The 144,179-nt window shown below is 38.0% G+C and overlaps 3 protein-coding genes across 3 annotated transcripts; 2 read left to right on the top strand and 1 right to left on the bottom strand.

The window, feature by feature from the left end:
- Positions 1 to 38,955: 38,955 nt before the first annotated feature.
- On the top strand, positions 38,956 to 68,369 carry LOC139741444 (6-phosphogluconate dehydrogenase, decarboxylating-like). The gene is made up of 14 exons (XM_071652025.1): positions 38,956 to 39,044; positions 54,919 to 54,952; positions 55,412 to 55,453; positions 55,848 to 56,027; positions 58,920 to 58,985; positions 59,956 to 60,141; positions 61,350 to 61,484; positions 62,180 to 62,305; positions 63,482 to 63,545; positions 64,343 to 64,473; positions 65,202 to 65,335; positions 65,946 to 66,045; positions 66,815 to 66,937; positions 67,560 to 68,369. Exons 1-14 carry the CDS (start codon positions 39,031 to 39,033, stop codon positions 67,677 to 67,679), a joined length of 1,455 nt encoding a protein of 484 aa, XP_071508126.1. The 5' UTR covers positions 38,956 to 39,030; the 3' UTR covers positions 67,680 to 68,369.
- Positions 68,370 to 83,922: 15,553 nt separating this feature from the next.
- LOC139741475 (uncharacterized) lies at positions 83,923 to 135,400 on the bottom strand. The gene is made up of 22 exons (XM_071652060.1): positions 134,966 to 135,400; positions 131,477 to 131,551; positions 124,793 to 124,821; positions 123,481 to 123,534; positions 121,257 to 121,407; positions 120,465 to 120,547; positions 119,762 to 119,845; positions 118,594 to 118,656; positions 117,074 to 117,251; positions 112,177 to 112,487; positions 110,946 to 111,089; positions 97,003 to 97,110; positions 95,713 to 95,781; positions 94,687 to 94,806; positions 93,901 to 93,971; positions 91,407 to 91,882; positions 89,985 to 90,058; positions 89,453 to 89,514; positions 88,617 to 88,711; positions 87,038 to 87,135; positions 85,408 to 85,455; positions 83,923 to 84,706 (listed from the first exon to the last, which is right to left on the bottom strand). The coding sequence occupies exons 1-22, from the start codon at positions 135,231 to 135,233 to the stop codon at positions 84,644 to 84,646; spliced, it is 2,724 nt and encodes a 907-aa protein (XP_071508161.1). The 5' UTR covers positions 135,234 to 135,400; the 3' UTR covers positions 83,923 to 84,643.
- Positions 106,669 to 109,055, top strand: LOC139741445 (uncharacterized). Its single transcript, XM_071652026.1, has 3 exons — positions 106,669 to 107,197; positions 107,453 to 108,039; positions 108,490 to 109,055. The coding sequence occupies exons 1-3, from the start codon at positions 106,669 to 106,671 to the stop codon at positions 108,769 to 108,771; spliced, it is 1,398 nt and encodes a 465-aa protein (XP_071508127.1). The 3' UTR covers positions 108,772 to 109,055.
- Positions 135,401 to 144,179: the final 8,779 nt, after the last annotated feature.

Genomic DNA, 144,179 nt, shown 5'->3' with positions numbered 1-144,179 from the left:
AAAACATGGGATTGTCTTCAAGAAGAGCAGGAAGATGTAGTTTGCATGCAAGTGTTGCATGAATGGTTTTGTTAATGTTAATTTTGTTTATGAAAAATATGCACATTCACACCTGCACCTGGTTCATCTATAACACAGCCCTATGAAGGCATATCTAGATTTTGAATACCTCAGTTGCAAATCCATTTCAAGACAAGGTCTGTAATGACCTTTATCTGCACATGCTCAGATTGGAACTGTGAACTGGCTTTGAAAGAATACAAGAGTCACACCTCATCCATACACCAAAGCACGGTTCAAATTGCGTATCCCTTGAATTCAGTACTTGAAGTTTGAGATCTAATGGACACCTCAAATAAAAAAAAAACTATTGACGAGAGGAGCTCATCTTGCTCAGTAGGACACTTTCCATGCCTGATTATCTGCTTTAAGACATTAATATCCCTTTCCCACCACTAGTCATTCTCCAATGAACCCTTTGAGATATTATTTTCGCCCCAAATCACATTACGAAGAGAGGAATAAGCGATACATTATAATGTAACTTGCTTTGATCAGTCGTCACCAACCGGCTCTTGTCCTATGCGCTGCTCCTCATTGCAGGGCTGTCAAGTCATTTCCATTCCTTGATGTTGTTCATCCAGCATTTGGGCGGGTGCACGTCACGAGACCGACACCCACGAGTCATGCAGCCCACGAGTCATACAGCCCATAAGTCATACAGCCCACGATTTATACAGCCCACGAGTCACAAAGCACATGAGTTTGACAGTCATAGGCAAAGAAGGTCCATGAATTCGACACTGGGTAAACAAAGAAATAAAACAAAACAAAACAAAAAACAACTCACGAGTTCGACATGACAACACGGGGCTGAATGTGTTTGTCTCGTCTTGGGCCTTGTTTGCTTAGTGTCTAACTCATGGGCTGTATGACTTGCATGCAGGCAGTATAACTTGTGGGCTGTAATGGGCTATATGACGCATGACTCATTCCTTGTATGATTGTCTTTGAATTGGAGAGAATGTCGTGAAGGGTTATTATGGCCATACCAAGACAGTGTCCTCCTCCTTAGAAATTACGGGGAGGAGTTAATTCCTGAGATCTCCCCCAGGAAAGTGATTCGTTGATCACGAACAAACTCATTTGTTTTCCTTCTCTGTCCAAGAGATGCCAAAAGAGACGCTTGAAACTCGTTTCAAATGATTGGATCCGCATCAGTTTGAAGTAGTCAAGAGAAACATCGAGCAAATTAATAACTAGGTCACCTCCTCCACTAGTCTGGTTTCCAAACCCTTTGCCAACTGGACTCTGCAGGCGACTTCGTCGCCTTTGCCGAAGGACAAAACCACCTTAAACTATACTAGTTTTTGACGTTGAGGGCGTCAATATCCTGAATAGCGAAATAATACGGGCAGAGGGTCTGGAAGCCAGACCACTCCTCCGCATTCATACGTGTCCACAGGCACTGTATAGGCCCTGTTTTGTCATGATTATAACGATATCTCGCCAAGCGACTCTCCAGAACCACTTACAATGCGTCCTCAGGTGGGTTGGCTAGTCTACGGGTCTCACAATTCTCCCCCCCCCCCCCAAAAAAAAAAGAAAAAAAAAGATAAATGAATAATAAACTCGCAATGTATGGTTTTAACACGTTGTCGTACAGATGATGAAAAGAAGTAGGGCCTACAGAAAATTGTATGTTATTATGAAATGTTCATATAGTGTGTGTGTGTTTGTGCTTGTGTGTGTGAGTGTGTGTGTGTGTGTGTGAATGTGGCACATTATAGTGTTATGCATGTTCTCGACAGATCAAAACAGATAGATTGCCGTGCTCACGAGGCCTTGTTACTCTTGCGTCATCAATAAGACGAAGGAAGGACACAGAACATACAGCGTGCCTGACAAGATGTGACGACATTACGTAATCAGGGAGAAGGTGTCACACCACGAGCCACGTGTCACACACTCACTGACTGATCTACATTAAGGACAAAGCGGATTGTATTTTGAAAACTGCCAAGACAGCAACATAATAGGTACGTGAAAATCGTCTGGGTTCGGCTTTTTCCCAGAATGAGATTGAATGTCTTTCTTTCTTCTTTCTTTTTTGAAGGAGAAAACAATTAAATATCAAAGTCGTGTCAATCATGCTAATGAGGGGATTCTTTCATATACTAAATGGGTCGTAGACAATGAGCCAGTTAGGACTTTGCGTATGTGCACTATAGGCGTTTTCACATCAGCCCGATAAAAATCCAAGCTCAAAATATTTTTCGCGATTGCGAATTAGCGCGCTATTTCATTTCTTACTCACATCAGCCCGAAGAGAATTAGCCCGAATTTTTTTCGAGCTAATTCGACAGGTGAGTATGTGCAAACAGCATTAGTAATGTGTGTGCCCTCTCAAAAATTCCTCATGATTTGTGTGCAGTTTGCCTCGATCGATCGGCTCACACACGCTAGGCATGATGGGATGCATCGCGCTAATTTCTCGAGTCGTTTTCACATTATCAAATAGCGCGCTACTATCCCGCTATTTCAGAAATTTCCCGAGTAGGACTCGAGAAATTTTCTCGATCAGAGCGATACAATTAGCGCGCTAATTTGTGTTCACATTATCAAATAGCGCGCTATTTCGCTATCGGGATAATTTCCCAAGTCAGAAAATAGCGCGCTATTTCGAAACATCGGGCTGATGTGAACACGCCTATTGGTACAAATGAGCTTTCTTATTTCCCAGTTGGCTAGGTAATTCATTCGTTTTGAACATACTGCATAAGCTTGCCTGACGTACAATGTATGGAATCCATCAATCAACCACATGAACAAAAAATAAACTCATAATTGGAATGGGCCCTCAACTTCATTTGGGGTGGCATACATGTCATTATTCTGCATATTAGCAAATACCAGTCTTGCTGTTAGGTGAGATATGTGCTTGCAAGCTCCTTTTATAAGGACTTCTTGAATAATCATTATATCACAGATGCTTATCTCAATGAATCTATTAAAAAACCAACAACATGGCTGATGGTAACCATGATCTTTTTCTGCTCATGTGCAAAATGGAACTCCAAACTGGCTTATGCTAAATCATATTGGATCTTTTTATGAGTTCCCAACCTTCATATAAATTGGTATCTGCTCTATTTTTGATACGACACTGTAAAAACATGGGTGTTAATTCTAACACCGATCAAGTGTTAATAGAGGACCACACCCACGGGTGTAGAAAATGCACTGTGATGGTGTTGAAAAATGTTCACCTGGCACTTCGTGGTGTTAATTTGACACTGTATCTGGTGATATTTTTGACACTGTGTTGGTGTTAATTCAATAATGACACCACATGGTGTTGATTTGATATTGCTGGTGTTAATGTCAATGGTATAACACCCGTCCAGCTTCAATAGGAGACCACACCAACTGGTGTTACTGTAGTGTGAATTTGTTTACATATTTTTTTTTCAAAAATCAAGTACTTTATCGGAAAATTATTGATCGTCTTGTTGAAGTTCAAAATCAACAAGGAGTGCAGTTACTAAGAATCTCTTCAAAAAACAATTTTGCATTTTGAAATGACACCCGGAGGTGTTAATCTAACACCATAAATGAGCACCGAAAATTTAACACCAGCTCAGTGTTTCATATTTAACACCGGACCTTTTGCAGTGGAGCAGACAGAGAGAGATGAAGAACAAGACGGTTTCGAAATTATTTCTGCTAGGTCAAAACATAAAACGAAAAATCATAGATCTCACGCTGTGAATATCCCACCAGATATTTGCCGAAGGAACATGGAGTTTGGAAATACGTTGATAATAACCGGCAAGTATGTAATCACTAGTCCACCAAATGGGCGAAAGTCGCGTTTTGAGGAGAAACTGGAGATTCTAGCCACTGTGAGCATTTGCAACACAATCCAGATGAAGTACGATCTCCTGTGAATTTCGAGGACACCAACGAACGAATCCTCAAAATCTTGTAATTGGGTCTACTGAGATTTGGAAATCGGCAAATTTGCTGATTCGAAGTATAATGAGCACATTTCTGCTTGATCAGACATCACTGGACAATGGAATGGTCCCAGTATTGACCAGTCTTGACCACCTAGCAATGAAACTTAGCAAGTGAATGCAAGTATAAATAGTTTGTACACCACTATCTAGCTCTAACGCCTCACCTTTGTACACTGTAAAAACAGCGGTGTTAGATTTAACACCATGGGTGTTAAATCTAACACCGATCAAACTTCAATAGAGGACCACACCCACATGTGTAGAAAATGTATTGTGGCGGTGTTAAAAAGAGTTCGCCAGGCACTTTGTGGTGTTAATTTGACACTGTGGCTGGTGATATTTTTGACACTGCGCTAGAGTTAATTCAATAATGACACCGCATGGTGTTGATTTGATATTGGTGGTGTTAATTTCAATGGTATAACACCCGTCCAGTTTCAATAGGGGACCACACCAACTGGTGTTACTGTGGTGTAAATGTGTTTACACATTTTTTAAAAAATCAAGTACTTTATCGGAAAATTCTTTATCGTCTTGTTGAAGTTAAAAATCAACAAGAAGTGCAGTAACTAAGAAACTATTCAAAAATCAATTTTAAATTTTGAAATGACACCAGGAGGTGTTAATCTAACACCACGAATGAGCACCGGAAATTTAACACCAGCTCGGTGTTTCATATATAACATCGGACTTTTTGCAGTGTACGAAGATTTATGTATGGTAATATATATATATATATATATATATATATATATATATATATATATATATGTGTATATATATATATATATATATATACATATATATATGTATATATATTTATATATGTATATATATATATATACAAAAAATAGAAAGAATACTTTTATAGATTGTTTTGACATACAGATAAAAAAAACAAATAAAGATATGTATGTATACAGAAAAAATGTGTGTGTGAAAGATTGTAATGAACTTTGATCGATTCCATTATTTGATATAATTTCAGAGATATCCATGATGTGTACCAACCACGCCAACTGAAAAACAATGGTTGCGGACGTGACATTAAAAAGAAGAAGAATTCGAAAGAATTGTGATATGTCGACTGTGTCGAATGTCTATGCGTGCACATGACGAATGGATTTAGTTACACCTCCGGTTTAGACTGATGTTTCAATCGTTTTTCCTGTCCTTTTTATTCTTCTTTGTCTTTTTTTGTTATGTGGAGGACAAAAGAAGAGGCCGTATTTGACAGCGGATATTAAAAGACGCGGATATCATATCATCGCAATATCCGGCTGGTACGGAAGGATAAATTCTCAATCCTTTAGAGGAATATATCGATTGAATAGATGAAGTATATGACATGACCACGTTGTGACATAAAGAACAAGCACGTGTGTGACAAACTCCGGGGTGGCTAGGTGGAATCCAATTTTAGGCGGGTCCCATGATGTCGCCAGGGGCAATGACTTCTGTGTGTAGATTCGTATTAGCGTTTATGTGTCAGTCACCAGATTTTAATTCATTTAACTTATTTTCGTTTTATTTCAGCAGGGGATTCTGTGCTGTCAAAGAGCCGCATATACTAAAGGCCTTGCGTACGAATCAACGTACAATGCACAAGATATATACCTTCGACAACTTTTACAGTAACAGTATTTATCACACAGTTTGATGTACGAAGTGTGTTTGAAGATACATCAAGTACAACTTCAAAGTAAAGCAAGAACAAGAGTAACAATTGAAATTAGATACACTAGTATAAATAAAAATTGCCAAGTTTTTTATACGAGTCTTCAAGACATTTGAAATAATTGGTGACACACGAGCGGGGAAATTGTTCAAACGATTCGGCCATCAAATTTGCAAGCAAATATGTGTATCTGAGGGTGTCAAAACAACATCGAAAGACAAAATGAACTGATGGAAGACAAAACTAAAGCGATGTACATGTTGTGGTAGTATGTCTAGATTAATATTCTTCTCTATTATCTTTAGGTTGCAGACCCATTGTTTATAATACATGCATATCATGTCTATCTTTACGTCTAATTATGTACATATCAAATGTATACTTATATTACATTATTTTCAAATTATATGTATGAATTGAGACAAAATTGAGTCCTAGTTAAAAAAAGAAAAAAGAGATGTGCCATAACTGTATCGCCTTATTTAACTTGTGCTCAGTTTGAGCTTGCTTATTTATAGAGTTAACCATTCATTAGAAAGAATAGTATAAGAACACATCAACCTTTCTATACACGCCTTGACTTCAGTGTATATACCTCTACACGAAGTAGTCTGTTAAATGTCATCATTTTGTGCCAGATCTTTGACCTCTTTCTGTTTGGAAGTCTCTGAAGGGGGGAAAAAGTATCTCATTTTGTTGACCACATTTCGCATGGATCAAAGGGTGTAAATTCTAATTCAGTCAAATAGGTTGGATGAACACAACTCGCAAGTAATTGTCACGATCTACATTAAGCTGCATTTTTATGCACATACAAAGTATTCTAACAAGGATGCGTCCAAATTGTGTTATTTATATATGTACAAGACTTGGCATTATAGCTTCTTTTCTTGGTTCCCCGTTCGGGCCACCAAAATCTTTTTTTTTCTTTGTGGTGGCCCAACAATGAAATGCAGTGGCCCGAAAATGTAAGAGACAAACATTAAACATAAGATTCAATGAATATTCAAAACAATTAAACTTATGGTAATCATGTGAAAATTGGCACGCGTGTAGATGGCTTCCAATACAACACACTGTGACTGGGAAGTAAGAAAAAACAAAGAAAATGGGATGATTTGATCAAACATTAAAACGATTCATGTCAATCATGATAATTGGCAGTCTGTCAGTCTTCAGAATTCTTCATAATGATTACATAATGCAAAACGTGATGAGATATAAAAAAAAAACATTATAGTTTGTTATGGATAGATGTCTTTTTATGCCGACACTTCAAGTCGAATGTAACTCAAAAGTCAGGTTTTTTGTATACCACTTAAATTTTGCAGAAATCTTTACGACTTCTCAGGCAAGCATCAAATTTTCCTAGATATACTATATACGCGGTCGATGTAAAGCATGGAAAACATTTAAAGACGATACAAAATATGAAATACGACTAGAAAGAAAGAAAAAAACATGAATTATAACTACTGGTAGATCAATTACTAGTGACGTGATTCGATCAAGCATCAATATGAATTAAACAAGGAACGGTAAATATCGTTTCTTACGTCAGCACAGTAGTGACGTAGCGTACCTCAAATTTTGTTACATTCACGGACTATTTTGCATGATCAATCGCTCCTTGCATAAGACATCTGTCTTCCATTTTGGTGAGAGAAAAGAAATGAACATAAAGAATGTTATTTCTCTCAATTAAGTCTGCTGACATCATTTACTGTAGGGAGTGTTAGAAAAGGGCCTGTGGATTTCCATTGAATGATAGCTGAACCTGAGGTCATAAATCTCAAAATCTTGCTACTCCATGTCTTCGAACACGTCGAATATGCTCCCCAAATTTCATTTACGACATTATACGAGTTATGACAGCACACGTCATCTACATTAGGTAGGCATAAATGCGTTTTTGTGAGTGGGTACGCAGGGACGGATCCAGGAATTCCGTACAAAGGGGGGCGCAAACAATCTTTCTGGTGCTACTTCCGGGTTTTATCTCTTTTTTTTCTTTTGTTTTAACAACAAATAAAGAGCTGGCGCGCACCCGGTGCGCCCCCCTCTGGATCCGCCACTGGGTATGTATGATATGAACATCTGTCATTATTTTCTCTTCCCTTTTGTTCAGAGGTATAGTCATGCCTGCTATCAAAAATAGAAAGAATTCAAACAAAAACATATTGCGTGTAAACGTTCGAATACTTTTAGTTTGCATCTGGTCCAAAATTAAAAAAAAAATGTAAATACAAAATTATCATCCACAATTTATTCCTGTTCATAATGATCCTGAACATTGGAAGATGACGAAAAGTTTTGACACTGATTTTTTACACTGTAGCAAAACGCTGAACAGTGCAAAGCGTAAGTTCGTTTGGTTTAAACAATGTTCATCCAATTCGGATTTAATCAGCTATCTGTATTCTATGCAGTTAAGTTCAAACTGCCTACTGATAGGCAGTTTTTACATCAGATGAACTCTTTACATGATAATTATGTACGATGTATTTGGTCAAGGCCCAAAAGTCCATTTTCGGTAAGACTCTTTTCCTAGCGGTCATTCGAGTGAATGACTGTAGTATATCCAAAGAGTTGTCATTAGTATGATGCACAGACACGAATGTAGGAGGTTTAGTTTAGACAGAGTGACAGGGTGTTCTGTAACGGAGAAATTGTCGGAGTTTTTGAGATGATAACCACCAAAAACGAGAATTGAGATTGAAGAAATACTTCAACTGCCCTGAAAATAAAATGTAATTCTCTGCAACGAGCAAAGCTTAACTAGCTGTGCTAGAAAGGCCACTAGCTCTGTAGAATGGCTTACTGAATTGGTTATCTCACTGTACATGCTGTCCGTAGATCCACTTACTACTACATTTTACACGGCAAAGCACACATCATACAGTCGTGTGGATGCTGTATTTATCCTTAAGCAGGCGCAGCCTTAAAGTGGGATGAGAACGGGAAAGCAAATATTCTTAAAGATCCTGAATCATTAAAATCTATCCAGATGAACATATTCTGTGCGAGGACTTGTCTCCAAAAAGTTGTTTGTTCCTTTTTAAAGCTATAACACGTCTAATGAAGCCTAAATGGTTTTCTAGAGAACTAGTTTAATGACGACAGCATGAATACGCCGCTGTCACACCGCATTAAACAGGCTAACAAAGAATATTAGAAAGAGGATAAGATCTTTACATTACCGCTAAGCAAAAAACAAAACGAAACAAAAAGAAAACACAAACACAAACAAACATTATGTTTTCAATAAACAGGAAAGAACACCTGCTTTCAATATTAGGCAATAAACGGATCGATCATATCACATTCAGTCTTTCTGTTATCACGGCATTCACACATTTGCGGCAGCCGACCGCCTTCATCTGCTCATTTTCGCCTTTTTACTGAGACAAAAAAAAAAGGAAAACGGCGAGAAAAGTAGGGAAGCTAACAGAGCCCAATATAATCATTTACCCACCCATGTCAAGATGATCAAATATAATTAGAGCAAAGGGGCGTCATGCATTACACCCTTACGCTCTGCCCTGCAATCAGGGGTTTGTCTTCTTTTCTTCCTTTTTCCTGAAGGTACTCGGGTGTCAATGGCTAATTCCCGCCAAAAATGTCGTTCACATGCTACTGTCATTGCAGAGTCCATTACCGTAAACGCCTTGCCTATCAGGCGTCCGGTCTGGCCTCTTTGCGCACCCAACACACACACACACACACACACACACACACACACACACACACACACACACACACACACACACACACACACACACACACACACACACACACACACACACACACACACACACACACACACACACACACACACACACACACACACATCCCCCGACAACAGTGGATGAGCGAAATCGGCGGATGAGCTCGTTAGCCTGCACTCACGGGCCATCAGGTGGGTATGTCATTCGGGGGAATCCCCAATTACCAAACCAGGCGCGCCCAGTGGAAAGAAAGTACAATGCTGGCAGCCCCTTGTTCATCAACACAGTGCAGTTCAAGGTCACCATGCATCTTTTAAAGGTCGTATATCCCTATTGTTAAACATCACGAACTTTTGCATGGTTTAAAATGATAATAGTGTCTTCCAAAATGGTGTATGAAATCTTGCGATAATAGACCTCAGAGTTTAAAAAGAAAAATAAATGAAAGCTAACCCTTTGTCACTCGAGAAAATGTCCCCTTTTGTACAAAGAATTTTGTTGTTTGTTGTTGGATTTTCTTTGAGGTCGGAAGATATTCATTTGAAATCTGTAAAATGTATTCCCTCCCTATCATAGTTTCCAGTTTTATTATTCCTTTGAAAGGTCTGAATTATCTATCGCTGCAATATATGCCAGCTTATGAAAGGAATCTTATTTTCAGGTTTGCAAAAGGGACACGCGAACCTCAACGTCTTTCCAAACACGTCTTCACTGCACAGAAATACACGTTGTAACCCTATTCATGTTTTAATTGAAACCATTTTACTTTCTTCTATTTTTTTCTTGTAACCAAACATTGCATCACCATTACGACTGAGAGTGTTCTTCGCGCCTTAAGAGAAGATTATCACTCCTATAGATTCCAGACCTAAGAATTTAGGGACCAGGGTGTGCAGAAAGGAAGAACATGCTTTATCCATACTTTATCCATGATACATACATAAATACTTAAAGATATAACGCCATATGAAGAAAAGTTTCAACAGAACCCCCCTGCTGCTAGGCACGATGACGCTGGAATATCAATGAGCAAGCTACTGCGGGCCGCAGGGGCACCTCAAGGTAGGCGCCTTGCTCACGAGACAGAGGAGTTGCTTACGTAAGAGCTGTGCATCTGTTTCATACCGAGAAAATCGAAGTTGTGAATTTCCTCAAGAAAATAAACGATTTTCTCTCTGTCTTGGAGGGTATTTGAAAATAGATTCTCGTTGATTTGAACATAAATGTATTAATGATGGAATCATTTCTGTCTGGAAACGTGACATAGCATATAGTTACGTTAGGCTTCGTTACAATGTGTAAATCGTTATCTATAAGACAAGAAGGGTAATTTTTTTCAAGTTGGTTGTTCTCATGTAGTCAGTATTTTTTTTTTTGTGCGGAACTACTTTATGTTCAGATTATTTTCTCCAACACTAAATTGTCTAAACAATCAAACGAAGAAGCTGTAAGCTGGAGTTTATGGTTGATTCTTCTGGCTTTTATTTTTCATAAACTGTTTTACACAGCCTTCATTTGTCAAACAATGTTATCAAGCATGTTAAGAACTTCGGGTGGACCTAACGGGCCACTGCAAATTCAAGCTATTTACTTAAGTTGTTTACTTATAAACCTGAAACTTTGTCTTTCTAGATAAATTCACGTATGTTCCATTCATTCATGTTGCACTTTGTTATAAGATGTCTCCCTGACTCCACTTGAACAAGAGTACATAATTATTATGATTATAGAGTACGTAAAGTGCAAAAGTATGAGGAAGTTAATGATTTTACGTACTATAATCGTATGTACTCTTGTTTAAATCGCGTCAGGAAGACATCTGTATTTTCTTGTTAGCGCATCCATTTAGAGAACAAGACACAAGTAAAAACAACACAACATTAAAGCTTCCATGCACCGCTAGCTGCAACTATAATATGTCTGTATCTGACTCTCATGTGATTGCTGTTGAGTAGGAGAGAGAAAGAAAATGTAAAAGACCGTGTCCCTCATGTTTGCTGGAATGCATCCAAAATGCATCAAGTCGATTTCCGTATGGCTATTTCTGTTGTCAACTGGATTAATATGGAACACCTCGGGGAGGCGTACCAGAGAGGACCCGTCTTTCGAAGTATAGCTTCTTCGTAGGTTTTCAGCGGTTTGACTGACATTACCTCAGAGGACTGCTGCTCATCTCTAGCAAAAAGATGAAGAAATCGATTCGTTGTGACGACATAATCGCTTCCTTCTCCCATACACGTAATACTGTCGTAAACTTCACCCAGTCCGGTGCCTCGAAAACCCACGACTCCGACATTCCACATGATCCTCCTATGGGCAAAGGGAGGAGGTGTTAGTGATATACATAACACATCTTAAGGCTCTTGACCTGCTGGGCGGCTCCGTGGCGACACCGTGGAATATAAGTCTGAAATGGGACTTCAAACTATTCAGAGGGTGGGATTCAGCTTTGCACTTTCTCCATTTCCCAGCTCACCATTCTGTTCTTTTTTTTTGTCTTTACAGGAATCTTGCAGATGTACGGAAGTTGACGCATAGAAAAACAGTCAAATTAGAGGCAACTTCTTGATTTTGAAACAACATCAACAACAACACAATCAATTCAAGCTTTAAAGATGTATAAGACATCCTACAATGGCCTCAAGATAATCAGTATTCGATGCATGGATATGGAATTGGTGTGCTTCTTCAGTTCTATTTCAATAAAACTCAACATTTATCAACTGTACGTCAATATGATGAAAGTCTAAAACATGTTCTATGACTTGAATGAGGAAGATACACAATGAAACGAGAAACAAAAGCGAATGTTACTGTTTTCGGAACCATTTATTTCTAATAGGTTTTAGAGGGTTTAAGAAAGGTAGGTATGAATTTTTTGAGCTTTTGATTTCTTTATAACAATCATCTTGATGACTGCATATACTGTCAGGCGGAAATTTAGTGTTCGGAATATAAGACTGATCTATAAAGACAACAGCAGTAATGATCGATTAAAATGATCTAAATGATATCAAGCTAATTGTAGGTTTGGACTCAAAGCCGTAGCCTCTATTTCTTGTAAATGTTGGTTTCTGTTCTTCATTATAACATCTAGTATAAAAAAACTTATCTATAGATACCCATGTTGCGCATCACAGTGTGAACGAAAAACCTTCAAAAACTCCAATCCTAATAGCACAAAGGATTGGCAAACGCTTTGAAATGATCCAAAAAAAAAAAAATGAAATTTGACTAACGAATTTGCCGAATGTTCGATAAGCTCAAAATCCTTCATATACATGACATAGCGGCTGCTACAGTTTTTTAATTGTATTTTTGTCCCCGCACAAAAGAAGTATTCCACGGCATATCATACACCACTAATTCAAAGCAGCATTGCTCACTGTAAATTTCCTATCATCCGTATAGAGGATGAAATTTCCTCCTCTTTGATTTCGATGGGTTAAGAACATCCATTTTAGATGAGAAATACATAAATATTCATTTGGACGCCTGAATATGTATACGGTGCATGTGTTTGTCCTAAACTAACAAACATTGTAGAGGAAATTTATGCCATTTTCTTTATACATATATATTCATTGTACTTCCTCACAATTCCGCCTTCTCCTATCTATTTATTTTCTCTCCTGAGAGATCTATTTTATACATGATGTCAGATTTAAGATGAGTACCCCTGACAATGTCCCTGTAAATTCTGTGTAAGAATACTTCAATTTGCTTTATATTATCCCCAACTTCTCTTAATTTGACGTCATGACCTTGCAAACTGTATCAATTACGTTTTAATTTTAGCTCACCTCACGACCGGTGCTCCCTGCTAGTTGCTAATTGTGTCTCTTGTTGGCAAGTATGTTGAAATATATTCGTTGCTTGGTAGGTCTCAAAGCAGCATGAATTCCTTCCGTTCCACATATGAGGAATGTGGAAATAAATGTGACACACGTACTGACACAGACGCAGACACAGACGTACACACACTCACTCACACACACACACACACATACACACACACACACACACACACACACACATATATATATATATATATATATATATATATATATATATATATACATACATATATGTTCCTCTAAAATTCTTTCAATCGAATCGAATGAGCAAATCGGCTATACGAAGTGTGCATCTAGAGATCATGTGCATCGAAAGTGAATTGGTCAAATCAAGACATCGTAATATCTTATGATTAAACTAAAATAAATGGAAGAAAAGAAAAACATTATTTTCCCACACCACTCTTAGGCTTTTACATCCAAACACGTTTGTATATATTTTGTGTGTTCGAGGTCGAATGTGATTTGTATGTATATAATGGATGTGCGAGAGTGGCATAAAATCGAAAATGCGCAGTTGACTCATAAGATAGGGGTGGTATTGATTGGCGGCTGAAGGTGAAAGACTGTTGAAGGCTGAACGGGAGGAAGGAGAGAAAAAGAAAGAGATAGAAGGTGAGAGAGGGGAGAAGGAGAAAGAAAGAGCGAGAGAAAATGAAAGTGAAATATCAACATCTGTCAAGCCTGTCTAAGGTCAAACCTCAGATACGGCGAGAGTGCAATTCGATACGGACGAAGTCGCCCAATTCGACCGAGGGAGTCGCACGAGAAAAGGACTCGATACCATTCCAAACGAGAAAGTGCCACGTCTCATGAAGGTTGTAAGCCGATACCAATCGATAGCTCCTTGTAAATCACGAAAAAAGGGCAAAAGAATTAAAACAAAAAAAGTTTCTTCGTCTGACGTCGACAGCTAAGACGACCCTAGAGTCTTCCAGACCATTCTTCCTCGTATAGCCTTAGACACTGTTAGAAATAATGTAAGAAGACTATTCGCTAAGTGATCTCTCAGGAATTGCATCGTGCTAGCTTGTAATGTCAAAGAACTCTCTTTTTTATTCCTTCGAGGTAGAAATAAACTCATCTTAGCAGAAACATATTTACGTCTACGTTTCCCATGCATGCCATAGTAAACATCTGAGGAGGAATTGGGAGGGAAATCTACATTCGCTTTGTTATACTGTATTTCTCAATCGACTGCGTAATCACATTATGTTAAAATGGCGTGATAATCAATCTTTGCCTTCAAATAAATAGGTGTGCATGTTTATCACCTTCTTTTTGCGTAGGCAGCACATTCTACTCCAGGGGTTGCTCACTTACAAAATGCTTTTATTTCCTTCTCTGTTATGTGATTTATGAATACACGATGTAAAAATGGATATCGACCCCACTTCCCGACGTCCATAATGTTTTGATCAGTTGAAGCAGTCAAAATTCCAAGGAATGTATCAAATGAACCATCGAGTGATTTGAAAGGCGCGCTATAGGCGTCATAATTCGTCTTAACCAACGTCAGAAAACTGATGAAATTTGGACGTAAGACCTAGCTGAGTTGGTACGGTTTTCCCTCTCAAAACGAAAGAGCTACAAGTTCACATCTAATCGAGATTAAAGGATAATGAGTCTCAAAATGTGGATTGAGTGAAAACAGCCAAATTAGAAGAACACATCTGTGAAATTGTGAGAAAAATTGGACATTCGATTCAAAAATTATTCAGTGATTCGGTGCCATCATTATTGTATGAGAAGACTACTGCAGTAATGACGACATTATGGACAATATAAAGAAAAATATAATAAAATCCACAAAATATCATTTTTCATGAAAGTATACACTCTATCGACTTGTTACTGACATATTATGTTAAGGGTAATATTACTTCCCCTCTTTTCTGAAAGAGGTGTAAGTCAAGTGCTCTTTCATTATGGTAGAGTGTGAAAATATGTCGAATTCTCTTGATATTTGCTGTCCATATAATAACGTCATGAAGAGTAGTAGTCTTCCCATTCAGGGATGACCGCAACGGATCTTTATAGAAATTCATAACTTTTGAATCGATTGCCGATTTCCTCAAAATTTCGCTGGTGTTTTCTGCTAATATTGCTGCCTTCACTCAATTCATATTCATATTTTGGTTTTGGTTTCCTTGAAAGTCAGTCCCCACCCATTTACAAGAAGCGTTTTAACAGCTGAACAAGTGGAATTAATCATTTTGTATACGTCCACTTGTAGATATCCAATTCAATATACTGTACATTGTATGCCATATTGTGTTCAACCCAAATGATTTTGCGATGAATTGATACATTGCGCATACACAGTAATGATTATGGTTAAACATGAAGAGAAAGATAAACAAATAGGCATAATTACAATGGTGATTTGCCAATATCATGTCGTTTCAAATCAAGTGAAAGCAAGAGATGCAAGATTGAACGTACTTGAAAATTGGCGTTGTACAGCTACAGAATTAGAGAGGCGTGATTATAACATTTCTATTATAACACTTCTATGAGTGTGGGACTAGCTTTCTAGTGTCAAGGGTCATACTATTAATCATGGAAGCTAGGCATACATATAGAATAAATAAAGGATTTTATGCCAGCAACAGCTTGAGCAACAACAAATTAATCGAGTTATGTTTTGGTGTCGCACATGCACGTTGGACGGGATCGCGAAATCTGACTATCTGCTTTAACAGATCCTGACTAAACTTGTCACGTGAATGAAATAGATCACGTGACAGCTCGCATTAGGTGTGTATTCTTTCCGAGGGACTTGATTGCCTGCAGCCATGGGTCTGTTCTTCCTCTTCCTACACATCGCTCTGACAGAGATAAATATGGCGGAAGATCACGCAAGTTATGCACTTAGCCAAGGTGGCTCGTGCTTTTCCCTCATTTAACACAGAATGTGTCGTCCAACTCGGGTTTATTTAGTTGCTTGTTTTCCTTTTCCTGTCTTTCAAAATGAGACCACTTTCTTGCTCCTTCACATCACTGTCCCTTACTGTCTTTCTGTGCTCATGGCTCTGTTAAATTTAGGGGAGGTGTCTTCCTACACTATAGCTCGGGGAGGATTTTTTTTTTTTATTGATCGCTGTTGGTTTTCTTGTTTGTTTGCTCGGTTTTTCAGTTTTGTTTTTATGTTTTGTCACTATTTAAGGGCGGATCCAGCAATTCCTGTAAAAAAATAAAAAAAAAATCTTGTGCCATTTCGGGGTTTAACCAGCTGACAAGCAACAAAAAGTTGCTTCAGCGCAAATTTTCTGGTGCCACTACAATCAACATTAAAGGAGGCGCACGCGCCCCCTTTCATTTTTTTGTTCTTTTTATTTCTGTTATTTTTAGAAAAATTAAAGGGGGTGTGCGCGCCCGTTGCACCCCCCCCCCCCCCCGATTCGCCGGGGTCATCCCACAAGACCGGCACCCACGAGTCTTACAGCTCACGAGTTTGACGCTGAAAAGAGGTCCAAGAGTCATACAGCCCATGAGTTTGACACTAGGCAAGTAAAGCCCATGACTTCGACACTAGGTAAAAACAGTCCATGGGTTCGACAGATACAACAGGGGGCTTAATGTGTCGGTCTCGTGGGCCTTGTTTAATAGCTTAGTGTCGAACTCATTGGCTGTATGACTCGTGAACTCTATGACTCGTGGGCTGTATGACTCGTGGGTGTCGGTCTCGTGACGTGCACCCGTGATTACTGCCTCTTTTAACGAACTCAAGCGATCTTAAAGCTAGTTAGTCCTAACAAATGGGACCGAAGGGGTGTTAATGGTAACTGAGAGACACACACATACAGTGCTTCATTCTGTAATCATTTATTTTAGCACAGGCTCGCCTTGGAAAATATTGATAAGTTCAAGCCACCCATCGCGGCATAGGTAAGGGTCTTTGATAAGAACTCGAGGTGTCGACGGTTCGATACGTATTTTCCAAGAGATTTACATATTGACAAGATCCCCGAGTTTTCCAGCAAAAAAAAAACAACAACAACGACAAAGAACAAGGATCGGCTTAGTCTGATTTTCCTAAGGGACTACTGATACTCATTATGGAGCTTTTCCTGTCATCTGCGAGAAAAAGAACACATAGAAGGAGTTTCAGTTCTTAAAGCATTATATGCATCAGGGTTTTTCCAGTTCACAGTGATATATACATAAAAGTATGTCGTAATGTGTAGATGGGGATATTTGCGTCACAATATTTTGACAATTATGTTAATGACGCCAGCGTATAACAACGCATAGTCAAATGATTCTAAAGTAAACTCCATCAACCCAGCTGATAAAACTCCAAGGGATGTTGCAAGAAATCAGTGACAGAAACTCAAGTATTACTGATTTACTTCCCAAGACACTCTCGCGTCAGTTCGCTGTATAATTGCTTTGCTTTTCGTGTATAGTGTTCGTATATTATAGCTTTCCTTTCGACTTGCGTTCGCAAAACAATTGCGAGATTCTACCGCTGATGAAAAGAGTAATTAGGTTTTCGGGTTTCTAGGTAGCCAATTTGCAGTTTTCCAATCACTTCGCATACCACTCAAGGCCTCTCTCAATTCATGCCCGTTAACTTTTACAAAAATTATGTACAAAAATATCTCTGCTTTTGATTTTTCGGGCGTTTTATCGGTGTAGAGACAGAGACACGTACAAGCATTTGACATGAACACACACGTAAATATTCACAAACGCTCGTGTTCGCCTGCGATCCCATTTATTCATATTACCATGAAATTCATATATATAATATAAGTGCAAGTGTGTTAATTTCTTATATATGCATGTACAGTGTGTTATACATGAAAGACGTATATCTTTGTGTGTGTGTGTGTGTGTGTGTGTGTGTGTGTGTGTGTGTGTATGTGTGTGTGTGTGTGTTAATAAACTGAAAATATATGGAGTCATATATTCAGAGCCTATATTATTCATCTAAAGACAGTGAGAGAAAGAGAGAGCGGAGCGAAAGAAATGATTATGCGCACGTATTCTTAAAATGCGCCCAAGAACCTCAGAAATCAGATTTTTCTTACGATTCATTTTCATTTTAGATTCTTTTATATTCAGCTTTACAAAGATGCTTATGAATTAAGGAAGAGATTGATGAACAACAACAACGACATATGATAGATGATGAGAGCATACAACTGAAAGCAAATTGAAGGAAAACTCCTAGCAATTTGAAGCAAAATCATTTCGCTGCTTTCATACCAACAAAATTTGATATTTAGGCAGACTGACTCTTCTTGATTGCAGGGGAAGGATTATCTGCTACACTCGAGGACGTCAAAAGCACACTCGGTCTATTAAAATTAAATCAAACTTTTCCGAACAAATTCATAATGCATGATGACGAAACCCTCGAATCTATATAGTGTTTGTCATATAACATCGGCAAACAGGAACCTGCACGCGCCAATTCAGTTTGTCTTGAACAATGCTGTAAAAGCAACATTCATCGTGTGCTTAAATTATCAAAGAGTCAGTTCGAACCATTCATTTCTGATGATCCCCGCCAACCAGCTGCTCTCTACAAATATAAGAAAGCAAAAATGAAATAACATTTGTCGGAGTTCTAGGCTGATCGTGCAAGATTGTATTATACTGTGACAGAAAGCTTAAGCAAATAATTAAAGACGAGAGATTGATTATACTGCATTGAATAGCTCGCGCGATGTGAGTTATAACGAAAATGCGGGGTCTACAGCCAAACATGGGGAGCCGACTTTAGAGCTGACTTGAGTTGGTGATTTGAAAGCCGTCTGCAGACAATCTGTCGTTTACGAACCACTTTCAAATATAGGTGAAGAGACTGATGAATTACCACCTCTTTTCCCTTCTACTGATTTTTCTCCTTCGGGTAAAATGTGCATCTGTACTTTCCATGAGCGTAGAATGCGATAGGTTTGTCAATTACGGAGCATCATGAATGTGCAGGCGTCTCGGCGGTACAAAGTCGAAGGTCGTAGAGTAATGATAGTAATTGCTAGAAGCCATGATTGGGTGGTTGTCGCGTTGGCGCCACAGACAGTTACTGAGAAGACAAATCAACAAGTGTGCACATGGAAGGCCATCACGTGCTGGACGAGGACCCTAGAAATGAAAATGAGATGAGCTCGGAGGATGAGAGGAACATGAAGAGGAAGATGACGAATATTATCTTCGCCATGGCAATCCATAGAATATTGATCTAGTAGTAAAGAAAACTATAATGAAGAACGAAACGTCCGTTATTCAACATGAAATGAGGATCTTTAATCCGAAAATGAGAACAAGGTGTGCATTTAACGAACTTTCGGAATGCTTTTACAATAAATAAATCAATAGATTTTTTTAACGTTATGAAAAACGAAATTGTTTCACATTCAGATTTTAAGTAATCATAACACCGTACCCATCTAGAACAGCGAAAGAGTTGGGTGACACGAACTTGCGAGTTGCGCAACGGCAGGAACAAACTCTGATGATGGTGCAACCACATGTAGGCGAGACGCCAGTGGAAAACGGGTGTTCTGCTCTCCCTATACCGCCGTTATAAATCTGGCCTTAAAATCCTGTTCCTGCCTCATTCAAAATGTATGGATCTCCGCTCAGAGAGAGTGGAGTTATGAAGGCTAAGCACCCCGCAGTGCGCGAGCCCTAAGCACCTCAAAATCCCTCTCTTGAACTCGAGTTTAAAAAAAAGAAAACCTCTAATACCCGTGGCATTATTATGAGTATCGTCGGTGTGCAGCGTGAGATGTATGATAATGAATATCCATAATTCAAGAATCTGGAGGAATAATGAACAAAACAAGACATAGTGACGAAATTGTGCAAGGGAGAATAACGAACCAAACGTTGTAGTAGTAATAATAGTAGTAGTTGTAGTTGTAGTAGTAGTAGTAGTAGTAGTAGTAGTAGTAGTAGTAGTAGTAGCAGTAGTAGTAGTAGTAGTAGAAGTATAGTTTGAGCAGCAGCAGCAGCAGCACTGCGGCAGTAGTAAGTAGTAGTATGATAGTAGTAATAGTCATAGTAACAGTAGCAGTAGGATAAGTACTAGCAGTATATATTAATGGTAGTAGTAGTAGTAGTAGTAGTAGTAGTAGTAGTAGTAGTAGTAGTGGTGGTAGCAGTATAGTAGTCAGTGGTTGATCCAGAGGGGGCGCACTAGTGAGCGCCCTCTCTTTATATTTTGTTTAACCAAAAGAAATAAAAAGAAAAATGGGGGGGGGGCGTTGGCGCCCCTTTTTAATTTTGTAAGGGCGCCTCCCCTTTACGAAACTCCTGGATCAGGCCCTGGTAGTTAATGGTTAAATGTAGCAGTATGTACTATGATTAAGCAGTAACGGTATTGGTAGTGGTGGTGGTGGTGGTAATTGAAAAAGACGAAACTCAAACAAAAAAGAAGAAGGAAAAGAAGTGAATAAAGAGGAAAGAGGAAGAATCAAACTAAGATAGTAAGAAGCAAGAAGGAAGATGAAAAGGACAGAAAGAGAGAAGAAAGAAAGAAGCGAAAGACGAGAAGGTGCACGGGAAAGTCAGAAAAAGATTGAAACAGGAGTAGAGTACTAGCAATAGTAGCAATGGAAAATGAAGAAGAAGAAATCTAAGACTAAGAAAAGGATAGATTCGAGGAGAAAACAGAGTAGATAAAAAAACAGGAGGAAGGCCACACGGCCGGAAGTAGGGAAGTGTGAAGCGATTTTAGTTAACGTCCATTTTCCACATAACGTAGGTACTCTATGGTACGAAATGACACCTTGCATGCGATGCCTGAATAGATTCGGTTGCGTTGATCTTCTTCAAAGTTCAATAAAGACGATCGACTTGCATAAGCCTTTCCATAAAAAAAAAGGTAACGCATAGCCAGCATTATCGGTTAAAGGAGATGCCACATGACTGTACTTGAGCATGTGTTGAGTAGAATAAAATTTCCCCCAGGTGAAAATATCTTACATGACGAGGTCACTTGCTTTCTCAAGAGCACTTTTCAAAATTTATTTAAGTTATTTTTTGCCAACACAAACTATTATTCGATCTATTGAAGTGCAATCTTCCGGTGCCTTTGGACAGAGAAGTTATGGCGGGTAACTACAGTAACCGTACTGACCGTACGTGAAATACTATCAGTGCATGAACATGAACATAACCATGAACATGAACATCCTTGTTATTATGTAACAGTGACAGGTTTCTTATAAAACTGATTATCCATCTTAAAGAGGATATTAGTTCTTTGTGAGAGAATCTATTCCCTACTCCAAACTTACTTCACTATCAATCAATAGAGTAAGTTGGTAGATCAGGGAAGACAATTGCGCTGTTCGACAGACAAGAAGAAGTATGACCGTTTTAATGTCATTTAATTCAGTCAGCAAGGTGTCCTGACGAAAGCTGATGATGGCATATGGGCTATTTAAGTGATGACGTTATTGTGACGTCATTTCGAGAGTCAATCTCATCTTTCTTTTCATGTATAATGCCTGCCACTAAATTGCATGTTTGTACATTTCGTCATCGACACTCTAGTTTGCGTCGAAGGACGCGTTTCCTTTGTTTCTTTCTTTTTTCTTTTCTTTTCTTTTTTGGCCGCAGCAGCTATAAGTCACGTGTTTCCAAAGTGTCCGACGAGTGACCTACCCTGACATTTTCTATAAAGGATGCCACCTTGTGATAGGTTCCATAAATCAAAGTAGGGCTCCAACATCGCGGGCTCGATATAGCAAGATCGCCTCGTGCGAAAGACAATTAGAGGAAGACGTATTCATTTCATGAATTCTTGCGCTCGATGCAGGATCATAGCTTACCCGCACTTACCAAGTGCTTTTTTTTTTCATTTACTATTGGAGATCAAACCAGAGAAGTAAAGAGCATGGATTGTTTTTTTTTTAATGCATATCTGCTTTTGTTTACTCGATGTAATCTTCAAATTAATGAATTCTTTAAAGAATGCCATATAATCTTGTTATCAAGCCATGTAGTCGTCAATCTATTTTTCTTACGAAACTCCTTTTATATCGATTTACATTTCTTCTGTTTTCACATAGATTAATGCACAAAATACGCAATGGATACCGAAATATGGATGAACTGCGATACCCATTACTATCATGCTTGCATCATCATGTGTCTGAGTTGCTGACTCCCCTCTCTCTTCCGTTAAAATTAGTAGTAGTTCAGCCCATTCACTTCTTGACTATAAGAGTTATGTGATCTCGGCACTAGGCCTTGTTGTCCTTATGCGACAAGTACAAACGATTCAAGCATTCGAAGCAAATTTTCGGGCTAACTGACACCCCCTTAATACTTTGAGCTAATCCAGTAAATAACTCCCCTTCCTCCCCCCCCCCCCCCCACACACACACAAAACAACAACTACAACGACGACAAGAAGCTGAAATAAAAACGCCATCTTCAGAAGACACCTTGTTGATATTTGAAAGTGTTTGTGGGGAAAAGAGCACCAATCTCTCGAGAGACCTGGAGATGTTAATGTTGCGCTTAAGATGGCTGAGGAGAGTCCATTGAGGGATAAGTGCTAATCTTCGAAAAAGTGGTGATTGGGCCATTACATTGTTCCACCTGCACATTTACAGGTTCACGATTAACCCTATTTTGGACGGTGCTCCACATCGCTGAGGACCGTTACCCTGACAACAAAGGATGTTGGCCATGTTTTGAATTTGCACTAACAAATTGGATTGGATTCAGTATCGGACAGGGGCAAGAGAAATGATCACTGGTGACAAAAGAGAAAGGTTCATGAGTCGATCAGCATTTCCCTTCTAACCCCTCTACCTCTCATCTTATTCTCTCCATCTCCCCCCCCCCTCTCTCTCTCTCATCTCTCAACTCCCTCTTCCCTCTCTCTTATCTCCCTAAGATGTACTTTGACAAGAGTGTGTGTAGGTGTGTGCATCTATGACTGTGCTTTGTGTTACACACGTAAAGCTTGTTGTGATGTAAATACAAGGACAATCTAACGTTTCAGAGCTTATATCCGGTAAAACACCTCAGATACCATGCCAGCTTTGATGAGAGCATCATTCTAGACCGTAATTTTGCATGTTTTGGAGAAATGCATTTCAAGTTTGCAGGCAGACCTACAAAATGAAATTAACTTGATAAAGAATTGATTAACATGAGACACGTTTCACAACACGTTTACAAAACGAGTCCCTCTGTTAGCCCGAAAGACGCAAAGTTGTATAAAACACACTGCACTTAAGTTTTATTTGTTACTTATTTTCGTATTTTTCGATGGAAAATACATAAAGCTTGAGAAAATATGATAATTCATAATTTCCAGCTTGGATATACAAGAAGAAAATACAAACATAGGACAAAGGGGTCGATGTATCAGTTTCAATCAAAGTAAGGAATGCTTTAGAGAAATACGATAGGACCTATACTTGAAAGCAAGAAAGTTGAGCGTGGGTCCCAACAAAAGCCTACAGTGTGAAGAACAGGATAAGGAGCACGGGTACAACTAAAGACCAAACTAAGCAAAAGAGACCAATAATACTTGGGATACGGAAGTTTCTTCTCAAATACAAACAAAGGAGAACAAACAGCCACATGCTGCACACAGGTTAGCGGTTGCTATATGACGTCAGTTTTGACAGAGGAGTGATAATTGTGATTTGCGACATGAGTTTATCATTACCGGTTTCCATTTGAGAATACAAGGGAAATGTTTGAAAACGAAAAATGAGGCAAGCTCTCGGTATATTTTCCGTATACCTGGAATGTTATGATATTTCTCTCTTAAATTAGATGAACACCTGAATCATTCATTGAAATAATGGACAACTAAAAAGCATCATATCTCTTAGTTAAAGAAACTACTCTTACCCCTCCCTCGACATACAGCTGTATTTCCCTTTTTCTACCCCTTCCTCCCTTGTTTCGCTTTCTCTATCTTCCTCTCGACCTACTTCAGAGATTTATATTGCTTTCAGATAGAAAAGCCGACTCATTAAACGTTCAAATGTCACAATATGGCATTAAGACTAGTATTTGACTGCTCACCGAAACGTGGGTAAAAGCACACCGCCGGACTATCAGCATAAAAGCCTCATCTTCGACACCGTCGAATTGATTCGATTAATACCAACACATCCAGGACGCGCTGGAATGCGAAGTAATCTTGACGCACATCCTCACTCATGCCCCCCCCCCCCTCCCCCTGCATTGCACCCCACCCCCCGAGCGAGCAACCCAAGTACGGAATTAAATTTATGGCTTCCCATACATCTATTCGTCGCGGTTTGAGTGCGATACGCCACACTGAAATATTAACAGCTCCGACACTTTTTCCCCCCTTTTGTCCCGCAATTCCACACGTCAAACTGTCGGCCCAGTTAAGACGTCAAAAAAAAAAAAAAAAAATGAGGCACACACTCTCACACACAATCTCACACACACCAGGGTGTCAAGGTTTTGGCAATGTCATTGATTTAAGATCTGTGTATCACCCTTGAGACATTCAATACTGCAATGTGGTTTCTTAGAAAGGGCAAACGTGCAGATTGTTATGTGCTGATATGAATTATGACTGGTCCTCTTTTTAATCACGTCTTTGATCATAAAGGGAACTTTATAACGATCAGCGTGTAAAGAAAAAAATAGTTTTGATAGTTGTCCTTGTTGCATTGAGTCGAAAATAAAAGTGACGATCGTTTCGATCAACCCTGGTGTCCTATTAGACGGGAAAAAGATACGATGGAGATCATGCTTTAACAAGAAATGAAAGAAATCTATAAAGATTGCGTGAAATAGTTCCATCAGTCTATTTCTATTCGCAAAGGGAGTATAGAATACTTGCAGTAAAAAAAAATCGAGCGCAGAAGTAGAGCGCGTAAAGCGAAGATAAAAAAGATACGACAATAGAATGTAATTTGTTCATTGTTTTCTTCGCTATTGAAAATTACGTTTAGAATAAGAAATATCATTGACGCATATACGTAAAAAGACATCGAAACTCGAAACAGATTCAAGTAACCATGAAAAAATCGTTATGAAATTCTGCATGATTTTTTTTTTCCACTTGTGAAATCGGGCAGACATTTGAATATCGTTCTATCATGACTGACAAGTCTTCCATTGATTTAAATGTCTATGAATCTCTCCCTTGGTATAAGCCATATGCTCTTATACGTGTTTTCATCTCACAATCATACTGAATTCGTATAAGTTTTTTTTTAATCCTAATTATGTTATTATCTATTCATGCTGATGCAATACAAAAAATGTGCGACGCTAGTAGAAATCTTTCGTCAGTACTATTGCTCACTGTTTTGTTCGTATCGTAACTCCCAAGAGTTCTCACGGCTAGGTGTTGTATAAGTTGTTGTTGTTGTAACAGTTGTTGTTACTGTATAAGTTGCTGTTGCTGTATAAGTAGATGTTGTTGTTATATAAGTTGTTGTGTAAGTTGTTGTTGTTGTATAAGTTGTTGTTGTTGTTGTTGTTGTTGTTGCTGTCGTATAAGTTGATGTTGTTGGTGTTGTTGTTTTGGTGGATCTGATATGCCATAAAGTGGAAGATGTGGATTGTTGTAAGGCGTGTTATGGGTCTGTTCTTCCAAGTTCAGCAACTTGGATACTCTTGGCATTTTGAAAGGTGTGAGCGCAATGGACAGAACTCGAATTCGAATATAATTATCACTTTAAAAAAGTGTGTATCATACACCTCTATGAATGAGATATTTATTTCAATTACGTTGTTTCCACTTAAAGGTCTTAACAGCATCGGAAAAGAAAACGTCTTACTGTGAATTCAAAAATATTTTAAAGCATGCGTTAAATCCACATCCATTACGTAATATTTGCTACATAATCTTACGACGTGATATCGCTTTAGCAATTAACAGAAATTGAGATAGCAATCCAAGAATACTGTGTAATCCATATAGGTCGATCACGTCAAACAAAGTGACACATGCTATACAAGGATAATCATAAATCATGAATAAGATATAATGAAAGCTTTGAGAAATTTCACGTGCTTGAAAGAGAGGATTATCATCCTTCTGAATTACGATTGTTGATTCTTATTGTTTTTGTCCCTCCCCATTTTCTTTGTAAATTTTATCAATAATAATCTATATGCAAACTATCGCTTTCCACCATATCACCTGAAACATGTGCGAATGTATCAATGAATTACTCCATTGTTTGGTCTCACAAAGTGAGAGCTATAGATACCAGTAAGAGGACGATTATCAGCAGGGCACATTGTGCCATTAATCTAAAATTCACGTCGACCGTAAGTGAAGCATTATGAATGTAAGTTCCTGACGGAAATGACGCGGATCCTTGAAATACACTAACGAGATTAACCCCACGTGTATACAGAGAGGGGCATAAAAAGAGTCAAAACTTAAATTACAATCGACTGACAACCAAGTGACGATTTCCAATGCCTGAAGATCAACGTACAAGCCCCCTGTCACGTGGGATCACACGCCGGCTGTCCAAGTATAATATTGATCCTGGATGACACTTCGTTGGCGCGTAAAAGTGATGCTATCGACATTGATGTATATTCATTCCCTTTGCGGCATGTATACTGTATAGGTTTACTCACCTGCTGACGAATGTTTAACTGTTCAATTTCAATTTCAAATTGTATTTCATTTTGCGAAAAGAACATAGACATTTCACTTTTCTTGGTAACAGAGAATAAGGTTATATATATATAAGCAAGAGTACCGTGTAGTATTAGTACATTGTCATGAGAAATGGTAGTGATAAAGATGAAATAAGAAACGCAAACTTCGAAAAATAGAAGGACCCACTAAAAAGAAAAAACTTGTAGAATGTGGGTTCCTCAGGTACAGAATGTCAAATAGAAAAATAAGTGATTGCACAAAGAAAAAAAAATGACTGGGAAAAAGTCTGGAAGCCCACTAAAAAGACAGAGTAACTATATAACAGACACACTTACACACGCGAATGAACATTAAACGAGACTTGGACAACAATGAAACTGATAAAGGGAGACTAAGAGACAAGACAGAATGGGTAAGCACTATTTGGGCACCCGTCCCGCTTCATCATGAATATTCATCAGGCAGTAAGATACTATACTAGTAAATGGCAGAACGCTGGATACGTGCCATAGAATGTAAAACCGTATCGCCGGCAAATATAAAAATCTCGAAAAATTGCATCAACGGGGAATGTTAAAACGTCTCGCCGGGAGATGGAAAAAAAATGCTCAATTTTGCCGGGAAATGTAAAAACGCTGCCGGGAAATGTAAAAATCATGTATTTCCACGGTATTACGGATACATGTAGATAATGAATATTCATGATGAAGCGGGACGGTTGCCCAAATAGTGCTTACCGACAGAATGAGGCTAGACTGTACCATATACTCAGTCTCAGCGGTGTCATGAATATGTATATATTCAAATTGATACATGCGAGAAAAACCACGCCGATGAAATGTTAATGGAGAGACATAGAAGACACATAATATGGCGTTCGAGGAATAAAGTCAGTTCTTGTCGCTGCTTTCTAATCGTGTATCTTGATTATTATTCTGAGCGTCACAGAATAGTGACGTCTATGCTGCTGGTTGCCACCCTCTCTTTCTTGAGTTTGTAACAGCAGACAAACTACCAAACACAGGAGACGAACCGCACTCACAACAAGACCGGCGAAGAACATAATTTGAAAACTGACTTATTGGGTTGCTCGAAAGTTAAACTAATATTCTTGGTACTTCGTCAGAAAATAATATGATAGAGGGGAGAGTCGTGTTATTGAAACATTATCTTATGATTATAGTGATGTCTTTTCATTCATACATTCTTTTTTATTTTCATTTCTAAACTGTATACATAAATATTACAAACGTCAGAATAATAGTACATTTCATGTAACATAGCATTGCATATAGAAACACGTCTTGTTTCATTAGAAACTGGAAATGAAAATTTAGAGGCAGCTCGGAAGCGAACTTGCATCATGCAGTCCACTTATATACGATGCATTACATTACATTGTCTTCCATGTATATGTTTCCTTATCGTATAGTATCTACCTATTCATCTTAGTTTGCAGGAATTAATCCTACATGCACAGTCAATAATAAGGTCATCAACGGAAAAAGAATATCAAACTAGACGATGGACAGATATACTATTGTATAGTGTCATTGTCCAATCTGATTTTTCCTGATCCTTTTTTTTTTTTTTTTTTTTTTTTTTTGCCAGTGAGTGCGTTTACTCGGAATCATTAATCTAGTAATACCATCTCTGGTTGATTGATTTATAACCATCTCATTGAAGTCTCCCATCCTCTCATACCTTGTCGACATCTGACAAGAACAGCAGCAAAACAGTGATTAATCATCGTTGAAGGCCTTGACTTACGTGGCGACGGACATAAAACAGATTACTAATTAACAGACAGAAGATATACGACATTAATCTATCCACGTAACATACCGAAGGTAACATGCTCGAATGTTAGGCGATCCCGATACATCCTTCTTGTAACAATAATATCTGTCTGTCATCTATTTCAAAAGGACGATGAGTAATTGATGTTAAGCAAATAAACAGGGGGAAAAAGTCGCCGGATATTAGCCCTCAGCTTTAGTGGACACTGAGCAGCTAAGGGCTCCTTGTACCTAATATCAGTAGTACCTTCAGAATGCACGGCTCTTTTCCGTCAAATTTTGTCGTAACTGGTAACAGCGAAGTTGGGTCAGAATAGCAACCAATGGAGACAGCTATAGCTTGTGCATGTTGCATAGTAGTAGGCTTGCTAAGGGCGAAAAAAGGGGCGATCGCTGCATTTTTTAGTACAAATGTCTTACTTGGCACAGATGTTCCCTAGGGCAAATGAAAAATTTTCATCTAAAGAGACAATCTGTATCTATGCAAATTAGCCTTAATTTGCATAATTTATGCAACATACATATAAAAATTATCAAAAATATATGTGCATCCAGCAGAAATACCTAATTTGGTAGAAGTATTCTATAGAGTATGTGGAAACAATTCCTGCAAAAGTTGATTTCATACCTATGTAAATAAACATAAAATTTGCATAATTATGCAAGATAAATGCAAATTGATTTGTAAACAATTAAAAATCCCTTAAATCTCTTCCTATAGATATATCTTATCCGTTGTAAACACTCTGTGAAACAAAATGAGATAAGAATTTGAATAATTTAACTATCATTACCACCTAATTTACATAATTACTGAAGAAAATAAAGTAAAAACATTACTTTTAACGTTTTTCTCACAGTCTAAGAACTGCATTTTATGATAAAACCACCAAAGTAGCATGCATATCCTTTAGTCAAAAGGAAATGGTTTGTAATATCAAAACACTATTTCTCTATGCAAATACCACCTAATTAGCATATTACGCATATTAATAAGCGAATGTACCAGATGTTAATGGTGAAGGTCGACTTAACAAATTGTATCAGTTTATGAGATAACTCAGACTGGATTAAGCAAATTTCACCAAACTTGGGCCAAGGATGACGTATGATGGGGCAATTAATTAAGCAGTTTTTAAGTAAAATCGGCAAAGAGGTCAAAGGTCAAAAAGTTCAAGGTAAATGCTCAAAATTTCATTATTTCCCCCATATCTATGCAACGTCTGAAGGTAATTTCTTGAAACTATAGTGACTGCATACGCTACCAAAGTAAGATTCTCAAGAGAGTTTTAGATCAAGAGATCAAAGGTCAAAGGTCAGGTGAAAATGTTAAAATTTCACTTTTTTCTCCGTATCTCGCAAATGGTTCAAGGTATCTTCATGGAACTTGGTACGGGCAGGAATATTCTAGGGATTAAGGGGTCATTTGTCAAAGGTCAGGGGTCAAAGATCAAGGTCAATTGGGCCCTTAAAATTTCACTATTTCCTCATATTATATGCAATGCTTGTAGGATTTTTTTATGAAACTTAATATGTACATACATGTATTAGCTATACCTAATGGAGATTCTCACGGAAATTTCCTGGCAAAAGGTCAAAGCTCTAATGAAAGTGCTATACATGTATATCACTTTTTCTTGTGAATCAAGGTATCATGAAACTTAGTACATATTTGTGCATGTTCTACCTGACAGTGATTCCCTTGTTGATTATCGAAAAAATGTTAAGCCCTTCCCTCTCAAGTGTTTTTATTTCCTCTTGATAAGTAGGAAAGGACATGGCATTCAATGACATAGTATAGTCATCAATGTCATTGCATTTAGTATGGGTCGCATGACAGTTAATCTTGATGCACGCAATAACCTCTGACATTCTTACCTTTTACATTTTTAACTGTGTGGTGTTTTTTTAACCTCTGACGTCTTTACACAAAACCAGTTAACATAATTACTTTTTTTAAAAGCTTCAAGATCATGTAGGTCATGATCATCTATACATGCATCAGCTGGTATGTGGTGGAATATAATGTTTGTAGGACCGCCAGGGAGTTACATTATCCCAAGGGAAAACAATCACAACCAGGGAGAATATGACATTTACGATCCTTGCAAACAGTAGCATGTGACAATCTCTTGATAAATCACATCCTAGTAATGGTAGAGGCCATCTACTCTTTTATGGCTATGAACATATTATTTTCCTTTGATTTATTGTTGAAATTGACTGATTTTAAGTCGGAGACTAAGATTATATGACTTAAAGTATAACGGAACAAGAAATTCTGCAAACTATCATTATGTGCACCTCATTTTTCAAAAATTCAGTTATATATCAGGGCCCTCATATATGGTATTCTATCCCTAGAGAAATTAAAGCATCAAAATTTATAAATAATTTCAAAATTAACTATAAACACTTTTTACTGGAAGATTACAAACGTAGTTAATTCAAGGCGTATTTTTATTTTTGTTGTTGCTGTTTTTCTGTGTTGTTATCGTCCATATCTCCGTAGTTTTCTTTTGTAATGATTGCATTGTTTTGACTTGTTCTGTTTTGTCAACTTAACTGACATTTCTTTTCCTTAGATCTGTCTAAGGTATATGTATGTTACAGTACAATGGGTCAGCTACTCACAAGGGCTTTGCCTTTCTTGCTGCTTCCCCCACCAATGGCATTGTCTTTGTATGTAGTCATACCGCCACATTATTTCTAATTGTATGTCCTATGTCTTATGAATTTTTCTCTTATGTATCTCATTTTGTACATTCATGTTTTTATTGTTTGTTCTGTATATTTTTAATGCTTGGTGCAAAATAAACTAAACTGAAACTGAACTGAAACATCTCCTATATTGTTCACATGACAATTGTTGCATACATTATTGCTTTATCACAATGTTATTGTATATAAATTTCCTAGAACAGTTTCCATGCCATAGCAGCTCCTAGTATACTGAGGCCAGAGGGATTTTTTTTTTCAGAAACATCTTTGTTTCTAACTCAAGCTTCTAAGTTCTCAATGTGTGCAGATACCCTTGCATCCACATAGTTTGCACAAGTTTATAATCAGTTTGATGTAAAAAAGCCTCTTATTCGCTTGGTTGCCTACAAAATACAATTAAAATCAGAATTCACACTTTCACTATGGTAGGGTTTTTTCGTAATCATTTTCTGACAATAACCTCAGTGGTGTACTGTTTGAAGAAAAAAAAAGTTCCTTTTGTAAGCAATATTGTTCCGATTTTCATGATATCAGTGCTATTCCTATCAATGTAGGACCTACTGTTATATTTATAGTTATAATCATATCTAAAGAGTGTCACTATTGAGTGCTACTTTTCCCAACCTGCAAAGTATTTATGCAATGAGGTAATATTGATAGTAAAATGATTTTAAAGATCAATATATTCCGAAACTTTACGTCTTGTATACTTATTTACATAATTTATGCATAAAATGCCTAGGTTAATTAGATAATATGGAAACAATTCAAGCAACAGAAGTGTGTTGTTGAGAGAATATTATTGTCTTATTCTATTAGCTATGGGGATATCAAGTTCAACCGATTTAAGACATTGTCACATGATTGCTTTTTGTTTGTTCCGATTATCTATGTATAGGTAGGCCTATTAATATGCATATTTTGCAAATTACAGGTTGTTTGCATAGAGACAGTTTGTCTCTTTAGATGAATCATTTGCTTTTGACCCAAGGAACATCCATCCCATCAGGTTCAAACTTTGTACCTACGAGATCCAGTGCTTAATAGATAAGAAATTCTTTCAAAAGTGCAAATTTTTGCACATTAACTTGCATAATTATGCAAATTTTATGTTAATTTACATAGGTATGAAATACTTCTTGCAGGAATGTTTCCACAACTCTATAAAATACTTCTACCAAATTAGGTATTTTTGCTGAATGCACATATATTTTTTAATAATTTTTATATGTATTTTTGCATAAATTATGCAAATTAAGGCTTATTTGCATAGATACAGATTGTCTCTTTAGATGAAAATTTTTAATTTGCCCTAGGGAACATCTGTGCCAAGTAGGACATTTGTACTAAAAAATGCAGCGTTTACCCCCTTAGCAAGTCTACTATAGGAGAGCGAAACAGATGAAGGTAGGTGCGCGAGTGGTCAATAGATGGCAGCATTCTACTTGTCGCTTCTGGCCTGTGATGACAACACTGAGTATCATTATACGTCGTCGTAACTATACAGCGAATGATATTGGGTGAGAGTTGTTGCTATTGGCCTTTTTTTAAACAAAATTTGTGGTAACTGACTGACAAATAATCGTTGCCCTACATCAACGTAAATACGCATTGAACTGATCAGTAGGTATAGCCACGGTAAAAAGTCATGGGCGTATACATACTCGAGCAGGATTCGAACCTACGACCTCCTTATCTCCGGACAGGCATCTCCACTAGACCACCGAGCTTCTGCCCGACAGTAAGTGTTATTTCTAATCCTTATAGTATGCAGCGGGTACTGCGCAATTATTCAAATTCATGAAATTCTTCCGTCGAGATGTTTTCATGCAACTGATAGACAAATTGCCCAACGACGTAAACGTCGATGTAGGGCAATTTGGCATTTTGTCAATCAGTTGTATGAAAACATCTATATGGAAATAATATTCATGGTGCTGGCGGTATGCAGACTAATTTTGGTCCTGTCTTATTTTTTTTAAAAACACCAGAATGTGCTTTTCATTCTTGTTTTTTTTTTAATGTGTAACTGTCTTGTCCATTCGTAGGCCTATAGTTGATCTAATCCGTTAACATTACTCCTTGTAATTGCGAAAGAATAGAACAGTTTGATCGTAAGACGGGTTAAGGCGCCATTTTTAAACATTTGGAAGTAAGTCCATTATTAGATAGGTTTCTGAAGCAAAATGAAACATTTCCAGCTATATTTCATTTGTTACGTTACAAGGAATATTCTTGAGGTTGTGATTATGCAGTATTTCATTTTTAGTTTCGTTGTTTAAGGCAGCTTTAATCTCAAATATTTCGAATTAACAAAAAGGAAGTCAGCTCGTTTGTGACCAACTTCTTTAATTCTATGGGACCAAAGATACGTTTTACTGGGATATTGTTCAGGATTATAACTTGTCATTGTTGAACTGCAAGTTTAGATATTTTAAGAGTCCTTTGACAGCTGCTACCATTCTTTATTTCTTTTTGGTTTTTCATCGCCTAAGATAAGATGCTCTATGCTTGAAATGGGGGAATAATCCAACAAAAGTATTCTGCTTTAATATTCAGTAAGCAGGGAGGTAAAAAGAGGAAAAGATAAAATATTACAAGAATCACTTGCATTACTGTACCTCAAGTCAAGTTACATATAGGTTGATCAAAATTATTACACCACCGAAGCTATTCAGTACACACACACAAACACACGTATATCATACAACAACAACAATAACTTAATTTATCACTTATCAAGGACATAAAAAGCACTCGTTTTAGAATGGAGTAGAAGCAGAATCTGAAATAGCCGTTGGTTTTATCACAGTCATTAAATCATTGATGGCAACATGATAGGACTGCGAGGAAGTATTTCATTAATTCAGATTACATCCTGTAAGCAAATAGGGCCTGATTCTCTTAGTACATGTACAAGCTTTCATAGTCCCGTGTGTTTTAAGTTTGTTGAAGCATGGACATACAATCATGGACTATGAACCGAGGTCTTTCTTTGATTCCACCTGATTACAGGCATCTTCGTGAGTACATTCAGATGTTTGGGCAGTGACGGTTGTTTAATCGTTCATCGTCACTGACGAAAGAACCGTATCCCTCACTTCGGTCTTTGGCTGAAGTGCCTTTTCACACTCAATGCCATTGAATAAACACCAATTGCTGCCACAACGACAGGGAGCAACGAAATCTCAAAACATGACAATCGAGTTTGTGTGACAAAACGGAGTGGGTGATTACTGAAGTGAACACTTGTGGACACGCCTGTCACTTGTCTTAATGGTAGAAATGTATTTGGCCCCTATACAGTCATGTCGTCTGTCGTTACTGTCCATGTTTACTCTGAAACAAAGTGCAAAAAATGGGAAAATTAGATTACAAATTGTAATCAATCAGCCAAATTGTTTGTTTTCTTTTGAAAAGTACGTGCATTTTGCAAATGAAATTGCTTAAGCGATGATTTTCCATGCAGCATACACCACAACTACATGTGCATTTTTCTTGATTTAAGAGAGACAACATCATCTTCTGCATGTGGAGTTTTTAGATTGTTCAAGCCGTCGTCCTGTGTTTATTCAGGCTGGCTGTTGGAGGTGATGACAAGATCAAAGTAGGAAAGTATTTTTCAAATGTGATTGTGACGTTTTTGACAGAAACAGGTACATGAACAATGAACGAGTGATAAATGTCCCTGTATTATGTAATGTCTATGCCATGGTAGTAAAAGTGATAGCTTTCGTCTTGTGGTACATCCCATTAAACAAAGAACGTTTTCAGAACGTTTTCTAAACGTTTTTATTATTTTTTTTTGAGGTTCCATACGTCTGCGTATAAAATGTACGTTTTTAAAACGTACATACAACGTCAAAGTTGGGACTTCGCATTTCCGCAAAGCATAGGTGTTTTTTGGAAAATGTTTTAAAAACGTCAGTGGACTTTACAAAACGTTTTCATTATGTCTGCTTCGTCTTCGTCCTTTATAAACGCCCACAAAACGTTTTTATTAGGTCTGCTACGTCGACTTCGTCTTTGATGAACGTTTAAAAAATGTTTTTATTTGGTCCGCTACGTGTTCGTCATTGTTTTTTTTTTAATGTCATAAATATTCATGTCTATTTATGAATATTCAAATAGGAAAATATAAGATTTGAAAACTAGTGGAAATGATAAAAGACGTTGAAATCTAAAGATTTATGCTGGGTTCAAACTTTCTGTGTTAAAAATAAACTTTCCTACGTTATTGTTCAGTTATTCACAATTTCAAATTGTGTTATGAAGAGGTATTTTCATATTAGGCCTAATTAAGGTGTGTGTGATTTAACTTTTAGTAACCATGTCTTCATGCATTACAGCTTTGCTGGTATATAAAAGAATGTGATACTGATTTATCAATATTGGGAATAGGATGTAGTATAGGTATAGGTGGTAAAACATTAGGAACAGGTTTGGATAGGATTATATAGGATTAGGGTACATTGATATCAGATCATGTCTGTATAATCTCATAACTATATATATATTTTTTAAAATACCCAAGAAAAAATAAACATCAGACGTTCTTAAAAGGTTTCTGGACGTCCTAGACGGATATGAAAGGTTCTCTAAACGTTCTGGAACAGGTCATAAGACTTTTTAGACGTTCTTAAAACGTTTTTTGAACGTTCTTGACTGCTTTCAAAGGTTTTCTGGACGTCCGCAGAACGTCCACAGAACGTTTTGAATATTCTTATAAGGTTTTACTGACGTCTATAACGTCCAAAAGGTTTTCTGCAGGTCCTGAAAAATTCCGAAAAGTTAGTTTGTTGTTTTTTTTAACGTTTTAAAAACGTTTTTAAAACGTCCCTTTGAAACGTTTTAAATACGTCGAAAACCTTCCACAAAAAGACGTTCTGAAAACATTTTGACAAAACGTCCAAAAAGCGAACTTGGAACGTTTTAAGAACGTTCATAAAACGTCCAAATGTTAAGCTGGGATGTGCAATGATATTCATGTCGGCATAACACTTTGAACAGAGAAAATTAGAGGGGAAAGTGAAGCAGTCAGATATTCAATGGTGATCAGTTTGAGACATGAAACAGCGCCACCTACAGTCTCCTGTCGCGATGTTTCTTCAGACTTCTTGTCCACTATGCTTGCTCTGGCATGCGCTTTTCACGCCAGCGTATATTCTCTAGAATAATACCTACGAAGAAAATTGTCATATTCCTTTCATGTCATAAGCAATACATATCACCTGGCAAATGATTTATACATCCTCTTCATCTTTCGTCACTTGAATTAATTATGTTTGTGTGTTTTTGTTTTGTTTTGTTTTGTTTTGTTTTGTTTTGTTTTGTTTTTGTTTGTTTTTTTTGGGGGGTGGTAATGATATTTACGAGACATAACGCTGCACATTATAATGCCATCTGCATGTCCATGCTATATGAGAAGACAAATTCCCTGCATTCTCATACTGAACATTTTATATTTTTTGAAAAATACTATGTCATTAGACAGATTAAACTGTGGAATAACCTTCCTTTTGGCAATCGAAGGCTTGTTAAAACATTAACAATAGACTCGAGACGTATCCGTTTAACTGAGTTGTAATTGCACTAGTGTACTAATGTGAAGAATTTGCTGATGAATCTATATAGCATAATTTTTATACTATGATGCAGTGGAATGAAAAAATAAGTCTATTTATCATTACATCTTTAACTTCTTGTAGTGTGACTGTTTATCATGTTCAATACATGTACCTGGAAACAGTTTATGTAATATTCTGTATAAATGATGAATATATACGATCATTATTGATTACAGCAATCACCATCTTCAACATCATCGTCCTCATGCTCCGTATATATTACTATGACCATGCAACCATTATCATAAATACCACTAATTGTGAATATGCACTCTTCAACCTTAATTGTAATTCTTATACAGTACCGAACAAACATACAACATGTTTTTGTTTTTCTATATACAATACAGTATCATAGTAGTCACGTCACTGTGATGTTCTTCTTTGCCGTTCTGTTTTTCGCTTGGTGTGTTAGGCCTAAATAAGTCGATTATTTCGGCTTATTCGACCCTTTCAAAACAGTTTGTTGAAATCAGTCTCGATTCTTTTTTTTTTCTCTCCCTTATCCCTTTCCGTACCCGGCCTCTCTTCCTCTCTGGTGTTCTCAGTGCATCCTTCTATATTTTAATTTATTTTATTTTTTTCCGCTTGTATCTTCATTTAATTTCCTTGTTTCTCGTAACTCTTTTTTTATGTATGCCAAGCTGTTCGTCTGCCAATGTCAGTATTAGGATCAGTCACCAATTTGGCTAGGAGAGTCACGTATAAAGGCTTTAAGAGTCCTATTTTTTTCCTTTCTGATATCAATTCTAATTCACAAAAGATAATGACTTATATAGGTCTATATAGCTAGAGTGGAAATGATTCTGACTTACTTGACACCAAACTTATGTAAAACGACAACCCGCTAAAATATTCGTCTGTAACAAAAGAATTATTGATCGCAAAAATATGTAAAGCAGACAAAGCAAGTCATAAAAAACAACTAAAGTCATTCGGAGATGGACAGAACCTCGCACTGTGGAAAACTACTTTGGTTGGTAGCTAGTATATAGTATACTGGAGCTCTGATAGGTAACAATTGCATTAACTCAAATGTTATTAAACATGCCATTGCATAACACAAAATATTCCAGTTGACTTTCATCATTTCAGGAAAGATTAGACGAACAAAATAGAAGATATTCAGCAAAATCGGACATGCGAAAGTTTCATTTTGTTATTTGTTTTTCTTTGATGCATGTTAGCTGAGAATAAGTGTTTTAACTTCTGTAATATATGAATCAAATATATATACTTTTGATAGTTAATTGGAGTTATAGTTGCAATGAAGCAGGACTATCTCAGAAAAGATACCTGGGGGGCGTTTCATCAACGAGTTCGTCGGAGTTTTCACCGACGAATTTGCCATCAGCCAATCAGACCAAGGATTTCATTAGCTTTTAACAGTTGTCAGTGTAAATCCTTGCGTCTGATTGGCTGATAGCAAATTCGTCGGTGAAAACTCCGACGAACTCGTTGATGAAACGCCCCCCTGGTGTTCGAAAGAAGCTTGTATAGAAATATTTTCTGAATAAAATTCACATTTTTATTGTAAACTGATGTACGATAAACATTATCCTATACAATGTACATGCAAGGTCTACCCAACAGTGTGCTCAGTATTTTTTTCCCAGGGAAAGCTTTTCTGGTTATGGAATGAACATGCTCGGCCAGCTTGAAACAGCTGATTGGACGTGCGCGCAATCAACATAATTAACCCCTCCCATATCATACCTCAGGTTTAAACCCCCAAAACCCACTTTAGACCCAGGCGTGGGTTTAAACTCGGGTCTAAGTTTTTAGCAGAATACGGGCCCCAGAGTTCACGCACATGTGGAGTTCCGGTGTCAACCTACCACTCCATAATTACACGTGAGGTACACTGTACATTCTGTGTGTGTAACAGCAGCACACTGTGTGTGATCACACCCAAGAGTCCTTCCCGAAGCGATCAGCTCAAAAGTAACGTCTTCTCCCTGTCCGCTGACAAACAACGAAGAAAATTACCTCACCATGGCTGAACCAGTGTAAGCTTCCCCCATTTATTGCTCTTTGCATTCGTATTGATAACAGCCGTAGCATATGTTTGATTTCCCTTTCGTGAAATCGCATCGTTTAGCTAATATTTTGCTCTCAAGTGGACCAACACACGTGCAGGCCGGTGCTACACGGAACGGCGCTTCCGTGGATGCCCAGCCCTGCCCTAGCCCTAGTAGTACTGTAGTAGGCCCGTCTCACACGTATAACGTATTGTACGTAGCTCAGCTGGCTTTCCCTGGGAACCCGGGGCTTGGTTTCTCCGTTCAGGCTCTTTGACTATGGTCTATTGTTGGTATCGCGACGATTTTCGAAATTGAACACAACCAGACCACTGTTCGACCTGCCGAAAGGAGGACATTAGGCCTAGCACTCAACTTTAGGAGGACATTGTCATTGTAATAGAAAGAGAGCATCTGTGATTAAATATGAATATGAATCTATGATCAAAAGATAGTGCCTGATTTTTTCTTCTATAATTTATCTAATTTACATTCTATAGAATAGATCTAGACCTAGAAAAAATTCATTGTAGGTCCTACATGGGTATTTATTGGTAATCCTGAAATAGTTTAGCAAACAAATGGATAGATGCACCCAGGTCCCAGTGTCTACGACTTTGAAATTGGTTTAGAAACTCTAGATAAGCTTTGCCTTTGTTGGAATGATGAACCCACCCAGTTCCACAAGTTTGACACCATCCCACCTCTGGCCATGACCATGCATGTTGTGTACATGAAGTCTTAAGAAGGACCAAATCTGGACCTGAATATAGAGTAAAGCCCCCAGTTTTCAGCCGGCCTCCAGAATCCAGACATTTATCACTTATCGCAAGCCAGCAAATTCTACTGTCACAACACATGCATATCACATCATTTCACATACCGTACTTGCACAGTTGTTCACAACAGGAAAGTGCCTCAGTCACCTCCAAATATCCATCTAAAATCTTGAATTTCACCATCAAAAGCATAGAATCGGCGCAACTTTTCCAAAGCATGTGCATATTAAGTCTCGCATCGGGGTCGCCGAAAAAGCACTAAAAATTGAGATTATATGCCGTTCTGTTGTGGGATTTTTCGCTTAAATCGCAATCTCAGAGTGTGATTGTACGCTCAAAAACGCAACGAAAAACAAAATCTGCATATGTGCCGATGCGCTATGCAGTGACTAAATGTACAGGGGTTGAATGCAAGTGTCGACTCACCAGAATTCAGACACCAACGGATGCTGCAACGTCCCTGATCCAACCTTGTGCCGACAAGGTTAAAAGCGCAGCACATTTTTCAACGGCCTTGCACGCGCATTGACATTGAACGTGCTTAGCGCACATCCAGATTCTGGAGAGGCCTGACAGATTCTGGTAGATTATTAAGGTGGTTATTTTTGGGGATTTTGTGAAATTTTATGATGTATTTAACAAAATCAACATTGAGATAAAAGTAGTTTAATATATATTCAATATACATTGTTGTAGTTGTTGTTTGTATTATTTGAGTTGAACAAATATTGCAGAAAATTAAGACCCGAATTCATGAAGGTGCTACAATCTTTGTCCTTGGTTTAAACTATGGACAAAGACATAGGGCGCCAAGTGTCGCATGGCCTATTTCGTTATGAAATCAGTTATTTCATTATGAAATGTTAACATTTCGTCGACGAAAGGACTGATTTCGTAACGAAATAGGCCATGCGACACTTGGCGCCCGATTAAAAACTATGGTCTTTGTCCATGGTGTAGATTGTACCACGTACCTTATAGTGAATTTGGACCAAAGTGTCCGAAAACTGGCGGTTTTACTGAGAGGCTTAACTGCGTTCAGAATCATCCATTGGTATTCATAGGTTGGTAGGAATTGCTAAGTATTCTGGTTTAAGGGAGTTGGAACGAATGCAGAAACAAGGTGAACTGATCTATACAATGTCAGTGCATCACACGACACACTACCAGTGACTACAGTTATGTAATGTAGTTCACAGACTACTAGTATGAAAACAGTATCTTCCATCATATGAAGAGTTTTGGGAGGGGTCAAGGGAACCAGAGAGGTACTAGGCAAGCTGTAGCTCCACCTCCTTTTGTGTGAAGCAAGACTGGTTACCTGAATGTAGGGGGTGCGAATTAGGTTGCTGTTGCCCCGCCGATGTTCCTCATTCTCCGCAAATTAAAATCATCCTTATTTTTTCTTTCCCAGCCTTTCCTCTTGTAGATGATATTATACTATGAGCGATCTTTCAGTTGATCAGTGACAAGTTCTTTGGATTTGATATTCCAGAGGTTATTAGAGTAATTACCGGTATAATTAATATAGCAAATGAGAATCTCTCATTTATATCTCCTTTCTCAGTTTGTTTGCCATACATGTGCCATCCTACATGGTATAATGTAGATGAAAAATAACACTAATTATAATACATTGTATGTACATGTCATTGTACAGCGACATGTTGTTTTGAAGGTTTTCCAGCTCATAGGTCATTACAACAAATTGTGTACAAAGACTCAAAGTTTTCTGAAACCAAGCCTAATTTATTTCTTTATGGGGGATCATGTGGCCTGGCTGCTATGCTTGAAACAACTTGAGTTCAGTATCTCAGTGCCACATAGCAGGTCCTGTAATGTTTGAAGAAATGATTATTGTACACATTGGATGGAAGGGCTTGACAATACTAGTATCCCTTTTGTTGTACATTGTAAATCCGGATGGCCACGTATTGGGCTCACCTCAGATTTGCTTAGTCATGCTAGTAGATATGAGTACCACATTGTACATGTATAGCACTCTGAATAAACATTTTGTTTTGGATTCTGAAGAAAAATGACTTAGCCATTTTATGCTCTTGTATGCTCTGACATGCAAGCAATTCAAATGTACAGTGTATGATCATAAAAAAGAGAGAAACATTTGTGGCTTTGTATATATGAGGCAATGAAACTTACAGCAGAAGAAATATTTACATTTTTTTTTTTTTGGGGGGGGAGGTGGGATTAGATTAGACTGCAAACTTTATTGATAAGCAGTGGTAAAGTCAGAAATGTGCAAAGACGTATCCCACTATTTAAATTATCAGATATTTCTATCCCAAGAGGTGTGGGCATACAAGTATATAATGGAAGTTACTTTGTAGAATATGAGGCTGGTGTAGAATGTGCAAAAGTGTACAAAATTGTTTTTGTTCGGGAATGAGATTTGGCTAGATGCTAATATAAAGCTTCATTTCTCCCATAGAGGAATTGGTATAAAACAGTAACTAGTGTATTTACACCTTTATTTGCAATGCCTTCTTTTTATGAATGAGAAACTTTTTTTTTTTTCAACTGCGCTGTTCACACTTTGTCTATAAAGCTACCGGTACATTGTAAATTGTATGTGATATTACTTTCGAAATCGTCATTGTAAGGTCTTACTTTTAGGCATTTAGCCATGAAAATGCAGAATATAAATGTACATTTAGTATGTACAGTGTAGCCCACATTTTCAAGCATAGCAACACTGCAGTATTTAATACTTCCTTGTTGGAGGGTCTGCACTCTTTACAGGAAGAAAAGAAAAAGAGATTGTTGAGGGAGAGAGAGAGGTAATGAATGAATGAGGAAGAGGGGAAATCACCAGAGTCAATCAAATAGTTACCCTCAGATGGAATGTGCAGGCTACGGTCTTCCCGCATTGTAAGGTATACAAAGTTTGTATCACTGCCCCTGTAGACAGTCAGAATGCAGTTTGGTACTCAATGGTAACAATGCGTTGTCTTGGCTGAGTGGTTTCTGGTTAAAGGGGCCTGTTCTTTCCCAAGATGGCATGCTGTAAAAAGGAGTTTCTTGTTTTGTACATGGATATGATTGCCTTGTCCTTGTTGCTGATTTTTTAAAGCATTGTCTAGGCATGGTCTAGGTGTGTCCCCAGTGCTAACTGTACTTTTTTGTGTCCAGACAAAAAATGCATTATTGTAGCATATACAAAGTGTATGTGTAGATGCTGGGCCTGTTGTAAAATACAATGAAGATATATTTGTTCACAGCACCTATGAGTAAGATATGTATACAGTGTTTGTTATTTTTATTTTTCTCAGAAGCTACTAGCACTGCTGCATGTTTATTGGTATTCTTTGCTGCAGGTATTTCTTAATCTTTGTACGCAAAACGTAACCATCATGGGCATACATTGTACATTCCTTGTGAAAATTATTGTTTGGTTTGTTTGTTTTTTGTGCAGCATGACAACTTGTCTTAAATACTTCCTTGACTGAATTATTCATAGTACTAGTACATACTGTAGAGAATATGTGTCCTTTGACAACAGCAAAAGGAAATATTGAAATCAATGCAAATTAAACTCAAATACCAACTTTTCTGGTTTCATGAGGGAAAAATGTATATGTTGTAAAGCAACTTTAGCTTTGATCACATTTAGGTCATGAAACATCATATTTTATTGGACAGTTTTCGGTAACTTGCATAGAAATGAAATGCACATGAAATCTACTTGGAATATAATACAAAAGTGTGTATGATGGGGTATAAGTTTTCTTTAATTTGTCTCCCTCTGTACAAATGAAATTTGTAATCTTGATCGCAACTGCTGATCTACATTTTTAACAAACATGTTGGAGAAAAGGAACCAGTAGATGACACATTCGATTCCCGCTGGTTCTCTTCACCCCTCTGCTTAAAAATCTCTCCTTTCAGTTGATAAATATACTTTGTCCCATTTGAACTGAAAACACACAAGCACACTGACGTACATTGTACATGTAATCCACATCACTTCAAACTCATATTACATGCATTTTAATTTCACGAATTTCGCGAGCGCCAAGATTCGCGAAATTAGAATGCATGCGAAAGTTCTTGTCTACACTATTCGCAAAAATTTCATGCCACGAAAAAGGCCATTGGCTCCAATTCGCGAAAATTTCATGCCGTGAATATATCATGTTTTACAGTAGATCTAATCTAGGTGACACTCGGAAGAAGTGGACCTACAGTATTTTGTTTTGTGGAGCTAGTCAGCATCATGCGATGTTATAAGCAGTGTAAGCATACGTACATGTACCGAACATCAAAATTTTCCTAATTTATTCTTATAATCACTAGCATTTTACTTTTTGTGTTGTGTCTGGTGGCATGATAAGAGTCAAGGAAGAATTTGCCATGCACTAAGCAATGATTATAAAGTTCACACCTGAACAAATTACCGGGTAGCTTGGTAGTGTTTCCATTAGCTACATTATATATTTTGTATTGTTCTTCAGTTACGACAAACACTGTGCAGTTATGATGAAATTTTTGTTATCATGAAGTAAAAATTCAGGCTCCAAAAGTCTCATCTATATAGATCTTTAAATATACTGGTACTTTATTTGTTCGGCTATAATGACATTTTGTTATAACAGGAGTGACCTGTGTTTTTGTACAGGGTTGGATCCTTTTGAAGTAGTCTTCTGTGAGATACATGATGTATTTTTTATGCATCAATCACAAAATCAAAATGCACTTTCAGAGAACTCTTTGCAGATTGTAAATTCAGGACTGTTAAAAAGACACAGCAAAGTTTTCCTGTTCCAAGTTTGTATAAGTTGCTGAATGAGGAAGCAATTTTGAGTAAATTGCACACCTCAGCTACTATGTACAAAATGTACATCCTGTTTGCTTTTATTTGTGTCCCTGTTCAATACTCTGTACATAGTCGGTGATCAAACAAAGGAAATGTTTTAAAAGTCCTGTATGCAAACAGCTTCTGTTTGTGTGTGCAGCGGGATGAATGAAAGGTTCAAATAATGTCATTACTCCGTGAACACTTAACATCACAGTTTTCATTTATCAGTGTATGAAGTCACTTTAGTGAACCAGGAATCGTTTGTAGCAAGATTTTTGCGTAGTTTTAATGGCAATCATTGACGAGCCTTAGCCCAGTCAATTTTTGTATTAGTGTGTACTACTACATTATGTGCAGTGTGTTACATTATTATACATGTTAACTATATATCTACACAAATATAAAACTCTTTATCATATTGTAACATGTAGTCATTTTCTAGATGGAAAAAAACCCTGCCCTATCCTCAGGTAATTTATGCTGTGTTTTCTACCTGATGTCATCCACAAAAAAGATGAGCTGTATACAGAAGTAAACAACTGGGGTTACGAACTAAAAATGTTGTTGAAAGTATATTTTCTTCCATGAATATTTACATTAGAATTTTGAATGGCACTCCTCATTCAGAAGAAAAGAATATATATTGATTTATATGTTGTACATGAGTATATATATTGTATATCTTCTTTTTTTTTTATTGGGGGGGGGAGGGGTTGACAGATTCTTACTGGCTATTTCACTTTTGTTTTCATTATCTTTTCAATTTGAGCACATCGGTATGATATCTATGGGCTTAAGGTAGATTAACCAGATTCATAACTTTGACAAGGGATTTGTGTATTGATAGGATGCTCTTTTTAGTATTGCCAATGCAATGTGGTTAGAGTCAAACAGGACAGACCTTGGACACATATTTGTCACGGTGACAGTGCACTTTGTGCTACCGCTATGAGATTAACAAATGAGTGGATGATTTGACTGAATTTCATTCAGCAAACTAGGGGTGAGATAGCACAATGTTTGTTTATGGTGTGCATGCAGTGGCAAATAAAAGATATATAATATATATATATATATATATATATGTTTGAGTTCATTCTAGGGTAAAATGACCTGTTGCCTAAAGGCAACCTATGACCATGGTAGAAGGAAAACTAAATATTAAAACTAACAAGTTGAACTCTTCTTGTGTTAGAGAGGTATACAATGATGATAGGAGTGATTTGTTTACCATGTAAATTCTGTAGCATTTTTCTACCACATGATCCTCAAAGCTCATGAAAATATATTCCTACAGTCACTGAAACAAAGACTCATGTACCACTGTACATTTTCTACATAGGGATAGTGATTTTCTGTTCAAAAGAAGGCTTTGTCCATTTCAACGAATCAAGGATTTCATTACACCTTGACTGAAAAAGAGAAATCTCATTTTGCTGTAGACTTTGTATCAGGGCTGCACACTAACCCATTTTTTCTGCCGGTCCAACCTGTCTCTGTCGGACCGGTAAATGCTCCGTTTTACCATTTTTTACCGGTCCGAACAGAAAATTTACCGGTCAACAACGACAACATAACAAAACATTAAATGACTTGCAAACTTATTTTCTTGTTTTTTTATGGACGTTTTACCCGCCAAACCCATGTACATTTTACAGATTAATATTTTTTTGTAAAACTTGCATTATTTGTTGCACAAGAAATAAAAAAATAGAATGTTTGTTTGTGAATTACAGTATAAAATGATAAGAACAAAATCAGATTGTATCAAATGCGTTTTTTTCTAAACATCGGAGCACAAACTTTCTGCGTAACCTGATCTTGATGGTCAGTTGGATTGCGACGATTTAATGAATTATTTTAGCTGTGATATTTTCTGATGCACGCGCTACAAGGGGTTCTTTATTTTTCTCCCGATAATCTATTCGCATTTGTGCATGCGTTATTGAAAGGTACACGACATGCAGGGCCGAATTCGCAATCCTTTTTTGCGCCCATTTCCACCTCAAATATTAGCGGGATTGTGACGATTTCATAAATTACCTCGGCTGTAATATTTTCCGATGCACGCGCCAAAAGGGGTTGAAAATGTGTCCTTCATTTTTTCCCTATAAACTCTTTGAATTTCGTAAGTGCGTTCTTATAAGATGCACCACATGGCCGAATTCATGATACTTTTTGCGCCTATTTCTACCTCAAATATCAGCGGGATTGTGATGATTTCATAAATTACTTCGGCTGTAATCTTTTATGATGCACGCGCCCAAAGGGGTTGAAAATGTGTCCTTTATTTTTTCCCGATAAACTCTTCGAATTTCGTAAGTGCGTTCTTGTAAAAGATGTTCCACACGGCCGAATTCATGATACTTTTAGCGCCTATTTCTGCCTCAAATATCAGCGGAATTGTGGCGATTTCATGAATTACTTCAGATGTAACTTTTTGTGATGCACGCACCGGCTAGAATGGTTGAAAATGCATTCTTTATTTTTCTCCCCATAATCTCTTCGCATTCCGTACATGCGTTCTTTAAAGGTATACGAACCGGCCGAATTCACGATCCTTTTTGCGCCTATTTCTACCTCAAATATCAGCGGGATTGCGATAATTTTATGAATTACTTCGGCTGTAATCTTTTATGATACACGCGCCAAAAGGGGTTGAAAATGTGTCCTTTATTTTTCCCCTCAAACTCTTCGCATTCGTAAATGCGTTCTTAAAAGATATACGACACGGCCAAAAATCATGATTCTTTTTGCGCCTATTGTTTCCTCAAAGTTCAACGGGATTGCGATGATTTCATGAATTATCATTCGGCTGTAATCTTTACGATGCACCTGCCAAAAGGAGATGAAAATGTGTCCTGTATTTTTCACCCAATAATCACTTCTCATTGTGTACATGCCCACACGTAACCGCCGAATTCACGATCCTTTTAGCGCCTACATCAAATATCAGCCGAATTGTGGCGATTTCATGAATTACTTCGGATGTAATCTTTTGTGATGCACGCACCAGCTAGAATGGTTGAAAATGCGCTCTTTATTTTTCTCCCCATAATCTCTTCGCATTCCGTACATGCGTTCTTGATAATCAATGTACCGGTATACGACACGGCCGAATTCACGATCCTTTTTGCGGCTATTTCTACCTAAAATATCAGCGGGATGGCGATGATTTCATGCATGACTTCGGATGTAATCTTTTATGATACACGCGCCAAAAGGAGTTGAAAATGTGTCCTTTATTTTTCCCCGATAAACTCTTCGCATTTCGTAAATGCGTTCTAAAAAGATACACGACAGGGCAAAAATCATGATTCTTTTGCGCCTATCGTTTCCTCAAACTTCAACGGGAATGCGATGATTCTATGAATTATTATTCGGCTGTAATCTTTATGATGCACGGGCCAAAAGTGGTTGAAAATGTGTCCTGTATTTTTCACCCAATAATCACTTCGCATTGCGTACATGCCTATACGTCACGGCCGAATTCACGATCCTTTTAGCGCCTATTTCGACATCAAATATCAGCGAGATTGCGATATGTCATTAATTATTTCGGCTGTAATCTTTTGTGATACATGCACCAGAAGGGTTGAAAATGCGTTCTTTATTTTTCTCCCGATAATTTTTACGCATTTGTGCATGCGTTTTCAAAATTATACACTGCATGCAGGGCCGAATGCGAGATTCTTTTTGCGCCTATTATTGTTTACTCAAATTCCAACGGGATTGCGAAATTTTCATGAATTACTATTCGGCTGTAATCTATATGCAAGCGCCAAAAGGGGTGAAAATGTGTCCTTTATTTTTCTCCTGCTAATCTTTTCCCATTTCGTACATGCGTTCTTAAAAGGTATACGACACGGCCGAATTCACGATCCTTTTTGCGCCTATTTCTACCTCAAATATCAGCGGGATTGTGGCGATTTCATGAATAACTTCGGATGTAATCTTTTGTAATGCACGCACCAGAAGGGTAAAATTGTGTTTTTTTATTTTCTCCCGATAATCTCGTCGCATTTGTGCATGCGTTTTTCATAACCAACACGGCATGCAGGACTGAATTCAAGATCCTTTTTGCACCTATTATTTCCTCAAATTTCAACGGGATTGCGTTGATTTTATGAATTGTTATTCAGCTATTATCTTCCATGATACACTCACCAAATGTGTCCTTTATTTGTTTGTTTTTTCTCCTCTATAATCTCTTCGCATTTCGTAAGTAAGCTTTTGAAAGATACGACGCGGCCGGTCGAATTCATGATCCTTTTTGGGACGATTTGTACCTCAAATACAGTGTATGTAAGCGGGATTGCGAAGATTTCATGATTTTTTTTTTCTCCCTAATATTATCTCCTCACATTTTGTGCATGCGTTCTTAAAAAGTACACGGAAGGGCCGATTTCGTGATCCTTTTTGCGCCTATCTTCATTATGAGACCATTCTGAACGAATGAAAATATTCATTTGTGAAATGACTGTGTAAAATTAAAATAAACGCAATCAGATCCATTTACTGTATCGCTGAATATCGAATGTCTTTTTACTTTTTCTAAAAATCGACACAAGTAAATTAGTTATAACATAACTGCCACGCTGATGCGAAGCCGGGATTGGATCGATCTTGCGTTAAAAAATCATGAGTAAAATGACCCAGAAATGCGTGCGCTTCTATCAATGTTTCTTGTCTGGCATGACCGCCGATCGCAAGCAAACGAAACGCAGTTACACTGTACACTGTACATGCTTTGCATGTATTGCATTGCATGGCAGTGCGTGAGCAGCACCAAATGCGCAAGCGAGCGCGAATAACTGGTCGACTGCTACTGCTCAAAACTGCACATGTATATGTTTACTGTACAAATTGCACCGGTAGACATAAAAGAAAACTTGCGTAAAACTTGTTGAACAGTGCGATATCTTGCATTCTGTTTCTCCCTGATCGGGGCTGCTCTTTTTCTTTCTACTGACCCCACCAATGCTTTTTTTTTTTACCGGTCATGTCAGACCGGTAACTTGTGGATTTCCTGAAAAGTTACCGGTCCGACAGTGACTTTTACCGGTCTTTGACCGTCGGTCCGGCGCCAGTGTGCAGCCCTGCTTTGTATGCATAAAAATAAAAAAAAATGTTGTTTGCATAGCAGCTTTCCATTTTTTGGAGCTCTGTCAATTTTTTTTTTTTTTTTTTTTTTTTGGTGTCAAGGAAATGAGAATTTTTCTCAAGTTATGTTAACACACACCCAAAATCAACTGTTTTAAGAAATACATTTTTGCAAAGCAGGGTGAAAACCAATCATTCATATTGTGCAGAGACACATGAAAATCACATACTACTGCGATATTCATCAGAATGCAAAAATGAGGTCATCTTGATATTTTTTTAACCCTTATGATAGTTTGCCTTGCACAGTGTGTGTAAACAGCATAAAAAAAAAAAATACAACCACCGAAACATTTTTAACTCCATGGTGCAACTCGCCACACTACACGTTTGCACTGTAGGTCAGGGCGAGTGTACGGGAAAGATACACGCTGGTCAATATTTAGGCATGCACGGTTCAGAGATTTAAAGTGCTACGCTTGCAGCTGAATCTAGCTCTTTGTTTTGTACATAATGTTTTTTTCAACCACAACAATGTTCAACTTCCTTCTGGGTACATGGTATGTGATCATACACTGTTTTCTCAGCCCTAGGCTGTGGTGGACTTTACATGAAAGGACTGATGTTTTAAAGGGACTGTAGAGTTCTGGTTGAGGTGAGGATTTAGCTTTTAATGTTTTGCGAGATATTCAGAAACCACTCTATGATATGTCAAAGAGCGTACAATTCTAAGGGGAATCAAAAGTTTCTTTGATGAAAATCGGTTTTGTAATGACTGATCGAGATATAAATCCAAAAACAAGGTGAAACAAAGAGATCCTAATAAAAGGCGTGGCTTGTTGCCTTTTATTATTATCGCTTTTTTTTATATATCTCGGCCATTTGAAAACCAATTTTCATCAAATAAACGTTGAATCCTTCTTAAAATTATATACTCTTTCATATTTCATAGTCCTCCAGGTTTCTCATTATCTCACTAGGAATCTTTAATATAAACCTGAATCCTCCCCTCGACCATTACTGTACAGTCCCTTTAATGTTCCCATCATTGGAACTGCTCTTGCATTCACCTGAAATATAGAAAAAAAGGAAATGAACTTTAGTGGTAAAAATGAAAATTTCCTGTAGATACAGCTACAGTATTTAGTGCTTATTGATCTTGATAATGTGTCCTGGGCCCTATTACATAAAAGTTGAGATTGAACTTAAATGTCAGAAAATCCAAAATATTAAAGTCACTGAATACTCAATTCTGATTGACTGATACCTGATTTATGTGTCATTTCAATCAAAGAAGACATTACATTGTACAGCCAATAGATCTCGAGAAAGAGCCCCTGGAAGAGATATGTCACTATATGTTGTATACTGTGTCCAATAGGGAAAGTCAATCTTGCACATATATTGGAGTAGGAAAGCAACTGTGTGTGGATATTTCGAAGGCTATCTTTAGTGCCACCAAGCACTGATTTGATTGCGAACAGCCAAATGTTCGCACTCACCGGACCTCGATAAAAAAAGCTAATCATATTATCAGCCTACATTCCTGTAATTGTGTAGTCAGTAGGAGCTGGCCTTAAAGGGATGGTACAGATTCCATTGAGATGGAGCTTCAGGTTTTCAGTGTTTTTTGATGATGATTTCTTGAGATAATGAGAAACCTCTTATGAAATATGAAAGAGTAGGCCTATATCATTCTATTAAAAGAGGAATTCAGAAATTTTAGTATGTTGCTGTGTCATACCAAGGATCTCTTTTAATAGTGGACCATCCTGGTTAAAATTGACTTTATTTTACATCGTCAAAACAGACAACCTGGGGAATAGTGTTGGGTAAAAGGTTTATGGTATTACGTTTGATAAGAACCCTTTTGTGAAGAATGGATGTTCAATACACAATTTGATAAATTCATCCTTTTTTTCTCCAACCATCAAGCCCACAACACACCTGGCAGTCATTGCTGATTGCTAGTACCCTTGGAAATCTGTCATTGTTAGTCCCTTAAAAAATTCATGAATTTGGTGAAATGTATGGCTTGAAATCTGGCATGAAGTGTGTGGAGGCATTTCTTCGGTGATATTTCATTCTGCGTTGTCTGCCTGAGGGCTCACACGAAATGTGCGCGGAGATCTGCAGTGAAACAGTGAAAAAAGGGACAGGAGAAATTGCAGATTGAAATCTGCTACACGTCCTTTTCACTTGCCTCCCTGGGCGACTCGCCGGCCAATTCATCTAGGGAGAAATTGCGCTGCAATGTACACCACCGTGGAGCAATTATGTGTACACGTCTCCATGCATAGCTTGTGCAAAGATTAGAGGGGGGGGGGGGTGGGTTGTAGGTGTGGAAGGGGTGAAGAATAAGGATTATGTGCCCTCCACGCTCCTAATACCACTCATAAATTCACATCTATCGCTGCATGCTGCCGGACACTTTGTACGGGGAAAATATTCTGTACATGAAAGTGTGTTAGTACGCACTTGCGCCTACTCTGGTACTCATGGTCTCAACCACTGTGTGAAAAACCAATCTGAGGGGTCAAAAGCCTTGTGTGTGATTCTGTGAAGTATCTCAGGCAGTAGGCTTGAAAAGAGCATTTCCATCATGTATTCAAAATGAATGGTGTTTTTTTTTTTTTTGTTCCTATATTGTAGTAATGAACCCTCTTATTCACCTGCTCTCTCCGATATCAACAGTTTCCTAGGTAGGATTTTACTGAGCATTCATCAGTTGTTGTTAGGTAGGGCACACCTCCAGCAAGCGTTGTGGTTGTTAAGGCAATCTTTTGTGCACAAAACATGCATGTACAGAAGCAGTAGATCACATATTTGTGACATAGCATTTACCTTTAGGGGATGGCTATTGAATAGTAACTGATCAGTGGGAATCAGTGGGAATGCTGGGGGATGATTGTTGCAATCGTTGTGGGATTCATTATTTTGAAAGAGTACATTGATTTATATATCTATTGTTGTGTGAAAATTATTTGCTCCAGAATGGTCTCATATTCAAGTAATGTGCAGTTCAATGTTTCCAGGTTAGCATGCCTGTACAGTGTCGGGGCGATCGTTAATGGGCCGTTATGCCCATGAAGGAAATACATGGGTATGATGAGGACCACAGTCCAGCAATGCCTGGATGAGCCTGAATAAAGTCAGGAAACAAGACTGACATTTGTGTGTGAAATGGGGGAGTGGTGTGATCTAAAACTCTACTTGATGCTACAACGTGAACACTGATACAGAAAATCAGTGACGTGTGGAATATTTGGTATGGGAGTTTGACTCTCGACCAACCGAGCGCTTCGGTGAACCTCAGAATTTTTCAGTGGTGGGATCACAATGATGCTGCAAATATTTTGTTGAATTTAATGGAAGACAGACAGAAGACAAATATTAGTATGAGTGTGCATGTGTGTGTGCCTGTGTGTGTGTGTGTGTATGTGTGTGTGTGTGTACAAATCAAAGGTCAATTTTTATCACGGTTCATCACTTGCAGGATACCCAATCTGGCCAATATTGCCCTTAGACACAACATGCTAAGGACAGTTTTTTCAGGTTCTCTATGAAGATGAAATTTGCTATGCTACAGTTTGTATATCAAATGCAGACCATTCAATATCAGACACCTTAGGCCCCCCCCCCCCAAAAAAAAAAAAATGTTGTATTGGCGTAACATGAGATTTTCAAATATGGTCGGTGATTTTTTTTTTTTTTTTTTTTTTTTTTTTGGCTACCTGTATTTTACGTGTAAAACTCATATTTAACAAAACCCCATTCGAAAGAGAGGGTCTGTTGCATCCAAAGTTTGTTATATCACCGGTTTAGAAGCCGTCACGACATACCGGTCAGAATATGAACGAACAAATTCCTGGGCTAAATCACCCAGCGCCACGGACAAATCGATTCTCTGAATGATATTGAATAAAATCTTTGATCGGGACTTGCCGGTCGCCGACACGCTGTACTGCGCGGCCATTTTCCGACACCAGCTGTTGTTGTTGTTGTTGTTTTTGATAATTCGCAAACCCGTATCGCGCCCTCTCTCGGTAAAAACGATGTATTTCCTTTTTTTTTTTTGTTGAAAAGTTCAGGGTCAGGTTTTTTTTTTAGGGTCGGGCGGGTTACACCAATACAACAATTTTTTTTTTTTTTGGCCTTATTGCAGTTATCAGAAAAAATGAGAATGCATTTTGAAAAACTGGCACTGCTAAAGAGACAGTGGATACCTTTTCCTATATCACAGTCTAAACTATCATACATCATGTCAGGACATCTATCCCAAATGTAAACATACCTCTCTTCACTGATATGCACATATTTGATATTAATTCAAAATCGTTTGTCAAGATCATGTTGTTCTATTCCTCTTTGAAGATGCCATTCTTGATTCAGTAAAGAATTTTCAACTGGAGATATCGGAGATTGTGTTTCTGGAGACCCCATAGAATTTGATGCAGGGCTGACTAGATTGCCTTTGGCAACGAGTTGAATCAATTACATACAGTGTTAGACATGTTCATTATAGGCTTTGCATTGTGATGATTTGTATGTATTGCTTTCACACAGGGGCCTATAAGTATGATACCCCTTTTATACTTGGAGTTTATATAGCTCGCTTCAGGTCTGACCTGAAGCGAACTGAATTTGTACAGTGTAGTTGGAAGTAAAGCATGTATACAGCCCCTGAATTTTCATGCTTGTGGGGAGCACAGAGGCTGATGTGAAGGAGGCAGTTAGGTTACCATAAATACTCTTGTCTCGCTTACAACTCGAGTGGTCAAGAATGGCAGTATAAAATGACTTCTGAAGTGGGAGCCACAAAAGTTATCTTGCTTCAGAAGCAAGCTGTAATCATGCACAGCGTGAAAGGGGTAGGTGCCTATAGATACCTAGATAGTGAATGTGTGCATATGAATGTGCACAGATGTACCATGTGTACAATGTATGTGTTATGGACAGGTACGCAGGTGGAGGTGGAGGGTGTTTGGCTATGATTAATGGCTTTGAGTGGCAGTGAAAGAAATCACACTGGATACAGCATTGCCTAATTCAGTGGAGATGAGAGTAAAATCATATGTGTGTACCGTTTGTAGTGAAGATCTGCAGAATAGTTATATTTCATCATAATGAAATGGAATATTTTTCATGTCTGTTTTCATTTTAGTGCTGATATTGCCTTGATTGGATTGGCCGTTATGGTGAGTGCATTCCCAATTACACTTCAGAAAATTTGAAATATTTGAAGAAAGATGAGCTAATTTCATGCCTATTTCTTTTCAGTTGCCCAAAGAAAAAGTTAAAATTCTGTTCTTACCTATTGCAGAAGATTAAAAAAAATAAAACCTGTGGATCTTACATTTGTCAACTAAAGAATGACGAAAACTCATTGAAGAAAAATCACACCCTAAAGTATGAGTAGTATGCTTGTACTGTGGAGTTGTTTTTGTCAGTGATTGCATTTTCTTGACCTGTTGACCCATTGTAGGATAATCAGGAAAATATACATGATATCATATCAGAAAATGCATTGCACATTTTTATGATCTATCAGATTTTCTTTTGACATCTTTAATGTAGTATTTGTTGTTGTGGTATGCATGTCTAGTCTTCTGTTCTCTGATTTTTTAAATGTTTTTTTTTTCTTCCCCTTCTTGCAGGGCCAGAATCTGATCCTCAATATGAATGACCATGGCTTTGTGGTGAGTAGGAATCACACCTCGAATGAGTTACTAGCTTGTAAACCATGCAGTATGCAGTCACTAACATTAAATAAAGGGGAATGATACCCAAATACAGTTTATATGAAAATTATGTGGATTTAGTGAATGGCAGCAATGTTACAGCAGTAGAATATATCAGCAAAGTTTGCAGAAAAGCAAACAATCAGTTCAAAAGTTTTTAAAGATTCGATGCTGCCATCCCCAGATTAGAGGACTACAACAGTTTGTAACATTACAGTGAAAAAAAAAAGACAATTGTGTGAATGTAGTCATACAATGTTATATTTTCCTCCTTTTTTAACTAATGAAGTGGTAAGGGTTCAGTCACTGTAACCTCAGCTTGTGTTCCTCTTTCAATGATAACACATTGCAGGTCTGCGCATTCAACCGCACCACGGAGAAGGTCGACCGTTTCCTTGCCAATGAGGCCAAGGGGACAAAGGTCGTTGGGGCGCATTCGCTGGTGGAGATGGTCAGTAAGCTGAAGAAGCCGCGCCGGGTCATGATGCTGGTCAAGGCAGGTGCCGCGGTGGATGCCTTCATTGATAAACTGGTACGTCTCTTCCTCCATAGTTGGTTTTGTTTTATAAAATGCTGCCAAGGGCAGTACAGCCTTCACTGCTGCCTTGGTGTAGTTTCATAAATACTTAACACTTTACCTCATCAGGTAATTGTGATAAAAAAGTGGAAATTTTCACGCATTTCACGCAAACAGAAACTAGCGCGAAAATAAAAGCACATTAATATTTTTGCTTGCTGTGTGTTCCATTAGTTGATGTCTTGATTTCGCAGAATTAAAAACACGCAAAACTCATCTTACCCGGCCAAGCACGAAAAATTAGTTGCGCGAATCATATCCACTTTTACAGTATCATTTCCTCTTTAGAAGTCAACTTTGCAAGGTTATTACAAGACAGCCATGGTTTGTCGTGAAGTATACAACTTGTAGTGGGAGTTCATGTGTAAAAAGGAAAGAGAAAAGAAAATCTAGTTCAGATTTGTGTACAGGTCAATTTGTGAGGTCTATCTTACCTTTGGTCTGGTTGCAATAAAAACTCTAATCATTTTGTTCATCTGACTTTACTCTGTTAATCAAAGCCAACTATAACAAGGTGGATGAAAACACACTGCCAGTCCTTTGGGGAGAACCAAGCCCCATTAGTTCAAGGAAGCACACTCACTCATTTTTAACTATTGAGTAACACTTCCATGCAGTACTCCCCTCATTGTTAGATTATGATGAACCATTGTACTGGGCATTTCTGCCTTTATGGTGATCCTGATCTTTTTGTTACTGCCCGGTCCATTTCCTGCTAAATTCAGCTTGCCAGAAACTCACAATAGCACTTCTCAAATATTGAAGCCACCTTGCCTTGAGGGGAGACTACATGAGAAATTCAATATTAAAGGGTGTATACAGTTCTGGTTGAGGTGAGGATTTAGCTTTTAACGTTTTGCGAGATATTCAGAAACCACTCTATGAGATGTCAAAGAGCATACAATTCTAAAGGGTATCAAAAGTTTATTTGATGAAAATCGGTTTTGAAATGGCTTAGATATCCCAAAACAAGGTGAAACAAAGAGATCCTAATAAAAGGCATGGCCAGTCGCCTTTTATTATTATCACTTTTTTGGATATCTCAGCCATTTGAAAACCAATTTTCATCAAATAAACGCTGAAACCTTCTTAAAATTACATGCTCTTTCATATTTCATAAGAGGTTTCTCATTATTTCACTTAGGAATGTTCAAAACATGAATCCCCACCTCAACCAGTACTGTACAGTCCCTTTAAGTTGGATGAGTTTGGTCATAGTGGAAAACATTATGGATGCAGAAAAGAAGAAAAACATAAGGAAAGGGGATTAAGGGAAAGGTGCCAGTGCTGCAAATGCTATTACAAGCAAGAATGGAAAAGCATGGCTGGCAGAAATGCTTGTACCAGCAACTACTGCAGGTAAATTCAGTGTCGGAAGTTTAAGTTTCGGACCGCTACAAATATATAAAAATGATACTGGTGGTGAGAACTAATCTTGTACCTGCAAAGAAAGGGGGAGGGGGATTTTGTATGACATGTGTCTGCTACTCTGCAGTGTGAAACAAGTACATTGTACTTGTAGATCTTGTTGAATCAGTTGACAATGATATAGTACCATTTATTCTGGAATCTGTTGTTAGGAAGGAATTTACTGGTGAAATACATAGCTAGCATAATGTCTGTCATTCAATTATGGATAGATATTCATGAAGGCATTTCAGGTAGCAAAACATACGCTGTAGTATGAAGGTTTGTCATTGCTGCTTTACGTAAAATTTCTGGAAGCAAAAGAAAGGAATGAATTGCTTGATATACAAAGACTCATCCTAAATCAAATGCGTAATGCTGAATATAAAGTGCACATGGTATTTACATGGAATTGAATCTGTCTATCATGAATACAGTCCACTCCCTCAATAACAGCCATAGTTATGACAAAATTCCAGACACAATGAAGTAAAAATTCAGGCCACAACATATCCGCTCTATGTTTCTATTATTTATATGTCAGTTGTAACAAAGTTCGAATCCCGATGGAATCCCATTTTCTTTGCTCACTTTTCCACTAATAATTTATATTCTTTCTGGTCAGTTTATTCTGTCTTTATTTGTTACAAACTCAAAAAGCTGCATCACTTCGGTGATCCCTCGCATTTATCCCCAAGTTGAATTATCCTTCGGGTTTATGCCAGGTTCAAGTGTGTGCGTGTGTGTCACACACATACACACTGCTATAGCTTCTGACCACCCGAGCATTGAGAATTAAGGGTTTCTGGGACGAACACTGTACTAGGGCTTTCTATAGCTCAGTCGGTAGAGCACCGGTCTAGCAATCCGGAGGTCTCGGGTTCGAATCCCGATGGAATCCCATTTTCTTTGCTCACTTTTCCACTAAAAATTTTGATGCAGCGAAAGAAAGCTGCCGGTCCTGAGGACTTCATTATAACAGGAGTTCACTGTAGTATAAAAGGCATGGAAATGTTTATTTAATTTTTAGCTCAACAGAGCCAAAGATTGAAGAGGGTGGGGGGGGGGGGAGCATGGTGGAAATGGCATAGGGAAATGTTTCCAATGTTAAAGATAAACTACATACTAGGCACTGAATAGCTGTTAATTTCAAGTTATCTTTATGTTATGCAGCAAGTCATATGCTTCAGTTGGAAGAAAATCAACAAGGGAGGCTTTTATTCACATTCTACTCATCTGTCTTCACTCTCAACTTAATGCCCACTGAGGCAAAACTCTTTTCATATTGTGGAAATACAGTGAAACATCTAGGTATAGTGGGAGAACGTGGAGTTGGTCATATGACTTGGCATCAACCATCACATGACCTGAGTCACTTTTACCTCTCATGATATATGACATCACACACTTTATGTTGTCGTTGTTTCTTTTCTCCTGCAGGTTCCTCTCCTGGAGAAGGGTGATATCATCATTGATGGTGGCAACTCAGAGTACACCGACAGCCAGGTACGAACCCACTCCAGTACGGCAGAATGTCTTCTTCAGATTCATACCTTTTGATATTGAAACTTTATATGGTGATGAATAGGGCACGTCATGGGGTGACTGTGCTTGTCTTGTTGTATTTAAATAACGCTATGCCTGTGAATATGGTCTGCCTGTGTACCAAAAAATGAGATAAGGGTAACACATTCTTGGAACTGTTGAAAGATTTTGAGTAATGCTGGTTCAACATGAATGCGTTGTCACTCGGTATCAGTCACTGATCACCTAGTCTTGGTGGTTTGAATGGAAGTTGCAGGTTGCAATGAACAAGAAGTTCAAGCATTGTGATGAATACTTGAATGATGTGTTGACTTTCTTTTGTACACCTGTCACAGTACCAAAATACAGTGTATGTCAATTGATGTGATGCAGACATGCATGAGTTATTCATTCCCCCCCCCTCCCACCAAGCTGTATGGCAAAATTTGATACCCATTCCGAATGAGTCAGAAGTGCCATATTTACGGGTGAGACTGATCATTCTGTGATGAGCTACGTATACTGAAGATTTTTTTTTTAAATTTCTATTTTCAGGCAGTTATATTCCGAGGATAAGTTTTCCAGGTACTTTGAAATAATGCTAGTATATTACCTTATATTTTGATATACCCTTACAATGTGCAGGAGTAATAATCAAATCAAGTGGTTTAAGAAATACTTGTATCAAATTGATATGACTCAAGAGATGCCAGTAAGCTGTTGGTTCTGGGGCCCATTTCATAAAACTCGTTATCAGTGACAACTGCCACATTTCTATGACAAATTTGCTCTCAGCCAATCAGATACAAGAATTTCGGTAGCTTGTCACATCTATGACAACTTGTCACTGATGACAAGTTTTATGAAACAGGCCCCCGATGACCTTTTGTTGCACATGCTCTTTAATAGAGACTCGCCTAATTCCCCATCATTTTATCGCATCAACTAACAGAGGCGGATGAAGAGCCTGGAAGAGAAGGGTCTGCTCTTCATTGGCAGTGGAGTCAGTGGGGGTGAGGATGGTGCCCGCTATGGCCCCTCCCTGATGCCCGGCGGCTCACCCAAGGCGTGGCCCCACATCAAGGACATCTTCCAGGGCATCTCGGCCAAGGCGGGGTCGGAGCCCTGCTGTGATTGGGTGAGTGGGCGGGGCAGTAGCTGTCTCCGGGACGTCTCCTGCAGACGTTCCATGACGTTTGCTCCTGCGATACTGTAAACCAAGGAATGTTCGCTTGCATTTCAATTTTGCGAATTTCATGAGAGCCAATTATATGCTGCAAAAAAGGCCGTGGGCTCCAATTTGCAAAGAATTTCATGTCGCAAATATATCATATTTTGAAGTACGTGCGTGTAATTGCTCCAGACAAATATCTTCATGCTAAGCCAAATATAAAACTACCCACAAACATAACCCTAACCCTGATCCTAATCATCACATCAAACTAATCCTAAAACCCTATCACAACCCTGACCCTAAACCTATTGAAGTCCTTGGAGAAAATAACACAGGAGCAATGTGGCGGGAGCAAATGTCGTGTCACCCCAGCAAAATGCTAAACTCTGCTCATTATGATGATATTTAGGAGGCTGTCTTAACCCATTTAGGACAAGTTGATTTTGCTGTAACATGTCTTTCCTATAGACACCTGTCCAAGCACACTCAGGACTAGTTCTTCAGTAGGGATGATATTGATGTAACTTTTCTTCTTGGCTCACCTCTGCAGGTCATGCTGAACTGTTTCTTGATACAATTCCTTTTCCCTGATATGCTCACTTTTTCACTCAAATCACAAAATCCACAAAATGAAATCTGAAATGAGTGACAAACATGCAATCAACCACTCGCAGCAAAAAACAAAATCCTAACAAAAGTTGGGTTCTGTCATCTAAGAAGATTGTATGTAGCTCTCCACGTAGCTAGATACTCTCAAACGATTGGCTAATCAAAAGCAGAGGAACCTTAATACTCAAAGAATTCACTGTTATTTGTGCGTAGTGTTGATTACTGTAAAACGAATGTTCGCGTGCATTTGAATTTCGCGAATTTCGCGAGCGCCAAGATTGGCGAAATTAAAATGCACGCAAAATTTTTTGTCTGCACTAGATGCATTGAACGCCAGTGGCAATTCGCGAAAATTTCATGTCACGAAAAAGGCCGTCGGCTCCAATTCGTGAAAATTTCGTGCGGCGAATATATCATGTTGTACAGTACTCTTCTCGCTTCACAAGATTCTTGGTACGAAGTCTGAGCAAGTCGTTCTGCTGTACTGAGTTGGGAATATATTGCCGTATATTATAAGTGGGCATTGCCATGGAGATTTCAGCGATTCTCTGCTTTACGGACAGGTCGGAGAAGATGGAGCCGGCCACTACGTGAAGATGGTGCACAACGGCATCGAGTACGGTGACATGCAGCTGATCTGTGAGGCTTATCACCTGATGAAAGACATTCTGAAGATGTCCCCCGATGAGATGAGTCAGGTAAGGAGGGTAGGGGAGGAAGCAAAGGAGTCAGAATTATTTGTCGTTTAGCGACTCAGTTCCATGTCTGAGAGAAATTTTATGATTGTATAAAAGCATTTGGTGTCATTTGAATCGTATTGCAATGTCTTCGAAATTGTCTGAGCATCTCAGTGAAATGCATTTAGTTTTTCACATACATATATTTGCATGCTCTCTGACATGATTTGTACTCAGGGGCTTTTTTATGCCTTTTACACTTTGGTGATAGTTAAAATCATTTGTAAATTTCCTTAGTTGTGGATATGAGATTTTTAGAAGTGAATAGCAAATTTGAAATTACTTTTATCTGTTTGATTTATATATAAATATGAAAGACCCTTGTGTGATTCAAACCTGTGAGTAAAGATTTAATTTGGTTGATAAGATTGGGATCACTTGGGGCATTTTCTGTGGAATTTTTGTATACCGTACATACACCGTAAAGTTAGTTGGAACCTATGATATTGTTGGATGTGCAGATAAAGAAAAAAGACAAACCACAAACAAACAATGAGAGAACTCGGACAACAAGAAAAAGTGCATGTGAATTGTTGATTTAAAATAATGTGTTACATCATGTAGGTATTCTTTGACTATTAACAAAAGACAACAAATACATTCATGGTGTTGTTTTGAATGCGTGTGTCATGACCTATGACCTGTGACCTGTGCAGGTGTTTGTTGACTGGAACAAAGGTGAGCTGGACTCCTTCTTGATCGAGATAACCAAGGATATCTTGGCCTTCAAGGATACCGACGGCAGCCCACTGGTGGAGAAGATCAGGGATGCTGCTGGCCAGGTGAGCTCCTTGACCACCCTCTTCTGACCCTTTGAGTTCTTTCGCAATTTAAAAAAAGAAATAGAAATTAACTTCGTATCATTAAATGTTCACTTCTGAATTTCACTTCATTTTCTTATAACTAAAGAGAGATTTGATGAAACCAGGCAAATTCATTAAATCTGGACAAAATTGGCAGGAAATTTCCAAAGATTTGCCAATTCAAGAAAATTAAAAAGAGCAAGTTCAATCTTTAAAATGTGTTGCCATTTTGAGAAACAGTTATAAATTTAGGATATTAAAAGGCTTATAAAATTCTGCAATAGAAACAAACAGTTATAAGGGCACAACACAGGACTGAATGAAAAATAATATTTTACTGAACATTACGTACTTAAACAGACAGAATGTATGGTAAAATTTATGATACACAAATCAAGCATCAAACCACAGAGATTTAGTCGGTAGGATTTGATGAGAAACTCCACTTCATGTCTGTGTCATGTTGGCTGCAAGTAAAAAGAGTTATGTTATACCTTGTGAGGCTATGACATCATGATGACATCTCATATTGACATTAAAAGTAATTAGCAATTGCATCAGGAGAGAATGGGACAAATTGTTCTTTAAAAACTTCTGTGTATAGGGCTCACACGGGTAAATAATTCCCCATAGAGACGTGTGTTAAAATTCAAAATTCAAAAAATTCTGTAAAATAGCTGGGAAAAATGAGGTCTTCACTAACCTGGATAAGTGAGCTATACCCTGTCATCCATCAAATTTCCAAGGCAGGTTCTTTGGCTCAAACTCTGTCCAAGGGTCCGCAAAGCCAGACTGCGAGTTCTTGTCACTCAAAAAATCACCTATTTTCTGTACATGCACCCAATGGAATATAGTCCCTTCAAATTCCATGAGAAAAGCTTTCATCTTCAAACCAAAATGCAGTTTGTAGAGGAATTCATACTCAATATCTGCAGCTATTCAGTTTTATGCCAAACTACATTTACATGATTTTAATCATTTTTTTTTCATTTATTTTGGTATCTTTGGTACAAATTTGTGAAGGGGTCTGGGACATTCCATTCTATTCACAGGTGTGAGCCCTATATATGCATGTTTGTATGTGTTTGTAGTATGTAGTATGTTATTATTTCTCTCATTGATATATTGGAGTGATTTGTGGATAATCTATTCCAGAAAGGAACAGGGAAATGGACAGCCATCTCAGCACTTGACTACGGCATGCCAGTCACTCTTATCGGTGAGACCTGGTAGATATTGATAGAGATGTGATGTTATTGTTGTGATATGGAACACTTATCTCATGGTCCTATGCCTCATGTTGAACATACAGTTGGCAGCAGGGTAGTTCTCTATGCGTAATGTTTTGTGCCTGTCTGTCTGTTAATTTTTATGTTGGGAGTGTTTTGTTGTTTTTAAATGCATGCAGTTCAAAAATTAAAGAAAAAAAATAAAGAAAAACTGGAATTTCAGGAAATGTAGTAGTGGTGGTGGTGGCAGTAGTTGTAGTAGTAGTAGTAGGAGTAGTAGTAATAGTGGTGGTGGTAGTAGTGGTTGTAGCAGTAGTAGTAGTAGTAGTAGTAGTAGTAGTAGTAGTAGTAGTAGTAGTGGTAGTAGTAATAGTGGTGGTGGTAGTAGTGGTTGTAGCAGTAGTAGTAGTAGTAGTAGTAGTAGTAGTAGTAGTAGTAGTAGTAGTGGTAGTAGTACTAGTATGTAGTAGTAAGTAGTAGTACTGTATTTGTAGTAGTAGTAGTAGTAGTAGTAGTAGTAGTAGTAGTAGTAGTAGTAGTAGTAGTAGTAGTAGTAGTAGTAGTAGTAGTTGTAGGAGGAGGAGGAGGAGGAGAAGGAGGGGGATGGGGAGGTGGTAGTAGTAGCAATAGTAGTAGTAGTTGTAGTGTCCAGCTGTTGAAACAGTCACCAGAGGAAGCAATTGTCAAAGTGCTAGGAGTATTGTAAACGTGCATAGTGTATATAGATTCACTCTCTCCATCTTTCTTTTTGCTGTGATATCGTTGTTTCACTTTGCTACCATCCCAGGTGAGGCTGTATTTGCCCGCTGTCTGTCTTCCATCAAGGATGAGAGGGTGGAGGCCAGCAAACAGCTGGAGGGACCATCCACGCCAGCCTTCAGTGGGGACAAGAAGCAGTTTATCGAGGATATCAGACAGGTAAGGCAGGAAGAATTACGACTTTCATCACCATGGAATGACGAGATTGAGACTTGACGATATTCTGGAAAGTGCCTTTGCAATTTGTCCAGTGCGAATCTGTTTGTCGTTTCATGGCAGTGCAGACATTATGTCCGTTTTATCTATATGCATGATTACTACATGGCTTTTGTACACAGATCCAAAAAGCTTGATCTTGCATTTCAGAGACTATGCCTTCTGTGATTGATTGTTGCATTGCTAAAGAGGATTACAAAGTCATCAGATATATTGAGTTACAGTGATTTTATCCCCCAACATACATCATGTCATTTTGGAATTTGTCTCTTTTGCCCATAGGAGACTCTCTGCATTTCAGTGATCATGGTCTACCAGACCAATTCTAGAACTTAATGGGCAGGTACAGTGTAAAAGTCAGTTCAGTGTGTATTCTGTCATATACTGTATACGACATATAGTTGGCAAGTCTAATTTTTTGCAAATTAGGATTGCCAGACAATTTTGCGAGTGGTTGAATTCGTGATCATGGAGAGAAATGTACACATGCATGTCGCAGTCATGTATGGATCAAAGGTAGTAATTCTTCATGTTGTAAAATTTGCAAATAACACTGGACTCGTTATATGAGCAAAAGTAAAAACCGAGCAAATGTATGGCATATTCTATATCTCTCACTACAACCTTTGACCTTATACCTTGCCCTTTGACCTTCCTACGACCCTTGGCAGGCCCTGTATGCCTCCAAGATTGTGTCCTATGCCCAGGGCTTCATGCTACTGAGGGAGGCGGCCAAAGTCAACAACTGGAACCTGAACTACGGCGGCATTGCTCTCATGTGGAGGGGCGGCTGCATCATCCGCAGGTCAGTAACCACGACGATGGCATCCCCTCTTCGTCTTTTCTCGTGTTTTGGCAAAATGTGTAGACAGTTGTGTTGCTGGCAAATGAAAGTCCACTTTGTCATTGCAGGTGTTGTCAATCCATCAAAAATGTACAAAATGTACATTTTGAAATCATTTAACCCATTTAGGACGAGTCCCGGGTATACTCTGGCAAGTGTCTGTGGGAAAAGCGTGTTGTAGCAAAATCAGTCTGTCCTCAACGGGTTAATATCACAATATCAAGAGCAAATTCTTGTCTTTGAGTGGACTCTGCTACTTTGCATATTGAAAGACAATAACATGAATATTCGTCAAGGGGTTATCCACGTCTTTTCACAGGATCTTTCCTTGACAGTACGTTACAGAGGAACCTCGTAATAATGAGGACCTAAAGACCATGACAATTACTTTGTTATATCATTCTTATCACTATATCAGGGTGAAAAACAAAGAGATATCATTAGCTAAAACTTGCAAAATGACCTTGTTATATTAAAGAGGGTTTTGTTGTATCTGACCTCTTTATAACAAGGATCATTATACTAAAATGTTTATAACATACATTGCCAATGTTTTCAAACCCAATTATAGTGTGTTCCTTGGAAACATCAAGGCTGCCTTTGACAAGAACCCCAACCTGACCAATCTTCTCCTTGATGACTTCTTCAAGACCGCCATCCACAAGTGCCAGGTCAGTGCTCTCCACAAGTGCTGTTCAACATTTTGCGCAAGCAGCGTTTGCAATGAATAAGATTCTATATTTTATATTGCAACTGACTTACAAATTGCCCTCCATCGACATAAATACACACTGATTGATTATTGTTATGATTGTAGTCGGGCTTACATACTCGGGTTAGAGTCAAACCAACAACCTCGTGAATGTTAGACAGGCGTCATATCCACTAGACCACCAAACTTAAGCCTGATAGCCAATGGTAGTTTTGTACATTCTCTAGATTCTTGATAAAATGGACTCTTGAAAAAATGAAGTCCTGTAGTGAACATAAATGATTTTATTCTGGTGATAAATCACCTAAATCGGATGCAAACAAGTGACAGTGATTTTTAATATGTGTAGGAGTTGCTATCGAAAATGCTGGATCATCACCGAGTACATTGTGATGGAGTTGAGTCTCTAATTGTTGTGAAGAGAAAGTGGATATCTTGTATATCAGGCTGTTGAGATGAAAGAAAATTTAGAAGGCAGTTGATGTTTGGGTAGTAGTGGTAAAAGAGTCATCAGATATTGTACAAATTCATGTATATTTTGATTTGTTCATGTTTAATGTATCACCTATATGTGTATGGAGGCTGTCAGTGTTCAGACAGTGAATTTGGATTTTTTTTAAAAATCAATTGAATAGTAATCCACAGAAGCAAACCAAACTAAAGGAAAGTAGGTATTATGAATATCCCTCATCTAAAATGTATGATTTGTTTGTGGTATTGATTTGTAGGCCTCATGGCGTAAAGTCCTGGCAGCAGCTGTTACCCATGGTGTTCCCACCCCAGCATTCAGCACTGCCCTCGCCTTCTATGATGGCTACCGCTCGGCCCGCCTTCCAGCTAACCTCATTCAGGTAGGTTCAAGGTTCGAGTATGTCTCTCTCTTACCCCCCCCCCCCTTCTACTTCCTACATAGCCCCTCATCTTCACTCTCATTTACGAGCTTTCATGCTTCTGCTTCATAGCACGGCACTGTATTTTCTGTCTGCATTATTACAGCTTGTAAGTACAATAGCTTGATAATGAAGACAGTTTCCACTTCACACACCACACAGAGAATCCAGTGGAAACCTCGTAGTGTAGGATGCATGACCTTTTGAGAAGAAAAAAACCCCCAAAACACAAAAACATTCTTTGAATTGAAATCAATTTCTTCAGTAGGCACTAAACACTTTGTTGGTTATTTATTTATTTTTTTGTCCAGTTTCATCTGTAGGAGATTGTTGAATATTTCTTGTGTAAATGTAACATGATAAAATTGTGAAATATGAACAAATGAGTCGTGATTTTGTATTTTGATATTCGAGTAAAGCCAGCATGAGTCTCTTAAACATCCACCATATATCATTTTTCCAGAGAAGTCCTTGGTGTTTCAGCCTCACATTTTTGAGGGACAGCTCCACCATAATGAATTCTCGCCCTCATACATGTGTACCTCTTCCTCCTTTCTCCTCCCCCGCCCCTCTTTCTGTTCAGGCCCAGAGGGACTACTTTGGAGCACACACCTACGAGCTTCTCTCCGAGCCTGGCAAGTATATCCACACCAACTGGACCGGGCACGGCGGCAACGTCTCCTCTTCAACATACAATGCTTGAGGGCAGCAGCAGACAAGATCGCTCACTCTGTCTCTCTACACCACCTTCTTCTCTCTGTCTTCCTCCACTATCCATCTGTCCATCTATCTCTCTGTCTTGTTCTCTTGCTTCTCTCTTTGTCTCATCTTGTAAACTTTCACTCAATTTATTTCCTAGCTTCTTATGCCGTGAAGGTTTCTAAAATTTTGTAACGTTCTGTTCATTTGGGGATGGTCCTGTTTTGTAATAATTCTTGCACCAAAACCACAGACATGGAGCAGAGTCTCTGATGGACAGAAAGAGCTCACCGCAATTTGGTGCATAGATATTTTATGAATATATTTGCACATGCGTACCCTGGTTTGAATATTTTAGGAATAAAAAAGAGACCCAATTTTCTACTGCTAGTTAATCATGAGCCAGAAGCAAAAGTTCTGTCGTTGCTTGTCGTGTAGGTGCTTGTAACTTGCACAAAAGGACTTTCATCTCTCAATACAGTATCTTAGTGTTGTTTGCATGTGCAGTTTGTCTTTTGTTTTCTCTGTATGGAAATGTGGCAGGCCATTCTAGCATCCTGAAATACTTCTGAAGAAAGTAAATTTTGAAGGCCTGTTTGCATTTTGCAATATAAAGGTGCATGATATTGAGATTTCTGTGATGTAATATGAAAATTTCTGAAAGAATGGATTGCTACTTTTCCTCTCTTTTTTCCCTCTCTCCAAATCATATTTGATAAGCAGAGATCATAATCTTCTATCGTTTTACATAATGAAAATTTATGTGATATTAATCAGTAGGTACTCATTTTATACAGAGGGTGTATAATTGATATTTAGATATGTTTTATAGTGTTTTGGTGCTGTATATCCTGATTCTTTCCTGTGATACGTAACATTCAATCCATGCATTTAATGTTTTAAAAGGTAGCATTTTAGTTAGTACTTGCTATGCCAAAGTTGTCAGCAAACACCCCTTTGCTAAAAGCAATCGATTGAGATATGTTTGTGTGAGTTTTGGCTCTAAGCGTACCTGTTAGAAAGTTTGTAATGGAAAGAGCTGTGTTCAATGATGATTTATCAGAATTTAGAAAAAGAAAGCATCTTTAGTCAAGCCTTGTCTCTGTCAAATATTCAGCTGACTTTAAAAGAGCAATATATCAAGATTTAGTCTCTACTTTCAGTACTGGTACTACTTTTTGGTGACAGAGACAGCGCATTGTGTGTCTGTAGTTGGGAAATGGTGCATGGGTAGATTTGGCAACTTTGAACCATTGATCAGTAGCTTTTTGTGGTGTGCAGAGTGTCAAATTAGTGTGCGTACTTGTGTGCATACCAACCCCCTCTTGAAAGGAATAAAGAAGTCATCACATAATACATTCCAAGAGCAACTTAGTTGGAATCGATTGGATCATTTTTGCATCACCAAGGTGGGAGAGAAAATGTGCAATGATGTTTGCAATACTTGGTCGCCATCTTGGGAAAGTTGGAAGTTTCCGTGTCTTTGGGTCAATTCATGGAAGCATGGTGGAGCTTGGACAAATCATAGTTTAGTGAATTTTTGCAAAGCTTCATTTCATTGATATTGATGCAGAATACTTCATGAACTATTGCTCCAGTGCAACCTCCTCTAAAACACGGATAACTACATAATCAAAGCAAATTTAATATTGTCACATATATTGATAATTGATAACTTTATGCAAGGATAAATCAAATATGGGCAAACAGGAAAATAATGTGAATAGATGGAGTGACAATGTTGTGGACATTTTATGATAATGGTTCATTGGAGCAAATGCAAAGAAGTGGTCAAAGTTACTTTTATTGTCATGTTTCACATTTGCAGATTAAAAAAAAAAGGAAGAGGCTCTTTTGGAAGGTGTATTTTGAAGTTTTCATTTTTTGGTTTTAGTTTTGTGTAAACTCGTAAGAGTATGCGGCTATGTAAAGCAAGCAGTCTATCCCCTTGAAGTCTGAAACAGGGTCATTTTAAGAGTGCATTGGGACTAAAGATTTGTTGTCGTTTTTCTTCTCTTTGTCAGGGTCAAAGGTTGCATTTAAGACATGCTCATACTTATCTAGAATATGATTGGCACTGACTGTCACTAGGGATGAGTAAATATTTTGCCACCATGTGAATAAAGATTGACCAGTTGCCCATTGCAACAGATTTCATTCTATGGAAGCATTTAATTATCATTCTTCCCTGATGCACGCGTACCAATATTCCTCACAACTAAAGAATGTTCTCAGGCATGAAATTTCAGTGTAGGTGAGGTTGATGTATGCCTAGAGATTTGCTCTCTATATCAATTTCACTACATGCTGTGAGAATAACACACCCTGAGGCATGTGATGTAAATATTTCATCCATGGAAGATGTTGATTTCCCAAAGCCTCAGAAACAAATCACAACTCAGCATCTGCAAAAAAAAGCTTTGTTGCTGTTCTTGAATTGAAGATGCAGTCTACTGCTTTCAAACTGATATGAAAATCCCTGCACAAAGGCCGTAGGTCACTTCAGTATCAATGTTAAATACCAGGTCATCTGTCATGACCTACGATTGTACGTATGCATTCAATATATGCCCTGCCTCATGATAACTGCCCTGTGAGTGAATCTCACCTTTTAGAATGATATCAGAGAATACTTAAAATGTCCAGTCTTTGCACTTTTAGTGTTCCTTCCGAGCTACAAAGTTACAATGCCTAGCATTTCACATAAATTCAGTTACAATCAGTACTTGGTGGATTTGGATGTCTAGTTCATGTGTGTCTCTATGCAAATGTGTACAACATTCAACTCTTCTGTTACGTGAGCTTGCTAGGACCTTGATGTCAATATCATGAGCATAAAATCTGCAGATGGCTATTCCTTTCCTCCTGAATGTAAACATCTTGAGAGAAATTGATATATTTTGATAATATGGCTGTATGTTTGTTCTTAACACAGAGGAAAGCACCAAATAAAATACTAGTACAGACTGAAGCTCTAATGTTGTAGTTGCTTGTCTCTGTCAGTAACTTCATTTTTTCATGCTACAGTCAACCTTGCTTAAGTCTACCTCGCATAAGTCAAGTAATTGCCTAAGTCAAAGGTCTTTTCAAGCCCTCTTCTCTTTATATTCTATTGACTTTAACCCCTCAAACAGTTGTAAGTCGAATTTTTTCTTAGTCGAAGCCATTTCTTTAGTCCAAATAGATTTGACTTTAGGCAAGGTTGACTGTATATCAATTGTTGTTAGATATCACAAAGTGGGATATAAGAACTTTTTACAACCACCAGTAATTACTTATATGATCAACCACTAGTAATTACTTATATGATATATATATATATATATATATATTTTGTTTTTTTTTTCATTATAACTGTATTTGTTATAATGGGAATGCACTGTATATTCAGGTAAGGACATTTTGGAGGTTCTATTCCTTTTAAATTCTTTTGTTTTTGTCCCTGATATAACAAGATACCCAACATAACAAGGAAATACCAGTGTGTCAAGGAGCTGTTTACAGTGAGGTTCCACTGTAATCTATATATATGAAGGATAAGACAATAGCTTATTGTGACCTGCATTTCATATGTATGTGCCCATCTATTGCAGATAATTTGTGGTAGAGAATAAACTCTTTATATGCCACGGTGGAAACCCCCTGTGTACCACATTACTCTGAGACACAACGTAGTCATGCTTTGGGAAACATTCTGTTTTGGGTTTTTGTTTTTGTTTTTCAAATATGTGGAACTTTTATGGATTTCTGATAAGCTGGATATGAAGCGAGCAAAGTTGTCAAGAAAATGCCAAACGTTGCTTTGATGTAAATTGTATGACAAATCTATGATTGTTTTTCTTTCAAATGCCCAGTAGCTACATTACTGTGAAGGCATGACTTTTGCACACAAAACAGTGACAGAAACTTGGAATTTCTACACAAATCCAGTAGGGAACACTGCTTGCTAGTCAATCACCACATAAAATGCAAGCGATGTGTGGGAGGAAGGGAATCGCGAGAAACTCTTTCATTGTACCGTTGCGTTTGGTGATTTATCTATCGATTTGGGCAAATTTGTGCGTTTGAGCAGAATATGCGAAAATTGGCATGCCGTTGACTGAGTCGGGCGTGCGAACGTGGCACTTAAAGATTTAAAGTGGTTGCTAGTCCATCTCCAAAAGGCCATAAAGACCATCTCAGTATTTCCTGTGAAAGGTTGATATGCACAGGTTTGACTTTCAACGTCCAGAAGTACGGGGGTTATTGCTGTAATACCAGCCAACCAGCCTGTCCTCCCACGATCCCGTGGGGTGCTAAAACGCACCCTTCTTGAGTCACGCCCACACTCTCAGGTGACTAATTCCCTCAAGCACATGCTATCAACTCTCTCGTCCTCTGAAACACTAGTATGCGTAACCTCTAAATATTCCCCAGTAGGAAGGTATATTTTGTTCCATAGTTTGCACAAGCCACATTCACCATCACACACCAATTAACACCATCATCTTGATTTTAAAAAGAAACAAAAAATAGACCTTTTACAGTAATACTTCAACATGACCAAATAAAAAACAATTTAATTCATTTTTTTTCAAAGGTTTCTTGTTTCCCATGTAAATTAAACTTCCTAAGACATTCACATACAAGAAAGAAACAAGTCATGCACAAGAATCAGCTGTTCAATGTTATAGTAGTATTTAATCGAATAAGGAAAAATGACTTTCAACATAGAAAAAAAATGATTGATGATGACAATGACACACATATTTCCTGACTTCAACAATGCCACAGCATTGAAAAGGCTTTAAATCTAGGCCCAATACACTCCTACACTACCTTCGTATAATAGTGTAATATTACTTTCTTATCAGTTACATCAGACATATATTGGGTATGTATATCGGATTTTAGATGTCTGCGTGACTAAAATGAGCCTCATTTGGTTTGATTCCACAAACAGTTACGATGACTGGCGCACACTGATCATAGGAACCATTTTGAATGTGCCACATGGCTGCTCAGCTAAAGGATCAACAAATATTGCAGGATACAGTACGTACATGGCAGGCAGCAGCTATGAGCAATGTAAGAACTTAAAAGACATTAAACACTAAAACTAACAATACTGCAGATATGTGACCTATTCATTGTATTTTTGTTCTACGATATTTAAGTACTATACGTATGGTTGTCCGTTTGTTCAGTTTTCCTGTTTTGCACATGAATACGCAGTTCTCTGTTAACTTTGTTCAAATCACGATAACTTTCATTCCATGATGCCATGGGAAGCTTTTTTATCTGCTGATAGAAAGGCATTTTTTGTTTCTCTTTAAATCTGGATTCTTGCACTATTTTGCAAACATCATATCGTCGGCTGAGAAAGATAAGGGCGTTCAGTTGCCACTAAACCCATAGTGTTCATGACCACTTAGCGCCCTTCTCATTCTCAACAGACGATATAGTGTAATACTGTACCAGATCTATATTTCTTCATTATCTTTCTTAATGGATGGATATCTGACAAATGATGTTGAGTGTCTAAAAGTGAAAAACAATTTTCTACTTAACCCCAACTCCAAAAGTGAATGTTATAGTAAGACTTTTCTTTACGAAGTCATTCTCATTAGACCAGAGGGAGTCTATGGTCCCAATTTACCTATACATTGGTACAATATAAACCAAGTTAACAAATGAAATCTAGTCTGTGGACTGAAACATGTACAAAAAAAGGCATACCTTGCCTTTGCGTGGGGGGTGGGGATACATGATGTGTCAGCACTAGTGCACACTAGTGCAAATCACATTTTGCATAATTCATAGAGTATGTAGATTTAAATGGCCTTTGTAAATTCCAGTCTAGGAGTCTACCATTATCTCTCATTCAATCAAGTTCATGTATAGCCTAAGAAATACTCAATAAAAACACCCATTGGTGTATTAATGTCACCATCTTGATTAAGCTAAACAGATAACACATTTAAGCTTAGTACTCTGGCCTTTACATACACAGAAGTACAACCTTTAAATTGATATTTCATGCTCCTACTGCATAAAACAATGCCACGCTCATCTTTTCTAGACGCTTCTAGTGGAATGAAGACATAAACTTGGAAGAGGCAAATGAAACGGAAGCTACAGTAACTTCACAAATCAGACTTTTGCACACTGACAGCCACAACAATCTGCTTACTATACTGCACTGCACGGCTGACAATAATGCCAGGCAGTTCTTGATTTTATTTACACACATTAATGCACACAAATGACTAGGTTGCCTTCAAGATGTTTGTTCATTCGTTTGTTTGTCACAAAAACTACATCATATTGCTTAATGTACATTGCCAAGTCTCAGTGGAGGTAAGTTGCTTCATGTTACTTTGCACTCTGATATGGGCCGAGCATTCAGAGAAAAATGTTAGTCTGAAACCGAGACTATCAATGCTTTACTGGTACCTAGAATTCTTAATAGCGTTCCTTTGCTGGACCGCAGCCGATATCATCATAATGCAAAGTTACAAGCTCGGGCTGAAGTTGTTCTAAAATGTTCTCTTTCTACAACAAGAAGTTCAAGGCCATAGTGCAGAGATGTATGTACATGTATATTCATGAACAAGGTTTCCAAGAGGCAGTATGTCTCAGCCTGAAACAAATTCCATTTTGTGAATTGATGGTAACAGACGGATGTATTACAGTCAAACCTGTGCATAACAGACACTCCATGGAAACATTAAAGGTGTCCTTTGTACACAGGTGACTGTTGTACAACTGTACCAAGCAGGGTGGTCAGCTAGATTTTAGCAATATCTGTATGTCACACATTATAGAGCAGAAGGTCTTGAGTGGCTACATACAAATTGTCTTTCCCAGAAACTGATGAGTGTGAGAAAAAAAAAGAAGAGAGAAAATCTTAAACTTTTATTCAATTACAGGCATTCGGATGACCCAAAACAAAGGTCATTTTGCTACATGTAAAATCTCTGGCAACAAGGAAAGCAACTGCATGATTAGGGTAGCAACAGACGGGACTCAATTGGAAGTTTCTGGATACTAAACAGTCATGTTGGAGTACAGCTCACAGTAGGCAAATTAAGTGGCCACTGTATGTAAGACTATTAGCACATGATTTCTTTCCAGAAGTTTCATAGTACTTACATACAGCAGGTAAATGCCTGAGATGGGTGGCCACTACTATAGGTTAGACCGCATTCAATTTACAGCTATTACTACATCTAACATGCAAACAAACAACATGCTGTTAATTTTGAGGTCATGTTGTATCACAAGATGAAACTTAAAGGCTGAATGTGCTTTTATAAAAATTGGAGACTACAGTTTTGTATTTTTAAGCAAAAACTGTAGACACAACTCTTTGCTTTCATATCAAAACTTGCAGGCTGTGAAGATAAACTTCATCTACTACAAATGTCTATTAAAGCTGACGTCATCATGAAGCAAATCCATACGACACCTGTATCTGTGTCGCATCACAGCAAGAGCCTTTTTACATCGTGAATCTAATCTACGGCAACGTTATTATTTTGGTCATCATACACATATCAAATTGCAGGTACTATTTTTTCCCCTCAAAAGTATCACTTTTAAATGATGAAATAAAGAGGAATTATGACTTTTACAGGACATTAAAAGACTCAATCTGTCCTCAAAATATCTTCTTTTTTTTTAGCATACTTACAGATATCTCTTCTTTTTTTTCAGCTTTCAAAACTGTTTTTTTTTTGGAGCTTTTCAAGAACTTTTCTTCAACTAACTACTGGAACAAAAATTAGTTTCCATTGTACCAATCAATGATACTAAAAGAGAGATTGTATAAAAATTAAAAATTAAGATTTTCTACATTAGCACTTTATAAAAACAACAAGCAGCCTCACACTCATACTTTCTTACACATGATTTGAACAAGGATGCATCTTTCAAGCAGGATTTGTTTTTGTTTTGTTTTTTACAAAAAGAGAAAGGTCACACCTCGCCTAGCAACCGTTTTATATTTTCTGTAGACTGGTGGACACAATTTATTCCACGTCATTTAAACGATGCACACTTCTGAGAGATGTCATTGGTGATACTCTCATTAGAGTTGCACAGAAAGAAACTAAAACAAACTTCAAAGATTCTTTTTCTTTCCAGTGCTACTTATTTTTTTTTTCAAGGAATACTTTGCACAGTAACATGGCCCTTCCTTACTAAAACTGTGTGTAATGAATGAACCTGAATTCATGAAAACTCTAAAATCTACAGGTGGATAATCTTCCTCCAAATATGAATGAAATGTGTCTCTTATTGATGACCCATGACCAGCCCGTCAACTAATGCAGCATTATAAATAAACTACTCAATGTGACCAATTCATCTGTACAGTAATGACCCATACATGTACATTGTACATGTAGTTTGATTTCTGCTCTGCTGGCTATGTTCCTGCAGGTTCTTCTGAAAGTAGAATAAAACCCAAATATATCATATTAAGTGGATTAAGTGAATACACTTATATTACTATAACATATACGTGAAGTTAAAAGAAAATTAAGTAGACTTCAACTTTTCATGTCACACATGACAATACAAAGAAAATGTAAAGAGAATTCAACAAATTTTCATTTTCCTAGCAAAATGAAAATGCACTTGACTATGGAACCTCTTTCAGAAAGCAGGGGGAATTATGTTTCTCACAAGATATGTCAGTACAAAGAGGAGGAAATGTGAACTTTTCATTAAAAAAATTAAATTTTATAGAATTCTCTTAATGTACATTTTCTTGATATTGTTGTTTATGCAAGATATCTCAAAGTGTTGTAGTCTTCTCAATGGCGGCACCAAAACATTAAAAAATCCATAACTTTTGAATGTATCGTCTGATTTTCCTGACACTTTATGCGTTCTACTAATATTGCTGCATTTATTTACTCCACATAATATATTTGAGTTTCATTGTCCTTTAAATCTTGGTAAACAGAAATCTGCTAGAGGACATAACTTCAGAGAGTTGATTCATTCATCCCACAGTATCGACAATCCGACATCATTTTGCTATATAATTGTACGACATGGGGTAAAGCAATGCTGTAACAAATTACATTTCTAAACTGGCAGCTAAGTCCAGTTCTATGACACAGAGAAGTAAACATGGCTTTCCAAAACAACAAAATAGCCTACAGACAGGCTTCAACAATAAATGAGCTTTTCCCTTAACCCTAACTAGGCCAGGCTATTTAGGTAGTTGATAGAGCCGGGGGGGGGCCTCCCAGGCCCCCCCTCCAGATCTCGGCCGTCGACCGCGCGACCGCGACGAAAATTGGCACACACATTGCCTATGATGTAATCTAAAATACCATGAAGTTATTTTTTCAAAAAAAAAAAAAAAAAAAAATCATCATTTATGCTAAATTATGCAAATTTATGCTAAATTATGCAAATTTATGCATGATGATGCATAAAATCAGACTATTTGGTATAAATCACAAAATAAAGCTCAAAACAGGCACATTTTTTGTGTAAATATTCTTTTTAGTGTCCTTAACAAATGTAATTAAAAAAAATTGTGATATCAGAAAAAATTCTTAAGTATTTTATTGTTTTTTTGAATTTCTTATGTATTTTTTTGTTTTTTCGACTTTATGTTTTTCATTGTTTTTTCGATGAAATTTGTCCGCGACATCGCTCCGAACAAGAAAATATGTTATTCACTGATTTTAATCAATAAAACACCAAAATAATCATGCTTTTATGAAATTTGCCTGTAAGCACAGTTTGCATTGAAATTGTACACAAATTAACATTTTTGAGCAATTTTTGGTCTGACATGCATGTACATATTTATGTGTAACTTCGAAACCGCGCGCCCGGGCGTCGCAAATTTGGTGTCAAAAGATGCGGGAGACTCGAAAGAAAAAAGTCATGAAACGTCGCGGCGATAGCTTTTTGCAATTGCGATACATCGCGCGGAACGTCGAGGGGGGGCCTCGGAGGCCCCCCCCCCCGGCCTAGTTAGGGTTAAAATTGATAGTGCTTTAAATGGCAGCGCAGGCAAGTACTTCTTTTTCCTTTTGGGGGGAGCTAAGGAGAAAACATTTCCTAAACATACTACATAAATATGACAAAACTGTCTACATAAATCCAGAAATCAAACAACAACAACCACAGAGAAGACAAAATTTTGATTATTAAAAACAAATTCACTATGCATAGAAAAAACAACCGAGAAATTTTCCAGGCATCTATCGAATTAGTCTTCAATGATACCAGTTGCAGTGATTCCGCATCACAAATATTTCATAATTAGTCTGTACTGAATAGAGCTTCTCTTCCTACAAGAATATAATTGTACAATATTTCAAGCGATCATAAAATTTCCTACAACACACCACAGACCTTCCTGCTTAGATATGAAGAGACTACACTGTACTTTGTACCAAGATCACAAAAATGAGAAAAAAGATTAAGGCACAAACAACATAAGTAGAATGTCAGAAAAATGAAAAACGTATTTCAAACAAAAGAGAGAAAAGAAAAAACCTACGAAAATAGATAAATATTCCAGCATGTATGTGGTAGATTATCTCAACTGGATTTTCACAGAAATACAAAGAAAGTAAATCTCACTGTCAACATGGAGAATAGTCACACCACTCTTCCTGCCTTTATCAATTAAAATGTACATCCAGTGCCTTGGGTTAATTAGTAAAACGATGCTACACAGTCTCAGAAGTGTGAAAATGTTGAGGAAAAAAAGAAAAAATCTCGCAGGTGATGTTGCCTCCCACTTGACCATTCTATTTTACACTCCCTCTCTATTTTTGTAAGATTCATCTGTAAATAGCATTCCATTCCCTTTTGTCACAAACATTTTGCGACATGAGAAGAAACCATGGATCGACTTCCCTATAAGTCTCTTCTTTGTTGTGAAAGCAGAGTCTGGCTTTAGACTATAACACAGAATTTGTGGCAATAATAAGAGAAAAAAAGATGATAAACACCTGTGTGATACATCACTTTATACCTATACTTTAATATTTAAAGCACCCTCCAATACAATGCATGTATGAAAGATGCCTCTGTTTGCAGATGAAATTCCTCAGATGCATTTCAAGCTTTCATTTTCAAGATGACGTTCAACATCGATGGGTCGTTAGCTCCAAACGGATGAAGGTATTTATTGTGAGATAACATTATGACTATTTACAGATGACAAAGGGCCTAAAATTTCAGCTTGATGGATCAGGGGGGCATTTCATGAAGGAACTTGTCGGATAAAGTATCTGACAAGTCAATTATATCAGACAAGTTCAGAGAAATCAGCCAATCAGACTAAAGAATTTCTCAAAACTTGTCGGACATAATTGACTTGTCAGATATTTTATCCGATATGTTCCTTCATGAAATGCCCCCCACATTTACATTCCCTCGTACATATTCCTCAAGGGTAGCAGTTGGGTCGCTGCTAAGTATCAAAGGCAAGCCTGTAACATATACTCTTTGGATGGAAAGAATAACCTCTGTGTTGACAAAATATGCTTTAGAATAAAATACACATAAATGATGACTAAGAAGACACTACTGACTGCCTCAGTAGCATTGTACGTTGATAGATTTGGTCAAAGGCATGTGTATGTGTAAAACAGATATTAACCCGTTCCATACAGGAACCTGAGAGCCTGTACATGAACTCTATGGGGTTTTCAGAATTCAGTATGGAACGGGTTCAAGGATGCAAAAACAAACCAAAACCTCTCTGTATTTTGTTCAACTCCGGGCTAAATGATGCATTTGGGAACTCAACTCAAATCTGACAATATTCTGAACTTTCCATCTGATGAAACACAAAATACATTCATGAAAAAGAGGTAATTGTCTCATTTCATTACTACAAAACTTGTTATTTCAACACTAATAGGATGGATAATGAGACATCTTGACACACAGCATATATAGATCATTCAATTTATACTCTTACTACATTTTCATCGGTAAGATAAGAGGCAGCAAAGTAGATATTAAACTCTATTTATGTCACTGTGAATAGCGTTATGCTCTTCCAATGTAATACTCATCACCCACAGCTGTGACAAATCTGTTGTCGACTCTTTCCCGGCTCGTTACTCTTTGACGCTAAAGACATCTAAAATGCCACTCCCTGCTCCATTTCACACATCTCATACAAAATACCGCGGAAGTGGAAATTTTGCGAGTAACTTTTTTTTTTGCACTCATACATATATGGGTAAATAAATTGCATGGAATCAAAGCCATAATTTAATATAATTGCATGTTACAAGCAAACATATTCAAACGCTTTTACTTCTGCACTACATTGTAGTTTGATGTCATGCAAAAAATACATCATGAAAATTTCCACTTTTATAGTAGGCCAATTTAAGCAAAGGAAGAGCCTCTGATTTCCTAAAGATTGATTTTGAAAAGGAGCCTAAAGATGTTTTGATTATATAGATCCCACTATGGGGTGTGATTTGTGCTTCCTTCTTTTTGTCTGTGACAAAATGGAATACATGGAGAATGATCTAGAATGTTCAGCCAACACTCTGCATATTCAATCAGCTAAGAATATTGAACACACTCTTACAAACATGTATGTACTGTAAGAAACACAGCAGCCACAGGGCAGAATTTCCCTCACTGACAGTTATTACACTCAGTTTTGCTTAACCCTTCCTAAGCGAGGGACACTGCAAAGTGTGTACAATGCGACAGGGTTTTTTGTGACCATCGCAACTCAAAGCACGCAAAGGATTAAACAGCAACCATCTACATCACTGTCACATTATCAGCTTCCAAGCACAAAACACTTTGATTTCAATGTGATGTCCCATTGCAACAGTGCCCCACTTACTATAACACCACTCCATTTCATTAATTTTATAGAGGTTCTCAGTAAGATCTCTATGCAATATCTCACTGGCATCCATGGCCATCAGGTTTTCTAAACCAATAATTAGTCACCACAGTTGCAAGGCAAGCAAGAACCAAGGTGCTTAATCTTCCAAGGACAGAATCACTTTGAAGCAAATTCTAAGTGCTGTATCATAGACAGTATTAAAGTTCCATTATTTGTTGATACCATACCAGGCCACTGTTTCATGAAAGTTGTCAGTCTCTGACAACCACCAAAGTAACAGTCAGTGACCAGAGCTTCTCAGCCAATCAAAACCAAGGATTTTACTGACACTGTAAGAGACTGACAACACGTCAGGGCTGACAACTTTCACGAAACGATGCCCAGGAGTTAATAATGATCAACAACATGTTTCTGCAGCATGAGAATCAAAGCAAACATCTGCCTTGACAGTGAGTTTGACCATGGTCATATCTCTTTTAACCAAGAAATATGAGAATCAGTTTTTCCTGTCCTCCACCACTTCCCTTCTGCAAAGAATCTCCAAGTTTTCAAGGTGATAATGCCACCACATGAACTTATAACAGCTTTAAGGTCTTTAAGGTTCACTCCAAACTTTTGGAAAGAAAAAAATGATTCCTTGAATTATCAGCAATAAGCAGAATGGTAACTGGAGTGAATACCTCTACACCTAGCAAAATATAGGAATCTTAATTATTACCAGCATAAAAGATTTCATAGCATCACATTAAGTCACTGTGGTACAGGACAAAAGAAGCACCAAAGTAAATACATAAACAAGATCTGGGGAAATTTGAAAAAACTATAGCAACCGTCTCTTTCTCCAGTTCCAAGTAGTACCAATTCAGTTAACTTTGGTTGTGTTTGAGCGCACAAAGAAAACCTACCATACCCATACTCATACCACAGCAGAATGGTTCACAATTCACTTTTGGACTCGATTCATATGACCCGGGGTCATATGTTGTATTAGCAAACCCAATCACTTTGCATGCCTAGGCTACATACAGGCATCGCTGATGAACAGAATCAAATCCTGGCATTACGATGTAGTGCGTGCACTCTTCTCATCCCGACTTTCGGTACGGTCCACTTTTAGACTAGTTTACGATTGAGCACCATCTGCCACAGTAAGGTTCAGTGCATGTATGCCATGCTTTTGGACCACATCTGGAAGTGATCCGCTTTTGGACCGGTACAGTACGGGTCGGTTCGTTTGGGGAGTGTTGGAGCGATCCTCTGGCATGGGTATGATACGGTATGGTACACTTTAAATGAGCACTCGAAACACCCCCCTTGACAGAATCTTCGGTGGGTTTTATAAGGTGAGCAGGATCATGAAGGCAATAAATACTCTATTTCCCTCTACATCCCCTTGTGACAACAATTCCCATCCTGCAGTAACAACACTACAAAAGTAGCTCTGCCTGAGATGTCTCAAAACAAAAATTGAAAAGAAATTAAACTAGATGTATCGCTATGGCGACTGATATGCCTCCGCCATAATGCATGGTTCTCCTAATAGGTCTATAGTACAATGTCTTGACAATGTGTGATGACAGTTTCACACAATTGGCAAAATATTAAAATGACAGGTTTGACACAAATGTGCTGAATGTTCACTTTCCTAGAACTAGGTTCAATTGGATGAATGATTAAAATGTCAGAGTGCAGGTATTTGGGGAACTGATGATGTTAACTTGACTTTTGACCCTTTTATAAGTTTATGCATTGAGTAATTTTCAAGGTATTGAGAAAAAGTATAATTTCAGTATCAAATGGGAAAATAGCATTATCTAAACCTGGCCTTTGACCTTTGACCTCACAGTTCCAAAGAGAATCACTGTTAGGTTGAACATGCATAAATATGTAAGTTTCAAGATGATACCTTGAGTTACTTTCGAGATATGGAGGAAAAAGTGCAATTTAGCACTTTCACTTGACCTTTTACCTTTTGACCTTTGACCTTTTGGCAAGAAACTTCCCCAAAAACATATATTGGGTAATACATGCCATACATCAAGTTAAAAAAAAAAACCTTCAGGCATATTGCATTTTAAGGAAAGTAGTGATATTTTGAAGAGTTGACCTTGACCTTTGACCCCCTGACCTTTGACCCATGACCCCCAACTTCCCTAGATAATCACTGCCCATCGGTACAAGCATATATACTAAGTTCCATGAAGATACCTTGAACCATTTGCGAGATATGGAGAAAAACATGAAATTTCAATTTTTTTTTTCACAAAATAACCTGTGACCTTTGACCTTTGACCCTGTGACCCTAAAATCCACACAAAGTATTATCCCCCAAGGATATACCCTCATACCAAGTTTGATGTAAAACCACCACACGGTTCTTGAGATATCGACAAAAACAAAACGGGACGGACGGACGTACGGACGTACGGACGTACGGACGTACGGACGTACGGACGTACAGACGTACGGACGGACGGACGGACGGACGGACGGACGACCCGAAAACATAATGCCTCCGGCCACTTCGTTGCGGAGGCATAAAAATCAGAAAGCATGATGTTATGACAAGAGTTACATTTTTTTTAACAGACATTAATAAAAAAAAATGTTATACATACTGTATGTAGGGAGAACACAAACAAATCCTAATAGGAGATAGTCACTGATTATTAATTTACATCATATCACATGATCAGCATGTACTTTGTATCCATGTCATCAGACACATAAAATTACTCTTAAAGAGTCTTTCTTTAAACACGCTCCTGCCGGTATCCAAACTCTCTTACACATCCGGTATTAAGAAGACTGAGGCATCTCATCTTAGACTAAATTGAGCATTCCACAAGGCAAGCTTATTTGGGTCAAACCTGCCCTCATACATCTTGATACCAGTTCACTGAATCATACATCTTGCCATGAAAGCAAGAAAAAAAAAAGAGGCAGCATCTCTCTGTTTCTCCTGAGGGCTGAGCCTGAACACCAGGGCCTAGAGGACACAAGTCTTCAGTGCCTAAGCCCAAGACCTTAAAAATCCAGTAGTGTGGGGAAACATGGCTGGTCCGATTGAATCGGTTTTCATTTGCTGCCCACCAGAGTACACATTCAAAAGCACAAAAAGCACCCATCAGCCACGTGCCAGCGAATAAAACTGTATGTGCATTGAAGTGCACATTCATCAGTAACGGTTGACACCAGTTGAGATTCTTTGGCTGTGTGTGTGTACTTACATAGATCAGTAAAAAAGCTGTACACAATTCATTACGGGAACTCTTGAATATATCCACACTGGGCCCACCTTCTCACTCCATGAGTCCCCACACTATGAGGTCTTTATCCCATTGAGGACGAGTCCCAAGTATACTCTGGCAGGTGTCTATGGGAAATGCATGTTGTAGCAAAATCATTCCGTCCTCAACAGGTTAATACTGCTCCTTCTTCATGGCTGGTATCCTGGTGTGAATGCAAGACAAGATCACAAGAAAATCCTCTTCCAGGTCATCGCTCTCTAGGGCAGTGACCTCTTCTTGATGCTGCTTTCAAATGTAGAGAGGATGACAGGAAGTGAAGAGATGAAAAGATTCTCCTCAACACGACGATCTAAAAAAATTGGGACTGGTCATTGAAGCCCTAGATAAAGACAGAATGCTCCTATTTGCATGCTATATTTGTGTGGCAGCTTCAAAAATTTTCCATGGATGAGAGCAGAGTAGAGTAACAGAGGGAAGAGCTGAAAGGAATCTTCTCAAGAAGACCAGAGTATCTCATAGATTGGACTGGTAGTTAAGCGCCGAGTAAAAACGGAATGCTCCAATTTCAACACTCCACTTTGTGTGTAGTAGCTTCAAACATTTTCCGTGGAGGAGAGAACAGAGAAGAACGAAGAGGGAGCCTTCCGGTGCTGGGTCCCAGGATCCATCATCTCGTTTCCTGGACAAAGTTTCCCTACTCCACAGTATTCCCCCTCTCTCTCACATGCATCGATTTAGACATCAGCATTTCATTCTTAATCCCTTCTCATCCGGCGCAGCGGACGACATACAGGAAGATCACAGAAATATAAGAGTAGTTCACATACATTTTGTAGGTTAAAGTCCAGATGGTGAAAGCACTTTGGGTCATATGTCTTGGTCCTGAGCATCATTCACTCTTTCCCCGTGCAGCTTGTCGTAATTTTTATCCTGGTGGAGCAACGAGAGAAAGGAGATGAAGAAAGAAAGATTGTGAATTGGAAGCAGGAATGGGTGGGCAGATGTGCAAAGTGTTTTGTGTGTAGGTGTCGAAAAACAATTCAAAGTCACAATAATATCTGACTTCTTTATACAAATCCTAAACATTTCTGAGTAATTCATGTATTGTTGGCCTCAAATGAAAAAAAAAAAGATTGCAGATTAATGTCAAATTGATTGATTGATTGATTGATTGATTACTTTATTGTCCACTCTGGAAATTCTTTGTACATTGGATATCACACACACACACACAAATAAACATTAAATACATCGCAGGTACCCAACAGACATATCACAGAATGTAAATGCAGATTTTTTTTTTTTTTCTCAAAGGGTGTGATGTCTCAATAGACACCAGAGAACTACTCTACCGAGAGTTTTGCTTTTTATAAGTAACACTATAACCACAATCATTTTATTTTGCAAGGGGTATGTGTTCACACTAAAAAATACAGCGCAAAATACTGGGGTATTTCATCATAAGTGTGAATGGGCTTATTTTCATATCTTTAAAAAAAAAGGAAACAAAAAAGGTAAATAAACTTGCATGCACATACAATGTTATTAGATGCATAGCATAAACATGCAGGATCCTGCTTGAAGAAATGATAAAGTGGCAAGAGTGGTACGAACTGAAAATCAAGTCTTACATCACTATTAGCTTCATCATCTCCAGGATTTTGTAAAACTGGATTCACCTGAGACAGAGACAAGTAGCAAAATGGGGAGGAAGAAAAAGAGATAAAAATATGACGGTCATGCATTTTGTTACAGAGTTAGTGGTGTTGGTCCTCATTCTTATGAAGAGAACAGAGTTGATGGAGCAAATGATAATTGTGATATGACATAATAAATGAGTTCATTGGGTAAATATGTCTATGATTTGATCAATGATCATTTATGTGACATCGAATGCTAGTATGAATATTCGTTTTCTTTTACTGAATGATGCCTACGGCGTTCCAAGAAATTGCCAGAACATACAAGGAAAAAACACAATCTCTTGAAACAAAAGATGGTTTTATGTCAGATATACTGCATGTTGATCTGCAGCAAAATTTCATCTTGTTATGAAATCAGCAGAAGTATGGCTAGCTCAGAACAAGTGTGTAGGCAATTGCTTTATGAAATATGATTTGATGAAATATCAATGTATGATGAACACCGAGGTGAAAGTTGATGAGCAAAAGCTAATTAAAGTGTATGTTACATGTTGGATATACTGTATGTGGATACACTGTGTACATGAAACCATGTTAGCGACTAAACAATGATGAATACATCATTTCAAATTTAAGTTACTTTTTCTTGCTCTACACAATTCAAAAATCTCTCATTCATCATCTCTAATTTACATCATCATCATCACATGAGTCCTAACTGCAAATAATCGCTGGAGAACAAGAAAGGCATCAAACTCTGATCAACTTCCTGGAAAATCATTATCTCTTTGATAATATGGAGTTAATATTCTCTGTGCAACTGATTGACCAATTGCAACTCATCTGCATAGATAAGCACTTATAATTATTCAGTGTTTAATAGTAACCATGAAACTGTGATTAAACCTTGAATAATTGGTGCATACTAATATGTTAATGAACATCAATTTGTCAATCAGTTCCAGCGAGAACAACTTAATGCAAGAATTCATTAATTTGAATATCCCCTGTAGTTGAAGACTAGAGTCCTAATGGGGAATTTGAATTGTTTTTGTTTTTTTTAACTAACTTTGAGATAGCAGCAAAAAACATCTCCATGCAAAAATCATCAAGAACAAAAAAGAAATTAGTGAATGCTACAATCATTGTGTGCAATACACAGATGTGCAGAGGTGATTAGAAAAGGATGCATCAAAGACATTTATGAAAACTCAAACAATTAAAATCATATCAGTGACTCATTTCCACAAAGCCCAATGTGCATGCTCTCGTATTTAGGACTTCTCTTACACAAGAATTAGAACAAACACTAGATTTAGTCTCTCGTTGTTGCTATTCATCAGGTTTTTCTCCCTCTCTTTTTGTCCCTGATCATGCTGCATTTATGATATTAGGGTTATAAAAGGATAAAATATATGGATGAAGTTACCTTAACCATGGATGAATTGACTGATGTGTTAAACTCTGTCCTCCTGGTTTCAGTTTTTATCATGACAGTTTGCTTAACATAATTAATGATGCAATGCAAATCAAAACATAAAATGATAGTAATAAGGTGTAGAATGCCAAGCAAATTTGGATTATTACACAGAGAAGGAATGCCAGATATTAAACTCACTAGTTTGATGTTTTCTTCATTATCATTTTCCTCTTTCCCATCACCGGCCTCTTCGTCCTCGCCTTCGTCATCCTCTTCTGGCGCTCCTTCTCCGATATCTGTTAAGGTAGCCACAATGGGGTAGAATAGAGAACTATCTCATGACAACAAATCAATGCTTGCAACTGCTTGACAAATTGCCCTGTATTTATGTGCGTAAATAAGCACTGAATTGATCAGTGTTTTAGTAGTAGCCACGATAAAAAAAAAAATCATGGGCGTACATGCTCGAGTACGTACACCCATGATTTTTTTTCACGGCTACTACTAAAACACTGATCAATTCAGTGCTTATTTACGACGATGCACGGCAATTTGTCAATCAGTTGCAATGAGAACATCTCGAAGGAAGAATTTCATGAATTTGGAAAATCAATGCTTTCCTTTGATGAGAGTTAGCAGTAGAGGCCAAACTTCACAAACTAAGATGTTTTGCACCAAACCTTGAGCACATTAATCAGCAGACATCTGCTAGTGGAGTGAATATCACCACCGAGTGTAACAAAATTAAGACAGAGCTGGGTTTCAGCAAACAGTCCATGAATGTCGAAGGTTTTCCATGTTTTTGCAGCCATCTGCCAGTGAATGGTATTGGTTGGCTTGGTCTCCATAAAATTTTGTGCTGGTTTAAAACAGTCTCTCAGTGGTCTATGAGGGAAAGGGGTTTTGATAGAAAACTTGGCTATCCCTCAATGGTCTCACTAGTTTTTAGGTGGTCTCTAAGTGATCTGTCGAGAAATGCAACCTTTATATGTTTATGGTGATGCTGCTTTCCCCCAAAAATGTGATGGAGATGTCAGTGAGAGATCACAGAGAGTGTAGTGAATAACTAAAAGGAAAACACTAGACTCTTTATGTGCCATGGTGTAAACCCCCTGTATGCCACATAATTCTGAGACACCAATGTATTCATGCTTTGGGGAAACATTCTTTCTTTTTCAAATCTATGTAACTTTTGATAGATTTTTGTTACTATGGACATGTAATGAGCGTTGCTTGGAAGCAAACTGCGTGACAAATCTATGATTGTTTTTCTTTCAAATGACCAGTAGCTACATTATTGTAGAGCCATGACTTCTGCACACAAAATAGTGACAAAAACTTAGATTTTACTAGCAAATCCACTAGGGAATAGTGCTTGATAATCAATGTGAATCACCACATAAAATGCAAGCTACATGTGACAGGATTGGAATCGCAAGAAACATTTTCAACACACTGAGGCATTTAGCGATTTATCGATCTGTTTGGGCGGGTTTGTGCATTTGAGCAGAATATGAGAACTTGGCACGCCTTCGACTGAGTCGGGTGTGCAAACATGGCACATAGAGAGTTGAATGCTGTTGTGAAGCTACTGTAGCCAAGGTATCATCTGGACACGGTACTCCGCATGATAGAATCTTGCTTGCCAAGTTTTGGTCACTCAGCGGTCACTCAACAATCTCCATTTCATGGTAAGGGGCTCCTACAAAACATTTTACTCATTGTAAGTCAAGTGGAAACATGTTTTGACACTCTTTCCAAGCATTAAAAATATCACCATTGGGATTCGGCATCTGGACTTGAGCATCTCCACCGTTCTCTGCATTTTCTCCATTTCCTATATTGTTATCAGCACCTTGCATGCCAAAGTTCCTGGAAGGAGAGCATGAAGGTGGTGGGTATGTAATTTCAGTCAATGAATTGTTTGTAAAACAGCAGTTAATCATTCATTTATTTAGTAATGCATTGCAGAATAATGTATCACCTAGATTTTTCCATGTATCAAAATACCTGCCACTGTTGACCAAACTTTATTGTGTGGGTACAAAGCATACCATACATGACATTGGCAAGTTTTTCAAAGAATGAATATTATCATATTCAAGCTGCACATAGATATATTATGACTAGAAGAACAAGGGAGATTCATATATCAAAGACAATGATAAGATATAATAAAGATAACTAGCAGATTCCAACTTAATTCTTCTTTGATAAAAATGGTGCAAAACACAAGGCCTAAAGATTTATCACATGTGCAAGTTGCTTCAGCAATCACTGAAAAACACTGCCAGAAACAAGGCAGCATGGACAAACCAAGGAATCCCTACTGCATGCTACTAAATCAGGTTTTCGAAATGGCATGTATTAATTGCCCAGAATTACAAACCTATCTACCAAACCTGAAGAGATTGCAATGTGCAGAATACCCCTGTCTATAAAAGACATTTTAGCAGTTACAAATATACCTAACACAGCACAACAGCAGAGAATGCCCAGTTTTGGTATCAAATATGGAAGCAAAGAAACTATCCTGTCAATGATGATTTGAATGAAAGAGAGAGGAAATGATAAGGGAAAAAGTGACAACTAAAATCAGTCATGAATTCTCACCTGCCTTCTCCCTGCTGGTTTCCTCTGTTGTCACCTTCTTGCTGTAATCTGAACTGAGCAACCTTGAGTGAAAAGAAAAAAAGTGAAGGAAAGAAAACACGGACAGTGAAACACAAGAAATGAAGACAGACAGAGGATAATCATGATAGGAGGGTCAAAGATGGAGCCCAAAATAATTTCATGATGTCATAATCAAAAAAAAAAAAATGATTAAACTAATAAATATCAGCACAAGTACTACTTCTGGTGCTTGGACGGGATATATAACGTAACATGGTTTACCAAAAAAAAAGTATGTTACACATGTTCAGTCCCATTTCACAGCATTTGATGATACAACTTAAATGAAGCCTATTAAAAGAAATACATTTTTCTTAAATGACAAGTAAACAAAGAACAAGTCACAATAAATAACAAAATGTACTGCACACAGCATGCCCACAGCTTTGTTTGGTGGATTTAAATCCTGCTGGTATAAAATGCCAGCATGTAATATTTGTTTCAGGACATCATTTGATTTTCTTCTCCTTACCTGTTCTTCCTTGTGCATTCTCTCCTGTTCCTGGATCTGCCTTTCCACGTCGTTTGCTATAAACATTCCTCCATCTGATAGGAAAATAAGAAATGCAGTGGTCATACAGCACCAATTAACAGGTTTGCCAAGTGTTAATCAATCAATCACAAGCATGCACACAGTTTGTACCGGAGGCAATAGGCCTACAACACAACATTAGACTCTTGTTCATATCCTCTTTCACTTGATACAGTAGGTCATGTCACAGTTATCAAGGAGTGACAAAGTCATGGAAGGACTCTTTGGTAACCAAGTATTAAGCTCCTTGGCATTTTTTTCATATTTCATTCTTTTGTTAAGTCACATACATGTACAACACATAGCCACTTCACTGTTGCCACAAGAAGTGGAAACACAGTCGACCTTGTGTACGTCAGAAAATTGGCTACGTCGAAGAAAAATTCTACCTGGTTGGAAATAAATATTTGTTGATTGTATTGTGCAAGTCAAAGGATTTTTTTCTGGTCCATTTGGAATCGACCTCCACTCAATGCAAATATCTCTACATTGCAAATATCTTCCCAGGGTGACGATTTTTTTTTCTTTGCATTCAAAATTGATTTAGGAGGCTTTGAGTATATGCCATCTGAAATATGAGGTCTTCTCACATACTATTAGTGGAAAATTCTCACCTATTAGTGGAAAATTGAGCAAAGAAAATGGAATTCCATTGGGATTCAAACCCGAAACCTCCGGATGTTAGCCCAGTGCTCTACCGTCTGAGCTATAGAAAGCCCTAGTTCAGTGTTCGTCCAAGAAACCCTAAATTCTCGATGCTCGAATGGTCAGAAGCTATAGCAGTGTGTTTGTGCGTGACACACACGTACACACTTGAACCTGGCATAAACCCGAAGGATAATTCAACTTGGGGATAAATGCGAGGGATCATCGAAGTGATGCAGCTTTTTGGGTATGTAACAAACGAAAGCACAAAAACTGACTAGAATGAACATTATTTATTAGTGGAAAATTGAGCAAAGAAAATGGGATTCCATCAGGATTCAATTAACATAATTATGGATATATGTTAATTAATTGGAAGCGAGTATCTAGTAAGTACTTTTGTGTCTATTTCTTAATTTCTGCACCACCTGAGATGACAGGGCATATCAACGTGCATGCAAACTTACAATAGGAATCGTTGCATTTTATACTGTAAAAGAGGAAATTTCTGGGTGTAGAAATTTTGGGTCATGTCGTGCAACCAGAAAGTAACCAGAAAATAAAAGCATGCAAACATTTTTGCTTGCCGTATGTCCCAGTAATTGATGTCTTGAGTCCACGGAATTAAAACAGGCAAAATTCATCTTACCCAACAAAGCGCAAAAAATGACTCACATGAAAATATCAACTTTTACAGAATTTAGTGTTTTCGGTTACCTTGAGGTTGATCAAACTGGTTGGCACCTCCCATCTCCTCATCCTGTTTCCTCCTCTCCTCTTCATCAATGGAATCTCTGTCTGCCTCCTGTCCCGCATCTCCATCATCAGCATCACCACCACGGGTGTCGCCGTTGCCGCCGTTCCGGCCCCGCCCCGCGTCGTCGAACGCATGTTGGCCCCGTATCCGCCTCAGCTCCTCTTCCTCCGCCTGCCGCTCCTGCGCCATCCTCTGGGCCTCAATCTCCTCCAGCTGCCTCCCCTCCCCTGCGCCCTCCTCCTCGTCCTCCTCTTCCCGCTGGTCCTGCTCCTGGTCTCGACGCTGTTCCTGCTCTATCCTCCTCTGCTCCTGCTCTTCCTGGTTGCGCTGCATCTGCTCGGCAAAGTTCTGTCCGTCCTCCCCGTCTCGCCCCTGCAGATGGTTGTCTGGCCTCTGCGGCTGGAGACCCTCGATCTGGCCATACCTCATGTCCCTCCTGTAGAATAATCATTCATGTGAGTAAACCCACCCATACTATGAATCTCACACTCGTGTGCACCTGTATCAAATCTACTATATATCTCATTGATATTTAGCATGACAGTCAGACTATTCACACGTGATCTGTCCAGACCTCATACACAAGGAATACTCATCAATTTCTACAAAAATCAGTCTGAGTCATTGGCCACCGCCCCCTCCAACTTGGTTCCAAGTATATTTTGGCAAAATCCTGAATACACTTGAAGCAGCAAAGTCTTCATAACATTTCTGTCTTGTTTTGTTCACACCTGTCTCTCTCATAAAATGCTCTGTGATAAAAAAAAAACATTATGATTTTCAATTTGGACAAATATCATTACTTTACTGACCTCTCACCTATGTTATAATTTGCAAAATAAACTGTTAATAAGACAGACCTTATTCTAAGGGTAGGACACTACTATTTCCATTCACCATTACTTCGAGTTTCTCCAAAGGAAAAAGTTCACTTTTTGAGGAATAATTTCATTTCAATATTCAGCTTGAGCTTTGGCTATGTCTTTGCAGAATGCAAATGTTATGACAAGAAGCTCATTCAGAATGACACTCCTGTCTTCACTTCTTCACATCTGACATCTTTCTTGTCCATCAGACATGACAATGTAATTAACCTTTCCCTTGTGCCATGTTTTCTAAAAAGCTAGAACGTCTTTTTGGGGACTCTATCCTTAAAACGGAAACATTTCTTTAGACTTTGTGCCAATAAGTTTGACAGTCTGGTCATACATATCGCCAAAACAAGGGCCTTTTGAACATCTAAGTTGTTAACCCTAAAAGGGCCGGGGGGGGGGGGGGGGGGGGGGGGGGGGGGGGGGGGGCGGACTCAGCCCCCCTCGACGTTTCGCGCTATAATTCTGTAACGCGAGAAGGCCTCGTCGCGAGGCTTCTTGACTTTCTTTGTTCAAGTCTCGCGCAACTTTTGAGACCAAATTTGCGACGTCCGCGCATACTTTTGCGAAGCCATGCCCATTTTTGTAATGGAATGTCACCCCAAAATGGGCAAAAATTTGTGATTTTGTGTACATTTCCTATGGAAAACAGTGCTCTGTCATGAAAGTCATAAAAACCTGATTATTTTTACAATTAATCACTTTCATTGATTAATTTTGTGCTAATTATGGTAGAAAAGTGGTCAGTGACAATTTCCAATGAAAAAATAAAGAAAAAACAAAAGTTGAAAAACAAAGAAATACATAAGAAATTCTGAAAACAATAAAATACATAAGAATTGAAATGAATTTTGGAAGTTTTTGTGATGTACAATTGTTGAATATGCTAAAACAGATTTACAGATCAAAAATTAGACTCTCAATGCTTTTAATTAGGCTAATATATGATCTTGAGCTTAATTTGCATAATTAATTAATCAAAATTAGAAATTGATTGTTTCAACAATTCTTATGACACAATCTTGTAGATTATGACGCAGGTCTCACGCATGCAAAATTTCATTGCGATCGCACCACCGATGGCCGAGATCTCGGGGGGGGGGGGGGGGGGGGGGGGGGGGCGGAATCCATCCCCCCCCCCAGTCTGAGCATAGCCAAAAAAGCCCGTCCCCTTTAGGGTTAAGCAACATATATGATGCTAAACTCCCCATCACATTTCATCCTGCAGTACTTGATCTACTTGCCTGGTTGAATACCTTATCACTTCTGCAATTGCCGATTAATGGTTATTTCTTTGTGTCATCTCAACCTCAACTACACTGCACACTTATCTTCTTTGTACAGCAGTGTCACTCAAGCAGGCATTCATTCGGTCATACTACACAAAAAATATGTGTATCTACGGATTATCTACAGATTATCATTATCATCATCATCAGCATCATCAGCATTGTCGTCATCATCACCATCATCACCGTTATCACCGTTATCACCATCATCACCATCATCACCATCATCGTCATCACCATCACAATCACACCTGTGTATCAGTGCTGGTTTTGCAGCACAAGAACAAACTTACCTCATTCCCTGGCCTTGGGGTCTGATATTTACGTGTAGAGGCTTGTCATTTTGTATCTGACCGAGTCGATCCTGGATGACAAATAAACAGGATAAACAAAACTTGTCACATACAGCTCAATACCCACAAAAAGCAGGCTAAAATGAATTTCCACTTTTTACATAGTTTGAGAGAGTAAACTCTTAGCTTTAAAATGATCACATGTACAATGTAACTTGGTAAAATTGGACCATCCTAACTCATTCAAAAAGTGATTAAAATAAGTGAGAGTAAGGATGGCTGTGCAGTTTCATAGAAAAGAGAGAAGAGCGAATTCACAGATTAGGGACACTCAGTGTCCTGTGCAGAAGTACCAGTGGAAAAAAAAATAAGGTTCAGAAAACCATTCTTTGTATGTCAGTCATTCTCTGTATTATGTTCTGTGAGTAGATTTTGACCAATATGGTGTACTTCAACCAGTGCAAATATATTGCATATGCTGATCTAGCACTCCTACAAATGCAACACTCTCTATGGCTAAGATATGTACACCAAGCTCTGTATGTGGGCATTGTAAATGAAGCATGCAGGAACAATGCCATTCTTTGTATGGTGATACAAACTTGGAAATTTCCAGTCACATTTCATACAAATGCCCTGAGCTCAAAAACTCTTAAAACTGAGTGCCTCTCCTGGATGATCTCCGCATTATGGTTTGTAAAGATAAATAATGATATCATCACAGCTAGTCACATGATCTCTTCATACTCTGGCCCTCACATGCCTGGTAGAGTTCTACAAACCTACCTGTAGGTGGCGCTGTTGCCTTTCCGCTTCCTGGCGGCGCTCTTCCAGGGCCTTCCTGTACCTCTCATTGGCCGCTCTGTCAGCCTCTGACTCCTCCTCCTCGTGATCTCCCTGATTCTGCTGTTGCCATGGTAACATAGGAAGATACAAGCATGGTACTTATGTCAGGAAGGGGTAAGACAAAAATGTGCTTGTAACAGAAAAGAAATGCATGCATTTAACCCGTTCCTTGCCCGTGGCATCAACTGATATACAGAAACCTGGTATACTAAGTTCCCAAAATGTAGACAAGGGTGCCTGTATTTTCGTGTTTGCTGACCCTTTTCACATGCCTCTTTTGTGTGGAACAAAAGGGTTTGTGAGCCCATCAGCACATGCTCCATTCATACCTCGCACCTAATCGACATTTTGTATTGTTCGACAGCACACATAGTTGACCGTGGAAAGGGGATACATGTACTGCTTGACTGCTTTCGCATGGGTGGATTACCAACCTGTCCGATCTCTGTCAACCTGCAAAAAGAATCTCATTTGGGGGTATTGGAGGCTCTAAGAGAATTGCAGGAGCAACAGGTTCCACATGAAATTTCTTCAGAATGTCAAATGAATTACCAGCCCTGTGAGTAACAGAATGATCATGTTTTATGATTTTGGCTCTCTCCAACAAAACCATTTTATATTCTTTTTGAATTTACTTGCCTGCTGCAGTACATACGATGCTCAACCTCAGCCACCTCGGTTTTTCATCTCAACAAAATATACAGAAACTTTCTGCTCCAAGTCTGCTTTCACATTAATAATAATAATAAAATAATAATAGTGGCTACTTGTATAGCGCACAGGTCCACTTTTCAGTGCTCATGGCGCTTCAAAAATGAAAAGATATCATATATTATCATTATTATCTTTTTTTAACTGAAACATGATTTCGTTGGCACATTACATTGCAGACTGACTAGAGACCATTGATGATTCTTCAATAGCATCAGCCAGGGTCAAAAGCTGATGATCACATGACATACATACCTCATGGCCCTGGTAGTCTACCGCTCTCTGCTCCACATCTTCCCCATGGTCTGGTATTGCTTGCTGACCCTGTACATAAGACACGGCAACAAAATTGACCAGTAAAACACATTCCTAGAATTTACAGAAATCTCTTATACACAAGTACAAGGGTTCTCCCTGTGCATCTGTTCTTGGTTATGTTGTTGTTGTTTGTTTGTTTGTTTGTTTGTTTGTTTGTTTGTTTGTTTGTTTGTGTTTTTTTTTTTTTTTTTTTTTTTTTGGGGGGGGGGGGGGTCATAACTCCATACATAGAATACTCCAAGTACACTTTCCATACACCATGGACTAATATATATTTTACAATGGGTATTATTAAAGTGGACTGGTACAAAGTGAGTTACCTTCACATTTCATAACAAGATTTCATGGAACACAACAAATATCTCAAAGTTCATAAACTCTTTTTTAAGGCTTTCAATTGATATGCAAATATTCTATTCTTCATGAATTTGATTATAAGCCAATTCTGCTAACATCACTACTATCGTTATCATCATCATCATCATCATTATAGTGGGCATTGTTATCATTATGATAATACCATCTTTGTTGTTCTTCATTATTAGCATTACCAAAACTATCATCATCATAGTTTAGCATCACTAGCTTCTACTGCTGATTATCGTCCCTCTTAAGTGCCGTCATAACCATAGCTACATGTATGACCTTTTTCAATCGTCATCCTCAAGATTATTGTTGACATGACCACCACAGAGTTTGTGAACTTCTTTGCACTCTTGCATTTCAAGCAAGTAACATCTCAATATGCTTACCGACCACTTTGTTTTCTCTTGCTTTGTTTTTGTGATACATCATTCAAAATTTCGCATCTTCATCATATCTCCCTGATTTTTTTTAACCTTCTTCTTCCCCTCTCCTTCCTTCTTTCTAGTTCACCTCTCTGCTCCTGACTTCTGAACCCTTTACCTGGTTCTCACTCTATTCTTCCATAAAACTGTCCCCGTTTCCTATTCTCCAGTCTCTATTAGTGCAACCTCAACTTTCAGCTCATCGCTGCCCTTCCACCGTCACTACTTGCCTTCCTCACACTCTCTCTCTGTCACTTCCCTCCTCAACTCTCCTCTTTCCAAGGTCTCCTTTCACCAAATATTCCTTCTGAGGACAACACATGTGTGGTGTTACTGCAAACCTCTCTTCCTCATTTACATCACCATGTAGAATGCCATAAAATCTCAAATTTCCCTCTTTCAAAACATATTCCTCCCTCCCATCCCTTTTACCCCTCACCTGGCCGTTCTCACTGCTGCTCTCCTGGTTAGGGTTCTCCTTGTCGCCCCCTGCCCTGTCCATTGCTGCATCCCCCTCCTGCTGCTTCGGCTCCAGCTGATCTTCATCCTTGTGTTTCACATCAAGTGATGAAAGGAAAGGTGGGTCAATGGCACACAGCGAACATGCTCTCTTGATGTACTGATGAGCACTTTATGACCCCTTTCCCTCCCTCCCCCACCCCATTCTCTGTATTGCATTTAAATGTAAACATTTTGTTGCTACAGGTCGGTCCGTATGCTGGCCATACGCTACATGCAAATGAATGAGGTGATCTTATGCACCCACACACATTATGTGAAAGTCAAGCAGGGTCACATTTTTGGTGTTTACTTGTGCACTTCCGGTAATGCAAAGTTTATATACCAAGCAGCAGGCACGCGCAAAGCGTATATGGCATCTAATTTTTCCCTCTATGTCAAGACTAAAACATTGTACAGTTGAACCTCTCTTATCCGGCCTCCCTTTATCCGGATCTCTCTATTATACGGACGCAATCTCGCCGTGATTTTGTTTTTTAATAATTACGCGAGGAAAGGGGGATTCCCAACTCCTTGAGAACTCCTACACAAACACACATGAATTACATATTACTTCCAACATGATTAACATACATTACATCAAATTTCCTTCAAAATTGCTTACCTTCAGACATTTTATCATCCCCAAACATCCCCAAATGTAACAATGAAAAGGTTGCAGTATACACATTACTACATGTGGTAGTACAATGGGCTACATCAGTACATGTGTATGTACTAGGTGTTTCAAAAAACATTTCCCACTTTTGATCACAAATATTTCAAATACTATTCATTCGATAAAACTGTCATTGATATGAGTAATAGCTGGATAGTGTACAATTTGGTTGAAGGTGATTTGCATGTGAAAGCATAAATCAATTTCATTAAATTTAAGATTGATTTTGAAGTAAGGTTTCAGATTTTGGTCAAATTTTAACCCTCTGTACAAAAATTGAACTTCGCACAGGAACCAATGATGTGTATGTGAGTGTCTGCTGACAATGGCCCTGAACAATGGACATGCCTGAACCACCTGTTGACTAGGCGTCAGTCTGGCGCTCCCTGGCACATGAATGCTTAATCAATAATTCATGTGGATTGCCCTGGGCACTGCTAGTCTGAATTCATGCACGGTAAAGTGCTTGCAAACACGACATTTCATTCCAGCTGGCAATCATTTTCAAATTTTGCTTTACATATCACTAAATTTGGGATATAGATAAGCATAAATGATCTAAAGTTCCTCATTTTAAAACAACTGTCTACTAATTAAATAGTCTGACAAATTTTTCGCTTTTTCGATAAAAAGAGATCATTTTTGGTAAAGAGTTCAGCAGCATTTATCATTGGGGCGATTTGTTTCAGAGTAGATTTATTTAAGGCTCCATATACACAAGTGTATATATACTCTAACTGATTTTCTTTACTTCCTGTCACCATGTTTACGATAGAACAATAGGTATTCATTGTAATTTTGTTTTTCAGAAGTAGGGAGAGCACTGACGCGACTCAACAACAGTATCGACAGGCGTTCGACTTTACCCAGATACTGCCAGAGGCTGAATAAAGACTAGTTGTGATAGTGGAATTTCTCATGAATAAATAATGAACCATTCAAACCCTAGCCATTGTTCAGGACCATTGTCGGGGTGTTAACCACACACTCCCATACACACCCATTGACCCCTGTGCAAAGTGAAATTTTGTACACAGGGTTGAAAATAGAGCAAAGTCTGGAACCTAACTGTGAAATTAATCATGGATTTCATGAAACTTGTTTATGCTTTCATATTTAAACCACCTTCAACCAACTTGTACATTATTCAGCTATCACTCATATCAATGACAGTGTTATCTGATATATATTTTTTGAATTATTAAGAATCAAAAGTGGGAAATGTTTTTTGAAACACCTAGTATATGTAGTGGGGTGGCTTAGGGACAAATATACTGATAATCGTGACACGCCGGACAAAAGTGTAATTTTTTCCTCAGACATTTGTATATATATAAGGATCAAAATTAGGGGGTGCTCCAAGAAATCTGCCAACAGTAATAATGAGAAAATACCCTTAATTTGCACATTTTTTAAAATTTTACATATGAAGCAATGATGTCTGAATTCATAGACTAGTACAACAGTGCATTCACCTAATTTCTCAATGCTCGCATCTGATTGGTCTAAAGTTCTGAAAGGCCAGCTAGCTAGCTAGGCAAGACAGCTAGCTGGCTACAGGCTAGGCCTACATGTAATGTACAGTGTACTGTGCGTGAGCACACCGCACAGTGCAGGAAGGCCTACACGTACATATTATGTGTATGTAGCTGCATCGCAGCTAGCTGCAGCAATTTGAGCATGAGAGAAACAGCTGTGTCCAGCCAATGCAGTGACTAAAAAACTCCATTCATCTTGGCCTTTGTTGGCTTTGGCCACTTTTGGGGATCGGATCTACATGTATGTTTCCTCATTACAAAGGTAAGTCACTTTTTACTCTTATAGCATTTACTGGAATAGACCTCCAATGTTATTCAAAAGATGAGATTTAACTTTGTCGTCAGGCCTAGAGGGTTTTCTACTCAAGGTCAAGCTAAATATGAAAGTAATATAGAATGACAATGTCAATTCTAACGTTAAGGGTAGTCAATAACAATAACTGAATTATTACCTGAATTACCTACGATGACGCCCAGTAAATTGAAAACTTGTAGAGGGCCACAAATTAATTGACTGATAATTCCGTGGATACAGTACCAGGTACTTCACATGGATCTCCTCAGCCCCAGGCTCAGGATTGAATCCTTTGAACGGCCCTCTTACAATAGTCCAAACAATACGACCAAGCGTTGTGGGACCGGACGCGTACATATATAACTGTTATAGAGTTGTACTTGTACTTTGAAGGGGAAATGTAACGATTTAGCAGGTTAATTCTCACGCCGTTTTCAGAGTACGTTGTCTAGCATTTAAAATGAGGAGTCTATATCAAGTCTTTGAGGGAAAGGGTGCAATTTAGTTTTCACGCGCAAACATAAGTTTAAGTGTCCAGAAACACAACCCCCATCATACAACTCAAGTTTTCAACTTACTGTCTGTATACTGCCTCTGGGTGTCATCGTAGGTAATTCGGGTAGGCCTAGGCCTACTGAGTAATTGTTTAATAAGACAAACGGTTGGAGACTAACTTAGTTAATAGAGTGAGTCCAACCCGTTGTTTAAGTTACACCAAAATTTGAAAAAAGATATAGAACTAGAACCTATCTAGTCTAAGCTTTGGCAATTAGGCCCCTAACTGGTGAGAATGATATTGATAGTTTCATTTATTGAGTCTAAGACTGGTGAGAGTGAGACTGATGTGTGTGACAGGAAAGGTTAGATCTAGACACTAACCACTTGACTTATAGGTATACTGTCTCTAGACTCTAGTATGCAATGTAGGGACCCTAACAACGTTAATGACATTCTTTGTTTTGGGTCAGAAAATTACAAATTAAGCTTAACGTTAGACTATAAGAGTTAGACTGTGGTGTATTAGTGTAACGTTAGACTCATCCATGTAGCCGTTTGTTAGGCCTAACGTAGGTCGTTAGGCCTAACTGTTAATTGGTTTGTTTCAGACCCTCTATGTAAACTATTGTAATTGTAACGTAACAAATTAGGAGCAAGCAACCTGTAACTTTATCAAAGATCGTGATCTTTAACACACTTAGGGGTTCTAGGTTTAAGCCGACAAGACACCGTGCAGAACCTTTTGATTCAGCGACTGGGCTGTCTATGCAGTCTAGACCAACCTGTGTAGGCCTAACGTTATATGCCTAGGCCTAGGCCTACTGTAGTGTTGGTTAAATTAGGCTAGGCCTAGGCTGTAACGTTAGGCCTTTAGCGTTAGATTGGAATGCATGACAGATTCCATTTGTTTGGGGGCAGTGGATAAAAAATTAAGCTCGTTAGGCCTAGGTCCTAACGTGTGTCGTTAGAACTAGATCTAGGCACCCTAAACAGAGAATCTGGAGGTGACACCTGACTGCTAGACAGGTTTCTAGCGTTAACCATTAATTCTTACTGTTAGATCAAGGTCTAGACCGCTAGACTGAAGAATCAGGCGTATAAACGACGGTTATTTATTAGATCTAATGTTAGCTTTAGAATCTAGATCTAACGTTAGATCTAGAATCTAATGTTACATCTAGGTTCTAACACTTAGGAGCCGTTCTTTGTTATAGATCTAACAGTTAGACGAAATTCTAGACATAGGACCTAGATCTAAATAGATCTAGGGATCCTAGAGGTCTAGTTCTAGATCTAGCACCTAACATTAACAATGTAATAGAGAGTCTAAGAACGTTTCTAAATTCTAGACCTCTTCGATCGTTGATTAGGCGTAGGCCCTAATCATTTTTAATTTTAGAAGATTTTTCATTTACATCATGTGAGCCAGTGATTTCATGATTTAGCATTTTAGATGTGCTAAGCCTGAGGATATTGCATTTACTTTTTAAAGACCTTCTAGACCTAGACCTCTATGGCCTGTATATAAACAGTAGGCCCCTGGCCTAGCAGTTCTAAGTACCGGTAACACTAGGTGTCTAGAAAAGGTTCTAACCTAACGTTAGTTAGGTCTAGGCCTAAGCATATACTGCACGTTGCCAGATGTAGACCTTACTAAGGTTAGAAGTAGGCCTAGAACAATCTAGTTGGGTCAAATTCTTTAAAGCGGAAGTAGGACCCTAGGCCTAGATTCTAAACTTTCAATCAGTTGTAGACTATCTAGACCGTTTTATATGGAACATAATATGTTACTGTTAGACCCTACAGGGGTAGATATCTAGACCCTCTAACAATTACATTTGACCATCAATGTCAGTTGCTGAGTTAGTCTAGCGTTAGACCTCTAACATTAAGCCTTCAAGTTCTGTTCTCAAACAGTCATGACAGTAGATAAACCGAATCTCCAGTGTGGAGCACCTTTAGGCCTACTATAAAGAATGAGAAAATTCCCTCCTTCAATTTAAGCCTATAATATTTAATTTCATGTATCACAGACAATTGACTGTACAGATATTTTTTTCAAATAAAAATTAGATCAAGAAATCCTCGGATTGAGGTTTTAAATGATTACAAATCCACTAACTGTTATTTCTCATGCAAATTTCAAATGTTCAACTAAATAATTTATTAGATAATGTGTTTTTTTTCCTCAGGGATTTATTCCTACTATAAAATAAACTGCACTTTTTAGATACTTCAGATGACATACATACATTTCATCATGTCTCAGTCTAGTCACATTGATCTGCAGTCTGTTTACAGACTTTGTGAGGAGGTCTGCACACTGTACCGTACAACATGGGCAATTGCAATACAACTATGTACGTAGGCAATGCAATGTACTAGTATTAGGTTGCTAGTCTTGGAATTCAGACCCACATCACTACATGTGCATGTTTACAATAATGCACTACTTTATACTGGTTTTCCTATGGTAGCAGGTGGTTAGTCTGTGTTGCAGACCTGAGGGGGGATTGTTGGAACAGTCCAGTATTCTTAAGCACCTTTTTACTAAATTATTTGATATTACTGATAAAGGATTATCAAAGCAGTATCTACCTCTTGAAGAGAAATAGCAAAGCGTGGCATCACACCGGTTCAGATAAATGTTGGACAATGACAGAACCAGGTGTGTTGCAGCTAATATTTTTTTTTCTACCAAAACCACTAGTCTACCAGCAGGAGAGCTGCATTTATTGCATTGAAAACTTTGTTTTGGGTATTGCCCCACATATTTCCAAACAAATGTAACCTGTTTCCTTTGAGATTGTCCGAGTCCCATAGGTTTAACACAGGGACTGCTCAGTTTCTGTAAGCACTTATGTATTGTTTTCCCTTCTGCTCTCTATGTGTTTACTTCTTATGGAGGTTATTCAAAGGTTTAAAAAGGGTAAATGTTTATTGTTTCCAGAGTTGAAGTAAAATTGAGACATTTTGAATTCTTCTTATAATATCTTTACATTTGTAATTTCACTGATAAAGACTCCAAGTGGTTTGAATATTTTGGGTCTGATAGCTATAGACATGCTATTCAAAAGTAATGTTTGGTTGGTTCACATTTGTAATTGTAATTGGCTGGTGAACAAAGTCTAGGGGGAAGTTTACAAAGGCGTAAAAAAATGGCTTAGAGTGGAATATTCCCGACCACAGAGGCGGTTTATTCAAATATTTATGATGCTTCATGTCAAAATGCATTCCATCCCAAATCCATGTGATTAATAGGAGGAAAAAGTGTACTACATTAAAAACAACAATAGTTCAACTAACCTCATGCGTCCAGCAGCAAAATGAAATGATTGCTAAGTTCTAGTGTCTTGTCAATCAAAGATGATGTTACATAATGACATTTATTCAAGTCAGCTACAACTGTATATCTATAAGCCAAAGTGAAGGGGTGGAGGTGGGGAGAGAAGAATGAAGTAAGTTACTGGTACCGGTATCTGTAGTATTGATTTTAATTATATTCATTTTAATTTTCTTAATTCTCTTTAGGTCACCATGGATTGGAGCATTTGTGTAATCTGCCAGGAACAAACACAAGAAAAACTTCACTGTCCAAAAAAAGGGGGACTCAATGCTGAAAAGGTTTATGCTTCATTTTTGAAAAATGTTGAGGAGTTCAGGAAAATAAACGCCTTGCCAATTGATGTGGACTTTGGATCTGAAGGAACAGTTGAGGCATTTGTGAGAAACAATGCCTTGTGGCACCGTTGTTGTCATCAACAATTTAATAATGACAAACTCAAACGCAAATTGAAAGGGGAAAGAAAAGATGAAGAAGAAGGAGATGCACAATGTGACATGAGACGGTCAAAGCGCCAGAAGTCGGGATTTGAATACAGGAGTTTGTGTCTCTTCTGTGAACAAATTGGCAATGACAAACTGCATAGTTTTCAAACATTTGAAGCTGATCAGTCTCTCAGGAAAATGGCAAGTGATATGCAAGATGAAGAACTCATGCACAAAATAGCAGGAAGTGACATCATTGCTCTAGAAGCGAAGTATCACATAGATTGTTTGACTAAATTTAGGAACAATTATAGGGGCCATCAGCGCAAAGTTGGTTCTTCCAGTACAGAAACGACAGAGGGCGAACGAGCACATGCTCGAGCATTTGTTGAGCTGGTTTCTTATGTTGAGCTTGCAATAGAAGATGGGCAGTACATCTTCAAGCTATCCGATCTCCACGAGAAGTATGAACAGCGTCTCGAAAGTCTTGGACATCATGTATCTGTGAACAAGGGCCGGTTGAAAATGAAGCTTGTGGATCACTTCTTCGAAACAGGCGTACAAGAACAATCAGATGGCAAGAATGTTGTTCTCATATTCCCTGAAGGTATGCAACAAATGCTGAAGGATGCTCTAAAGGACAAAGACTACCAAACTGAAGCTTTCCTGTTCGCCAAAGTTGCGAAAATCTGCAGAGAAGAAATGTTCAGGAAAACACATTTTGAATTTTCCGGCAGCTTCCCCCCGAATTGTCAGAAGATGCTTCCAAGTCTTACACTCCTGTCATCAATGATCCTTTACGGACCAGACTTAAAACACAATGAGGATGGTGATGACTCACAGGCATGTTGCACAATGGCCCAGATGTTCCTCCATAATTCAAAGAAGAAGAGCAGAAATCCGACCCCGCATAAACGCCAGTCTCAGGATAGAGAACCACCACTTCCAATCTACATTGGCCTGAACATCCATACCACGACAAGGAACAAGCAGCTGATAAATCAACTGGCCAGGCTTGGTTTAAGCATCTCATATGAGAGAGTTCTACAGTTAGAGAAGAAATTATCAGTTGCAATGTGCAAGCAGTTCACAGCTGAAAACATTGTGTGTCCATCCATTCTGAGGAAAGGCATTTTTACAGTTGGGGCACTAGACAACATTGATCATAACCCATCGTCAACTACAGCTAGAGGATCGTTTCATGGAAGTGGCATAAGTGTCATCCAATTTCCTACACAATACCATCCTGGACGGAGGCGGGTATCACAGTGGTTTCTTCCTGCAAATCCAAATGAGAGACCTCAACTGCTTGATTCGTATAGCATAGTCGAATCAGTCCATCTCAAAGCATCATCTACTAGTGTTCCCAAGGTTACTATGACGGCTGTAGATGGAAAGCTTCAAGACGCACAAGAAGAAGAGGGAAAATGGATTCAGCATGCCTCTGAACTACTCGACAGACAAACACTTAAGAAAGGAGAAGTGATCTCATGGGCTGCATATCATGCATCTAAGCAATCACCTCCTCTTGATCCTCCTGCTGTCATCGCACTTCTCCCTCTCTTCCAAGAGAAGGCAGACTCGCCTGCCATGATAAAGCATGCTATGAATGTCCTTGCAACTGTCACTAACTTCCTTAATCCAGGCCAAATCCCTGTGTTGGCGTGTGACTGTCCAATATTCGCTAACTGCAAGCACATACAATGGACCTGGCCTTCAACCCATGGTGAGGATAAGTTTGTGATCATGTTTGGTGGATTTCATTTGGAGAAAGCCTTGTGGACAGCATTTGGTGATTTCCTTGACAAAAGCGGATGGACGGAAGCTCTTACCGACTCAGGTGTTGCATCATCAGGTACAGCTAACTCCTTCATTAAAGCTGCTCATGTTACAAGGACCCGACATGCTCACCAGGTAACTGCCCTAGCTCTTTCGAAGTTACAACATCAGGCATTTGAACAGGTTGCAGCAACAAGTGGGAACCGAACATTTGAGGATTGGAGACATTCTATGTCTAGTAAAAGCCCTACCTTCCAGTACTGGGACTTGGTTTTGCGAACTCAGATTTTGATCCTGATATTCATCAGAGCTCATCGAGAGAGGGACTTCCTCCTCTTTGTGGAGTCACTGCAAAGCCTGATGTTCTTGTTTTTTGCACTGGACCACTACAATTACTGCCGTTGGGTTTCTGTCCATCTGCGAGACATGCAGTCCTTACCAGACGCTGTATCAGAGGGGCTCCAGAAGAACTGGGTTGTAAGCAAAACACAGAAGAGGTTTTCTGCACTTCCAATTGATCAAGTCCATGAACAGGAAAATGCAAAAGTCAAAGGTAAAGGTGGAGCCGTGGGCTTAACCGAAAATCCTGATGCTTTCCAACGATGGATGCTTGCAGGTCCCGAGCAAGCCAGACTGTTGACAGAGTTTGAACGTGAATACTTACCTGAAGAAGATCCAGAGGAAAACTGCAAACATCATGAAGAGACTCAATCAGATCAACAATCTTTCAGTAGTCAAACAGCAAAACTGATTGAGACAATCAGTGAATATGGCAACCCTTTCCTTGAGGACCATTCTGAATTGTTGGTCTTGCACTCTCGGGTATGTGCTGATAAATCAGTGGTAGAGACAGTACAGCATATCGAAGAACTTGGTTCCAGTCAGTATCAAGCGTACAATCGGGAAGTGTTCATTGAAAAAACCAAATCCATCCATGCACCAATCAAAAAGAATTCTCTTCCGCTCTTCAAGACATCAGTGAAGACACAAAGGAATCGCAAAACTGCAAAAATTACATCTCTTCAGAATGATGTGAGCCTCTTTGGTCGCATGTACATCGCAAACCAGCTGCGTGATGGTGACCCAACAGTATTCTTCAGCCACGAGAATCAGGTACACCCACCATCTCTATCAATTGGCGGGAAACTGCGCTTGACATCAAGCAAGTCCAAATTACTAACATGTCTGGACACAAATGGACAAGGAGAGCCGCCTGCACACATAGACTGTAAGATTTTTGATGGTGCAGCTCTAGTTCATGGGTTGCCAACATCATCCGTGTCTACATTTGAAGACTATGCAAGAACAGTGTTCAAGCCCATTCTGGACCGTGAATTGACAGGAATCAAACGACTAGACTTGGTGTGGGACCGATATTTAGCCTGCAGCATCAAGGAATCTACTCGACAGAAGCGTGGAAGTGGATTGCGCAGAAAGGTAGCACCCACGACCAAAATGCCAGCCAACTGGAAAGACTTCCTCCAAGACAGTACTAACAAAGAAGAGCTGTTCGCATTCCTGACACAGAGAGTGGCTGAACTAGAGTGTCCCAAAGAAAAGGAGCTGTATGTAACCTCAGGTACGTTATTCTTTATGTACTTCTGATTTAGACAATACTATCTCTAATAATTATAAGATTAAGATACATTTTGTGTAATTACAACCAATGCATAACAAAAGCTTGATGAGTGGGAATTAGTTTGGGAAGAGCTTCATATGATCTCACTAATCTTGAAGTATTATCCATGTAACTTTAGAACACATGTATCTATGGGTCCATAGGCAGAGAAGAAAATTCAAAGTCTTTCTCTTTTTCTCTTTTATGACTTTTCAGGTACTTCGGTGATTGCAAGGGGTGATTGTGAACCCATGGCAGACTGCACACATGAAGAAGCAGATACAAGAATCACAGTTCATCTTCAGCATGCAGTGGAGAGAGGGTCAAGGAAGATTGTAATCCGAACAGTGGACACAGACGTTCTTGTTATTCTCATCGGACAGTTTCCATCATTGTTCATTGAACATCCTGACATTGACATTTGGGTGGCGTTCGGTGTGGGGAAGAACTTCTGTCACTACAACATCAATAACATTTGCAAACATCTTGGAGATGACAAGTCACGAGCGCTGCCCCTGTTTCATGCTTACACAGGTTGTGATACCACGTCTTGCTTCCTTGGAAAAGGGAAGAAAAGTGCATGGAGGGTCTGGAAATCTTATCCTGAAGTGACACAAGCATTCCTTCATTTTGTGGATCATCCATTCCAAGCAGTAGATGTTTCATCTGAACATATCAGTTGTCTTGAGCGATTTACAGTCCTGATGTATGATGTGACAAGCAATCTCGTCTCTGTGAATGAAGCGCGCCGAGAGCTCTTCTGCAAGAGGAAAAGAAACCTGGAGAACATACCCCCAACTCAGGTACGTTCATTTGCACATTCACAGTCACTTTCCTTACCCCAAGGGATAGGACATACACGGAACAAGAAATTAAATTGCAAATACTTTTGAAAAAAACATGATTAATGTCCTGAAAAATCAATGAAAATAACATAATGATACCAACATCAGTGTTCATAGTTTAAATAATCATTTCCTATAATGCAAATGGAGTTAATCATTCTGTTGGGCAATGCGATACTCAAGTTCTTGTTTGTACAACCTTCAAAGCCTGGTGGCTTGTTTTGAAACTTGCTATTATGAAAATAGTATTTAAGTACTGGTATTAAAAAGAAACAGATATGATAGGAATTTGTCACCATCTCAACCAAACAGTTCTTTTTTATGTTAAGGTAACATGTTATTATTTGTTGAAACAGTTGATTAACTATACAATATATCTGGTGTGGTTTTTTTTCCAAACTATATTAGGATGCACTGCTCCAGCATATCAAGAGGGTATTATACCAAAGTGGCATTTGGACAACATGTCGCCAGGCACAATCTGCAGTTCCTTCTCCAGAGGGATGGGGATGGACAATGGAGGATGGTCACTGGGCACCAGTTTGGTTGACCATTCCTGAAGCAGCTAAAGCCTGTAAGGAGCTCATCAAGTGTGGCTGCAGGGCAGAAGCTGGATGTGTTTCTCGCTGCAAGTGCTCGAAAGCTGGATTACCATGCACAGAACTCTGCTCTTGCTGCTGTCAGAAATAAGCTTGCCCACATGTCAGGTATAATTACAAAATTGTATGCTAACCGGGTGCCAGAGAAGCCCACAATGATGAAAACACAATAATTAACCAGAGCTGGAGCCAACTTGTTTTATTAATTATTTATTTTTGAATGAAATTCACCTGGTGGTAAGCTACAAAGTATATGTGACATGTATATTGTACACGTTTACAGCTCTAGTTCTGTTCCAGATCTTGTCAAAGTATACACATGATAAGACGATATATCATACTAGTATTGGTTACAGTAAGCAAAGCATGAGTATACAACAGGAGCATTGTTTATTTTCATGATTAGATTATGAAGCCTAAGTCGCACAGAAATAGTAAATTCAATGACATACCAGAAGTGAAACCACGGAAATAAAGCAGAAATACATTTTTTTTTCGAGATTCATTGCTTATAAAAATTCTGCTATACCGGTACATTATATTGATCAATCATACCAACCCTGGTGGGAGTCTCTTCAAAGTCATGGAAGTTCTAACAGGGATGCCAAGTGCAAAAGAATTTTATTAGTGAGATTTTCATGGCTCAGCATCTCGGCGCATGAGTGAGGGTGGGAGGTTTTTTTTACCCCTCCCTCGGTATCGCGGTAGGGAGCTTTTTCAATTTTTAGCTCTTAATGATGCAATCAGGTTCATACTTAAGTGACTGTTTTTTACCTATTTTGAATGACAAAAGGGAAATATACCTTCAATTGCAACTATCACATTAATCCTTTGGGCTATGCTCATTATTATAGGCCCGAGTTGCAGACTTCGCTCGATGTGTGAGAAAGATGGGTGCCATGCGTGAGATTGTGAGATGGCCCCTAAATGCTCGAGTCTCACTCAGAATGCGTGAGACTTGGTAGCTCTGTTCTAAAGTCTCCTATGAATTTAACCAAAATCTAAATGTGTAGTTGCCATGGCAACATATACCACTTAACATTCAGAAAAAAGTATTACAAATACCTCCAATCGTCCAGTCGATCAGTTGCACCTATTCAAATGAAATCTCTTCAGAACTGGAAGTTATACTGTATAGCTTCCTGTAATCAACTTCAACTTAAAACCTTTGTATTGGGTTGCCATGGCAACGTAAAAATCAACGATCATATTCCTCCCCTACTATATTTGCTTTGTACCTTCTTTCATATCAAGCTTGTGAAAATTTCATCTTTCCTACCTGGAGAAATAGGTAAGAAACCTGATTTTTTAGAAAAAAAGTTCATTGACCTTTGACCTTTGGCAAATTCACTCCAAATTAGGTTGAAATATTTTAATTGTTCTCATTATTCTTCCAGCCAGGTTTTATCCAGATTTGACATTCCTGACTCGAGAAATAGCCAAAAAACCAATTTCATAAACAAAGGTCGTTGACCTTTGACCTTTGACCTCCTTCCCAGCATCAGTTTCTTTGGAGCACCCTTTTTTTTGAAAAGGCATATCATGAGGTACCTTTGGTGAAAAAATCATGCTTTTGTCCACCGTGTCACGATAATTTCACTAAGCCACCCCACTAATGTACATGTACAAAGTATTGAGTCTCCCGTATCCGGCCAAATCCCTTATCCGGATGAGCCCCGGTCCCGACTTGTCCGGATACGAGAGGTTCAACTGTACCTTCATAAATGGAAATGCATTTTCAGAGCTTACAGTTGATATTTCTTTTCCCAACATGTAACAACTGCTGAGAAAATCTACAAAACTATGGTAGTTTGGAGAGAGAGAGAGAGAGAGTGCTCAATGCTTTTCATGTACAACCAAAATAGAGCTTGTGCTGTGCACCGGCACAGCATTGTCAACACATTAGTTGGAAATTTAACAGCAATGCTGCCATCAACGTTTCTACATTTAGATGTAGATGTTGTGAGAATTTACAAATGTCCTTTCCACTACATTTGCTTTTGTGAACTGAAGGTTACAGCTTTCTCTATTATTTTTTGCCTATGAAAGATATGTTTTGTTGTTTTTGTTTGTTTGTTTGTTTGTTTTTTTGGTCTTTCCAAAATGGCCAGGTGAAAGACATGGAGCCCAAGAGCTTCATACCTAAATTTTATTTTACGAACTGAAAGTACTGTTCTGATATCATTCCGGTGACCCTCCCATCCCTGAATCAAATTCCCTGAAAAATATTGCTGGATTATCCAAATCTCAGGATTTACGTTGTACCTGCTGATTCTTCTGCTGTGTGACCCGAGGTTGGTACTTGTCCTGTTGCTGGAAGCCGTGCCTGTTGTAAGGGTATTGCTGCTGTTGTTGCTGTGGCATCTGATCCTGTTGCTGTTGCTGCTGTTGCTGTTGCTGTTGCTGCTGCTGCAATGTACACAGAGCATTGAAATACACCAACATTAATGTTTGCAAGTACTGAAATAGACACAACATCAGTATGCTTGTTTATGACATGCCTACTGAAGTCAAAGTTTCGTGCTATGCAGTGCTCCGCCTACTACCAATTAGGATGACTGAGACATATAATCTGTTACTTTTGTTCCTACATAAACCTACTACAGAATATTCAACGATGACTAAAAGAAGAAAACACCACAAATCAAATCACTTTGTCATTGTCCTATTCTGCATCGTAATGAAGGGATTATCCTCTCTCTTTTTTATATAAAATCATATATCTTGAACAGATAATATCTACATTCATATCTCAAGTGTTGTTGTTGTGTTGTTTTTTTTGTCTCTCATTTTATCTGTCTTGCAATCTGTAAATTGTGTGATATGGAACAAATTGCGTAACATGCATATATGACTCTCTGGAAATCTACTTGCATATGGGCTTCTTTCAAAGAAACATTTTAAAACATTTTTGCTCTTGTAGTTTATGTAAAGTGAAATAACACACCTCTAACATCTGTGCTCAGAAAACCTTGACTAAAAAATTGACTTACCACTTAGATTGCCACAATCTAATCACTGAGGTACAGTTTTTTCCTACAATCATTCCCGCAAGGTCCACAAACCCAAATTGGTGTCGGTAGTTTTCAGTCAGCTTTGACTAAAGTTTGCCTTGCTAGTTCACAATATCAACACTTCAATAAAATCTGCATAATCAGTCATTTGCAGAGCCATAGCAAGGCTCGAGAATATGCCGAGACTAGTATTAGAACACAGCTTAATATACAAGGATTCATTGCGTACTGTATAAACAAGATATATTTGCGCCATGAAATTTTCACAAATTGGAGCCGACAGCATTTTTAAAGGCATGGAATTTTCATAAATTGCCACTGGCATGCCAGCGCATACAGTGTAGACAAGAATTTTAATGTGCATTTCAATTTGTGAATCTTGGCTCTCGCGAAATTCACGCGATTAAAATGCATGCGAACATTCCTCATTTTACAGCATTCAATCTCCTGTTGCGAAACTGAAGTTTGCCAAGATTCCTCACCCCAACAGGTTGTCCGTTCTGATAATATCTCTGGGACAGGAGCTCCTTCTGTCTGCGACTGTCAAAAACCTGTTGTTGTTGTTGCTGCTGCTGTTGCTGCAACTGTTGTTGCTGGTTATCAAATTGTTGCTGCCCGCGGAAGCCAACCGGCACTCTCTGTTGCTGCTGCTGCTGAAGTTGTTTCTGTTGCTCAAGCAGTGCCTGTTGCTGTTGTTGCTGCAACTGGTTTTGTTGGTTGAAGCCAGCATTGCGCACATACTGTTGTTGGCCTACATACTGTTGTCCAAATTGGTCCCTCCTTCCATAGCGGTCTGAAATATGAGTAGGATTACAGGAGAAGAATGATGTCAATGAACTGCAGTGCTGGTAATAACAGATACTGTAGGTGAATCTTGATCAGGCTCAGATCATGGACTTCTAAGCAAAAGTTTTACATGAAATGTCTCATGGAAGTATTATAGAATGGGTAGCGAGAATCCTGCGATCTCATTGGTCGAGAGCTATGTGTTGATTTTGTACTGGCCGCACGCTGAGTTACAGTGGTAAACATGCTTTCGCGCACTTGTAGCAAGAGTACGCGCACTTGTAACAAAGGTTTGCTCACTAAGCAAGCGTTCGCGCACTCAGTATGAGACGCCTATTGGCTAAAAAAATCATGCATTAATTAGTTTTTACTGGATGCATGGTTCTGAAGAAAAGCCATGCATCTAGTAAAAACTGATGTATGATTTTCAGGCTTTTGTCTATGGCAAGCCAAAAGGACATGCATCCAGTGAATTTGTCATCGGGTAACATGATAGAAAAATGTTATTTTGGCAATACAATTACCCATTCTATAACACAGATGACGCACATGTCTTTTCGAGTGTCAGGCGGAATATAGTGTGCATGTGGTAACTATGGAATTTAGCCTAAACCCACTCGGCTTCGCCTCGTGGGTGAAGCATTCCATAGTTACCTTACGCACACAATCCGACTGACGCACTCAGACCTGTGCGTCACTTGTATACTGAAACCTCAACACATCATTTGAGTCTGTACATGTGACCCTGCATCACAAAACCAACAAAAAGTTGCCAGACATAGATTTTTAGCAAAGGGCAGATTCTGAAAGAGCACTATCTCAGCTTTAGAATGATCGCAATTCAGATGAACTCTCCTAACCTATCTAAATACTGGAAAGAAGGCACACACTCTGGAAAAACTGCGAACTCAGAAAACAGGCTTGGAAGTACAGTGTCTATTCAAGCACTTAACCTTTACCAAAGCCGCGCTAGCTGTGCAATGAATGCGACAAAAAAGAAGAAGATGTAAACCACTGGTGCAACAACAATAAAGGGATTATCAGATTACGCTGAAATTGAGCATGATATATGAACACATTCTGTTCATGATTAATGCCAACTTTCAAAGCAGAAGCATTATCCTCTAAAAAATTATGAGTTTGAAAGTAAAGAGTGCGCAAAGGATTTTTAAGAAATGAAAAGGAGCCTCTATTAAAGACATACCTGATCATACTACTCTACAAATAAAGAGCTGTAGAAAAACTGCTGAAATCACACTTTCCCATTCATTTTATGATCCCACACTTACGAATAATGTAGAAGAAGAAAAGTTCTTTCAGAAAATATGAAAAACTCAAGACTGACTTGGTTGACCAATGTCACCTTTTTTTTTGAGTCCACACGTAAAATCAAGAGGTGCAACTTTTTGTTGGTTTTGTGATGTACTGTCACACTTTAGTACCGGTAATAAAGGCAAGGGGGGGGGTGGGTGTTTCCATATATTTCATCTTTTACCATCTTTGTTTCCTAAGTAATGTACACAGGAAAACAGTCACTCCGAGATTCCTGACAAAAACTAACTGAATATAGATGTACACATAACTGCATTCCATCACATATACTGGAGGAGAAACACGGGCATGAACAAAGAAGCAAGGCCACTCAAAATGATTGGTGCAGAGTCATCAAACATAATCAACACTACACATTGTAACTTTGAATACAGTAGTAGAGACAAAGGTTAGCCTGAACAGTGTGTACACTCTTTTGACACTTCTGGGCCCCATTTCATAAAAGATGTTAGGATGGCAACTCTTGCTGGAATGGCAACTTCCAATAGCAACAGCCAATCAGGAAGCTGGATTCCTGTCGTTACTATGACAATTGCCATTCCAGCAAGAGTTGCTATCATATCAACTTTTCATGAAATGGGGCCCTGGTTAACCCATTGAGGATGAGTCCCGAGTATACTTGGGCAGGTGTCTATGGGAAATGCGTGTTGCAGCAAAATCAGCTCGTACTCAATGGGTTAACGTATTCTCTGTCTGCTGTATTCCTTTGACTTGCATCTTCTTCCCTTAACCTGTTGAGGATGAACTGATTTCGCTATAATACATGTTTTCCAGAGACAACTGTCGGAGTATAATCGGGCCTAGCCTTCAACAGCTTAATGCATAACCACACTAGTTACCCAACTTAAATGAGGTTTTAAGTGCCACAGATTCAATCTTTTTCCCTCTATTGATTCTCTTCACAATGTCTTGTGTAGCTCTATTTGTGAGTCCTGCAGCTTGGGTTTATAATCTGTGAGGTGGTCATGAGCCCTTTCACTATTGTTGTCTGCGGTAATTAACCCTGGTTGGACAGTGGGCAGTCCACACAATAGAGTCTCGCCCACATCAAGCACATGGTGTAACAATACATGCCATGATTCAATAGCCTGTTCCATGAATGGTAAGTGTTAAGCTTACTATGTAGCAGTACTCTTCAGGGCTTCTTGATAGCAGTGACTAATTCACAAAGCACTGACCAGATTAAATCTCCTGCTTTGCATGGCCAGTAAAGACAGAACTTGTACTTGTGCATTAAACCATACAGATAATGCTCTGTTCAAAACAGTGTTTGCATCAGCGCTTGTGGCATACATCAAAGCTCTGACTTGTAATATCAGTTCCTTTGGGATAATTCTGGACACACAAATCAAGCCTGGTAAGACAAAGAATTTTAGTGCAATGCCACATCATGTTAACACTAGCACAGAGCAAAGTGAGAAAAAAAAAAAAATCTTAACAGATAGATCAAAATCACACCTAAAATCATACCCCCAAAATACATGGAATTCAAAAGTTTCTCCTGTTTCTATGTAACACTGATATCTGTTATAAACCACACATATGCAAATTAGAGGTGACTATGTAATCACATCACAGGTCTTCATTAGCATATACTGATACATGAATATTCACTTAAATTCCGTTTCTTGGCATAGATAGAATAAAAGAAAAATGTTTCGTTCAAGTAGTATCTTTCACATCATCTACATGCGTTTATTGAGTGTAAATTGAATAAGTTTTTCTTTTCGTATCTAACAGTTATAATTAAAATTATATATAAAGTTGATTTTAAGATAACAGGAATGCATCTGTTAAAAGCTCATAAAGAGACTGAATTAGATTTGTTTTTGACAATTGCCTTTTGGTGTATTTATAAATATATACTGTTAAGAAATAAAACCGGAAAAGAATGTCGTGAAACTAATTTGCAACATTTGTTTGGAAGAGAAATTTGTAAAAGAATAGAGGAAGATCTGAATAGTAAGAAAACATATTATAATTTACCAAAGCAAATGAAGTATATTGTGTAAATAGTTTGTGGTTTCCTTTGATCTCAGGAACCCCTTTTGAAGCTCATTGTATTTTTTTCCATTTTTTGTATAATGTGATATAAAATGTTGAATTATGGAAGCAATAAATACCCTGTTGGGGTCCAAAAAAAAAAAATCTTTCACATCATATCACTCTAGTCTCCTACCAACCCTGTCATAATGACCTGTAGTTGCTAAATTACCAAAAAAAAAACACAAACTTTAATAACATTTTTTGTGGACATATATACTAGAGGGAGGGTTGTGAGGAAAATTGTAATGAAATCTTCACCTCTTCATATCTGTGTGAATGACTGCAACTAGTATCACTTACAAGTTACTTTAAAAAACAGTTAAAACTGTCAAAGTCCATCACTTTCCTATTTGTTTTTGAAGTCAGGTTGCATTAAACTTTATACCATCCTATTCATTTAATTCTTTTCTATCCATTCAAGGCAAGTTGAATACGATGTGGAATTTCAAGTATCTGTTGAATTTACTTGTATTGATAAGTAAATGTACACTCTTTTGCTGACATTCATTTCTTCTTCTTGTAATATAGGCACAATATACATGCCTCAGTGGTTGACATCATTTGCTGACTATTGCTAGTCACCTAGGGGCTAACCATGAGGGGCTGGCATCATTTTTTCTTGTGTGGGTGGGTAGGGGGATCAGTTCGTCAGGTTATGCCACCCTGCTCTTAGCAATTAATGTATGAAGTAAGTTCTTTTGTGTGTGTGAGTAATAACTCACACATGGGACCTCCATTTAATGTCCTATCCGAGAGACAAAATGTTTTTGCCATTTAATACTACCACTACAGGGGACACTATGATTACACACAACATTGCTCAGCTTTAGACTCAGGAATTGAACCAAGGTCCTTTGAATCTGGAGGCTTGCACACTACCTACTGAGCCAAATCACCACCCTACTGACATTCACTGATATACATCATGCAACCATAAACTTTGTATTCAAGGCATGATTCACCAACTGATCCTACTGTCCCTAACAATACAGGTTTTGAGAGTTAGAGGAATTTCATGATGCCTTCAAAATAAAGAAATATTCAGAGTTTGTGGCATCGTCGTAAGGAGGAAGGTTGAATTTGAAGGGGTTTATGACGACTGCACAAAGTGATGAGAAGTGGCAATGCCAAAGGAACTGTACATACAAACAATAACACATGAAAACGCTTTCATAAAACAGTCCCCAACAAAATATTTTGAATCAACAGTCTCACCTTGTGGTAAATTGTTCGGATCTTGCCTATTTTGTCCAACTAGCTGTTGTTGTTGTTGCTGCTGTTGTTGTAGCTGCTGCTGGCCAAGCTGTGGTTGTTGTGGAAGTTGTTGCTCCCGCCCAGCTTGTCGCTGATCACCAAACGTTATACCACGTCGTGCCATTTGATCAAGTTGTGTCTGCATTTATTACAAACAAACAAACAGAAATATCATCAATGGTGTAATAATAATAATAATAATTATTATTATTATCAATGGTGTCAAATTACTGCCACACCTAACAAAATTTGAACTGTGAGAGTAATCAAGAAAATGCCAGTTTTGTAGAATAAGTCAAGAACAACGTGCATGCCAATCTTATCAGAGTTGCTCTAAAACTTGGGAAGTTGTTTGTTTCATAAGTTTTCAGTTTGTCTGTTTTGGCCCCAATATATTGCTAACATGGCAACACACATTATGCCCCTCTTAAAACATGTTTTTTGCACATCAACACTTCAAGTCCAACATGTTTGCATAATTTCATTTTAATTGTCTTACAGCTAGAAAAATTGCTGGCTTCATAATCCGCCCCCCCCCCCCCCAAAAAAAAAAAAAAAATAAAATACCTTGTTCATCTACACATGGTGACCAGCATATTCACAAATACATTTTATTTTGTTTTTTGGTAACATTCAAAATGCCTAAAACATGTGGACATGGTTTGGTCTACAACCTTCTACAATGGGCTGACCGACTACCTGACCGACCACACAATGATCTGTACATATACCATTGTCAACTACGGGTAGCACATGCATGAAGGCCTTGAAATGAGGTACTTGTTACCCCCCCCCCCCCCCCCCCCCACACACACACACACACTCATACTGGAAAAGATCAGTTCCACGCTACATCACAGACAGTTTACACATCTATTTTAGCTTATTACGCTTGGACAATCATACACTTCCTCCATAGGCCAAAGCTGGCTTCAGACCAACCCTCTCATGCTAATACTTTTATGGAGCCCACATAAGGAGAGCATTTGATGCTGAGAGTGAGCTATGTCAATATATCAATGACATTAATAGTCAAGTTGCCGACAGATATATGAAATCAACCAATCTCAACGCAAACATGAAGTACAGATATCTGCTGAACAATATCTTCTTTTTGATTTTATATCTTTTCAGGAAATCAGTGTCCTCATATTATTTAAAATCTAGGATACTGTATGCTGGCTTTGGAGTTTCTAAATCATTTCCTCCAAGCTTACATCACCTCGTAAACATTGATAATGCAATTAAAGATTCATTTCTGTTTGTGGAGTATGCAGGGTCTCTTTCATCCTAGAAACTGATGAAACTTGGAACTTTGCAGTCACAGAAAATCTGCTACAGCATAGTAAATGCTTTCACATACAAAGGACCACATCTGCAACAATCAGAAATAGGGGCCAGGCATATTTGTGATTTGTATTGCTACCAAAAAAAAATAAATAAATGAATAAAAAAATAGACCAAAATCTGGCTGCGCTCACCTTGTATTGGTTATTCTTTTGTGATAAATCATCAAGCTGTGCTTGTAGCTGTGCACCGTTTGCCTAAAAGGGAGAGAAAAAAAAAAGAAGTTCATTTCTTTTCAATCCTCATGTAAACAGGATTTGGAAAGAATATTCATCTTACATTGATCAAGTGTATTGTAAATCATACTCATATGTAACAATATCCTTCTGGGCCTCTTGGAATATAATTATGCAGGATAATGTTAATGTATTCCCTGATGCGACTTGTGGATTGTATATCATATTTCATACATGAGCCTACAGCATTACTCTTGCCCTGAAAGATGGTAAAATATTGGTGTAGAATATCTCTGGTAGCTTCACCTTTGTGAGGAGTTAGACAGCTGCCTCACTTCACAAGACAATCTACTGCAAATTTAGTGATCTTCTGTCTTGACTTTTGACCATTGATCCCAGTCCTTTCAGGCAATTCTTTGTTTCCTATTTTTTTTTTTTATCATTCACAAAATGTAAATGTCACCACTAGACATTCCTAGGCAAAGCTATGGCCAGAAAATTTTATCCTTAACTGAAGTACATTGTAGTGACATTTGACCTTCACCTCTGGCCTATCATCACTATTATGTTCACGCAAACGCAATATTAATTTTGACCCTTCCCTCCAAAATCACATTACTACTTGACATTTCTAGCTGAAGTGATGGCTGGAAATTACCATTTTTTTGGTAACAGAGTAGTGAAATTTGACCATTCTCTTCGATGTATTTTCAGCAAAAATTATCTGGGTAAATTGCCTTCTATTTCTACCTTCAATGCGAAATCATATTAACAGTGGAGATGCCATTATGGCGGCAAAATGCCATTTTAGCCAAATGTTAATGACTTTTAATTCATAGTCCTGAAGGATTTTCCCCAGAATCTAATTGTACATAGAACACACCTTGACCATATATCAAGAAAACTATTTTTCTCATATCAAGACGATGAGATCTGGGACAGATGTGCTGATAAAAGGACAACTTTAAAACTTAGTCAACGATTTATTGTGACAGTTTTCCCAAATTTTGTTCACTTTTCTGTAAATATTCACAAATCTGTTTTTAGTGCTGTGTCATTCCTTTCACCAAAAAATTAAAGGACTGTACAAAATTTCCTGCTGTGCTCAGCTACAAGGCATACAGACCTGGTGAGTGTTGATCTGCTGAACTAAGCCATCAACCTGCTGTGAGAGTTGGTCCTTTTCTGCTTTTGTCAGCTGCATATCATTCTGCAGAAGGAAACAATGAGAACTAAGACATGCGTCCAGGTGGACTAGACATGACAAACAGGATCACTCAGAACTAAATAGTACATTTACATTACATCAACCCATTGAGGATGGTTTGATTTTGTTACAACACGCATTTCCCATAGACACTTGCCCGAGTATACCCGGGACTCGTCCTAGACGGGTTAAAGAATGGGCATCGGTGCATATAGCAGCATTTTATAAACCAGAGTTATCAATATTTTACCCTTGAAACCCACATTTCCTTGATGTGCATCCCCTTCCCCACAGTACAAGAACAGCGAGATAAATAAATAGATAAAAATAACAGTAATAAGTTCAAAAAAGAATAATATAAAAGAGTTATTTATCATATTCGCCTTTGGGCATTCTACCTCAACATCAGCAAGCACAGAGGCTATTCTGTGAGCAGAAATCATCACGTTTCAAATGATATCTTATCCCAGCAAAAACAGGGAAGTTAGACAGACCAGTATACATAAATTCCTTCAGCCTACAGCTGAAGATGTCATTGCAGATGCTCTTTGCAAGGGAAGGGGCGCAAAAATTGACAATGGACAAGGATAGGGAGGGGGAGGGGGAAGGATGTAGGACAGACCTCTATTTGTCTGAGGTTGAAAACTGCTTGTTGTTGCTGAGACCTGGCCGCCTCCACTGCCTCCTGTGCCTCAGAGAGTTGTGCTGTAGAGTGAAATAGCAGAGAATACATACATACCAAGTCAAAGGAGGTAGAAGTTCTAGCAGATTGGTCTATTCCTACGGTGACAGATGATCACATATTAATACAGATCCGTTAGAAATATGAGCTGTATCAAAGATCAATTTCACTATCAAAGATGCACACAGTATTTGGTACATGCTATGCATTTCTGTCAAGGGAAAGTTTATGCAGTGATTTATGGACCTTCTGCTAATTTTTACCCACATAGTTGTTGTGCTTGAAGTATTAAGATAGAGTTTAGATTAAAGAAAGGATACATCTCACCATTTGGAGAAGCATTGAATATCAATTGAAAATATAGTTCCACTATATACAGAGAAGTGGAGATTTGCCCCTTGGTAATCTGATAAAAAGTATTCTGTTCATGAATTCTACAGTTGAATAATCATTGATGAGTAAAAAAATTCCCATGATCTTCAAATGTTCATCTTTGAAGAAAACAATGTTTGAGACCTCTCACACTAAAAACAAAAATAAAAAAAACATACACTCACAAAGGTATACGCCGACAGACAGACACTCAGACACAAAAATAAACATAAACATTGGCATGCAGCACTCAAATACACCCACACATCAAATAAATGACAAAATATATGATCTATGATACATGACTGTCAGAAAGACTAAGGCCTTTGCTGGAGAATCTACAGAACACAATGGCCTTACATTGCAAGAGTTGTATCCGACTGGTGAAGTCCTCCCGTAGCTTAGCAACCGCATCATCGTGCTCCTCCCGCTGCTGCTCTGCCTGTCCCTGGAGCTCCCTCGTCATCTCTTTGTGCCTGTCCAGCTCCTCTCGCATATCATCGTACTGTGACTGCATTACGAACGTGAGAGAAAATTACAAAAATGAAGATATGGATCCTGAGCAAATGATTGGCTGAGAGCAGTCATGCAACCAGTCTTTCCATTATGCCCAAAACGCCCAGCAGGAATTAGTTTTTTTGCTAATGATCGGTGCTAATGACTGGTACTAACAACCAGAGATATCATTTTCAAATTTGTGACTTTGTTCATTCAGTTGCGCTTTCCATATTCATGTTCACAGATGCCACAATTGCACGCTTGCAGCAGCGAGTTCTCAATCAGCTACAAATGCGTGCTCAATCACTTACAATCAAGTGCTCAATCACTTATTTACTGTTAACGATTTCAAAGTTTGTGTTTAATGTGTTTTAAACATTTATTCAAACATATTGGCTTTGAGCAATTTTTACGTGTAGCTGACTGGTATTTATCCACGAAGGTAAATGAAAAATTGTTCATAAAACCATTTTATTAACCAAATGATGCATAGATTCAGGTTCTAACATGAGAGGAGACGCAGCTCACCCTCACATATTCACAATGTCATGCAACATGCACGAGGCACATTGTAAATACTCTTGAGTGCATTGTATCTCCTCTAACAAATTCAGACCTGTGAATTATTTGTATAATACTTTCTGACTTTTCCGACAATAATATTGTCGCCTGTCCAGCAGAAGGGCCCTAAGGCTTGCACGCTTGAAATATCACCGACAAAAAAAAAAAATAAATAAATTACTGTATATGCAGAATATTTCGCGAGGTTTTTATTTTCACAAATTTCACAAGTCAGGTGCTATTTGCGAAATTAAAGACACATAAAAATATTGACTCTGATCCCGATGTGAATGTGACGTACGAGCGTACACTTCTCCGTTCAGTACAGGACTCCATGATTGCGAATTTAACCACTCGCGAAATTGTTGGAAATTCCCAATTTGCGAAAATTTAGACTTGCGAAATACATGGCATATACAGTAATGGTTACATCACTATGAAAGAGCTTTTGAAACTGTCAGATTATGTCACAATAAATCAAAAATTTCACTTTAGGTTAGAAATTTCATGATATGACCTTTCTGCTAATAGGCAATGATAATCTATTCCATGCCTGTTGGACAATATTAGTTGTTGTTGTTTTTTTTTGCATGCTTTTGTCATTTTAACATTATCTATTTCTTGTTTGATGCTTTTGTTGTTTAAAAATTATTCATTATTTTGTTTGATGTTTTTGTTGTGTCACATTTCATGCCTGCCATATAATTTCTAACAAATTTTGTTCATTTACTACTCTACTTCACATATATGGATATTTGTTATTTTCTTGTTTATTTATCATCTTCATTGGTAACTGCACACAGTTTTCCTTTATCTACTAATTTAATACTCTATCTGAGCTTTTCCCAATGCATCTATTCATGACTTCTGTTTAATGATATCTCAGAAGAACTGTGTCTGTGGAAATACCAATGCAATGAATTATTCACCTTTCTAAAAATGCTTCGGAAAGAGCAACAAGATTATATAGATTAAAATGATGTTGGTTTTGGCCTAAGGAGAGAAATTCAAACATGGTGTTGGTGCAGTTTCCTAAAATATACCAACGTACAACTGAGGAGAGCAAGCAAACACTTGCAAACATGATGGATGGAATTTTGTGGTTGCGTGATTTTGCTTCAGAGGTATCGTTTAGTCTCTCTTGAACAAGTTGGTAATTTGCACTTTGGACAATGTGATAAATGGTGCCACATATGTCACAATATTCAGGCTGATGATGAGGCGCCAGGCACACTTGTGGCCAACAGATGGCCAGGCAGTACAGTACATCTGACACTACCGGCATGTTTAGATTAATCGCCAGCTTTTAATATGAGTACTCCGTAGATCAAAGCAATTAATATGCAGACAATGTTTGCCAATTCTGAAATTATACTGCTGTCATGAATGATAGTACACCTGTTTATTTATTTCTTTTGTCTAGGAATGCATACTTCAATTTCATGATTACAACCAATCAACAGAATGCATAATTTTCTTTATTAGAGATGATGACATTTTGCTTTCCAAGTTTTTGTGTACTTACCCGCAGTAATTTGTGCTGAATATTCAGTGAATTATACCTGTTCTCATGCTCTTGCTGCAAGAAGAAAGAAATACGTGCACAGAAGTAAATAAATTAATGTAAGTAAATGAATAAAGTAAATAAATGATTTATTTATGCAAAAGAAAAAATAACACATGTAACTTAAGTATGACAGAAGTAAGTAAATAAATGAATAAATAAATAAATAAATAAATAAATAAATAAATGATAAGAAGAAGAAAAATGGCTACCTGTATAGGGCACAAGTCCACCTTTCGGTGATCATGGCATAAATGAAGTACATGAATAATTTATATGCATAAAAAAATTAGAGATGAAAGATGATGACAATTAAAATAACATGGTAGGTGTAATACATGTACACTGTACTATACAACATAGCATCCACAACACTGGATATTCTAAGTGCTTTCACTGTCTACAGTATATTGATATAATGCTAATACATGTACATTCCATTCTCTCTATCTACATGTACACATGCACTCCTGTCAATCTCTCCCCCCCCCCCCCCAATCCATATGATATTCATACATTAGTAATTGTTGTTTTGATTTTCATTATCACTACTACAAGATGTAAAACAATCATTACCATAACAGGGGTCGCACTTAACTTTTTTTTTAACTAGCCAGGCGGACTACTTAGAATCAATTTTGACACTGAAGCAATATTTTGGCTAGCCAGACGGACTAGTTACTTCAGAATTTTATGATTTTTAGCTAGTCCGACATGATTTTGGGTGGCCAATGGCCAGCGGACCATCGCCAATTTCGAACCCTGCATAACTGTAATCAATATTGCTTAGTTTCATACAAATAGCACAAAAATTGCCACAATCACAATTGCTCCACCCATTGTGGTAACATACATTGTGTATCCACTTGAATGTGTTTGTTTGTTTGTTTTTTCCTTTGTTTCACAATATTCTCAGAATGAAATGCACCCATCCAAACACTGGCAACAATTAACTATAAATTCAATCTGGCCTGATGTGCAAAGGCATCCCTGAAAATGGGTAATAAATGTACCCCCCCCCCCCCATTATCTTTGAACCACATTGGAGAGGAAATTTTCTCTAGAATATCACAATTTGTAAACATGTAAAACATGTTTAACACTTAAGTACTGTCAAAACCTAGGAACATTGTCAACTTTGAAAGATTAACCCTCTACTCATTGTTGAATTTGAAGAGAAATCATCCCCCCCCAAAAAAAAAAAAATAAATAAATAAATAAAAAAGAATAAATAAATAAAGATAAAAATGAATAACTGGCTAAATTCACTCACCTTAACATCATCCAGTTTTTGTTCGTAGGCTGTACAGAAAGACCAAAAAAAAAAAAAACATGGAAGAAAGAGAATGTACATCATCACAACACTAAGCTGGACTGCAGGAAATTTGATTTGCATTACTATACTATACAGTGTCCTGAAGTCTAAATTTGTTTTGTGAATTAGCATGAAACTTATTCATGTCCTTTATAGATCCTATGTGTCTAAAGATAAAGAAGTGGAGTTATAATTTGCTGTGATTACAGTTTGTAAGCATCTTTCATGAATATCTGTTCAAGTGTGTTCATGGGGTCTCAAACAAAAATGTTGTGCTATCATCATTCAATAGTGTAAAAGTGGATATTTTTGCGCAACTAATTTTTCGCCCTCGGCGAGGTAAGAAGAGTTTCAAATGTTTTTGATTCCGCGGAATCAAGACATCGACTACTGGAACATATGGTAAGCTAAAATATTTGTGTGCTTTTATTTTCGCGATAGTTTCGAGTTGCGCGAAATGCGCAATAATTTCAACACCGTGAAAATTTCCACTTTTACAGTAATTCAAAACACTATTCACAGCCAATTATGACAATATACTGTGCATATCAATATCTGCAGGCAACCAGATGATGCTCGAGATATCAAAACAAAACAATGCACAAGTAACAGAACAGTGTCATCTCACCAGGGGATCACATGCACAAAAACCATGAATTTCTGAAGAAATAGGATCCACTTGCACACGAGAGATCATTTCAGCATTTACACAACTCACATTACTTCTTTGTGGTGTGGCATAATTCTATACAAACTGAACAAGCGACAGGCACAGTATCAACAAGTATACTAGCATTAGGTAAGCAAACTTGCTCCAATGTGTGCTTGTTGAAATACAAATATGTGTGTACACCTTATATTTCAACCCAAAACCATCACAAAGACTGAAATCTAACTGTATGCTCCATGGATTTACATTTTTAACACACAGTTTTGAACACTGGGTACACTAGGTGCCTAATACTCGCTTTACTTGGGCATAGATCTTTTCTGTCTCGCTTCGTCAATTTAAAGGTCTTCAACATACTTTACTCTTTAATTTCCTTGTTGGGTCTAAAAACATTGCACCTGGCAACCGTCAAAATGCTGTCAAAGATTGACAAGTACAGGAGGTCCACCCATGCACACTTCATTTAGGTAATTAACACGTCAAGGTACATCCAGATTTTGCCTTTCAGCATTATTGCTAATGCACATTAGTACAGAAAGTAGTTTATAGCTCGATACATTACACAAATTTATCTTCACACCCAGCAAGTGGATATAAAGCGAGAAAATCAACAATTTAATGAATAAATTACAGAAACTGATGCTCACAAAAGTTGCCTCACTACTATAGGATCCCAAACAAATGGATGTGTACATAAACAGGTTACACATTTGAGGATAAAATCAACAGGCTGTTACATTTACATACAATGTGCTTTGAATAATATACTGTTGTATACTTGCAACATGAGAATGACATCATAGAAACTCTTTGTAAGTACTAGCTCCTACAGAAATAATACCATTTAAAGGCCAATATTATGAAATAGATTAGCAGCTATTTCACATCTAAAACTAGAAAAGCACTCTGAGAGCACAGACCTCTGCCAAGCATGCAGCTTATTTCCACCACTGATCTTGTTCTTCCATAGAGATATCAGTGATTTCCATCCATACGTACATTTGTACTTATACTTCATGCTGAAAGTGTTTATATATACATGTAATAGTGTGCTAAAAGTCTCCTGATTTCCCAATATATAGAAGTCTTTGTTATGTCATAAACCCTCAGCTGCACAGCGCCCCTCGCCCTAGCAGAAACTACAGCACGCACTTTAGTGCGCGCATGCAAACCTCAAATACGCACAGCCTGAACTCCCAAGTTCATTGACCCTACCTGCTAAAATATAAAAAATCCTTCATTAATTCCCCCAATATTCTCGCATCACTACCAAAAGTTAATCATTTGGTACTTGTGTCATTCTCAACCTTTCCTGCAAGTTTCATCCCAATCCGTTAACTACTTTTTGAGTTATTTTGCGCACGGACAAACGAACGAACGAACAAACAAACCAACGGTAATGAAAACATAACCTCCCCCCTTGGCGGAGGTAAAAATACATTGACAAAAGGAAACATTAGGTAATAAGGGGAATGCAGTTCATGGCAAGAAGAGTGTCAGTACTAACAAACTAGCCAACAAATGACTCATATTTTTGAGAGCAACAACAAGAAGCAGAAATGTTATACAGCCTATGTACCTACATTGCATCATTTGAAGCAAATGTGGCAAGGGATAAGCCTAAAAAGCACATGTTCATGAATGCACTTTAAAAGGGTATCTGACAAACTCTATTATCATCACACAGCTTAAATATTGTAGCAAGCTTCCCTTCTGTTTCTGGTACGGTACCTCGACACAATATGTATTTAAAGGCATTTGTGCAATCTTTCACAAACAGCAAAGAACATGACACTTACCGGTACTGTAAATAAAGTTATATATCTTAGAAGTACAAACCCTCAACTCAAAGACACCAAACATCAGTAATTCACCTTGCATGATTCATTATTATAGTTTACAGCCCAATGTAGCTAGGAAATGATTGCATCATTATAACCCAAAAAGACTAATGAATGACTCATAATATTGGCACCATGAAATATACTATCTACAAGGCCAAAAATGGAATCAATTACACTATAGTGTAATGTACATGCTTGTATTAAATATATCATAGCAAAGATTTTGTCTGACATTGGAGTTCTCACATACCTGGTAGTCATTTCCTGCACTGCAATATATGTTCATAATATTCATTTACATTTGTGCAATCGTATGTCTATGTTAGAGGCATAATTTACCATTTGCAGATGAAACAAAAACCCAGCATAAGTGCTTTGAAATACTTCCAAAATGTGAGTTTGAGATAAATAACCACTGTAAAATTTTGAATCCGTGTAATCAATGTTAAGTTTATATTGTTAGATAGACAAAATATGAACAATAGTTATAATAAAAATGTTGCCAGACTAAACCGTCTACAGTTACGGTCTGATAAGAAAAATACTGATATCTCCTTATATTTTAGGATTTATTGCGAAAATTTTATATGGTACAATGTTTTGTAATACAACAGACCTACATATATATGCATCAAATGTGATATCTTGAATATATCTTAAATCGCTGTTCCCAAAGGTAAACAGGACCTTTAAGCCAGCTAGCAATTTCAGCATGACAACAAATGTGCACATATCAGATTCAAAGGTTTGTAGGCAACATACATGTGTACAGTTTGAACTATGAGGTGTGAAGGTAACATTTACTGACAGATATTAGTTTTATTTTGGGGTGGATTTTTTTTTTTTTTTTTTTTTTTTGGAGGGGGCGCTGTTTTTTATGTCAATGTTTGTTTGGGAACTCTGTAAATGTTTGAGGGCCAAGTCCATGAATGCTTTTCAATGCTCTCATGTTCTTAAAACTATAATTTGGGATTTGTGAATCTGCATATTGTGCAAGTGCAGATGTCTTTTAATTTGTGTTTACAACTATGTACATATGATGTACAACAGGATGCAAGTAATAGTCACAGAGGAAATTTCACTGAATGTACTCATTCTTATTTCACTTCATAATATACAAAATGTAAATGTTTTAGACTGTGCAGGGCAGTTCTTGGAAGAGCAGTTTCAAAAGTGAAAGGGCTACTCTAAAACAATAACAAACTAGAAATGTCGCTATGGCGACTGATGCCTCCGCCATAATGCACGATTCTCCCAACAGGCGTATAGTACAATGTCTTCACAATGTGTGATCCATGACAGTTTCACATAACTGGCAAAATATTGATATGACAGGTTTTCAGAAATGACTTGAATGTTCACTTTCCTTGAACTGGGTTTGCTATAACTGTCGAAGAGTGCAGGTACACATATTTTGGGAAGTGAGAATTTTTACTTGAATTCTGACGGACCCTTTTATAAGTTTATGCATTGAGTAATTTCCAAGGTATGAAGAAAGAATGTAATTGCAGTACAAAATAGTTTTTTTTTTTTTTTTTGTGGGGGGGGGGGGGGGCATTGAAACCTGGCCTTTGACCCTTAACCTTTGACCTTTGACATTCTGGCTGGAAATTTCCTGGAGAATCTCCATCAGGTAATGCATGTATATATTAAGTTTGAAAACTAATAATGCAAGCATTTCATATACTAGTGTATGAGGGAAATAGTAAAATATTGAGGAGTTGACCTTGACCTTTGACCCCATGACTATTGACCTATGACCCGTAAATTCCCTAGATAATCTCTGCCAGTCAGTACATGCGTATGTACCAAGTTCCATGAAGATACATTGAACCATTTGTGAGAAAAGTGATATTACATTTTCACCTAACCTTTGACCTTTTGACCTTTGACCTTATGACATGAAACTCTCTCTGGAGAATCTTTATGCAGTAGTACATGTCTACACCAAGTTTCAAGAAAATACCTTAGGGCATTGCATAGATATTGGGGGAATAGCAACATTTTTAGCATTTGACCTTGACCTTTTGACCTTTGACCTCTTGCCAATGTCACTAAAATCTACTCAAGTAATTGCCCCATCATATATCATCCTTGGACCAAGTTTGGTGAAAGCTGCTTCATCCAGTTTTGAGTTATCACGTAAACAGATAAATTTCAGGATTTGACCTTGATCTTTGACCTTTGACCTTAGTCCGATTTCACTAAAAAACTAATCAAGTAATTGTCCCATCATACATCATCCTCCGACAAAGTTTGGTGAAATCTGCTCAATCCAGTCTTGAGTTATCGCGTAAACGGATACAATTTCATGATTTGACCTTGACCTTTGACCTTTGACCTTTGGCGGATTTCACCCAAAATCTAATCAACTAGTTGCCCCATCATACTTCATACTTGGACCAAGTTTGGTAGAATTCAAGTCAATATTACTTAAGTTATCGCGTAAACGAAAGCGGACGGACGTACGGACGTACGGACGTACAGACGTACGTACGGACGTACGTACGGACGTACGTACGGACGTACGTACGGACGGACGGACAACCCGAAAACATAATGCCTCCGGCACCACTTCGTGGCGGAGGCATAAAAAGCAACGGACACTGCACAGTATGGTCAAACAAGTCTCCAAATATTAATGGATTTTGTACAGAGATTTCCTCTCATAAACCACACCAAATACACAGTATACATGTAGTTCTTAAAAAGCTGGTATGGCTTACAAGTAATATCTATTCATGATTTATTGTGGTATCTTTCATACCACAGTGTGATGGGAATGAGGTTGGTTCACTTTATTTGATTAAATAGGTGGAGAGCATCACATGTTTGCACAGCCCTAACACAATTGAGACAATGTCCAATTGCCCACCACACAATACAATAGTCTCCTGCTTTGGGACTTTCAATTTCAATCAAAAGAGTTGCTTTGATAGACCTTATTTTTCCCCAAATTGTGTTGAGATGACTGAGAAAAGTTTCATGGTATGTTCAAAGGCACTTAAAGGGATTACTGGTTTGGGACCCCACACCAATATTAATATGAAACACTAGGGATTGTTTACCATATTGTACGAGTACATCGTACTGTACACATCAATTGATGTTATAATTCTTCATTTGGGCAAATTTTTGTCATTTTTGCTTTATTAGTCAGAAGATGAACAAATCAATACCTTTTATGTAAAATTTAAATAAATGCAGGCAGTATAGCAAATTACTGAGCACTACAACAACTAAAAATAAAGTGAAAGGCTGGAAGACCACAAAATCAATGCTCTCTCCGTAATCATAACCACACAAATTGTATTTAACATAAAATCTAGACTTACTTGCAGCTTATTCCAAGATCAAAATTAAAAAGCATCTACAGTACCTGCAAACATTTCTTGCAACACATGTTATCTTTTGAAGTCAGTCAGAGAAATTTAATACAACAGCTGCAAAAAACTGTCAGCAAACATGGAAATCAAATTGTCCAACTTGGTAATTCAATGTAAACACTGCACACCAATCAAATATAAATGAAAAATATTTGTCCAAGTCATGGTGAATATTCCATATTGTGTAGTGCAAAACTGTTGCAATTGATCAATTAAAAGTGATAATCTTCAATATTAGTCCACAGGTCCACAAGTTTAACACATTTTTTTTTTTTAGACTCCTTACACAGGCTTACATTCCAATAAGCATTCAAAATGTCCATCAATGTCATGGAGGTACATGTACATTCTATGCATTTATAACAGTTTGAACATTACAGTGGTACATGCTTGCAAGGTGCTTACTACTGTACTTTTAACAGTGCTCACTTGCTACTTAAAAGTTGCGATTTACGAAAGAAAGAAAAAAAAAGAAAATGCAAGTGTAACTCTTTTTGAGGACTAATGCAACCGTTAATTGATGAATAAAGGCTGTGAAATTTTGGTGAAGCTATTTCAGGGAAAGTGTGATGAAGGTAACCTTGGAGAGGAGAGTGGAGAGAGCAGGGACATGAGTGCTGTTAGAGATCTTATCACTGCATGCAGTTGTTAAAAAAAAAGAAGAAGAAAGAGATGAAAAAGTTTCATCATGAACCTAGAGAACAAGCGAGGCAAGCAGCATCAAACAGCTGTACTAGCTTACTTTCTTTGTTCTTTTTCTGGTCTCCCTTGGCAACTTGTAAGGCCTTCTCTAGTCTTGATCTGTGCTCGTAGACAACTGTTCAGAAAGACAAAAATAGAGATGGGATGTAAAACAGTCCAGAGAAGCAAACGTAAGAGAAAAAACAATTAAGTATCAGTACGGCACAAAATGTTGTATACTCAAGGGTGTTTTTATTTATTACAAATTTTGAGAATCAATCAATATTAGCAAGATTATTTAATGACTAGCAAATGTACTGCCTGCATTAACACTAATGAGCTGTTTATTGAATTCGAGGCTGGAAATGATTCAATTTTCTCTAGAAAAGTGATCAATACTTCTTTCTGATTTCATCAATTTGGTTCTCACTCTTCAAATTAGCTGAAGTCCCAACTGGGAAATACACCCCCATCCCCTCCCCCAAAAATGTATAAATTATACAATGTATACTGTAGCCAAATATGTTGTACCCTTGCAGTTGGTCTACTACATTTGTATAATGTAGGTACAATGTACATATATCATGCTCTTTTTTTTTTTCATTCATGCACTTTAGAATTCGTCACATTAGTGATGTACACAGGTATGCCCACAATATCGCTTCATCGTAATGTATTTGAAAGATTTTAATCTTGACTTGAGTGGTCATTGCCTGTTTAAGATCATAAAATCATTTTAACATAGAAACCTGACCAGCCAGAAAGCCATAAATGTACATGCATCACTCTTTGAAAATCAATTGTGACTATCTAATACACTGTACTTGAAAGTTAAATGATAATTTTGGTGCATGTACTTGTACATTGTAACTCGACCCATGAAGCATTCATCTCTCTCGAATCTTTGATTTGTTTTGAAAGAATTGAAAATTGAGATTTGATTCTAGAGAGAACCCCAGAAACTGCAAAACAAGACATGCCACTATTGAATTTCAGCAATTTCCATGTCAGTACAAATGTATGTAGGTCACCTATTAAACACAACATCCAAAATTGCCTTTCAATTCGGTTTTATGACTGTTCAACATTACTTTTGCAGGAATCTTAGATATTTTTGTATCTATGCCATCTATCTCAAATTTGTATGAATGAATATAAATTTCTCAATTCTTGAAGAAATAGGTTCAGTGGTTTCATCCTGATATCTTTCAATTAGACAAATGAGTATATGCCTACAGGTATACCAACGTGTAAAGTAAAGTAGAAGAGTTCTACACTAGTATGAATTCAGACATGCTTTGTTTGACTTTAAGCACAGTAAAGGGGATGGGGGAACTAGAAACATGCACACTGCCTTTTTAAGTCAAAGTTCAATGTATTTTCATATTTGCACCACAGTGAAAGAACACTTGACCTTCCTATGGTACTTTTTTCAAAAGGCAGCTGGGGAATTAAAGATGTTACCCATATCATTAGCAAGTCGAAAGAATGCGAACTTAAAAATTTAAATGTTACAGTGGGACTGGACAATCAGTTTAAATTCTCCTTCCCTTTAAATTTGATCTTATAACCTAACCTGTACTGTGAGTTTAACCTGACTGTGCAGTCACATGACTAACATACATACGACCCCATCAGGTGACTGACCGACCCCACATGACCCAGACTGATGATTGGGTGACTCGACTTACTAGTACTACACCACAGACTACATGTAGTTCCTGATCACACAAACATCTGTGGAAATTGGGAGCATCAAGCAACTCCAAATTTGGGCAAGTGTGACTTCTGGAACTTAAATCACACTTTTGTAGAATTCCCTTTACAATTTCTTTATTTTATTGCCCTACAGTGATATTACAAAACTGTTGTACTGGTCAGTGGTAGTCTCCTTATCCAACAATTCGACAGCATTATATGGATTTAACCTCAACAAAAAATTCTTTGGAAGGGATGGTCTAATAGTCATCAAACTCCACTGAGTGTTAAAGACCTAAGTATTGGCTTACAGAGTACAGTGCTTTAGGGTAGAGGATTGGCCACTCGCTGAGACCTAAAACCAGCTTTCATGATCTTCACTAGGCATATGATTGTTTGATGAGTCAGTTACATGTTCCTCATTTGAGATGAATGAAATGAGGCTTGCATGGCCATGAATTTAGATTTACATTTTAACAATCTTCACACGACATTGCATAGCTTAGAACTGTTTCATCTTGAACAAGATAAAGCACTCTGAGAGCGCAGACCTCCGCCAAGCAGCTCATTATCACCTATACAGTAACATACATGCTGAAAATCGCCCAATTTTCGTAGCTGCCACACAATACAAAATAGTGGGATAACGATCGCGATCCAAATCTCAAGATTTGTATAAAGGGTCTAGTAGGTGTGAGTCCCACTACAAAGCCTTGTGTTTATTTAGTATTATATACCTCATGAACATATACAAGTACAGCTGTAGATTCCTATCATCTGATTGGTTAAAAGTGGAGTCATGAAAATAGCTGTGCAACATTTTTGATCAAAATGACGTCATGATTTACTGTGCTCGGGGCATAGAATCAACTGTGCCCTGTAAATAGGTTTGGAGACAGTAGCAACCCCGTACACATAGATCACTCATATGTACACTGTATGCACCAATGATACGACCGCCGCGCTGTCGATCAGCATTGATTACGAGTGCTGTAAAAGAGACTAGAATCTACATGTATATTTTCGCTATCTATATTTCGGAATCCACATTTTCGGTATACAAAATCAAAACAAATAATGACAGCTTGATATTCGGGGCAAAGTTAAAATTATGTAGGCCCTCGGTGATGTAAAAACCATAACTATGTCCTCAGCTTTGCTTCGGGCAAAGTTATGGTTTTCACATCACCTTGGGCTCATAATTTTAACTGTGCCCCTCATAGCAGTCATTGTTTGTATACCAGTGCCGTATTAGGTTCCTGCATGCTGTGCAGCACCTCAAGCAGAGCACACGCAAATATGCGCAGCTTGAACTCTGAAGTTCATCGACCCTACTGATTTGTCGAAAGATTAAAAAATCCTTTGAATTTTTTTTTTAATCCCGCATCACTAGGGGGGCCTACTCAAATTTATCATCCATTCTTTGTGTCATCATAAACTTTTCCTGCAACTTTCATTCAGATCGATTTACAAGTTTTTGAATCATTTTGCACACACACAATCTGAATCAAGGACACTAACGTTAATGGCAATGCCACGGTAAACGTTTTAACAAACATAACCTCCTTCGGCTTCATAACTCAGTTTACGCCTTGGCGGAGATAATAATATTTAACGAACTTCATGCTGCATTGCAAATCTAACGTTACAGATTCATAGACTGCATCCAACCATTGCTACTTTCAGTTCAATATGACTTCTTGAGTAGGCCTACTTTTCTTACAATGTACGATTCAACTTGATCTTTGGGGTGAGTGGACTGATCACTTGTTGAATGTGATGCCTAGCGTACTGGGTACTGCTGAGTGACATACACACAAACAAAAGTGAGATTATTGATGACATTTTATACCTTGAAGTTGGGCTGTAAGCGATTCCTGCTGCTGTTTATGTTTCAAGGCTTGATGTGCAGAGTCTTCTAGTGTCTGTTTCAGTTGGAAATACGTGTAAATGCCGTAGATAAACGCCAGGATGGAGACGGCAAAGAAGATACTCTGCCCAAGTGGGCGGCCGCCGCGCCGGGAGGAAATCATGTTCTCTACCGTTACGGACAACGCTGCCCGCTTGCCGATGTCGAGCTGGTAGGCGGAATGCAGCTGCGAGTACCTGGTATTAGACATGCAGATCACCAGCAAATCGTTGTTCGTCCACGCTCAGCCTGATGACACAAATATTACGCTGAGTTCTGCATATCTTCAGGTGTTTCTGACGCGGCTGGAGCAGCGATAGTACCCCCAATATCTTGATCAGATCCTACCGAAATTGATTCTAGTTGTCCCACGGTCAGTGCAATTCAGTTACACGTATACTGTATACGCATTGTACGCGTATTACCTGAATGTGGCTTCATACATGCTCCATTGAGTTTGTGTACACTTGTACTTTTTAATAAGTCGGCATGATACGGAGCATTGCATCCGACCCACAGTTTTTTGTTACATGTCGCCCTCTGCGATAATAGTCCTGACAGTGCACTTTTTAGGGCTCACACCCATAAATATTTCCCCATAGGGATGTGTGTTAAAAATCAAATTTCAAAAAATTCTGTAAAACAGCTGGGAGAAATGAGGTGTTTCAGCTTCACTAACCTGGATAAGTTAGATATACCCTTTCATCCATCAAATTCTCAGGGTGGATAATTCAGTTCAAATTCTGTCCAGGGGTCCGCAAAGCCAGACTACGAGTTCTTATCACTCAAAAAATCACCCATTTTCCGTACACGTACCCAATGAAATATAGTCCCCTCAAATTCCACCAGAAAAGCTTTCATCTTCCAACCAAAATGCAACTTGTAGAGGAATTCATACTCAATATCTACAGCTATTCAGTTTTTTGCCAAACTACATCATTGATTTTTAATCAAATTTTTTCTTCATTTATTTTGGTATCTTTGGTACGAATTTGTGAAGGGGCCTGGGGCATTCCCTTGTATTTACGGGTGTGAGCCCTATAGTGGAGGTCATATTTCTCATTTGACTTTCAAACATCATAAATTTGTTTTTGATGAGATTTGCACCTACATCATATGGGAAATTACACATTCAAGGGTCATAAAGCTTCTCAAAGGGACATTTTTGAAACTCATGCCTTTTGAGGATTTAAAAAAAAAATAAAAATGTAGTGTGGATCAGTTCTTCATACGATGAATACCTAGAGGCAGGCAGTAATCTTTGATTATGGGGGTGTCATCATCACATTATTGCCTACAAAATACTTGAAAAGACTCTGTTTTGTCAAACAGACTAACTTTATGAAGTTTGACCTGTTTCAGTGGTAGCCAAACAAAGAAATACATTAAAGTAACACAGTCATTCAAAGTTGTGTGATACTGGTGCCTGCTATGTACAAAGATCTATCTATACAACAACAACATAATAAGAAAACAAATTGTAGCCAAACAGAGTTGGGGGGGGGGGGGTAGAGGAGAGAGGTGGGGGGGGGGGTAGGAAGGGGAAGGGGGGAGGGAGGAAGAGATCTGACACAATAGATCAACATAAACCAGCAGAATTTGTATGGGATGAATACTTCCCATAGACTTGTGTGCATTGCATGCATCCTCTATAGTGGAGGTCATATTTCTCATTTGACTTTTAAACATCATAAATGTGTTTTTGATGAGATTTGCACCTACTTATGGGAAATTACACATTCAAGGGTCATAAAGCTTCTCAAAGGGACATTTTTGAAACTCATGCCTTTTGAGGATTAAAAAAAAAATAAAAATGTAGTGTGGATCAGTTCTTCATACGATGAATACCTAGAGGCAGGCAGTAATCTTTGATTATGGGGGTGTCATCATCACATTATTGCCTACAAAATACTTGAAAAGACTCTGTTTTGTCAAACAGACTAACTTTATGAAGTTTGACCTGTTTCAGTGGTAGCCAAACAAAGAAATACATTAAAATAACACAGTCATTCAAAGTTGTGTGATACTGATGCCTGCTATGTACAAAGATCTATCTATACAACAACAACAACATAATAAGAAAACAAATTGTAGCCAAACAGAGTTGGGGGGGGGGGGGTAGAGGAGAGAGGTGGGGGGGGGGTAGGAAGGGGAAGGGGGGAGGGAGGAAGAGATCTGACACAATAGATCAACATAAACCAGCAGAATTTGTATGGGATGAATACTTCCCATAGACTTGTGTGCATTGCATGCATCCTCTATAGGGCTCACACCCATAAATATTTCCCCATAGGGATGTGTGTTAAAAATCAAATTTCAAAAAATTCTGTAAAACAGCTGGGAGAAATGAGGTGTTTCAGCTTCACTAACCTGGATAAGTTAGATATACCCTTTCATCCATCAAATTCTCAGGGTGGATAATTCAGTTCAAATTCTGTCCAGGGGTCCGCAAAGCCAGACTACGAGTTCTTATCACTCAAAAAATCACCCATTTTCCGTACACGTACCCAATGAAATATAGTCCCCTCAAATTCCACCAGAAAAGCTTTCATCTTCCAACCAAAATGCAACTTGTAGAGGAATTCATACTCAATATCTACAGCTATTCAGTTTTTTGCCAAACTACATCATTGATTTTTAATCAAATTTTTTCTTCATTTATTTTGGTATCTTTGGTACGAATTTGTGAAGGGGCCTGGGGCATTCCCTTGTATTTACGGGTGTGAGCCCTTTATCATCTGAGTGTCCTGTCTTGTTTTGTTTTGACCACTCATATGAAAGGAAAAGGTCGATAACCCTTACCATCTCAATCAATCAATCAATCAAGCAATCCATCCATCCATCCATCCATCCATCCATCCATCCATCCTTCCATTCATCAATCAACCAATCAATCAATCAATCAATCAATCAATCAATCAATCAATCAATCAATCAATCATCAGTCAATCAATCAATCAATCAATCAATCAATCAATCAATCAATCAAACAATCCATCAATATCTATCTGTATAACTCACATACTGTAAATATAATGATAATACCAGTACCTTTATACATCAAACTTTTTCAAAACTGTGCAAAACCTCTGAGGAGTACATTCGCACACTATCAAATAATCTATCTATATCTTTCCATCTATCTGTATATCCTTATTTGATTTAGCCAGTTCTCTCGGCAGAGATTGTCCATGCTCTATCGCATTTACGCTATGCTAGTACATTCATTCAGTAATAGCTTAGCAACTTCAAACTTTCACCGTGTGTTTGGGGTCATTTCCAGATTGTTACCAGTGATATTTCCTTTAAACTCCAAAATATTTGAATAGACACCGCAGTGCACGGTCTTTTAAGACCAAGCAACATGAATGATGCCGATGGCCATAATCATCCTGTAGCATATTACATAAGACAAATCTATTCCCAGTGGTGATTCGACAGTATTGGACGTAACCCTGTTAATATGACTCAAAGCAGAGGAAGAAGTGAGTGAAAGGCGCTTAGCCCGAGTATATAAATTAGTATTCAAAACAGTTCTGTACAATCAGTCCGTTTTACATCGTTTGAAAACTGCATATCAATTTACAGTCTGACATGTCTGAAAGCAAAGAGAATGTCTATAGAATAATAATAGGCCTTGATCATGATCAAGCTAATGATAATGATGATGAGGGTGATGATAAAAAATAATGATAATGATGATGATAAGAACAATAATCATTACCATCCTCTTTAACATCATCATCATCATCTGAGGGCGGTGAGTTGGCTCGATCAGTCGGTATAGCGCGTCTGCCTCACTATGATCCTACCATAAGGGCCCGGGTTCGAACCGAGTCTGGACTGAGCAATGCTGTGTGTAGTCATACCGTCCCCTCTAGCAAGAGGCAAAACACTCTGTCCCTCGGATAGGACATAAAATGGAGGTCTCGTGTATGAGAGAGTAACAACTCATGCACGTAAAAGACCCCGCTTCATTGATTCATCGCAAAGAGCAGGATGTTTAACCCGGTGAAGTGGTCCCACCTCACATCCAACAACTGGACCCCATGGAAGACCAGCTCAGTGTAGCTGAATATGGGCTATCCAGCCATCTTCTCAGATGGAAATGAACAAGCAAACAAACAAACAAAAAATCTTTATCATGATATATAGTAGCAATACTAGTAGCTTATCGGTGCCCCTGATAATGACCCGAAACTACAAGGCATCAGAAACTTGAACAGAGATTGATTTATTCTTTCTCTTATCAATTTTGATCAATGCATAACATATTTGAACAGACTTTGATTATATATTATATTTAGCAATGCGTTTTTCTTTTATGTCTTGAATTGTAATGTGATGATTTTTTGTTTTGTTTTGTGATATGTATTAGATTTGGTTTTGTTGTGAACTATGATAATAAATTCGATTCAATTCTAATTCAGTTGAACCTGAATATAAAAAACGACCAAAGTCTAAATTCGGTTGTCGTATTTGGAGACCCTTTACAAAGTCACACAAAGATAGATGATCAGTCAAATGAATGTTTTATACATTCAATTTGTATGAGTAACATGCCACTAACTGAAAGAAAAACTAAAAAGAAAATAGGAAATTACTTAATGATTTCTATATTTTTCTGCATTTTTTTATGGACTTGTGTCGTTTTTATATTAAGGTATTCAATTCCATTTTAGTTTAACTCATTGAAATTTCCAGCAGTACTACATTCATAAAACATCTGAGTCAGAACTGACCAGGAAAGGGTCCGTTGGGGGTCACACACCGTTCCGGGTCAGAATGACAAGGAATGGGGTCAGATATGACCCCATTCAGAGTCATGAATTGGGTCAGGGTGACCCCATTCCGGGTCTTCATTACCATATTTCAAGTCATTTTTTACCCGGAACGGGGTGTGACCCCAGCAGACCCGGTTCCGTGTCAGTTCTGACCCGGATTTTTTTAGAGTGTATTTCCTCCTTATACAGGACAACCTCCATAATTCCATTGTATAGAAAATGGATTTTCTGTAAGTTTTGACGATGAACAAGGGATTCCTGAGTAGTTGATGAGTGTATAATGGCTAATGTCCCTGTAACGGGATCGATGTGATAATCATATACATCCTGAATTCATTTTCACTCAGAGTTTAGCGGTCGGGGAAACGAGACCCAATTATCTCCCGTTATGTTACGAGATGAATTAACCCTTTCTGTACTTTAAAGGGATAGTACAGTATTGGTGGAGATGAGAATTGGGCTCTTAACTTTCTGCGAGATACCAAGAAAACACTTAGTGCAGAGCATACCATTTTAAGAGGAATTCAAAGTTTATTTGGTGAAAATTGGGTTTGGAATAAATGAAACATCCAAAAACAAAGTAAAACAAAGCGATCGTAATAAAGTGTGGGTCCCACACTTTATTAGAATCGCTCTGTTTTGGATATCTCAGCCATTTCAAAACCAATTTTCATCAAATAAACGTTGAATTCCTCATGGAATTACATGCTATTTCATATTTCATAAGAGGTTTCTCATTATCTCACACACACAAAAAAAAAAATGTCAGAAACCTAAAATTAGGTCTCAACCAAAACTATACGATCACTTTAAATGCCCATTGACACAGAAAACCCCTCAGTGTTGTACCACACACTGTCCACAGTCTCTGGCAGAGAAAGGGTTATAGAAGGATGTTGATCCAAGACTGAGGCTCTGATTGGTCGAGAAACTGGAAAGGAATGGCTACACAGAGCCACACCTAGACATGACATGGCATGTTGTCATGGAATATATGGGGGGAGATAGTATGTATATAAAACGAAGAATACAGAAATAAACTAGGAATGCATTATTTCGCCGTCGAGATTCCTGAAGAAGGAAAACTTTTTATTGGCGAAATAATACATTATAGTTTATTTCTTGATTCTTCGTTATATTGGAGCCAATGCGTGAATTCGCAACATAATATATATATATATATATATATATATATAAAGAGCTTGCTTCCAAAAGGCCCTATCCATTGAAAATGATGGATTTAGCACCTTTTGGAAGCAAGCTCTTCATATAATGATAATAAAAATTATTTAAAAAAAGTAATAATAAGGATAAGATCTCATGATTCACCAAAGGTAGCCTCTTCATAAGTTGCGCCACTGCTCTACCAGAAGGCCCTGCTATTATTATTACCCTTGTTGCGTTACCAGGTACCCATATATACACCTGGGTCGAGAGGGACATAAAGTGGGTAAAAACATCTTGTCCAAGGACATAAGCACTGGGCGGGATTCGAACTCGGGTCCTCCGAACGGCGGAGTCGGGAGTCTTATCCACTATGCCACAGCGCCCTCACTAATGTACAATTGTATTTTTGCTGAGATCATGTAATTTGTTGTTGTTGTTGTTGTTGTTGTTGTTATCATCATTGTTATTGTTTATTTGATTTTATCGATTTTATTTTATTTCTGCATTTTTCACAAAGTATAGACAAACGATTCCAATAGTCATCATATTGATTATAATGATATCCAACACAAAATGAATATGCGATCATGATAATGTACCAATAATGAAATATTGTATAGGTGAATTATAATCATACAGAACAATTGGAAAATCATTGATATTTCAATTGAATTAATACAAACAAAAATGCAGGAGACCGTCATCTAATTTAATGACGGCTTCTGAAAAAGCATATTGCTCATACTTCATTACAAATCATTTAATACATATTAAATTGTATGATCTAACGGAGTAGGGCACCTATATCAGTGCAGTGGGCTATAGGTGCAAGTGTATATGTGCCGTAATGTTGTTTTATGATTGTTAATGCTAGTTAGAAAAAAAAAATCTGTGTAGATAATTTTTCATGTAGAAAATAATATACGTAGGGCTAATGTTTTATAGTGCATTCATTATGTATGGACTTACGAGTCATGTAATGTAACATTGCGGTGAAAAGAATAAAGTGTATCTTGGCAAATATGAAATGATGAAAAGATGAAAAAGCCAAGTGAAGAAGAGAAGAAGTAAACATGCATAATACACACACTCTTACCGCCCCCCCCCCCCCACACACACACATACCCAATCAGTCATCAGATACACTGACTATAACTCGTGAAGGCAGATTCAGTATCTCGTATAAAACATCATACAAAGTCTCTTTGTATTTAAAAAGGTCTTTCCTTTTTTATTTATATTGTAAGTATATGTGCGCCATTGATAAATTTAAAATGGAAAATGATAAACTTTAACTTGAACTTGATGAAGTTTAATATTGAGAAGGATGTGAATTTTTGCAGTCAGCAATATTACACTCCACCTCACATAGCAGGCGATGGCCGTATCATCTCTGTTAAAGTCGATTATTTTGATAACTTATCAAGCTCCTATATTTTGACTACATGGCATTACAGTTTAATATTCATTGTGTATCTTACCCCACTGTCTTCTCACACAGTATCAAAGTGGTAATCCTCTATTGCCAGACAGATTATAAGATAACTATATACCAGTAGTTAACCCCACCAAAAGATATCTTGATAGATATCTTGATAGATATATCTTGATGTCAATTTGTTTGTTTGTTTGTTTCTGTATTGTTTGCTTGTTTGTTTTCTCAGTTCAAATCTGTTTCTATACATTATTAGGTATGCACAGTCTTATAAACAAGCCATTTAAAGGCTTTCTCATGTGCATTCCATTTTTCATAATTATAGTTGTGTATACTTGGTGCTGATTTGTATAGCATATGAATGTAACAATACCTTGTCTTAACGTTGTTTTGATTTGTATGTTATGTGTTTTTTATCCTTGTGGAATGATGGAAATAAATGAAATGAAATGAAAACAAAAAAACGAAACCGGAATGCTTGAGGATCACATAAACAATAGATCAAATCATGTTATACCATACAATGCTAAAATATCTTGAGGCATTATAACAACTGCATGCTCATGCTGTAAGAAGATAAAAGTTACATAGGAAATGAGGTTATACAACTTACTGCGGAGAACTACTGCTAACTACTACGAACATGTGCCCCAAATCTGAAAGCAGACAGCATTCAGATCTTTAAATCTGTACAAGTGTATATATTTTTCTATTACAGGACATAACATAACATTCATTGTCTATCCTCAGTGGCAAGGTGCTAATCCTCCACTGCCAGAGTTATCTACAAAATGTATCAGACAACTACCAGTAGTTAACCTCACCAAAACATCTCTTGATGGATAAAAAGAAACTGGACTACATGAGGAATCCCCTAAACAATGGATTAAATCATTCATACCATATACACTGCTATAGATCACGAGGCACATAGACAATAACTGCACGCCATTCATATTGTAAGCAGACCTGACCTATTAAATGAAGCATGTGAATTATTAAATGTATAGTTATAGAAACGATCTTCCACAAGCCTTCTATATAATCCAGATGTCTACCAAGTTTGGTCAAAGATGAAATATGTATAGTATCAAAGGACCAGAGCTATTGCAACGAACATCAAAGATGGCACATGTATTATGTCAGAAAATAAAGCCCAAGTAAAGTCTATATTGTCTTCTGTACGTCCTCATATCATGTCTATGTGTCTATGTTATACGTGTGCTCTCTATGTATGCATTCTATATGTCTTACCGATGTAATGTGCATGCATGCCAGCAACTTTCCAGAAATGGACAACAATATCGAATTGAACTAAACTGAATGGAATGTAAAAGTTATCTCCCTCTTATCCTGTTAAGATACTATATAAGAGGAAAATAGACAAAACTTTGCACAAGTTGAGTCTCCTTGGACTGCAGAATAGTCTTTCACCTGATGCATTTGCTCTTACGATGTAATCGGAAGCTTTTTATATTTTGGTAGGAAAATAACTTCCGACTTTGGTAGAAATTGTACTTATGTGATTTCAACGCTACTACTGGTTTGCAGATTTTTATTTTTTTTTATATTATTTCACGTTTGTACCGATGTTCACGAAATAACAAAATCTATATACAGTACACGTGTCACATCCACATGTGGAAAATGAATAATAGTTTTCTTAAAAGGTGATCAAACTTCATTCTCATCCCAATAACGTTGTTGGAGAGTCAACCGCCTGCAAAACTGTCTCGCACGTCCAAATTCACGCAATATCTATACTCGTAGT

Source organism: Diadema antillarum, unplaced genomic scaffold, assembly GCF_040938485.1.
Source record: "Diadema antillarum isolate AM-2024a unplaced genomic scaffold, OU_Dant_1.0 seq00000931_RagTag, whole genome shotgun sequence".
In the NCBI taxonomy this organism is placed as follows: Eukaryota; Metazoa; Echinodermata; class Echinoidea; order Diadematoida; family Diadematidae; genus Diadema; species Diadema antillarum.
Note: the sequence above shows the minus strand (reverse complement) of the source record. Positions and strands in the feature narration are given on the sequence as shown.

Excerpts from the sequence above, each read along its gene's own strand:
- LOC139741475 (XM_071652060.1), bottom strand. The coding sequence starts at position 135,233 with ATGTCTAATACCAGGTACTCGCAGCTGCATTCCGCCTACCAGCTCGAC. Across the intron at positions 111,090-112,176 it reads AGAACGGACAACCTGTTGGG|CAGCAGCAACAGCAACAGCA; the intron begins GTGAGGAATCTT and ends TGTACATTGCAG. Across the intron at positions 93,972-94,686 it reads GGCAACAGCGCCACCTACAG|GATCGACTCGGTCAGATACA; the intron begins GTAGGTTTGTAG and ends TTTGTCATCCAG.
- LOC139741445 (XM_071652026.1), top strand. The coding sequence starts at position 106,669 with ATGTACATCGCAAACCAGCTGCGTGATGGTGACCCAACAGTATTCTTC. Across the intron at positions 107,198-107,452 it reads GGAGCTGTATGTAACCTCAG|GTACTTCGGTGATTGCAAGG; the intron begins GTACGTTATTCT and ends ATGACTTTTCAG. Across the intron at positions 108,040-108,489 it reads AGAACATACCCCCAACTCAG|GATGCACTGCTCCAGCATAT; the intron begins GTACGTTCATTT and ends AAACTATATTAG.
- LOC139741444 (XM_071652025.1), top strand. Across the intron at positions 55,454-55,847 it reads TGAATGACCATGGCTTTGTG|GTCTGCGCATTCAACCGCAC; the intron begins GTGAGTAGGAAT and ends AACACATTGCAG. Across the intron at positions 65,336-65,945 it reads GGCGGCTGCATCATCCGCAG|TGTGTTCCTTGGAAACATCA; the intron begins GTCAGTAACCAC and ends ACCCAATTATAG.